This window comes from Rissa tridactyla, chromosome 3 (genome assembly GCF_028500815.1).
Source record: "Rissa tridactyla isolate bRisTri1 chromosome 3, bRisTri1.patW.cur.20221130, whole genome shotgun sequence".
NCBI classification, from domain to species: domain Eukaryota; kingdom Metazoa; phylum Chordata; class Aves; order Charadriiformes; family Laridae; genus Rissa; species Rissa tridactyla.
In genome coordinates this window covers 52,865,000-52,968,515 of record NC_071468.1, presented here as the reverse complement: position 1 = coordinate 52,968,515, position 103,516 = coordinate 52,865,000, and the positions used below count along the sequence as shown (strand labels likewise).

The 103,516-nt window shown below is 42.6% G+C and overlaps 2 protein-coding genes across 2 annotated transcripts; one reads left to right on the top strand and one right to left on the bottom strand.

The window, feature by feature from the left end:
- The first annotated feature begins 1,669 nt into the window (after window positions 1-1,669).
- SLC22A3 (solute carrier family 22 member 3) lies at window positions 1,670-37,599 on the top strand. Its single transcript, XM_054195084.1, has 11 exons — window positions 1,670-2,345; window positions 15,241-15,344; window positions 17,343-17,497; window positions 20,390-20,555; window positions 21,609-21,726; window positions 27,067-27,164; window positions 27,301-27,515; window positions 30,315-30,423; window positions 30,627-30,739; window positions 32,107-32,206; window positions 32,972-37,599. The coding sequence occupies exons 1-11, from the start codon at window positions 1,932-1,934 to the stop codon at window positions 33,027-33,029; spliced, it is 1,650 nt and encodes a 549-aa protein (XP_054051059.1). The 5' UTR covers window positions 1,670-1,931; the 3' UTR covers window positions 33,030-37,599.
- On the bottom strand, window positions 37,494-100,817 carry PLG (plasminogen). Its single transcript, XM_054194858.1, has 39 exons — window positions 100,688-100,817; window positions 97,815-97,950; window positions 97,074-97,180; window positions 91,621-91,735; window positions 90,440-90,603; window positions 89,792-89,921; window positions 89,556-89,674; window positions 87,894-88,056; window positions 86,946-87,076; window positions 85,022-85,181; window positions 83,376-83,566; window positions 82,272-82,420; window positions 81,494-81,587; window positions 79,465-79,582; window positions 78,333-78,407; window positions 77,628-77,768; window positions 74,138-74,244; window positions 72,116-72,261; window positions 70,943-71,092; window positions 63,508-63,574; window positions 62,965-63,033; window positions 59,543-59,678; window positions 57,071-57,177; window positions 53,458-53,572; window positions 52,453-52,592; window positions 51,754-51,874; window positions 51,506-51,624; window positions 50,435-50,597; window positions 49,557-49,687; window positions 48,634-48,799; window positions 47,726-47,892; window positions 46,684-46,832; window positions 45,137-45,230; window positions 43,483-43,603; window positions 42,690-42,764; window positions 42,198-42,338; window positions 40,370-40,476; window positions 39,362-39,507; window positions 37,494-38,171 (listed from the first exon to the last, which is right to left on the bottom strand). The coding sequence occupies exons 1-39, from the start codon at window positions 100,806-100,808 to the stop codon at window positions 38,010-38,012; spliced, it is 5,013 nt and encodes a 1,670-aa protein (XP_054050833.1). The 5' UTR covers window positions 100,809-100,817; the 3' UTR covers window positions 37,494-38,009.
- Between the last annotated feature and the right edge of the window lie 2,699 nt (window positions 100,818-103,516).

Below are 103,516 nucleotides of genomic sequence, written 5' to 3'. Positions count from 1 at the left end.
TGTTGGGACAGAAAGTAGCTCCAGAAGCAATGTTGCAATAGTGGACTGAATTCTCACTCCACCAAATCTGGTCTAATTCCACTAATTAGCAAAGAGGTGGCCACAGTAATGGCACCAATGGGTTTCTGAAACAGGTAAAATGCTGAGCACAGCTACATTGGTACGTGACTTACAGGGAACTAACCCTAATGATTCAGAATTGAGCTAATAACCAACAGAGATAAAAGTAACATTTTTTATTGGGTGAGGCTTGAGGCGCTGTGGAGGTTTAACACACCCTCGAGCAGAGCCGCGAGAGCAACTCACAGGCTGAGTATCAGGCTCTCTCCCCATTCATTTGTCTTTGTGGTGGTCCCTACAGAGACAACCTCCTCCCTGGTCGCTGGAGACTGTCAGGATAAACCATCTCACCTTTGACATCTCAGCATGATTGACTTCCCCCCAGTTAGCCCTGTTGGGATAAAAGAGCTTCTCTTGTTTTATAACAGCCATCAGACACTGCCCCATCTCCTCAGACACAGACCCGGACCTGAAGGTGATGTGTTCATGGCCTCTAAGCTTGACTACTGCAAAACAGCACAACCAGGAGTCAAACAAAATCCCCTCAAAAGCATCTTCTGATGCAAACATGGCAGCACATCTACTTAGCAACATGCATCTTTGCTGAGCTCGCACCACACCAGTCTTCATGTCTGTTACAAAGTCCATGTCAGATAGTCTGTATAGTAATCAAAGCCTTCATTGTTCTGTATCTATGTGTTTTAGAAACTGTGCTTTGCTTCAAAACTGTAGACACCCATGGTCAAAGATGAAGGTAACCAGAGACAAGGGACTGCGGGAGACATCTTTGATAGGTGCGGTCCCTGTGCTGCTTCTTGCAAGAGAAGAGGGTGGCCATGGACCTCATGAGCCTGAACAAAGAGCGAAACACCTGCCACTGCATGTCTGATTTGATTCAGGGAGTTCTGCACAAGATGTGCACACGTGCTGGCTCCCCCTTCCCTTCTCCCCCACTCAAACAAACAGCTGAACGGAAAAGGGAAATAACTTGTTTTCCATTTATTTCTGAGGAAGAAAAGCTGGTCATTTCTCTTTTAAATATTTGGAAGACTTTGTGAAATTAAAATTAACAAGGTCATATAAAAGCCTTCTTGAACAGGTACATTCAACTTAAAAAAAAAAAAAATTCCTGGATTTTGGGCTGGTGCAGTTTGTGAGCGTCGCTTTATTTACACTATAGAAAGGAATGACTCTTGCAAATTAAATCTGTACAGACGGCGAAGGAACGCTTTGGAGAAGTGATGAAACTTTGCCGCAGCATTCGTTTCTATTTGTTGAAGGAAAGACTTTATAGCTCTCTTTGAAACAACTTTCCTTCTGCCCCCGCCGTCCCGCGGAGAGGCTGCATCACTCGCAGCTGCCTTTTTTGCAGGAGCTTCTCCCCTTTTTCCTGTTTAACTCTCTGCTTCGCCCTTGCACCTATCGACGTACGGCAGGGGCGGCGGGAGCGGGCATCTGCGGCTGGCCCGCCCCCAAGGAGTTAACCGGGTTTATTACATAATCCGTTTAACATTCGGGATGAATAGGAAACGCACGCCCCTCCTCTCCTACAATATGTTTGTGCGCTTTAAATCGCGCTCCTCCCGGGCTGGTGTGCGAGCCCCGCGCCACTTGACATGCCCTGAAGCCTCCCTCCCTCCCTCCGCCGCCGCGCTTGCACCCCTGCCGCTCATCCCGGCTCCGCTCATGCCACCGGCCTGTTGCACACCCACGTGTCTGTCCGTGTGTCCGTGTGTGAGCACATGAGAAGAGAGGAGCAAGGGGAGGCGAGACGGTCACGTTGGTAGGAAGTGCCGGTAGTGGTTGCGAAGTGTGAAAAGAAACTCTGCCGTCGCTTGGACGGCTCTGACTGGACAGAGCGCCCTCGCATAATGCCATCTTTTGATGAGGTTTTGAAGGAAGCCGGGGAATTTGGAAGATTTCAAAAGAGGGTCTTTTTCCTCCTTTGCCAGACGGGCGTAACTTTTTCTTTCCTGTTCACCAGCGTGGTTTTCCTTGGGCAGGCGCCGGGCAACTACTGGTGCAGGATCCCCGGGGCAGCCGAATTAAGCGAGCGATGTGGCTGGAGTCTGGAAGAGGAACAAAACTTCACAGTCCTGCCCCTGCGCCTGGGGAACAGGTCCTCCAGCGGAGAGTGCGAGAGGCTGGACGTCGCGTGGGACGCCTCCGTCAGCTGCGCCAGCCCACTCGCCCACTACAGCAATGGCAGTGTGGGCAACCTGCCGCTCACCCCATGCCACGATAACTGGGTCTATAAGCAGCCCCACTCATCCATCGTCAGCGAGGTAAGGAAAATCCCCGTCCTGTAATCGGAGGCTTGTGTCCCGGTGTGGGATTGCAGCAGTAAAATGGGATTGCCACCACAAGGGTCGTTGCTTTGGTGGCTGGTTTTCCTTCACAGATTTGTTTTGTTCCAAGTCACAAGGAAATTTGGACAACTAGTATGACCAAGTGTCAGCATCAAACTTTTAGGGAAAGGTGAGATGATCTGAAGGGTGGCTTTCCAAAGACACGCAAAGCCAAACACTCCACACAGAGATTGCTCTGTCACAGAAGGAATGTCAGATTAAAATAAAGAGTTAAGTCCTTGCAGCTGAGGCTTCTGCTGTTCAATTTTGGGCCAGCAACTTTGGTGGTGTAAACCCCAAGTGCAGCTGATACCACTTGACCATCTGGATCACTGTATATTATCCATCCTGTGTATTTCCAGTACTGAACACTGAAGTCTGCAAGTAATAAAAAACCACTGGTGGCAGACTGCCCTTCGGAGATCTGACAGGAGTCAGCAGAAATTACTGTGCTTCCTAAAAAAAAAAAAAAACAAACCCACATTTTTGCCCAAAGCTATCATTCAGCTTATCCTGAAATGTCAGAGTTAGAGAACCGCAGACTGTTACCACTAGTGGTAAGTGCTGGCAAATGTAGTGGCTTTTTAATGAGGCTGCAAAAGACCGTTTAAGATGCTTTCCTAGGAGATCCTCTGTGTAATCTGCAATCGTGTCGCGAATGTGCTGTGGTCTGGCTCCAGCACACAGGCTACACACTAGAAGTGTGTATTTTAAGGTCATCCTGACAGCAACAGTCACCAATGCAGTGATGAAAATATGAAGTGTGCTTAGAGGGGTTGGCTAGGAAATCATCAATGCGCACCACAGAATGTGTTGGCACAGCCATGGGCTCTGGCTCCTGCCTGTCTCATGAGCCTCCTGCTGCATTTTTTAACTAGGTGCTTGCACTGGAGCCGTGCCCTCCGAAACACAGAGCGGGGCACAGCAGGTGAAGCCCTGAGCAAACACTGAACTGAAAAGCGGTCCCGACCTTTCAATTCACCATCCTTCCCCCATCCAGCTGGGACCGCTGGATCTGCTCACAGGCTTTAGGCTCTTCAGAGCAGCAGCTTTGTGCCCTGAGCACTGCATCTGACCTGAGCAGCTTTAGCCAGGATCTATGCTCAGCAGAAGATAAATCTGAGTGCCTGGCTGGCCCTAGAGGAAGGTTTCAGAACTGGCTTTTGTGTGTGATCACTGAAATCGAGGCTGCAAGTGACATGAAGGGAGCTGGTGTCAAACTTTAGTCCCTGAGAATGACATATGTCTGCCCGTGCTGAGAGTGGCAGGAGGATGAATGCTGTTTGGGAGCCACAGCCTGGCTCTGGAGCAAACTGTAGGAGGTGGAGTTGGTGGGAAGGTTATGCTGCTGCCTCCGAGGTACCTCTGCTGGGGGACTGTGAGGGGTAAGGTCATGGTGTCTTTTCCCTGGCCAGTCCGTGCTAACCATTCCCCTCAGGGCTTAAAAAAACAAACATAGAGATTCCTTCTCTTTTGTTGTTCCTTTGTTTTCCCCTTCAGCATTGCTATAGGTGAAAGCATATAAGATGAAAAGGTAAGTTGTGTCCATAAGATTGTGCTCAGAGTCCGTTTATGGCAGCAGTTTGTGTATCGAGCAAAGCCACTGTGATTTTCCAGCAGTGCTGAACTGCAGGGTGCAGCTAAGAGAAAATAAAACCAGTGTTTGCCTTGCAGCAATAAATGGGAGTGAAAGGTTCAATGTTCTCTGGCCAACATCTTGTCCATCTCTGCATTCTTCCCCCCCTTCTCCTGGGGAGACCCTCCAGGGCCAGGGGAGGGATGAGGGATGAACGGATGCTTGTGGAAACACTCCCCACCTGTGCTCCCAAAGGCACACACTGGGAAAGCCAGGGAGTAACAGTCTCCAAGTAGCAACAGGCTGGGACCCTCTGTCCCTTGTGACAGGGCAGCAGGTCCCATAGTCAGTGTCACTGCTGCTCCTAGAGAGACTCTTGCTGGCCAGGGGCACCTCGGCCAGAGGACACTCACCTGTGACCTGGGGCACTCGCGTCCTGTTCCCAGTTTTGCAACATTTGGAGGATAAATCACACCCCACGAGGCTCAGTTTCTTCATCTAAAAAGGAAGCTTGTGGCATGCACGTCCTGGCTCAGTTGCTTTGAGATCAGCTATTAAAAGGAGCTTGATATCTATTAATGTGTTACACATCCAGCAAAGACAATTTAAATTCCAGACTTAATTTAGGCTCCTTTCACTCAGCTGAGGCTCTAACAAATCATGACTCAATTTAAGCAGATCTGTGCTCTGTTTAATCAGATCACAAAACATGTCTTTTCTCATATGTCTACTCGTAAATGCTTCATTTTGTCCGTGTATGCAGAAATGATTCTGTTTCTTTCAACTATCTTAAGATTTCTGGCACTTTATGTCTGACTGAATCAACAGTGGAAGTGACCAGGGAGACAAACATATGTTCAGGGAGAAAGAGACCGGGGTGGGGGGGGAGAGGGAGAAAAAGTCAGGATCCTGAAGGAGTTCTTCCAGGCTAGGGCAAGCACAGATCTGGTGTGGATTTGCAGTGGGACAGGGGAGGCAGAGGGCAACTGCAGGCATGTAAAGCCTTCACTGGGAAAAGATGTCATATCACAGAGCATGTCTGGCAGGCAAACCACAGGCTATTGCTATCACTTCTGAGCACCTCGAAGAAGCTAAATGATATGGCTGGAAGGACTGATTGATGAGGAGTTGTGAAATGAATGGTATTGCAGTACCTGACTTCATTGCTCTGGTTTGTGCATAACAGGACCATGCTGCTTGCTGGCTGCTCTCTCATCTTAGATAGCTCTCATCTTCCACAAAGGCGTTCACAGTGGCATCAGCAGAAGGAAGCAGAGGAAAAAGGGGGAATGTGGAATGATAAAAAGCAGCCACTGCTTTGTAAGCAATACCTGAGGTGCCTGCTGCATCACCTGCTGCTGCAGGACTCCTGAGTCTCAGTGCTGGGGTACAGTGTTGTGCTGGGAGAACGTACCAGGGCTTTCCTCCTTCAGGATTTGAGGAGAAGAGCAAAATCTATTAAGTAATCATCACAGGAGAAACACATGGTGAAGCCAATTAGCTTGGTCTAGTGACAGGTGTCAGAGCACTGCTAAAGGTTCCCTTTTAAAATCTTATTTTGGTGTCTAACGGGCTCTGAGAGGAGATCCCTACTTCTGCAGTGACATGCCAAAGTGTCTCTGTGCTCCATTGCTTTAGGTCAGGCTTTTTCATGAGGGCAATCTGGATCAGAGGAGGAGTTGTCCACTGGTGCTGCACACACAGCCCAGCACTGTGGTGCCTGAATTAGAGTTGAGCCAACTAGGGGTGATGGAAAGGTTTCAAGATACCAGCAAAATCCCTCGCTACGTGTAAAACTTGGCAGCGATCCCTCCAACGCAATGCTGTCGCAGGTGGTCGATCTGCGTAGAGGACCTTGGCCCGGTGCAATCTGCTCCCATTTAATTGAGCTGGTCTTGCACAGCTTGCTGTGAAACTGGAAGACACATCTGCGTGCGTCAGCGGTGGGACAGGAACCCAGTGGCTTCTCAGATTTTGCTTGGAGAGGGAGGCTGAGTGGGGAATTATCGAGCTAAATCCATTCCTGGCTGGTGCCAGCTAATGCCATCTGAAATGATGCTGGTCATAGCAGGTGGCTGGTGCTGCTGAGGAGGGAAGGCTGCTGACAGCAGCAGCCCTTACAGGGTGAGGAGGGCAGGGAAGGACAGCCTTTCTGCACAGCGGAGCAGGCAGAAGAGCAGGGGTGCCGGGGGGCTGTGGTGGACCGGGGTGGGGCCAAAGCCTCATGCTCTGGCCTGGGGCTCTGGAAGGGAGCCAAGGTCATCCCCTGTACTCCATAACACTTGCAGTAGGAAGCGTGTTGCCTGCCATCTCCTGACGGGTGAGCCTTGTGAGGGACACATGTACCCAGGATATACAGAAATCACTAAACCTAATTTCCCCAGGAAACTGTGCTGAAGACTGAGTCACTGACCTTTAACGCTGCTGGGATTTGGCACTATGTGCTTTCGTCCCAGTGGAAAAAGTCTAGCACTCTGGGAAAGGGCGGCTGGCGATAGCCTGCGAAACAATAGCCATTTTATTCAGACATTTTTGGCAGTGATGACTCCTAGGGGCATGTGCATGAATTACAATTGCATCTGCAGATTGAATGGCCTGTGATGGTGGATGAGAGGAAGAGGGAAGTCTGCATGGTCATCAGCAGCTACAGCACAGCTGGCATATTTTAGGCTTATTAGCAGTCTTTGTTGGCAGGAGTTCAGCAAAAGGGACCGATTCCAAAATGCCCTGTCTGCAGCAAGTCTTCACACCATAGATGATGTCATTTCGAGACCTGTCAACAATTTATTGCCAAAGTGTGAGGTCTGAAGTGGACAAATGATCATCTGAATATATCCTATTGTACCTGCTGGGAATAAATCTTCTTACTCCTCTGCTTGCCAACTGTCTGAGAAAATAAGAGTCGCCCAGCATTTGCAGAGAAACCTGTAAGCAAAGCAGGAATTCTTGTCTCATAGGTTTTACAGTCCCTCAGAGCAGGAGATGACATGGCGGTCAAGCTCAGGGTAGAGAAAACACATCTGGTCCTTTTGCTGTCCTCCTCCAAGGCAATAAACAATGCAATTCACCCTCAAAGTGTTGATCTAGTGTGACCATTGTCGTTGACGTGGCAGCACCCTGTCTTACTTCCACTGTCATGGTGGGATTAATATTAAGCAGTGGAGGGAAAGAGAAAAATGGCAGACAGAGGAGCAGAGGAAGGAGCAATTGCTGAATTTCTTATGAAGCTCTAACTAAGCTTTCCCAGTATGAGAGGGGCTGGAGCAGTTCCTTGCACGGCTAACACCAGTGGGGCTACATTTCTGTCACTGCCATCAAGCCAGCTGGCACTGGCTGAGGGTTCAGGCCTTGTTTTTTCCTATTGTTTTTGTTTCCCCCCTTTAGGAGATGGTAAGTTTCTCCACATCCCCCTTGCATTGTCCATGGATAGACACAAGAAAAAAGAAGGACAGAACAGGTCTTCTGTCTTAGGAGGCCCGATGAGTCCAGGTGATCTGAGTGGCAGGTACCAGCTGGGCCTTTGTCCATGCACAGGAGAGAAACCTCCAAAGCGTTCAAAGCTAAGCTGTTCCTCAGGCTTTGAGCCAGAGTGCCCTGGGAGCAGGGCATTTGTCCTGTTGACAGCTCAGCTTGAAACAAGACATGGAGAAGGACAGTGCCCTTGCTTAGTCCCTTGGCACTCTGACAGAAGTTTTGAGAGAAAAAGAAAAGAAAAAGGTAATTCTCCCTTTCTACTGCAGGCGCTTGCAGAGTGTTTTGTTGCAGTAAGGATGCGTGAAAGAGCAGTTTGACAGCTCAGAGGACAAGAGAGATGGAGAAGAGGTGCCCAGCAACAAATAAAGAATGTGCAGTGACAGTCTGCATCTCTCCAGGTTTCCATTAAACGACGAATATTGCCCTAAACCATTTGTCACTGGGAGTGGAAGGGTAAACCAGCCTCTGTTTGGCCACTTGTATGAAGGCCACTTAAAATGTGTGTGTGGGCTCTCAATATGCTGCTGTAATTGGGCTGAGGAATCTTTTATTGACCAAAGAGTTTCATCCATCATTTTGAAATCTAATTCTAACAGGCAGTAAAGTGCTTCCAAACTCCTGTTCAAAGTTGCTACATTTTGAGGAGCTTTTAATGACACGTTGTCATTTAAAGCAATGCATTTCTGCAGGTATAGGTGTGCTCAAGTGTTTTGGGACTTGCTTGGTGCATAAAGGCCTCTCAAGTACCAGGAATTACAAGTCTGCAGTTAGTCTGCATGTCAAACTATAATGGAAAATGTTTGCCTTCTGCCAAAGCTATGAAAAAATGAGAAGTTGCCAAAGCCCCCTTGTTTCCCACTCATTAGTCATGTACGAGCATTTCTTGTTTCTATCTCAGACAGTTCCCACCCCTTTCTATAGCAATTACTCCAGTAATGAACTACAGGGGCCCAGTGCAAAATCTCTTCCATCTCCCAGGGAGCTCTGGCTCAGGTGGTTTGAGCTGCTTTAGAGATCAGCAAAGTGCACCAGCGCAGTTCCTTCCAGCCACACTACTGCTGCTGTAAATCTGCATTGGGATTTCATGCTGATGTTCCAGCCTCTAGCGGGTGGGAAAACATTCATCCTAGGGATGTATTTCCAAGCAGGAATGTATGGCTGCCCATGCTGCAAGGCTGCCGGGGTGGAAGGGAGTGATTTTCCCCAGTCTGTCAAGGACACTATAGAGGGGATGTCCTGAAGGAGGTGGTTCCTGCGGCCTGTCTCTGTTGGCAGCACCTCAATTCTGCTCAGGATGGCAGCTCATTGCCAAGGCTAAGATGAAAGGAGCGCAGATGTGGATTGTTTATCAATTTGGGCAGTGCAACCTTTTTTAGTCAGCTCCCTAGATGGAAGGAGGCCATGGTCAGGCACACAATGCTTTTTGTCGTACAGCGGATAGGAATTGCGCAGGCGAGTGTGGGACCGAATGCAGAGACGAGTTGCAGGGTTGTGCAGGCTGTGTGCACTTGTGCAGTAAGGGACTTAGCAGGGAGCATGGCAATGCTGAGGAAGAGGACATGTGTCCTTAGCTGGAGCTGGCCAGTTGAGCTATCTCACCCATGCGATGATTGCAATGAGAAGCTGGCTAGCTAGGTTTTAACAGGGTCTAGGTGTAGCCAGCGCTATACAGCTCAACAAATAGGGTTAAGGTCAGGGTCAAAAAGACCTAAGGCTTTCCTTTCCTTTTCCATATCCTCCCTCCCTCCACCCAGCCCTCTCCTGTTTCACCTCCCCAGAATAAGAGTTTTAGCAATTAAATTTCAGGTCTATGGAGAAAAGGGGACTGAACACAGGACACAGTGACATTACCTTTCTGCTGTGTTGTCCTGGGTGAGCTTGTTCAAGTGAAAGCAGAAACGTTTACTTCATGGCCTAGACGTGCACTGTGAGGACACTGTGCACAGAGACACCTACAAATGCATAGGGAGGACAGGATGGTAAGCTGTCCTCACTCCAACACCTACCAAAGTTTTCTCCGTAATGTGTCCCAAATTCTGCAGCAGCAGGGGTGTGCTGCTGCAGCCGTAGAGGTGATGCTTCTGAAGGGAAACCTCAGCTGGGTTCCAGCTTGCTGAGGGTTTGTGATGAGCATCACACATTGTGGTCTCACATCTCTTCTGCAGCTGATTTTCAATTGCTGTGGGCTATAGCTCTTCTTCCCTGGAGGTGCCAAGCTGGAACGTTCAAGAAGAAAACAAAGACAACCAAAGTCAGACAGCTGTGGTCTAGACAGATAGAGAGCCCTAGAGTTTTTGATTCTCAATGTTACCAATTTTGGAAACCAAGTGGGATCACAGGAGGGTAGTCTGTGACATTTAAAGACCATATGCTGGGATTTTTTTGGTATGTTATGAGAAGAACATGTACTTCCAGGGAACGGGTTCTCCTATTACTCACAGTGGGAGATGGCTGCTGACAGGGATAGCTCTTCTGCTTCTTGATGCCACCAGATATTTGCATGGAAGTGCTCCTTGTCGGTGAGCTCCTTGCAGCGTGGACTACATCTGCCTGGACACAGGAACAGCCTGTGGTAGGAGTGTAGACCTCAGCCTGTGCGTGGAGAGGCATATGACTCTTTAGAAACAGAGAGGAGGCACCAATCCACTTCCTTTTGTGGAGGCTGCTAGCAAGGGACGTGGGAGAAGTTTTGGGGGAGTGTTACATAGGAGGACTACTGGCTAACTGGAGACAGGCTGAAATCCTGGGTAAACAGATGCAGATGCTTTTACTCCAAGTGATGCAGACTGGAATAACTATCAGGCACAACCAAACCAAGTCACAGCTGAAGATGTGATGTGGGTCCGCCAGGTGGCTGGATCAAAAAAAGATCTCTCGGGGTGTGCAATTCTCTTTTAAAGGTTACATTCCCCTCTAAAGGTTATGTTTGCAAACAAAAAGCAAGACATTAGCAGGGTGATGACTTAAATGCTAGGTGCTGCATCAATCAAAAAGAAAACGTCTGAGAATGCTTATCTGTACCAGAAGTCATTTAAATACTTAGAAAATAACAAAGCACAGGACTAATTTAGGGAAGTACAGTTAGCATATTGTCACTAATCTCTTCAGAAAGAGCTTGTAGTTTCTTAGAAGTTTTCTCTGTTTTCCTGTTTCACAGAATATTTAAAATATTTCACTATAGTGTTAGCCAAGAGCTGGTTTCAGCTGCTGCCCAAATCATCTGAAATTGCTGTTCAGATGAAAGAGTCCTCTCCGGTAAAGGTATTTGCCCCCTCATTCTTTATGGCACCTGTTTGTTATCCTGCCCTCTTTCATAACAGCGTATTCATTGCTCATTTACAGTAAAGGAGGGATCAAATAATTAAAAAAAAATAAATATATCGTTTCAAAAAGGACCAGAAGTATAAACCCTGAAGGCCAGCGGCCACAGCGAGTGCTGGTGCTGGTCCCTCCTGGCAACTCTGGCTGCTTGCTTGGGCAAGGCTCCAGCGCTGCCTGGCACAGCCACCCACCACCACCCTGGGAGCTGAGCTCCTCAGCTACCATCGTAGCTTTCCCTCCATTCCTCAAAGGGCAGGTTTCCTTCCTGTGAGAGCGGCTCTGCCATGCACAGGGCGGGAAGCGCACCTCTTCCCCCAGGGATCAGCCACTCGCCCAGCACTGCTGATGATGGGGCTCCCATTGCCATCACTTGTGCTGCAGGGATAGCCCCCTGGGCCTTGGGAAACCTGGTGTGTCAGCTCAGGGAGAGCTGTAATCCCAATGCAGCTTATAGGTGTTAGAAATCTGGGGCTTGGTCTCTGAAATCAGCAACTGAAATTACGGGCGAGCGGACCTTAAGTGATCTGCAATGTTTTTATTTACAGATTTTAAGTCCGTGTAAGCCTCATCTCATTTTGACAATTCTTTAATAGTTTTGTTATTACATGCACCTTTTAATTTTGTTTTCACACTAGTTTATTGCTATTTCTGGAGAGGCAATAACGGTCTTACTTCTTCCCCATTCTCTCCTTGTCTGTTTTGGTTTATGAGGGGGAGTACTCTCTCATGGCCATCTTTGTCAGGAGAAATCGCAAGTGTCGGAGGACTTTTTGCTCTCTGACTGGGGCAATTCTGTGAAGAGCTCTTAAACCTGGTCCTGTATGAAGCCCTCCCTGCCTGGTATTTCTCTTCAAGGTTTTGATCTTTCAAGGAGCTGAGCTGCTTGTGAGGTGCTGAGCCATCTTAACCTTCACTGGGACACAACTCATTCTGCAGAGCACAGTCTCAGATCTCTCTGTTATTCCTGGGGACTGCTAGCAGAGAGGTGTGAGGGTTTCTCTCTGCATCTCTGGGGAATGGTGCTCCCAGGGTGACTTCACAAGCATCTGCTGGAAGCAGAATGTAATGGTGCAAAGGTTCGTGTTAAACTGTGTTCAGAGCTGGAGCCCAGCTGCAGGCTGAAGCTTGCCTCTGTCGTGCTCCATCACAGTAAACAATTTTTGAAAAAGAGGTGACACAGAATAATATGAGCCGGAAAGTGTCCTCAGACTGGTAAGAGCAGGGGGCAGTTAAAAACCCCACCAGGGATGAGACTCTGGAAGGTCAGTGGTGCCCAGGGATGCACCCTGGGAGATGCTGAGAGCCTGACTGGACAAGGCCTGGAGCAACCAGCTTTGATGTGAATTTGGATGTAAGCTCAAAGCACGTCCTGCTGTGAATGGGCGTTTGGATCAGAGGGATCCAGACGTCCTTTCCTACCTAAAGTATTTCATTATCCCAGGAGATGTGGTCAACAGAAGGAGTAACCCTAAGCAACAGCTCACTCTGTATTAGCAAGCACTGAGTGAAGTCACTGGAGCAGGTCCCTAATGCTGATTTTCCACCCAGGCTGTGCTCGAGCCCCAGTGACTCCCACAGGAAAACACAAGAGGGATTTTATAGCACAGAACAGCCTGTAGTCAGCACAGCCACCCCGGAGAGCCTGGAAAGGTGGCTGGGAAAAGCCAGCGCACCACAGACAACTCTGAAGCCACCAGTAGAAAATGGCATGAAACATCAGAACTTTTTGTAAAATAGCCGGTGGTATTGGGCCCCGAGCTCTCACCAGAGAAGTCACCTGCACGGCAGAGCATGAGGCCTCTCCTGCTGGCACTGATCCGACCAAAAACCCACAGAGAAGAGTGCAGCTATGTGGTGAGACAGGCAAGAAGAGTGAAAGATGGGTGCTGTGCTGTGAGGTCCCAGGAGAGCTGTTGTTGGACGGTGCAAAAGTTCCTCTGAGCAGCGACACCCAGTAGCCAAATGCATCCCCTGCACCTGAAGTGCAGGCCAAGCTGGCCAGAGGAGTCGTGCCAGTGACCCGCTGACCAGGCAAGGTATATACCTGTCTGTGTATATTCCAGTCCAGCAGCTGTCCAGATGGTCCCCTTAGTGCATACATGGCAGTGCCAGCCTGTCCAGCATGGGCCCTGGCTGGGGAACCCTCACCAGACGCATGGCCTGTGATGTGTCTACCTCAGTACATCTCTGGCTAAGTCAGAGAAGTTTCCTTGGGCCCATGTGAAGCCACTCTTCCTGCTCGTCCTCTCTGCCTGTCTCTTCATGTGATTGTTTCCTTTTTCTGTTACACTTCAGCAGCACAATTTTGAAGCCACTATTTTCTTGTAGCTGGTTTTTAGCCCTCTGGTAAGCTGTATTGACCTGTGCAGGTGGCTTCAGGTGCTTCTCTGAGAGCCCCAACCTCTGCCATCAGCACAGTCAGTTGCATTGCCTTCCAAAATCTTCTTTCAGTGGTCATTCTCACGAAAAAAGTTCTGCTTTCCAAAGCTACATATTTTGATACTATTTGCCAGGGTTATCACAGTTTTAAGAAGCAAGAGGTTAAGCATTGTTTGAAGTGTGAAAGTGCTGCTCCATGTTCAGCCTATTTTAGGAAAACTCTTGCAATAGCCCTCGAGTATGACAGATGAGAGCAAGTTTTATTCCTCTCAGAGGAAGCTGAGCTTTCTGCAGCTCCTGCTCAAGATTTATAGAACTAGAAGCCAGATGCTGATGGCCTGGCTTGGCTGAAAGGTGGCCAGTCAAGGCTCTCCGGAGTAATGGGGTTGACAGCAAAACCACAACTTTGTTTCAAGTCACTGGGCGTGGGATATCTGTCGGGTCGGGGACCTATGAGGTTACTCGCCACATTTTTCTTTACTGTTGTGAGAGTTGGAATCTGCAGCTCGCAGTCACAAAATTTCTCAGACCTGTGGCTTCAAGAGAAACAAAAAGCCACAAAACCTCCAAATCCTGGACTTCCAGTAAAATCACCATAACTAACAACAATGATTCTGCTGTAGTTACTGTCAGTGACAGTGCTAGTAGTGCATCCGGAACCACAACTGAGGAGTTTAATTTTAAAAAGTGAAGAATAGCCCATAGAAAGGAGCATGAATGGCACCTGTGTGGAGTTTGGAATATTAAAATAACAGGTTTCTTATTTAGGTACATAAATAAACATTTAAGAGTATTATTTTAGATTTTTGGGTCCAGATTCAGGCTCAGTGAAATCCAAGTCTGGGTGCCCTCTATATCTCCTGCCTAGGCACCTCTGAAATCCCAGGCATTGGCGATACTCGCTGGGTGTTACAGCATGCAAATGGGCTAAGTCAGAGCTCGGGCTCACGGCACTAAATTTCAGACCCTGGAAGATTGTGAGTGGCAGAAGAGGCTGTTAATCTTCTCTGTAACCCCACCCTGTGGCCACCCCATCCAAGCACAGTGTTCGAGCATGGATATTGTGGTACGCATGCTGGCAAGCAAAAATGTGACACACCATGTATGCTTCAGCAACTTTGTTAGCAATAAAAGGATTTCTTACAGCTCATGCTCGAAAGCCAAAGGGTCTTTCAAGGGTAAATGGTGGCACCTGCTATTGTCTGTGGCTTCCCTTGGTCCTGATGCTGCATTGTTCCTAAGGTTACTCCAGTTATAGACCGAAACCTACCGACTCCAATAACGTCTGCAGAACTTGGCAGGCAGCAGTTGGTATTTCTTTATTCTCAAAGAACCTCTAAAGTAAGTTCCAATGACATGCTGTCTGGATAACTGCTTTATTTTTAATTTCATTTTAGTTTTAATTCCTAGTCTCTTTGTCTTCCTTCCTCTCACCCACTTCCCTCTTGCCTTCACCCCCGCCCATCCCCATCCCTATCCCTGTTAATGAGTTCTTCAAGTATGCATGTAAAGTCATGTTAGGGAGTTACAGCTACTGCAGTATAAGGAATAGAAAAGTCTGGGAAAGCTACACTAAGAAAATACATATTCAATGTGTCTGAAAGCGATCTGAGATCTGTTTTCAGTTTCCTCAGAGACCACATGTTTTTGCTTTTATCTAGAAGGCACTAAGAAAAACAATTAAACCATTTATATAAGCTGATGTTTTCATTGGCTATATTTGTGCACCCTTATTCTGCACTAAACAAAGTCATGGCTTTGCCTTGGCAACATATTTAACAGCGTTGTGTTTGGTTTGCGAAAGAGCAATTTTCTATCAATATCTGGGCAACTGATGTACGAAGCCCAACATCCTTTTGGCAAAGAGGAGCTCTCCCTCTATCTCCACGAGAGCCTGAAGAGTGCTTGCTATGGCTGCGCATCACTGGCCCAGCAGTGCTTGCTGTTGAACAAGCACATTTGAACTTCCCATTCCCTTTCCCCTTTTCATTCCCCTCCCCCTTCTCACCTGGTCCTATGCAGTTTCTATAATGTTTTGCCCTGAGGGGTATTTATTTATATATATCTCCCTTGTTCCCGCAGTATAACCTTGTGTGCAGCAATGCCTGGATGCTGGATCTCTCACAGGCCATCCTCAATCTGGGGTTTCTGATCGGCGCGTTCACCCTGGGCTATGCTGCAGACAGGTACTGTATAAGTGCTGCTGTCCTTTGCTTTTTTTCAGAGTTGAAATCACTTGTAATGTCACCTGCAATAAGCATGCGTCAGCACTTTGGAGCTTTAATTCACTTTGGATAAACATCCCCAGCCTGGGTTAAAAAAGTAAGGTAGTCTTCGCTTCCCTTTGGGCTGGAAACTAACGTGATCATACTTACTGATCCTGTTTGGATGTTAAAATGTAATGAAAAGAGCTTTTCTTGCGGTTTCCGATGTTTTCTGTGCACATCTGGACCCAGGAAGGGCAGAAGGACACAGAAATGAAAAGGAAGCATTCAGAGGAGTTTTACGGACTGGTGTTTACTGGAGGATGTTTAATAGACGTCATTGATGAAGAAAGCAGCTACTCAGGGAAAGAAGGAAGGGACTCAGTATGGTAACTCTCTCCATTCACAGGCTGGACTCATACACTTACCACTGAGGTCACAGCTCCCTCCAGCCAGTCCTCAACTGTGGTAGAGCTGGATGAATACTGAGGAAAAGATGTGGGTGACATTCAGGCTTGGGCAGCCGACCTGCCCCGGAGCAGGGTGCTCCCATAAGCTCTACCTTGCTTTTAGAGTAAAGAAGGGAACCTGGCTTGTGCTTTGTGCTGATGATTAACAGTAGTCAACCTATGCGCTGGCTGAGAGCACCACTGATGATTTCAGTGGCAGAGCATATTTCTTTAGTTCATAAAATACTTACTTTCTGCCTGTTTTGTTTTTCTTTGGTATCTGTAATAATAGTAATAATAATTTAAAGTACAATTTCTTTGCTGGCCAGGAATACTTACAGAATTATCTGGAATGTCATCTCAGATAACAAATTTTGAACTAGCAAACAAAAGTACTTTCAAGGAAAACATCTTTCCAAGGGATATAGTAAAAAGGGAAAAAGTAAGGCGGAAAGGTGCCATGGCACTAGCTAACTTAGGATGTTCCCGCTCAGTGTCTGGCTGGGCAGTTGTGATACTAGCACCTTAAGACTGTGTAAAAGTAGAGATATTACAACTAATTATTAAAATAAAATAATATGTCTAGGAGTGCTTGTCTATTAAGCATAATGTAACAACTACTGTACAACTATGAATGTCGTACATAGATAGCACTGGGGGAATGTGCTGCAGCCAGACCAGTGGACTTTTGTGTCCTTGACAGCACTGAAAAGAATGGAGCTGGTTGAAAATACCCTGATTTTCAAGCCATATGAATTCTTCTCATGAAACCTTTTGAAGAAAATGAACAAACAAATATTTTCTCAAATAGTTTTTGGTAAGACAAACAACTGCATCAGTTTTCACGATTTCTTCTTGAAACAGCAACGATAACAATGGAGAAGAGATCAAAATGGAAATTCTAATTGTGTTCCAAGGACTCAGTTGCCATGAAACTGCAGGGAGGTTTTGTTGGTTTTGTTGTTTTGTTTTGGTTTTTTTTTTGTTTTTGTTTTTGTTTTTTTTTAATCACAGCTTACCTTGAGCACACCTATTAATAATGGTGGTTTTTGCTGGAAGATGAGACTCGTGAATACGTTAGGGAGACTTTGAAAACAAGCAGTCTAAGCCTAAACAAAACACTAGAAAGTCACATAAAGTAATTAAAGAAGAAATTACTTACTTTCACAGAGATGGCTGTAATTACTATCAGGAGACAGAAATCTCTGGTTTCTTCAGTAAAGTTGCCCTTGTTTCAACTGGATCAAAAATCTGAACTGTAACATATGGGCCATGGTTTAGATACAAAAAACCAAACTATTTTCTAAAATAGACATGGGACAGGTGGGGACATCACCAGTTTCAAAATTAGTGACATAAAGGCATATCCTATATCTGAAGGGCCAACCCTATGAAGTTTCAGGCAGCCTCCCTTTGGAACAAAGCTGGTCGCAAAAAGGCACTTTCAGATCTAGCATTAAAATGAGATGCCAGGAAAAAAATAATCTTTGTGTCTTTTCATGATTTTCATTTTCTTTTCCTTTTTCAACAGATACGGCAGAATCCTCATCTACCTGCTCTCCTGTCTCGGGGTTGGGATATGCGGTATCATAGTGGCATTCGCACCAAACTTTACTGTATTTTTGATCTTCCGTTTTCTCCAAGGCGTGTTTGGCAAGGGAACCTGGATGACATGCTACGTGATCGGTGAGAACTGTTATCTTCTTTCTTTTCTGGTTAGGAAAAGTGAGAGATTTTTGGAAGATGAGGAGTCTGGCTACATCTGCTCTTGATAATATTTTTTCTGGGGAAAAAAGCACTGGCCCTGGGGTCAGCAGACAATGAATAACCCAAGTCCATCCCAGCTAACACATTTCTCCTGCAAGACAAGGTGCCTACATGCAAATTGTAACTTGGCATCATCCATGATCTGGGCTCATGCCTGAACTGAATGTTTAGGGAATCAGTCACTGGCCTTTGTCCGGACCAGGCTAGGGACCTTTCTAGCAGATTTCCTTACCTGCAATGTCTGCTAATTTCCTGGTACAGAGGTGGCCTCTGAGAATGGCAGCGAGTGCAAACTCTTTCAGATGTTCAGTACTGATATAGGATGGAAATGACCATTGGTGTACATGCCTACCTGACCTCATAGGATCCCATGGAGAAGGGCGAGGAAGAAGTAATGCATGAGGGAAGACTAACAAGAGTGACATGTACTTCAGAACTGCCCAGGCTCTGCTTTCGTACCCATTACTGGGGTACTCGAATATGCCTGTCAGCAGCTGGCCATAGGCAATTCAGTAGCAACGCAACACTTTCTGTTGTTATCTGAAGACTTTATGGCTGTCTAATTTATGCACTCCAATGGGGAAGGATTAACATAAATAATTAGGAAGTGGAGGAGTGGAATGTGTATATATAAAGGTTTTCTTATAACATAGAAGATCACCAAGATAATAAAAATCTACAGAGCAAGCCCCAAATAAACCAGATAGACAGATACACAAAGAGTGAAATGGTTAATTTTGTCACAGTCTGAACACCTTCTGCAGACGCTCAGAGAAGTTAAGTCCTTTTCTTTGCTGGGAGGACAGACACTTGGATGGCTGCTCTTCATTCTTTAGCTGGGAGGCTTTGCTTAGTGACAGGCTGGACAACCAGGGTCCATATTAGGATTATTATTTCCTGAAAAGGGAAAAGAAAGGGAAGCTTTTTTATAAATAGCATCAAAACAGCAGGGCTCCAGACTCTTTGATAGATTATAGTCATGGCCCAGAGATGAAGCTCCTCGCATAGCAAGCTTACTTTTCATGAGAAGAGGATATTGTTGTGGCATCTTGAATGACTGCCAGGTTCAGAAAAGGAAACTCCTCTCTAGAGCATGAAATAGCACGACATTGAGGAAAGCATCCTAATAGAGATGAGACGTCGGAGTTACTTAAAAAGAAAATCAACCGTTCAGTAATCTACTGCGATAACCCAAACCACAGTGACAACATCATTATATAGTGCAAAAATTTGTAGTCTGTGAGGCCTATGACAATTTTTTTTTTTAAACTCATAGGAGAATTTAGACAAGTGAGAGCAGAATTGCAACCAGATGTAAACAGTTACAGTGAGACCTGGGAAAGCTGCGATGATGTATGCGCAAACATACCTGTCTAGTCCTTGCAGCATCTAAAGCCCAAGCACCTAAGTTTTGAGCAAAGTTACCCTGCTGAGCAGCTCAGGTCCAAGATCCAGTGCAAGAGCCAGAAGCTGCTTTTTCTTGCACTTCCAAGCACATGGCCTAATTTTAAACTGAGATCTTATCCTAAAACTTTGGCAAGTGCTCTAACATCAGCAAAGTGTTTTATGACAGACCCATGGCTTCCTTAAAATGGTCAAAAGTTTTAACAGAATGAACGTTTTGCAATGCTCGGATCAGACTGCCTGACTTTAGGAAAAGGTTCAGAGATATGACATCCTGAGGGACAGTGTATTACCGCAGCCCTAAGCAACCTGCTTAATTCTTGGAGAGAGTGATTCCATTTAAATCCCTTCAGGGATCTAATCTTATGTCCCGGGATCACCCAGAACATAACATTTTTTAAGAGGCATATACAGATCATTGGTTTGGTTAGAACCAGGAGGATGGTCGACATCAATACATCTCCCAAGCTACTGAACTGTGCTTCAGAACCACAACAGGCTGCCTCAAGAACCTCTCTTTGTGTTTACATAGGACCCAGCTCTTCCACGGCCAGTGCTGAGCAGCCACATTTAGGCAATGGAATTGCCCCTGAGCCATGCAGATCTGATGAATAGTCAATAAAAACAGTAATGATGTCATATCCCTCTGCATTGCCAGCTGAAGCGAATCACTGTTATTTGTAAAATTATGTCTCCTTTAGTAAAATAATAATAAAAAAAAGAAGTGTTTTCTATGTATTATAAACCAAGGTAAAACCCTCTTCTTTTACTCTGAAGGCTAGGTAGTGGTGACAGTTTTGAAACAAACAAGAGACACTTCTTCATGCATTGCTCATGTCAACTATGGATCTCATGGCCATGGGATATTGCCTGAAATATGGGCTTACATGGGTTTCAGAAGTGATTAGACACATTCACAAAATAAAAATCCACTAAAGGATAAAAAAAAAAAAAAGGCTATGTTTATTCCAGTAAATAAAACAAACTGTGGGCCATATCCACAGACCCTATTGTCCATATTACCTGCTGAGAGCAGCCCCTGCCTGGAGGATTCTCTAGTCCTGGGCATGGATAAAAACTGTGACAGGGAGAGTGATAACAATTTACCACTAAGCATGATCATGATGCAGTCTCAAACCCCTGTTCTAGCCCCATTTAATTCATTGGTAAACACACAGTCAGAAACACCTCTAGCTGAAGAACATTGGGTGAATTGATGAGGAGGTGTCACCCGTGCTTGCCCTGGACAGCTGCGGTGACATGCTTACACTGCTGAAGGCAAGATGCTGGGCTAGACAGACTTGTGACCTGATACAGTACTATCCTTCCTCATGTTCCACCACTAATATTTTTCTGTCAAGTTAGGGTTGTTTCTATATTGTTTATTTTGGTTTTCTCTCTGCTCAGTGACGGAGATCGTTGGTTCTGACCAGCGGATCGTTGGGATCGTGATTCAGATGTTTTTTACCCTGGGAATTATGATCCTCCCTGGAATTGCATACTTGGTTCCCACCTGGCAGGGGATCCAGCTGGCCATTTCACTGCCCAACTGCCTCTTCCTGCTGTACTACTGGTAAGGTTGCAGTCATTGCTCTTGTCATTATTGCTATTGCTATTCGAGCACCTTGAGACTCCTGCTGTGGTCCCAAATCTTCAGTGTACAAGATGTTGTAGCTTAGGAAGACGATATTTGCGTATTGTTGATTTTGGCATTTTTAATTCTTTTTAGTGAATCACAGGCACGCATTACTTTCCTTTTTCTGCCCAGGGTTTGCCTCTCTCGTCAGCACAGCTCGCCCTTCACAGAGCCCTGCTCTGTTCCTTCTCAGCTCAGGGCTGGCTACTTATCTGGTTAATTTGATTGACCAAAGTCTGCTTTTCCCATCAGCCACGGGACTCCAGCTTTACCCCTAATTACGTATGCAGTTCAATCCTGAATTTGCCCTACAGTTCCCGTGAGTTGGGCAGTACAGCTAATGATAAAGCAGAGCACTATACCATGCTAAACATCTATCCCAGTGGAGCGCAGCCACCCTGTTGGCTGTATCCAAAGAAACTAATCCACATACTCTCTTCCTTCACATTGTTTCCTTAAACATTGCCTGTTGTGAACTTCTAAATTGTGAATCATCTTAACCCTAGGCTAGCAGAAACTGAAACACCAATCAGTAGTATTGCTTTGTGTTCAGTTTATAAAGTATGTATACGTCTGAGTGCGTGTCTATCTTATAATGACACAGCTAGAATTTTCCTGATCTGCCTGTACTTGGTACTAAACGTGTGTAGTGTCAACTTTAATTGCTCCTTGGTGTTCTACAAGCCCCTTGTTTGCTCATTGGTTATCATACCTTTGACATCCATTGTGCAAACACAATAGCTAGATTTCTTATTTTTCAGCTTTGTAGAATATTGATATAGTCTATTTCCTTCTTTCTTGCCCACAAGGGCCAGGTATTTTACAGCAGACTGACTGGCAAAGCAGTCCACAAAAGAGTTTCTGTATCCCAAAGACTGAAAAATCCCAAAGACTGTGTTGTGTATTAACACAGGCAAAAGGCAAAGGACTTTGGTTTACTCGCAATGTGGAAGGGCAAAACCCCTATTGATGACTTCTGTGTTCTTACAGGGTGGTTCCTGAATCTCCACGTTGGCTCCTGACACGCAAAAAGGGAGAGAAGGCATTAAAAATCATGCACAACATCGCAAAACACAATGGGAAATATCTCTCACCACATTACTCAGAGGTACTGTCATCTGTCTGAGCTAGAGGTTTTTTTTAAACTTTCTTAATGTTTTAAAGGTTCAGTTGTATTAAAATACATTCTCTTTATGTGATGGGCAACAGTCTTGAAGTGTCACACCAGAACAAGATTGTCAGTCCCTTACCTACTTTGACAATTGCAAGAGGGTAAAAGTGAACTGGCTGGAAAGACACGGGCTGAAAAAAGAAGTTTGCAAAACAATGAATCAGGTGTTTCATTTGCAACACTCCTACTTTAAAAACTTGTGGGAAATATCAAAAACTAGCCTGAGGGCCAATGGTGTTTCACAGCAGCTGCTGCTTTAGCTGACAGAGTGGAGACAACAGGATCCATTTCCCTGGCTCCTTTGCTAGAACTTTCTTTTACAACTCAAAGAGATGATTAGAATTTAAGTAAAAAATCAGAATTTAAGTATAAATTTGCTTCCAACCTAATAGCGGAAAAGTGTGCCCCAGAGTTTAAAACAGGGGAAGCACTTTCTGAGATCACTATTCACAAAATAGGACAATATTTTTTAGAATTACCGTCCTTTGACAAGACAAGTGGTCTTGATGGAGCTGAAAGGGCTGATCCATTTCAAATGGCACTGTCGTGTCATTGCAGCATTTGCCTTGTTCTGTGCTGGGTGGCGTTGCCTGGCTCTCAGACCGTGTTTACTGTGGCTTTGGCCTTATGGTTCAGTGACAACAACAGATGTGGACAAGGTTCTTGTTCTGTAACAAGCCAGGCACCTAAATGCTAGCTATTGTAATGTTAGAAATATTGTTTGAACTAAGGAAAAAATCTGCAAATTGTTAGCACACAGCAGCCCAGAGGTGGCATACTGAATATACTACAAGTATATCAAAAAGAAATCATGATTTTCTTATTGAAATGAATGAGCCACATAAAATGCCCATCAGTACACAGTAGTATCCTTTAAGCCTGCAAACATGTATATGCATATTCATTCATTTTTATACATATACAAAATTATCATGTGTGACTTTTAACTAAATTTTCACTGAGACTAAAGGCAAAGGCTTTGGGATGGCAGTATTTGGAGGAGACTGATGTTTTCCATCCTGTCAGGAAGGGATACGCGTGTGCTTTGTAACAGGTAGTTGGCAACTGGGATTCTCACAGCTTGGTATCTTACCTAGGTCTTTCTCGTTGCTCTTCTTAAGCAAGGGAGCACCTGAGAATCTAGCCCAGCTTATCCAAAACAATGGGGTTGCTTCACCTAAATCTAGAGTATAATTCTGGATGAAATCCAACCAATAATTATTGGCACTCTTCTGAAACACCAGATCGATGTTCCCAAATCTATAGGATTTTATTTACCTGGTAAGAAATAGGCTCCATAAATCACACAAGCAGCCTAAGCAGCTCTGCTTATTCAGGACCATTCCTGCTATAAATATAGAGCTTGCATGAAGTGCATGCAGGAAGAGGTATGTGGCAACAGAAGAAGTATAGAAATAGCAGTTGATTTATACCAATATTCCACTATCTTTCCACCTTAGTAAGTATATGTTAATGGCAGTTAATGACAGTCCTGGAAATTAAAGTTCACACAGCAGGTTCCACAGAGAAGCTGCACCCTAACTTATACTACGCTCTTAGGATATACGACTCTGCACTAATGATTTTGTGAAGTCAAAATTAGACCTATCAGCAGAGATGAGTATGCTGAAATATACATTTCCACAGCCAGCTGCTTTACTGATAAGCAACTTGTTCAAGTGCCATAACGTTGCTATAATGGCGTTCCTATGAATGTTGTGTTGCTCAGGGCAGCACACAAAGGTTAATGCTGGGGAGAAGGGTTTGTTAAGGGGAAAAAGTTATATATAACTTCCTTGGCCAAGAAACGGGATGTACTGGATAAGACTGTTGTACATCAGTGAAGCAACATGACAGAAGGAGTTTTGATGAGCAGTAACAAGCTAGGCCAGCAATTAGTGAACCATTTGTCTGATGGAAGCCAAGGCATCTTTGTGATAGGATATCACAAGGGTAGGAAATCGCCCTCAGCTGTCCCACAACGCAGAATAAGCTTTTCTAGTCATGTCGGAGTAGCATCTTGTGCAACTGGAGGACTGTAGACTGAAACCAGTGGTAGAGAAACAAACTGAAAAGACTGAGTGAGGAGAAAGAAAAGGGTAAAATCCATTTATTGTCCTTGGCTGGGGCATATATGCCAGTGAGATTCCCCCATCTCTTGGTCAGCATTGCTCAGTGCCTGGTGTGGCCCAAAGCACGTAGAGGGAAGGTTGTGCTGCTGCAGCTCCCGCTCTGCATTCAGCCCTGCGTTCCTACACCCACTTCCTCTCTCTAAACACCAGCGTTTTCAAAGTGTCGCAACAGAATGATGTGTGTCTTTCCCTGCTTTTTAAGTTATATTTAATTTTCTTCAGATGTGTCCCTGCTCATGACCCTAAGCCACTCACAGCTGCAGCAGATTAACCTCCACACATACAGATTTGTGCTGGATCTGTTCCTGGGACCTTTTTAATACACAATGTCTGTCATGCTTGGTGCTGTGCCCAGAGGAGAGAGAGCATCTCCAGGAAGTGCATTAGTCGTGGATCAAGTGTATTTCTCACATTAACTCCCGTTAGAATCCTCTTTCACAAAGCGACTCCAGAATTTCAGGCAAAGTGCTGCAGGTGCACAGGGACAGGGAGAAGAGAGAGGCATTATCCACCGATGCATTTTGCCTATGATTTTTCCAATGTGTCTGTACCAATTTCATTGGCCCAGTCCCTTACATGGCTCTTACAGCAGCCTTGCATTCTTATTGGCAAGCAGAAACCACAGATGACCTTTGTATGAAAACAGATAAACATTTGCTGCTTTTGCTCTGTGAGTTACGACACTGGTACCGTTCAGCTCTGTCCAGAACTCATTAAATTAATTGTAAGTTATATTTTTTTTCCCTCAGTTGCTGGTAATTATCCTAGCATGTTTTTTTTTTAAAGATAATTTTTTCATTCTTGATCTCTGTCCAAAAGCAGAATGGACTGCAAACAGCTGAGTAAGAGTTGCTTCTTGAGAGGGCTGTGGATCAACAACCCCTCTCCCTCTCTATATATTTCTACTATATAGACATACGTAGACATATATGTTTCTATTATAAATTAACTTACATACATATGTGTAACAGACATGCATGGATGTACTGTCCTGTGCAGAATTAAGCATGTGAAGAATTATAGGTCTATGTTATGAGAAATCTTTAAAAATTGTGCAGATGAACTGATATATAATTTGGTGGGACATAAAAATGCCAGGGAAGTTGGTTATAAAATGTCCTCCAGAGTTCTCAGATAGTCTATCTTTTGAAACACAGGAGCTGTCATTGAATTCCTGACTGCACTGACGTGAATAGCAAAGCTCTCCTTGACTTCAAAGAACAAAAAGAGGATTTTTTTTCCCTACAAAGAGATGACTTTCTACAGTGATTTTTCTTCTTTTCATCCATAAAAAAAATGCTCAGTCATGCTTGGGGTTATTATGACTTTATTAAGACATAAAAATATATGGCAGCAGCCATGTTGAATTTATCTTTAGTCATTTGGAAAACTAAAACCTTATTTGCACAAAGTCACAACTGGTGTCTGGCAGCCTGCTCTTATAAACACAGCCATGGCAGCTTTATAACCACAATATGAGAGAGTCCAAGCGCAGTGTAGAAACCCAGCAACCTCCTCCTGCCCCACAAAGGGCTCTGGCACACAGCAGACGTGGCAGAGCTTTGAAGAAAACTTCTGGCTCTGGTTACAGAAGAAAAGCAAGAGGGAGTAGAAAGGAGTTCAAACAAATGTGGGGTTTCTCTGTCCACCTACAAACTTTTGTGCCACTCGCTTATGAAAAAGTCGTGCGTAAATACACCCAGACAAATCTCACTGAAAAACATCTGTGCTCCCTTATGATATGAAAAACAAATACAGGGTGAAAGCTTTGGGCATAGCCCTGGCTGAGCTGATGAGACCCTTGGGCAATGCCTTTGGCTTTACCCATGTTCTCTTCATGGATCTGGATGTTCCCACCTGCTTCTCCATCCTTTCATGCATGTCTCCCCACCGGCCCGGATCGTTTTCTTGGGCTCCTGCACTCACATGGGCAGCGGGTGCTGTGGTCGAGAGAGCTCTCCTCTCTGCTCTCTTAGGCCTCCTCTCGGGGCGGGGGATGTGCAATAACTGAGAATCAAAGCGGCCAAGCTGCCTGAAATCCTCCTAAAAGGGGTGCAGCAGGTTTAACCCCATGTTTCCCACAGCTGCTTTGAGAGCTGATGGCAATCCTGACCACGGCTGCCAGTTCTTGGGCGGTCTCACGGTTTGCCCCTGCCTAAAACCACCTCTGCCACCTTCCTCGTCTCCCTCACCAGCCAAATGAATATACGAACAAAATGGCTGCCACCTGGCTTGGACATCACAGTTAAAAACTGCTGGTGACAGTTAAAAGCAGCCTCCATCAATGTGCCTAATCTCTTTTTGGCCCTGCTAATATTCTGGCTCCAGAATAGCCTATGGGAAGGAGCTCCAACAGGCTATGTGAAATCTTGCCCTTTTCTGTTATTGTTAAACTTTCTAACTAATGATTTAATTGAGTGCCTTATTGTGACTGTATTGGAGGAAGCTGTGAACAGATTTACTATACTTCGTAGGCAGTATGAGGACCATTAATTCATACTTTTCAGGATTTCTTCCAGGTTAAAAGCAATGCACAGCACAGTGCTTGTGTATATTAAGACCCTCTAAATTTCACCAGTTGAATGTTTTATAGCAGCACCCAAACACCTTCACAGATCTGCTCTTTCTCTCTCTCCTCTTTTCTTCCTGCTGCCCAGCTGTGCCACCAGCTGTGTTCCCAAGCCTATTGCTTGCTGCTCATCCCCTCTCTCCCTGCTTCTCGCAGCCCATCGCTTTGCCCTTCTTGGCACGGCCTCCTCCTCTCTGTCGCCTCTGGCAGAAGGCATCTCTGCTCCCAGTGACCCTGATGTGACAACAACTGCTTATTGCCTTCCAAGAAATTCCAGGTCAACGTCTCTCAATTTACAATGAGGAAATAATTTTTCCACTCTCAAGTCAAGATTAGTGATTTTTTTCTTCTGATTTTTGCACGGTCATCACAAAGGAAAGCCCGCAGCCGTGTCTGGTTATAAGCTATTTCCCATGTCTGTGCACTGCTCTGGAGTGCTAAAAGCAGCGAAATGGCTCATCAGCACCTTTGCTTGCTTGACTGGAATACTGCTGAGCACCATGTTTACATAGAAACTCTGCCCCAGCACCTGCCCGACCCCTGACAGCTGACTCTACTGCTTACGTTTCTCCTCAGATCACTATTAGCAACGAGGAGGTCAGCAACCCCTCCTTTCTTGACCTGGTGAGGACTCCCCAGATGAGGAGGAACACGCTCATCCTGATGTACGCCTGGTGAGTGCCCATGTCAGCCCAGCTTGTTACCAGGGCTGGGGGTTTTGAAGAAAAAATCCCTCGTGACTTTTAGGGTCTTTCCAGCTGCTTGCAGTCATTTGTTTGCCTCTCAACCTTTTTTCTCTTTCCTGTTTAGGTTCACAAGTGCCCTGGTCTACCAAGGGCTTGTCATGCGCCTAGGAATTGTTGGAGGAAACCTCTACCTAGACTTCTTCATCTCAGGAGCTGTGGAGCTACCTGCTGCTCTCCTAATTTTAGTGACGATTGATCGCATTGGCCGGCGCCTTCCCTTTGGAATAGGCAACATCGTGGCAGGAATTGCATGCCTCATTACTGCCTTCTTGCCAGAAGGTAATTCCCTTCCTAATGCCAGGCTCTTTAGGTCAATGACCTCTCTCTCTGACACTACTTAAGCAAGGACAGCAGAACACACAAAACTGTAGCCCAAAGTAAAAAAATGGTGATGCAAGCACAGCACTGCAGTCATGGAACAGTATAGATTGCTTATAGATTGCTCTGGGACATCTGATAGTTGTATCTTTGATAGGTGGTGAGCAACAAATGGGTGTAGTCTTAGAAAAAATGTGTATAAAGGCCCTGTACTGTTTTTGAAGGCAAATGCAAGGGAAGAGTATACAAACATAAAGGGGAAATACATTCCCTGACTTGGAAGACAATGATGTAAGAAATAGGTGGTTTAGCTGAGGCAGGTTGGTGGTCTTCTCATTTGCAAATAAAAGGATGCAAGCCACAACATGATGTGGGGGCTGTGGCAGACAACATAGAGATTGCTGCCCTGCCCTCACCCTCACAGGGGTTTGGACAATGTTAAGGGGTTGGAGGAAAGGTATGGCTTTTTATTAAGTCATTCTTATCTAGTTTCAAGGACAACTAAAAAGTCTGGTATTGCACATAGGCTTCCCAGCACTCCTATCTTTTCCTTAAATTGTTTTCCCTCCTGTGTATTTTTTTTTATCCCCAGGGAAACATTTGGAGGTGCTCTGAAGTGAGTGTTACCACATCAGCATGCTTTGCCTTAGTGTATCTGGGGATCAGCAGCTGAACAGGCATTAGAGAGACCTATTCCTGACCAGGGATGTTCCTGTCAAAGTAAGGGACAGTCCTGGCCAGCCTTAAAGGTTTTAGTTCCCAGTGTTATACCATGGGGCAATTGTTCTCCTAGAGGAGAGCCATAAGCAGCCATTTCAAGAGTATGACATACCCATGAAAACAGTCAGGTTTGTGGTAAGTGCAAAATGAAATCCTTCAAAGAGGTGTGTTGGTTCACCTCCATCTCAGTTAAGCTCCCTTTAATGGGATTCCTTCAAAAGTACTTTAAATTAATACCATACGCTTGAGGTGCTTCACTGCTTTACTAGAAGCAGAAAGAACAGGAGAGGGAAATGGAGAGGGAAGATCAACAGTCTGTTACTGGTGCAGGGACTGGTGGCTGTGTGGCCATGCTCTGGGTTGTTGTCACTCATTTGAATTCATTGGTTTGACCACTGAAGCCTGTGAGGGCTAATTCTGCTGTCCTGGCAGATTTTCCCCAGGTCCCCACTGCTGTGTGCCTCTCAGAAGACCCATCGCATGTCAAGGAATGCCTCTAGCACCTTCATGTATTTTGGGCCACGCCATATGCTGAGCACGGTGTAGCAGGTCTGGAGTTAGAGGAGGAGCATCATGTGGGGCTGGTATGGCTGGAGAGAGGGGAGAAAGCGGTGGCCTGGGACCAGCAGGGTGTTACCACCAGCCTGCTCTCAGTAGTGGTGAACTGCCGAGGGGACCTTGCCCAGGTGAGGAGAGGACAGCCTAGGGATTATATACTCACAAACCACACAGACCTGAGGTCCAAGTCCTACTTTCAAGAAAGGTCTGTTTATACAGATGGGACAAGCTGCAGCAGCAGCTTGTGAGCTCTCAGTCAGGCTGGGGTGCTCACACAGTTCGAGTCCCCGCGCAGAGGGAGGAGGCACACAGACGTCACCCTCACCTCAGGGGTCTGATGGACTGAAGGGGTGTCAGGGAGGCAATGTGGATTTATTTTGTTCTTTCCAGCCTTTGCTTTTCTTACAAGTGTTTGAAAACAGAACTTTTCAGGGCAAAGGCAGCATCTTGCAACATGGGATGAAATTTGATGGGGATTTGTTTGGTTGTTTTGGAAAGGAAAGAGCCCCAAGCATCTCATTTTTGGGTTCAGAGCAAGCTGAAATGTTTTCTTGTTCTTCCTGCTGAAGTTTTGAGAAAACACAATCACTGCCAGAGCCCTCTCCAGCGGCAGAGCTCCCCTTTGTGCAAGGTTCAGGCTTGTTGTTTCACTCGCCTCCCTGTCTGCCTGGTCACGGTTAGACTGCACAGGCGACCATCCTCTCCCAAGAGCATTGCAGAAGTGCTTTTTGAATTTCTTGTGACGCTCCTCCAGAGGCCACCAGCTCTCCAGAGAGGGCAGTCAGATGAGGGGTCGCACACGGTGAGATGGGATGGCTCTGCCCTGCAGTACGGATGTTACCATCGCACACCCTGCCAATGTATAAGGGCTCCCCGCTGACATATATAGGGCAGTGGCTGGGCACCAGAGCTGGAGCAGAGCTGGGAGAGCTGGGCAGAGCCACTGGGGCAACCTAGGGCCCCTGGGCCAGCCGGGCCAGGTACAAAGACAAGCACCAAGGAAGGGAAAGGGGAGGGTGGCCAGGAGCAGCATTATTAGGAACGTGTCTAGCGTGCAATGGCTAGACAAATTATGTAGTTGGCCTATTCTAGGGAAAATTATTTTACTGTTGCTGCAGATGCACCTTTAGAAGCAGCTTCTTTGTGGTTGGAAGGCTTTGGGAGGTGACGCTTCTTTCAGAGCACAAGTTGGACATGGTCATGGAGGCTTTTAACATTCATTCACCCACGCATGCTGTTATGCCCCATCAGAATCTTAAATCAATTGATTGGAAGTGATTTCTGATTCTTGAAAGCGGCCTCACACGGTGCTGGAAAGCAATAAATGCCAGTATAGATTGATGTGTACAGCAGTGGCCTTTCAGTCTGATTTGATCCAGTGTTTCTGTGACGTAGCTTCTGCTGCCAGGGCCTGGGGCTCTCAGAAACGTGCTGCTGGTGCAGCAAAGCATGCTTCACTTGGGTTTCTTTTTGACTGAACAGATATTCCATGGCTCAAAACGACAGTCGCCACGCTGGGAAGACTGGGCATCACGATGGCTTTTGAAATCGTCTATCTTGTGAACACTGAACTGTACCCTACAACACTGAGGTATGTCGAAAGCTCACAGGAATCTTTCAACTTTTCCCTCTGCTTTTCCTAATTCCCTGTTTCACCACTTTTTAATAAAACTTGGTTTTCTCCAGAGTGTTCTAACTTAATTTTGGAGCTAAGTCTACATTCTGCTCCTTAAACTGTTGGTTCATTTGTTTGGTAGCACTTTTCAAATATCTGGCACTATTTTTCTTTTGCAGAAACTTTGGTGTTTCCCTGTGCTCGAGTTTGTGTGACCTAGGTGGGATCATAGCCCCATTCCTACTTTTCCGATTAGCAGCCGTTTGGTTGGAGCTACCTCTAATTATTTTCAGTAAGATTTGATTTAAAATGTACTTTTGGTTTAAATATCCTCCGCCTAACAGAGCTTTTATTTTGGGGCAAAAGTGTAGTGTGTGGCCTCATCTCCCCCTCAAACCAGCCCCTCTCAACCTTCATTCCTAGAGCAAGAGGATGAACAGCAAATGGGTGAAATGTGTGTGATTTCATGGCATGTTATGGAAGAGTTCAGGTCTGCTTGGGTGACTTGGCTGAAGGAACATAAAAGAAACTATGTCGGGTGCTTTAAGAGTGAGAAACCTTACAGCTAAGTTCTGTAATTGCAGACAAATAAGCTTAATCTCCCAACAGTAGAGGCTAATGTCCTTTAAAAAATATTTGGTTTGGGATTTTTGTTTTATACAATTATGACTACGGTTGTTGTATAAACCATAACTACCTATTCCCATCAAACCTTTTTCCTCAGTTGCATTTTGGAAAAAATGAGCCCTGAGGATTAATTCTGTGGGAAAATATTAGTTGTTTCTAACAAGGAAGCGGGAGTCTGTGTCTAAACCAGACTTCCGGGAGATACATGTGACTGGGAAAAAAAGCAGAGGGGATAGGATAGAATAAGAATGGAAACTGGTGCTAATTAAAATGTTAGCTTGAAAACAAAAATGGAAAGACAAGAGACATTTTAAATGACGACCATCATTGCAAGAACAGACGTATATGGAAGTACTGATCACATTATCTAATTCTGAAATTCTGCTGATGCTGAATTGAGTAAACAGCTACAGAATCAGAGAGGAACAGAGAGGACCATGCAACAGTCAGGGATTTTACTTTTCGCTATAGCCCTTCTATTTTTTACTTATTACATTCTTTAAATTACATCTGCGCAGGAAATTATTCAAAAGTAACCATTATTGATTAATTATTTCAGATTAGCTCTCTATCTGAACGCCCTTTCCCAAGAATGAATTTTTATTCTGAATCACATAATGTACTTTGGCCATGGATACATGAAGGGAGTGTTTCAGGAGAATCTCAATGGTCTCAAGAAACTATGTGACAGAGGTCCTTAAATAAAGGCAGATCTGTCTTATGTGAGAAATACCATCCTGGTTCCAGTGCAGTTTGTATGCGCTTGCCCATGTGCACTTATTTCATGTTTTTAACTCCTAAGATCTCCCTTTTGGGTCAATTCAGCCTGCAAATGAACCCCTAGCCCTCAAGGTTTTTTGCAATAAGTTGAATTAATGTATCACGAAGGTGTTTGATCAGAAATAGCGGTTGCACTTTAAAAATCTCACTTTAACCTTAATCTGAATAAACTTTCCTCAGTGGAAAGACCTCAAAAATAAGAAAAGTAACAATTTTCTTATAGTTTTTGTGTTTCTTCAATGTCCATTATAGGTATTCTCGCAGTTGTCTGCGGGCTCCTAGTATTCCTTTTACCAGAGACAAAGGGAATCTCCTTACCAGAAACAGTGGAGGATGTGGAGCAGCTTTCGAGGTATGATATGTATATTCTTACATTTATTTGGATGAGGTTTCCTGAGGATGTTCTCCTCCAACCTTGTCAGCTGTCATAAATTATTGATGTTTTCCAAGTGTCAAATTCCCTAGTTAGGTTGATGTTATGAGCAGGTGCTACTTTCCTCAATAGAAATGTGAACCTCTCAGTATCACTAAGGCGGGTTGTTAAAAAAACCCCATGGGGATAGAAACCATATTTTTCTCATAGAGACACAAAGTTGTCTTGTGAACCTCTAGAAACAGAAAGTAATGGCGTGCAAGAGACATGCTGCAAAGTATAACCTGCAACTCTCTGCTCAAGAAAACCAGCCATTATCTCAATCAAAGCACCCTGTGAGGGAGGGCCCTTGATCATGGTATCAATCCCACGATTTGTGAAGTCACTGAAAAGTCACGTACAGGATGAGTTTATAGCTGAAGTGTTACAGGCACAGCTTTCCCACTTCTGGCACAGGGCAAGCCAGACTCTTCACTGCACTGCAGGCGCGCAGGAAACATTTACACCTTGGCTTGCTTGGCAGTAAATTTCTTGAGGAGCTAGTGCTATACATTAATGTTTCAAACAGAGGCTTTGGATATTACATCAGCAACTTTTTCCTGCTTCAGTGTACGAATTAAAGAAAGAGGAGATTTTTCTATGCAGAAAGTAAATGTTTCAGTACTGCAGCTTGGACTACAAGTTGGAGTACATCTTTTCTTGTTTCTTTCATCCTTATACCCCTCTCCCCATCTGTTTTTTCAGTCATTTTGGTAAATGTGGCAAGAAACGGAAACACCAGGACACCAACTCTTATATTTGACCTTCGAAGGATGGCACTGAGCAAAGAACTGTGTTCCCATAGTGGGAATTTGTTCTGCCACCTGCCACTACTTCAAAATTTGCTGCAGAGTATGGATTGAGCTCCATGTTCCTCTTCTAGGCATCAGGACGTTTAAAACAAGCAGTGTATTTTTCTATAAATATGGAATAAATTCATTTTTTCTGAGTATGATGTTTGCAGGAAGGGAGGACTCTGTGGTTCTTGGTAGAGAACAGAACAGCTTAAAAAAAGATGCATTATCCAGCTCAGTGAGCTCTTATTTATTTCTTTATACATTTGAGACATTCGTTTATTTCTACCGTTACCGTATACCTTTGGATGTGGAGACTTGGAAACGGTACTTCTTGTTTAAGATTTGGATGACTGTGGGGAAGAGAGGATGAGTATTTCAACCTGTTCTCCTTTGCCCCTGGAGAATCTGGACAAACAGAATATCTGATGTCTCAGGAAGGAGGATGCTGATCAGAGCAGTACTTTCTCTGGTCTGGAGGGATGGGAATGAGAGGCATGCATCAGGAGACCCTCACCCTGGTCTGCTCCTCTCCCCCAGCGAGCCTCTGCCACAAAAGCCCTGCTTCCCTACTTGTTCAAGGGCTTTCTGAAATGTGGCAGCAGTCCTCTTCCTCTCCTTCCCAGGGCTTTATGTAGGTGTCACATCCCACACAGGGCATTAGTTTTGTAGGTCAGGTCGTTCTGCTGCGCATCAGTGCCTCCCCCCAGACCCAGCTGGGGTTCACGTGCCACCCCATTCTCCTGTCCCCTGTGTCTCCCAAGGGAAGAGCTTCTATCTGCTCTCCCCTGTCGGGTGCTTTTGCAACTCTCTCTTTCAAGAGATGATCACTTCCCTTCTAAAACATGCTCTTTGTCCATGGCTACAAACAAAATTCACTCTCCCTGGCCACTGCCAAGATGACCCCCAATTTCTGTCTTCTATCCATTATTATTTTTAGTCATCTTTCTTTCTTGGGGACAAATTATTTGGGTTGTTAACAGGAATGTTAAGCTGTCTTGGGAAGATGAGCAGGAGTGATACAAGAGCTTTGGTTATGGACAGAAGTGTTAACTGGTCCTGGCTGTTTCAAGCTGACATGTAGCAGAATAACTTGAATCTGTAGCTCTGCAAGCAGATAGCAGGGACAACCTGCCTTCTCTTTCAGCTGTATGACCTTCATCAAGCATTGGGTCCTGGCCACTGACAAGTAAACAATACACTCCGTATAGTGAAGGACATGAGAAGGTGTGGTGGTGTTCAAATAGTATAGTTACCAACAAAAAATTAAATAAAAAAGAGAAAGCTGATGGGCTCTTGCAATGGTCTCATAAGCTCAGAAAATAACATGTTTGGCATAAGCAAATATAGGACTGAGTTTTGGAGGTTCGTACCTTCATGAGTGGTGCTAACATTACTGTAAGCGCAGCTGAATGACTACAGCTCCAGTCTCACCGCCTTAAAAGCACGTTTAGGCAGGTGCCTGCACAGGGGGATTTCCTATGGTGAGGAGTATATTGTGCATGTCAACAGTTCCCGTCTCTCCCTGCCTTTTCCCAGCAAGTGCCCTGCCCATAGCACTAACCCTGTTGGAGGAAAACAGGACCTTTACTAGTAATCTCAGTCTAATGTTTGCATGCTTTGAGCAGTTAGCGATAAAGGGCTGTCATTTAAGGCTATTTCTAACTTCCTCTGAGGCATAGTTAAAGGTCAATGGGATGCACAGCAGAAATCAGTAGTGATGGAAATATATGAAACTAAATGAGCATCTCATAATATATCATCTGGCTAATTGGCGATATCTAGAAGACAATCTCAAACTGGAGCTACTGCTGCAGGGAGAAAACTCCTCCTACACCAACACAAGTCTTCTGCGGATAGCTATTAACTCCCTGGGACTGGCTGGCAGAGACCAGCCCTGAACTGGAAGCTGTGGGCTTGCACTGGCCGGGTGCCGTGTCTCACCGCAGGGTGGGAGCACGGGCGCCTGGCCGCAGAGCTCAGCCCTGCCTTCCTCGCACCCAGCCAGCCCCCGCCGGAGGCACGGCCCTCGGAGAGCCAGGGTGAGGCGATCAGATGCGATGCCGTATGAACTGAGCCTCCCTCTTCTTTTTCATGTTTCTTCTTTGGGAATTTTAAATTTTTAAAATCAGTTTCTTAAACGCTACAGCAGTCTGAGAAGGACTGTGGAGATTATTTAAAGCTACGGCTTGCCAAAGAAATGTCAGTATTATTTGCCAGCTGCTGCTTGCGGACAACAAAAATGTGTTGAGAAGTGAGAGACATGAAAACTTGTTTCTGGCCTTTCAGACTGTTCTTTGTTTTGCGTAGCATCAAATATTGCTCTGAAGAGAATATAAGTGAAATATTTCACTATGTAAAATGGCTAGGAGCAGCATCAGAAGTTTGGATGTATTTATTTTCTAAAAATTCATTGTGTAAAGGACAGTAGGAAAAAGCCTGTGTATGTGTTCTAATATGATAGTACTTAACAACTTCGGGTAGACTTTGTATTTGATAATGGCTCCTGCGCTAACTTTTACCTATAATAAGGGGATTTTGTAAGATGGGAAATCCTCCTGTCTCTGTGGGACTTTGGGTTGCCTCATGAAGGTTGTGGACTGGGCAGTAACCTGTTGCATGACCAGTGGTTTGGTGGCTGTGGGGTTACCCTGTTGTGGGTGAATGAGGAGAGATGAGGTGGTGGAAACAGAGGGAGAACTTCAGCAAGGGAGGACCCCAGGGGTCACCAGCTGGGGTCATGCAGACCATTGTACTGGTGGCTTGTTTAGAAAGAGTTATTGTAAATTCTTATGTGCCTCAAACCACTTAATACATCGAGCCTTAAAGGAAAGTCCTACAAACTTCTCAGATGGCAGTGCAGAGTTCTCCTGAACTGCACGGGTTCACACTAAAAGGGCTGTCACGACGCACCTCACTGAGAAGCACCTCTTTGGGAGGGAAAAAACACTGCCTGCTTTAGTTGTCTTGCTTGTGTTATGCTTCAGTGTTAGAGTTCAGAGGCTCAGTGAGAGATGTGATGTGCATAGCAGACAAAGGATCCCCTTACTGCTGCCAAAGACACATGTCCAACATGACCACAGAAAGCCACGAGCTGTGTTCTTCCTGCCTGCAAAGAGATTCCCCAGACCAACAAACCAGTAAATGTGCTATTTGGTCCAAATCTGTGCTGCCACCAAATTTACCTTGTTATTTCATGTAGTCTGTGTGAGCGGTTAGTGATAAGTGGCAATTTTTACTGCCATTGATACTTGCGCAGAAGGAAAAGATCACAATTTAGATGCCTTAAGAGGTTATGAGGTGGGACTTCTGTAGCTGCTCAGGTGTGCCTAGGCATTTCTGGTGGGTTTGGCAAGGACAGCAGGGATGGGTTTGTCTGCCTACAAGCCAGGTATTAACCATGCCTGCAAGAGTTCACATTTGAAGAGCTTTACAAAACAAAGACCAAGCTGCAACACAGAATTTCTGGTGCTCGGCAAGTACTGCGTGGATTTCTTGGCTGACTTAATGATCCAAATAATTAGATACAGAAAATATTTAGAAGGGCGTTTGTGCCCAGCGAATCCCCTGAACCAGAGGGGTGGGTGGGGAATGCTTCATCAGAGCTGTTCCTGCTCAGGAAGGCAATGCCCCGAGATCATGGCTTCTCCCATAGTCAGACTCCGTGTATAGAAGCCTTAAAAATCATTCTGCCTCCTAACTCACTTTTATAGCTCCATCTCCCTTTAAGTCTATGGGACAAAAATAAAGAACTCCTAAGATGCAACCCATCCTTTTTGTATGTGCATGCATACAAAAAATAAAAAGACAATGTAAATTAAATGACACGCAGCTTGGCATACCTGGGGGTGGACCTCTGCACTGCAGAAAGTAGGCTACACAAATCCCTGCCCCGTAAGCAGCGGTGTTACTTGGAGTGCACTCAGCACACCCCGGGGATGCAGGAAGGATGCCATGCAGAGCCGGGGTCCCCAAGCGCCTGTGGGGTGCTCCCTGGCTGATATGCAGGGGGTGTAGTACGGAAGTGGGGGTTCAGAGTTAGCACGTAATTAACTTTGGCAAGCGTGAGCCAAACTTTCCCTGGAAAGCATTTCTAAAGGTCTAAGCTTTCACCTCCTATAAGCACAGGCATGTGTACATCATTTTCTTTCAGAGAAGAAAAATGTACCTGTAACAGTTATATAGTGAGATAAAGTTATGTAGTGAAACAAGTGGGTACTACGGACAAGAACATTTTATCATACACTAAATGCATTGTCATTACTTGATGTAATGATTGACAGTTACTTCTCTGTCTTCACTACAGACTAACTTTAGGGTGAGGCTATTTTTTATTCACTGTTTTATATCTTTGATGCAACCTTTGTACTTCTGCTGACACACAAATTTCCATGTCAATAAAAAATATGAAAATACAAACTAAACGTGTTTGCTTTTTTTTTTCCCTATCCTGTGTATTTAATGCTATTGGACATATCTGATAAAACTTCACGTGCATATAAGATGTACAGGGAAATTCTTCTTCGGGTTGTATCATTAAATTGGTAAAAGGCTCAGACAACTCATAGAAAATGAGAAGTATTCTCCTTTCTTCATTCACTGGAAGCACAATATCTTGGGAAAGTCAACCTTAGAATAAAAAGTCATTGTAGAACCTGATATAAGATTGAAATGCGGATGTCCAGTTACAGTTGAGGTTGGGATTTTTGACATGTATTTCAGAGGTGGGTAAGTCTATTGTCAAACATAGCAAGCCGTAGAACATAGAAAGAGGGTAACACACTGTCAGTTGGGTTTCTTGGCATTAACTGTTAATTTATAGCGATTTAAAACAGATGATCATATTTATTTTACTTTCTTATGAATGATTGTAGCTTTAATATTGCACTTGGAATCTTGTATTCTAACGTGCATACTGCTTTCCAGGAGAGGACAGTCCATACCCAGGATCAGTAGTTTTCCATTATAGTCTTAATCCAAGGAATATAATTGGAAACTCGAACGTAAACACCAGGTTTCATGGGTTGGGCACAGCCAAGGCCCCAAGAAGTGACTCCATGTTGGACAAATTTATCTTGGTCCAGACAGACAAGTGGTCCTCCACTGTCCCCCTAAACAGAGAGAGAGCAGGATGATTCTTTCATGGACAGACCCATGTGTGAGAGTGTCCTTCTCACAGGAGGCACAGAAACAGAAGTATCTCTCGTGTGTGAGGGCCACACAAGTTATATGTGGAGCTCTAGCCAGAGAAGAGTTCTCTATGCACGTTGTTGAACACTTTTGTATGTAAAGTCATCTCTTCTCATCACCCAGGTATTACATTTATTTTTGAAGTAAGGGGATTTGGTGAGAAGGAATCTGACTGCCCTCAGTAACTTAACTGTGCTTTCTCCCTCAGCCTCTTCTCTGAGATCTTCACAGCTTCCTGTTGTTACTTGATGATCCAAGACCAAGTGAATGCATGCATCAAGACGTGTTTTAAGACATGAGTGCACACCCCTGGCCTGCTTGCCCATCACAGTGCTCGTGCCTAGGGTAGCTGTGCTGTGTTGGCAATGGTGTTGACCTGCTGGCTGGGGCAGGCAGTCTGCTGTTTTGATGCGTCTTTACAGAGTCTTGTCTATCTTTTCAGGGAGGAAAGTTTCCATCTTGATTCAGTACATTAGGATTTCCTAAGCCCTTTCCTCTATTTAAAGAAACTGAAGAACTCAATTCCAAAACCTAGGCTTCTGGAGAAAGCCTTCACCCCACACATGTGAGATGAGCTGTGGCCAACCACACTCTTCCTTTTCAGCAGAAGGGAAGTCCAGCATGCATTTTGCCTCACCTGGTGTGATTTTCACAGGCACTGACACTTGGAAATAAGCAGTTCCTTTGGGCCTTGATATGCCTGTATGGCAGGCTCCACAACATTGTTCCTTAACAGCTAACTGAGATGTCTCAGGTTGTTGACTGAGCTAGGTTGGACATTGGAGCTAGTCTAGCCAAGGCAAGCAAAGTGGTCTGGGAATAAAAACCAGACTGTTAGTCATTCTAAGTCGGCTTCCATACACCTGGCTCAGGCAGCCATATTTTACCATGTGCTCTCAAGTTCAGGCTTATCTGGAAAATTAGCTGCCCCACTTCCTAGCAGCAGACGAGGGAGCAAGGGAAGAGCAGAATCCATGTGCATTTTTCAGTTCGTATGCCGCATGGTGTGGCAACATCCCAGGGCTAATTCTGAGCCTCTAAAGCCCAGAAAGAAAAGCACTATTTGATTTAAATGGGCTTACAACCAACTCGGATGCTCACAGACTCTTACCTGGCAGCTATCTGTGCCACCATGAATGTTCCCGGCACAGAGCTCGTGTTTTTTGACTCTACCATTTAAAAATTCAGGGCGGTTGCATATTTTATTCTCGATGACCGGGAAACCAGTTTCCTTTAAGTATCCATCACCACCAGTTCCTTTGCAAATAAAAACAAAACCACAATAAATGACAAAGGTAAATGAACATCTTCACAAAACAAACATCGAGATATGGATAAGCAGTAAAATAAGCATAGTGTTTATGCACTTTGCATATACTTTCTATGCATAATATGAAGTGATACCAAACCCAGTAAGCATTATCATGGTACTTATCATGCTCTGCCACCCACTAAAATCCACACTGCAACGATTGACCTTCCTACACCCACAGTATACCCATATGGATCCAGTACCCTCTGATACTCATGGGAGTCATTCCCAAGCCATTTTATTTCTCTGTATCTGAGTTTTCTTCTCCGTGGAAGAAAGGAAATAAACAGTTGAAAATGTCAGTATGGGCAGAAGCAAGGAGGCAGAGAAAGTGCTGATGCCCTTCTCAACCAAGACAGAGTGGGAGATTTTGAAAATGAGTTATGTTTATGTTTGTGTGAGATCTGAATGAGGCTGGTTGGGAGAAAAAAATCATTCAATAGAATGAGCGAACCCACTTTCATGTGATTAAGAAATAGCCCATATCTAGAAAACCGTTCCTTCTGACTGCATGAAAGCCCACTTTGAGGAAAAGCAGAGTGGACTGAGAGGTAAGAGTTAGCAGCTCCTTAGGTCTGATTCTACTCTTTTAGTATTGATTTAGGCGGGTTCAGTTTACATGGCTCTGAGTGAATCTAAATCAGAGGGAGACAGTGGAAAGAATGGCAGCACCTGCTAAATTTTGATGAACTAGGTATACAAGCAAGCTTGTGTGGGGTGTTTTTGGCACAAAGAGAATACACTTTGGATACGAGTATATACCAATCCCCAAACACAGAGCTTTCAGATGTATTAAAACTCTCTCACCTCTTGTATCCCCCCAGCCTGTCACATAGCACTCCTCTCTTCCTCCTAACACAGCATTTTCTTTTGGCAAACAAACTGGGATTACATGATTGTTGATGATTGCTGGCCTGAAAGAAACAAACAAGAGACTCATACGGGAACAATTATTAGCACATTTATCCCTGATACCACCTTTGGGTTTCTGAAAAGATTTTATATACAGTCGGTCTTCTGTCTTTGAAATCCTGAGCTTCAGGTAAGGAGTTTTTCTGATGTGCAAAACCGCTTTTGTTTTAGGCTCTAATCAGAGCCTCAGAATGTGATACACAAAAGGAAAAGATCTGAAATAGAGAACAGTCAGAGGCTTTTGATTCTAAAATTACTAATATAAATACAAGAAAATGCTTTGACTTAAGCCAACGCATAGCCAACAAAACCTAATTACAAAGCTACTTAGGAGTATGAATTAGTGGCATTTAACACATAGGTGTTAGCTTGCTCTGGCTGCATCCACTCTGACTATTTATAAATCACTCTCAAACTGTACTCCTAGCATGCAGCAGAAGCCAAGTCAGTCTGACTTGCCTTTGGGTGCAGCTAAAGCCAGGTTCAATTAAGAAGCTACACTAATTGTGCTGACCCTGTGTTGTGGTTTGACCCCAGCTGGCAGCTATGACCATGCGGCCATTCACTCACTCCCCCTGCATCCCCCCAGCAGGACAGTAAGAAGAGAGAGAAAAAGAAGGAAAAAAAACCCTTGCAGGCTGGGATAAAGACGGTTTAATAGAACAGTAATAGAAGAGAATAATAACAGTAGTAGTAGTAGTAATAATAATAATAGTAAAAGAATGTACAAAATAAAGTGATGCAATACAATTGCTCTCACTACCTGATGATCGATTGCTCAGCCCATCATGAGCAGTGATCGCAGATTCCTGCCCCCCGGCCAACCCCCATTTATATATACTGAGCATGACGTCTATGGCACGGAATATTCCGTTGGCCAGTTTGTTCTGTCTGTGCTCCCTCAGCTTCTATGGGAAGCCGAAAAAGTCCTTGACTGATGTAAACATCACTTAGCAACAACTAAACCAATATGTATTATCACCATCATTCTCATACTAAATCCAAAACATAACAGCTACTAGGAAGAAAATTATCTCAACTGAAACCGGGACACCCTGTGTCTCTTGGACCTGCGTTGCAGCCACAGAAATCAAAGAACAAGCACTATATGTTCACATCTGCTGGCAGCTGTATGGATGTTTTCCTTTTGATTGCACAGTGCCTCGGCAAGAGTTTCAGATGAACAGAAACAGATAAAAGAAGGGCCATACTGGGTATCACATCAAACTTGCATACTGTTTGCCCACGCACTGGACAGACCTTCTGGAAGAGGAAATCTCCCCACCACAGCATGGAAACGGTATGGGGTGACATCATACTAATATTACAGCTTTCAGTCCTCATTACCTTATCAAGGTAGATGCGCACAGGGAGAGAACCAGAGTGAAAGCTCCTCTAGGCGTTACCCCCTCCTATTTTGCTGCCACTGCCTCACCTCCCAGCAGCTGTGACCCAGCGCATTTCCAGCCTGGGTCACCGTCCCTAGCCCCTCCTCCCCCCTACCAAGGCAGCCCTTTCCCTTTCTCAAGCCCTGCAGCTGAATCACCTTGGTTTCCACCAGACCTTCTGCAGAAAGGGAAGAAAGAGAGGGTCTTAAATCGCTGATTGAACAGAGTATGTATAGAAAAACACATTTCCGCAACACCAGCAACCACTATTTTAAAATACAGACGAACCAAACTTGTCTTGTCAGAACGAAGGAACGCTTCAGGTGAAAATGTACCTGCTCAGTTTTAGCAGAGCAATGTCCGCCCTGTGTGGCTCCTTGAACAATTTCTCAACATCTCGTTTTTGCACTGATGGCTCTGATGCTCTTTCTTTGTGTAATCCAAGGTATACTTTATAGGCAGATGGCCGTGAGGACCTATTGGAAGTGATTGCACATGGTGAGCTGACGAACACACACTCGGGACATAGACCATTTATGATCTTATTGGGCACCTTGTTCTGCCAAAGCCAGAAAAATAAAGCCAGCTTTGACATAATTTCTTAATCCCTTATTAAGGCACATGAGATCAATTTGGCAAAAAATATCACCGTCACTCTTTGTTTCTTCCGTCAAAACTCTGCTTTAATGAATGGTAAATAGATTTGACTGAATTCTCAACTGTTAGCAAGCTGAGTTGAGAGACAGCTCAGGTTGGTTATTTTGTTTCTTCTCTGATTTTCTATCTAGTGTAAGAAAACGCTGGTGCAGGCTATAACAGATACTTACTTTTCTAGGCAGTGAGCAGCAGTAAGAACCCACTGAGGGTCTATCAGGGTTCCCCCACAGAAATGCAGGCCAAAACTGTAATAGAGCAGAAAGGCTTGAAAAGGGCATCAGTTTAAGGTGGGGAAGCGAATTCTACTGCGGTTTATCAGGTAATCTTTCTAACATGTATGCTTTTACAAACTAAAGACATCACTTCACATTTTCATTAAGAAGTAACACTTTACTTTCCTTGAACAATAGTTCTTACCGTGATGGTAGTGTTGTGTGGACATTTTTATAAGGCCTTGTAAAAATGCCTAGATCTTTGTTCTTAACCAGTGCTTCTATTACTGGAAAACCTTATGTACAGCAATGTATACCATTTTAGAGATTCTGGCTTTTATATAGCTCTGATCACAGTCAAAAAGCTCTGCAACTGGCCCTGATTCCTATTTTTGCTAATAACTTTGCAGTAAGATCAAGCACTCACATGGAAGGGCCAATCAACATCTGTACTAGCCATACTTCAAACTATTGCGTCTACTCATAAGACACTGATTCTACCGTAGAATATAGTGACAGACTTAAAGTCATTCTGCCTTTTAGTGAAAGTGTTTTTGAAATTAGTGGTTGTATCATTTCTATAGGTATTTATGACAAAACAGAGCGTTCTTGATTGTCTAAATGACCTTCTTTAAGACTAGCACACATAATGCACAGCCTTGAGCTATTTCTAAATTAAAATCAAGTTTAGAACGCTGCAACCACATGCTGTAGCATCCTGTGAGAGGCTTGCAATGGGGAACAGCCATACCTTGTCCGGAGACTGATTTGCCAGGGCCAGGAGTGTGGATGCGAAATACACCCAGCAACAATCCTTTGAGCACACAACTTTGGTCTGAACTTGGATTTTCCACACTCATACTGAGCAGGAGCTACAAAATAAGAAAAAAAAAGTCACTATAAGGAACTTTATCATATTTGCTATACATTCACTATCCACTCAGAAAACTAGAAGGTGAACCTGGTACATTAATCACTTCAGCTTTTGATTCTTTGCAGGCAATTATATACCATGCATCACCTATATTTTGTTAAGTTACCTTCATCTGGAACACTTAAAAATGGCCGGCAATTTTTTTTCACATACACTTCTCAGTGGTCAGCAAATTACACATGAGAAGATCTCCAGCCAGATAGAAAAAAACACAATGGGAAGGAGAAGGAGACAGAGAGAAAGAAAAAAATAAATTCTCCCAACATCTTTAAATGTACTTTTACAGACGCCAGCAACGCAAAAGCTGCACTGGCATCTGTTTTCAAACTAATCTTGGTGGTGCAGCATGTGAAATTCAATCACCGTCTCTGTGGAACAAAATTTTGTCCACTGTCATCTCAGGATCTTTTGGTACTTCACATGTTTCTGAGTTATTAAAAAAGGATAGGTCTTATTTAGCCATAGGAAACTGACTCTTATCAACACAGAATTTAGAATTTGTTGTGAGCAAAAGGAACTAACTAATGACATCAAAGGCAAAAGCCATGTTTTCTCTGTTCTTTAGCTGAACAACTGAATAAAAAAAATTTAAAATGAAAATGGATCTTCAAAATGGATACAATAACCATTTGAAAATGCCATTTTTCCCCCTAGGAGTCCCAGCCCAACACTTTCAATGCAATAGTATTTTTACAGTTACAGTATGTGCATGTTATAAAACATCTTTCTTTTCTCGTTTGCTCCATTTTGGGATTTTGATCAGAGCACATTTTCTGCTGCTCACAGCTGAAAGCATAGAACAGGAAGAAAGTCCCCCTTCTTTCGAATGGAAACTACCTCTCTTCCTGGCATAGCTTTTGTTGTTGACGGACATGAAAGGACTGGAAACCAAAATGTTGTAAAACTTTTTCACTGTACACTTTGTTGCACCACCTTGTTCAGAGTACTGAATGCCTTGATTACTAGTAACAGAGACAAGGGCATTTAGTTAAATATGTAGGGCCAGATGCGCTTTCCAGGCATATGATATGGCACGATATCATAGGAGGGAAAATCTGTTTTACTTCCAGGACAGAACCAGAGCCACATGAGCACGGAGTGCAAAAATTTTGCTGGGATAAGAGCATTCCCTGTTCAGCCTGGACACACACACAGTTATGCCAGGTGACCAGGCAGGAGCAGGGGAAATTTCTGCATGAACAGCCCTATTTTGAAACACATGGCAAAAACCCCCATGAGCTTCAGTGGTCTCCAGGTATGTCCTGTGCTGGGTATGGGGCTTCCAAAGAATAAACTCCATTCTTAAGACTTCAGACCCAGATTTTGAGCGTCACTTCCCCACAGCCTTAATTTCCAATCTAAAGCTATCACGCTGTTTTAGATCAGTCTTTGAGATCAATCACTGAATGTCCTCCAGTTGTCATAAAAGGTTACAGGAAAGGGAGACACTAGTCTTTAAAGGAATAATTACGGCACTTGGGAATGTCACAGTATTCCCAGGCTTTTCTTGGGTCTGTTGTGTAGCACCAAGGTCCATTCACATCTCCATCAGGATTCCTGCAATACTGTAACAAACAATAAAGACACCAGCTATTAAACAGGGGACAAAACATCCTACCAATGCATGTTTCAAAATAAAATCAAATTAAACTCGGGAAATATTTTTTAACTTCCTTACTGATAAGTGATTTCCAATTCCTTCTGTCAAAATTTATTTCATTTTTCTGTTTGCTCCATGATTTTAGAAAAAGATAATAAAAATTAAACCTCTTAAACTGTCTTCAGCCAGTAAGCTTCACTAGTGCAAGCTTGGACCTCTGAGCTCTCAAAAAGTAGGAGATCTTGACCTAGAATGGGGTTTTCTAAAGCACTAAACTGTCTACTCCTGTTGTTACGGCAGCTACTAAGAGCAGTAGGGTCAGTGCTGAGGTCTTTTCACATCCATTCTGGTTGCATGACCCCGGGACAAGTGAGTGTTGTGTAATCTGCTCTTGCACAACTTGGTGACACCTATGAGTCCCAGGGCCAGGGGTGAGTGTTCACCTTGATGGGGGGTGCCTAGTTAGCTGAATCACTCTCTAGCTCTTACTGGCCATAGTGACTGATCTCTACTCAACATAGACACATCTACACAACTGCATGCTACCAGATATTTTTCTAGTTCCCTTCCCTACTTTGAAATACACACCAAGCCTTAGGAAGAAGGAGAAAATATTTGCTTCTCTTCCTCAAGAGTCCCTGCCAAATGCAACAACCAAAAAGCTACGGCAGGCAGCTCTTTGGAGGGAGTTTCGCTAATCTGAGCTGGAATTCAATACAGGGTATGTGATACCATCAGAGGATTGGCTAAAGCAAGCTCTAAAATCACATACCTGGAGAAAAAATAGTTCAAGCTGGCAACATCAAACAAGCTCTTTATACTGGTCACAAATCAGGCAAGTATTGTATATGGGATGTTACAAGTCTAGAGAACTAGCGATGAGTAGCTGTGTTAGGACTAGGGGGATGAAGGTCAGAGATGGAGAATGACTTACAGGATGGGTCAGATTCATGTTTATCCTTGTATGGTGGGCTGCATCAGAAGTTGGAGGGTTAGAGGGGGAATCGGTAGAAGATGGGGGCTGCAATCCATCAGCTATTATCTCAAGGAACTTGCACTGAACATTGGATCCCTTGCCAACTCACCCATCACTGTTACTACTGAAACCTACGACCCCAAGTGCTCTTTCTGGCAGAGATGCTGCCCACAGACCAACCTCAGTGGTGACGAGAAGCAAATGCCCATCTGAAGCCCCTTGGCTGTGCTGCAGAAGCATTCAACAGAGCTTCTGGGCATCTGTGTGTGCCACAGAAATACAGACTGCGCATGGCAACAAGAACTAGCACGATCAGGTTCTTGGATTGAACTGAGGAAAATAAATTGATATATAAGGACTTGGCATGAAATGCTTGCTCGGGGACCATGAAGAAGATGGGTGAAGCTCAATGACAGCAAGTATTAAATGAACAGCTGCTTACGTTTTTATCCAGGCCTGCTTCTGGATGAGTCCCAGGAGTGAAATAGTCGTGGCTATGAGGTTTCTGGGAACTCCACTCTTGACAAGTCCTGCCCCTTGCAGTTTTTGCCACTGTGCCACGATAATCTTTACCATTATCATGAATGCAATCTGTGAAGAAAGAGGAAAAGGAAATGATTGTTAGCTGTGAGCTATTGGGCCACGTCCATACTTGATGGTGGTGAAACAGAAATAAATTTGAGGAAATACTACTAGGACTTACACGTCCTACATAATATGTACACAAGGAAAGAAGGACAACATAGTGTCAATTATGACCAACAATCACATTTTAATTTCCTTGTATTTTAAATGTTTTGTTCATGATCATGAAAGTCATAAATCGAAGGAGCTTCGATTCAGTTGATCCCTCGTGACTCCGGAAGCCAGGACCACATAGACCACGCACTCATAAAGTCATTTCCTTACAGACACTGATATCTGGCCAATATTACATTTTACAGTAGGTAAAAAGCAGTAATACATGCTAAGCCAAAATTATTAGCCTTCTAACCAGAAGAACATGTCACGGGAAAAAAAATAAAAGCTGCAGCGCTCTAACCATCTACTGCATAACAAAGTTGCATTTGAGCTGAAAAGCCAGCTGTCCTCTGTTGGGAAATGGGGCCCTGGAAATGTGAATGCATGGCACAGGAAAGGACTTTTTCGGAACAGTTGCCAGCAAAATGCCATCACCTCTATATTTGCTGTCATTGCTCCACAGTAGTGTGGAGACTACTAGCCATCTGTTTCCTTGAGTTTCCAATATTGCCAGATGTAGTAGATAAAAGATGCAATATTAATCTAAAATCAAATACAGAAACCCTGCTATAAAATTCTACAAGAAAGTTCAGAAAATGAAGAGACTGGATACAGTATTACATTAAATTCTGTAATTATCAAGTGTTCTCTGTATTTCATCCTCATTAAATTCCTGATGACTTTTCCATTAAAAACAGCTTACTGGCTACGAGCATTTCTGGGGAAGTTGAAAGTATTCTCACCAGGATTTGATTCCTGTGTTGTCTGAGGAGGTTTTGGTAAAGTCACTTGTATGTGGCCATCACATCTCTTCAGGTCACAATACTCCCATCTCACGCTGGGGTCGGTGGTGTAGCACCATGGGCGGCTATCAGCATCTGGGTTTCTGCAATAATTCTGCCTCAGGTCCCTACAAATGTAATCATATTATATTCCCATCCATGCCACTGCTCTGAGGAGAACTTGAAAGAACGTTTTAGAAAGCAGGTCTGCTACAGAGGTACCATTTATCATTCATCATGTGCAGTGTGCAACAGAAATCCTTTTTCCAGCATAAAGAAAACATATGCAGAATATCTAAATATGCCAAACACCTATTCACTGATTAACACTTATAGTAGAATACCGTTTACAAATCCAGACAAGTAAATGCATATATGTATATTACAGATATAAATATTTTTACTTTTTCAAATACATTAATAGCTTTTAAGAAGAAATATCTTTTGCATTTCAGAATAAATAAATAGTAAGTGTTAGGAATAAGAAAATAATCCATCCCTTCCTCAAAGCTCTGATGAACTGCAGACTAGGAAGCAAAGACTTAAACTCATGAATAAGCCCATGTATAGAAACAGTTCATTTCAGTATAATGGAAAATTTATGAAAACTCTTAATTCCTTTAGAAGCAATGTAGAAACACACAAATAATTAGTCTGAAGCATAATATTGACAACTATGGTTTGTTTCAATATGGGGTTAATAGAAAACATTTCTGCATTAAAATAGGAAGAAAGAGAAGGGATTATTTTTATCAAGTACAACCTCTTCCCAGTTTTAAAATCACTGTCATGTAAAAGATGATGCAAATCAAAACGAGTTGGTGAATAGTCATTGCCCAGTGAAACATGGAAATGGGAAATACACGTACGCATTTGGGAACTGGTCTGCGGTTTTATTGTGTCGGTGCGGTGACATTGAGCTCCAGGCTTGACATTTCTTTCCCGTGAGAGTGAAAGAAGCTGTGCCACGGTAAGTCACACCATTGTCTTGATAGCACTCCTCAGTAATTTGAGCCTGCTCAGGCACATCAACAGCTGTAGTGAATAACAGAAACCAGTCCCTTGCATCTTAATACTTTGATATTTATGCATAAGCATAGAAAGCCATCAGAAAACAACAACCCAGAGTATTTCACTGACCGCCACAGCACCCTCTCTGTAATAGAATCATTCTCAGACTGTAGATCAAAAGGAAGACTTCCAAAAATGTAAAAATTTCATGATAGGCTAGATTAAAAGCACTGGTACATCAATTTTACTGTCATGCATGGGGATTTATTTCAGCTAATGATCCAAAGAGTTCACATATGGATCAAAATTTCTCCAGGGTAGGGGAATGTCTGTGGCTTTGCCACAGATGTGTGTGTGGAACAAGCCTGCCTTGTGTAAAGGGAATTTTCTTTTGATTGTTTTTTATGGAGTCTTGCTTCAGTGCTCTTAAATTATCTCAGGTTTTGCTTTGGATTCAGTTTTTCAGGAGCTGGCATGTAAAGCTAATTAACTTTTCCATGGAACATTAACAAATTTAGATGTGGAGGGAGCCACCACTTGGCAAAAGGAAAAGACCTCTGTTACTCCAATTTTTCCTGAGCTACGTCAGTAGGGGACTTAAAACCTTCTGCACTTATCCACCAGAATGAACATACTGGGCTCCACACCAGGCTCAGGAGTCCAACGGAAACACAGCAATACTGAAAGTGACAGCAGTAATACAAGTGAGCAGAATCACCCAAGATTTTTCAAAATAAACCATGATGACCCTTTGTTTACAGATTTCTCCTGTTGTTCTTACCCGGGGTCTCTGGTTCTGTCCCATCACAGGAAGGGATAGTGCAATATTCCCACCGGGCAGTTCTGTTGGTGGTGTAACACCATGGCATCTTCTCACCATCGGGATTTCTACAGTAGTTTTCCTCTAGGTTCCTGGAACAGAAAACGTGGCTAAGAGAAGCCTCTCATGGAAACCTAGTAAAAGTTATGAACAACAGGAGAATGTACCTTGCTGCCTAGTTTACTGTTGTATTTACTGGTGGGTAAGACTGCTGTCATTTACTGATGACATTTAGTAGATGAACAGTTGCAATGCACTGGTGTTTTGGATGTGCTAAGCCAGACACCTGCTAGACTGGTCTATACTAAGAGTATAAGCATACTAAGAGATTGTATTTCATGTAGTACTTTGAGGCCAAGAGCAGCACAGCAGAAACACAGGTTGAAAGAATCTAGCCCCAAGCAAATATCATAATTGCAACTTTCTTACTCTACATTTCTTTGCCTGAGCAACAATACAGTAAAAGGATGAACTGAATCATAGAATGGTTAGAGTTGGAAGGGACCTTAAAGATCATCTAGTTCCAACCCACCTGCCATGGGCAGGGACACCTTCCACCAGACCAGATTGCTCAAAGCCCCATCCAGCCTGGCCTTGAACACTTCCAGGGATGGGGCATCCACAACCAGGGGAAAAGTCAATCAAGCAGAGCTTGTAAGTCAGAAGAGGAAACGCTGGTATCCAGGAACAAAGAAGTGAACAAAAAGAAATGTGCAAAAGAATTGAAAAGATGGAATCCAGCAGGTCATGAATGCTGGTGTAACCGAAGAACTTTGCAGAAGTAATTCTGTGCCTTGGTACTTCTCATGGACATTGAATAATGGAGATGTTTCGCTTACTTGCAGGGATAGTTTTCAGGAGTGCGAGCATGTCTATGGGGAGATTGAGAACTCCAGCGCTGACAGGTATTTCCTGATTCAGTAACAGATATTGTGCCTCGATAGTCGTCTCCTCTTCCTGATAGACACTGACGCCCTGGTGCAGGAACTGGTGGGGGTGTTGCTATTGCAGAAAAAGGAACTGAAATTTAGCAGTGCCTTCTAGACACATTAAAAAACAAAACCAAGAACACTATGAGTTTTATAATTAAGTGGGCTTTTTAGCTTTCTTGGCAGATAAGGTTTAAAGACCAAAATATTTGGAAAGTCCAAAGGCAGAGAAAAGATCTAAAAATATCTTAACTTTTCTTTCTTCCATTTTAACATCTTCACAAGCAGTCAGATTGCCAGAAGGACATTTGCATCTGCCCCTTTACAGTAGCCAAGACACAACACAACCAAGCGCTAGCGGCCCCATCAGAACAAAGCTGGAAAGTGAGAAAGTGGTAACACTGCGAAGAAAACTGGAGTGAAAGCAGCTGGCCCATCAGGGATAGGTACAGGTATAGATGCAGGTATAAAAGAGATGCACTCTAACTGCTGAGAGTTAGAGACAGCAAGGATGAGGTCTGGTGAAGCCCCAGGGAAAAGTGTCATGGCAAGGATAGGCCTTTAGGGGAAAAGGAAATTGAAAATGTGGAGAATTTAATCGGAAGAGCAAAACAAGAGCCAAAAGATTTTCAGGAAGACTGAAACTGTTTGACATCAAAAATGGAACATCAGAAGAAACACCAGAACCACAGAAATGCCTGGTCATGGAAAAACATGTCAAGGAGGGGAGATGTGCTCCAGGCAAAACCATTAGAAATGCCTGTGGCAGAAATGTCTAGCCTCAAAAGAGTTAACAGAGGTTCATTTCAAGTTTGGGTTTTTTTTTTTTCTTTTCTTTGAGATCAGTCAGCAGTCTTTTATTCTTTCTTCTATCTTTGGGGCCTCTTCTACTTGTTCTACCTCCTCATACCACCCTGAATGGAACTGGTTGAGATGTCTTTGTGTCTAGATGTCATCTAGAAGTCTAGAGGTCAGACTCACTGCAACGAGGAATGTCACAATATTCCCAGCGTTTAGTTGGGCTGGTAGTGAAACACCAAGGTCGAGGTTCACCATCGGGATTACGGCAATAATTCATCTTCAGATCCTTCTCAGGAAAACTGAACAGGAAAAATAATTTTTGAAAAATGTCACTAACCACTGTAACAATTACCCGGTCTGGGGCAGGGACTGCCTGTCAGTCTTCAGGCCACTACTGATGATAAACAACCCATCACAGTCTGACTCACTTTTCTGGGAGGTATCCATGAGAGTGAGGTTGCTGGGAGTCCCAGCGCTGGCACTCAAGCCCAGATGCTGTTGTTGCAACTACTCCGTGGTAGTTTTCTCCACTGCAGTGCATGCACTCCACTGTAGGAGCAAGGGAGAAGGAGGACAAAAGAGACAGAGAGTCCCTGAGGACCTGCTCCATAAACACTGATACTCATCTCACGTGAAGCTCAAGAGCTTGATCAGAGCACAAGGCTGAAGGACAGACTTCTTTTTTGGCAAAGTAAAACCTTATTTTTCTTGGACTTCCACTAGTTGATTACATTTATAGTATTCCAATACAAAACCCCCCAGCATTATAGACTACAGTTTTTAAAAGAGCTAAATTAAAACTATTAAGCTATAATTGAAAATCTGTGCCTTGCTGCTGTCACATTTTATTGACTTTTTAGCAACCATCATTTGGTTCAATGATTATGATATGTAAATACACTCATATACCATTTTTTTATCTAGGAGAATAAAAGACTTTGTATAGTTAATTTGGGTTTTTTTTGATATCTTCCTCGTTGGTGTTGAAAATGTCTTTGGAAAGTTTCAGATTGAATGAAACTGAAGTTTGGAACAAAGACTCAATTAAAAATAGAAGTATCTGAATAACTTCACATTCTTGAACACATCTTCCAAAAATTGAAAGAAATCAGTGTATATATCCTGACCTTCACACTCCGGGATGTTACAGTAATCAAATCTGGTATCAGGATCTGTTGTGTAGCACCAGGGTCCTTTTTCATCATTATCAGGATTTCTGCAGTAGTTTTCTTCCAGTCCCGCATTGGGATATTTTTCAGGTGTGTAACTGGAACAGAATTTAAATGGGATTAGAGAATAAGGAAAGTGTCCCAATTGTTCAGCTGAGGATTCTAAAAATGAAATCCTTATCTGAGGACCATTTTGTAGATGTCGTTCATTAGAAGTCTCCTAATTGCTACTGTGTGCTGCTATTGCTGAAGAGTTAGAAGTGCCATAGCTACAGACTTCAGGAAATATGGTGCCTCTAAGGCCAATTCATGATATGCTAAAACAAAGTCACGTCTTTAATAATTTCATTTACTCCAGCTATTCAGTTTCCAGTAATTTTTGCTCAGCTGAGGTACCATGTAGCATGTAGAGAAATGTCTTCCCTGTGAGATTCGATGAGAAGATATTTGCTGGAATGGCAGAGTTCTCTGTAACCTGAATGCTACGCCTTCTCAACAGGAGGTTACTACATAAACCCAGCTGGGTGTTTTTCATTAGGTACAAGAAGTACTGCCCTGTTAATTGTCTGTAGGTTCACTGGTAAAATGATGTACATCTATCTCACCTGCTGCATATTATGCCTTTAGCCAAGAGAATAAGTTCTTGCCTGGGTGAGATTAATGGAAAATTCTTATTTCAGCAGAACCAGGTTCTTCCCTGTCTAGTGTTTTGTTCATTTAAGACCATAGAATTTAAATGCAACTGACAATATTGACAATGTCCCTATTGACCATGTAGCCCCAATTGCAGGTCTCTGAGTTACAACTCAAATTAGAGAATTGTCTTATTCTAGGTAAGCGTAGAAAAACATTTTATAAGAAGACCTTGAACACCAAACAAATCGTTTATAAGACTACTTAACATATAAAAATGGCGTGGCAAAATTTCAGAAAAACATATAAGCATATAAAAAAAGGCCTTACTTTGGTTTATGGGGGGTATTATCAGCCCACTTCTGGCATGGCACACCTTTCTGAGTTTTGGCTTCTGTTCCTCTGTAATCCACCCCTTTTCCCTGTTTGCATTCTAGAAGATAGACTGAAATGATAAGTGTTTAATTAATCAGTATCATGACATGTCCATTAGATTTTAGCATATACGAAATCTATCTTCATGCTAATACATTTAAATACATTTGGTCATATTTTGACTTTCTTATGCCGTCAAAAATAGACAGCTCACCTTGGAAATACCTACTAGTTATCTGATGCCTAAGTTCAATTAAGTAGCATTGAAAAATTTATGTGAAAGCCAAAAACTTCCAAACCAGACTTCCAGATAAATAAGTGTGACACAACCCGGTTCGTTTGAGAATATGCTACAGTAGATTTAAATAATAAAATATGCTTTTAACATTTAAATATGCACTATAACAAAATAGAAACACATTCTCTTTTCATTGCCTCCTATGATGCTATTATACACTAAAATCAAACCTTAAAAGAGCGCCACTGGAATTCATCTGAGGAAGATAATACGACAGAATCACAGATGAATATATACAGCATTTTACCAGTTTAAACAAGTAAATTTTTTGAAGTTCATGTAAATGCGGATGACATTGTTTCATTAAAGTTCACCATTCCACAAATGAGATTTAATTAATTCATGATATGCTAAAACAAAGACTCTCTGCTGTACAAGATAAAATGGATGGTTGGTTGAAGGTGCATATTATAGATGCTTCTATACTCTTAGGTTTTGGAATTTAATAGTACCTTCATGAAAAAAGGAAAAGGAGGAGTGAAAGAATTAGTAATGAGATCCTGTCTTTATATAAGTCAAGGGCAATTTTAATGCTGAATAAGCCTGGGGTTTGTATCAGTAACCTTAAAAGCATTAAATTGTTTTAAATTATCAACCGTTACATTAAATGAGAACTGAAAGCTCAGTGCTGTAATTTTCTTCCCAGGAGGATGGAGAACCATAACCCCATTGCAGCCCTCCTGGGAGGACTGAACATTCCCCTTTCCCAGGGGGGAAGAACAGGCTTGCAAGGGAAGAACAGGCTTGCAAGGGGAGGCCCTGCCAAGGCATGGCTGAAGAAACTTGGATCTTGGCACATTCCATCAGAGCTTCCATATCTGCAGTTTAGGGACAGTCACTGTCAGGCAGCATGTACTCTGGCTTGGAAAAATAAGCAGGAAACTCATTTAACATTTCTCTGTGCACAGAGCATATTTCATCAGCCAGTTCCTCCTTTCTAGCTGCAGTGAAGCAATCTGTCTTTCAGTCTGTGACACGGATTGCCTCAATGTTTTTAAGTAGTGTCCAAATCAGATATTTGGGGAGACACAGTTTTGCATCAACTTTTCTCAGCATCAGAGTTATACCAAAGCTGACATAGAAGCAGAAGATTAATATAAATCTGCAGAAACAATGCCATTTTACACAGATCCATCTTGTCAAAAGTGAAAAGAACTCGTGTTTGAATCTGAAACAAGGTCCAGCTCTTATTTCTACCTGCCTGGTAGAATTGGCTGACTACCTGTCGTCGAATAGATAGTTAAGATCTGGATTTATAGATATACCTTTAGGCACGTCTTCATTTCAATGTATATATACGGGAAAGTTTACTCTAGAAACTTTAGCTGGAAGCCATTTGGATCCCTCAAACAATTTTGCAATAATTTAACATTAAAAACCTCAATAACTGAACATTGAATCAGTCAAGTGCTGACTCTTTTTGTTTGCATAAACTTTTGACCATTTGTATAACCTTTAGTTTTTTTCTGCCTGATGACAAATAACTTTGATCCCCAAACTCAACCCATGTCCCTTGGGTTAACTATTTACAAACAGATATGTGGATAACAATTCCCAAATGCTAGCTTTAATTCTTATTACTTTTTCTATAAGCCAGAGAAGGTTAACTTTCTCTTTTATATCACATACCATAGAAAAAATAATTTTTAAAACTCTGAATTTTATACCAAATGTCACCCTTTTCTTTCAATGCAATGATAAAGAGCAATTAGGTCTCATCAAGTAATTGCTTCAACTGAAAAAAACAATGTTGGTTTCAGCAATAGTATTGCAAAAGCCTCTGGGCATGTGAAAGGAACTTCTTTGAAGTCTCAGGACAGCAGCAGGTGCTGGAGGCAGTGATGTGATCTGCCTAGGTAAAAGCTACATTTTCCTTTCTGTTCTGTAACAACAGATTTAACCGATGTTATCATTAGAATGGACACGTGATTATTTGAGACTTTCTGCAAAGGAAGAGATGAGCAACAGAGGAACCATCTGGCACATACACATAGTCTGCGTTTTTCATGTTCACTATACCTAGGTCCATCTTTTGTTTTCTGGAGGTAGATATGCAGTTTTTGAACATTTTGCTTACGTAAAACCAGTTTTTCACACCTTCACTGATGGGGTTCTGTTTGTCAAGAAATTAAAATCCACGCCTGTAACCTCAAAAGGCTTAAAAAGATGCTGTAACAAATCCTCACTGAATATTGCAGGACTCTTATCCAGGTTCTAACCTCAGCAAATCCAAGCAGTATCTCAAAAATAAACCAGAATCACAGTCTAACTCCTGATCACAGTACTGAAGCAAAATCAGTACGGATTATTTACATGTAAGTTATTTGTTCAGTCTTTAAAATTTGTTACTTGACAATCAATCTATTCAGTTTTCCTTCTACAATAGGAACTGCAGAACATTTCTCAGCATTACTTAATCATGATTCAGGGAACTTCCCATCAGCTTCTGGATATAATAAAAATACCTTATGTTCAAAACATTAAATTACCTATCAGTTATATATACAAGGAAGGCAGCTGGCTGTAGGCTTCAGAAAATATCAGGCTGAAAAGGACCTTCAGTGGTCCTTTATATATATATATACACTATAAATATATATAGTATATAGTGTGTATATATATAGTGTGTGTATATATATAGTATATATAGTGTGTGTATATATATATAGTATATCTATACTATAAAAATAGATCATTTTTTTCTGAAGCGTAGTTAACACTCTAACACTTCTGACAACATGTGCAACTAGAAGAACATTGGTTTATTGATTTGAGTCCCACCTAAGTAAACTGTGAATTTTCTTCAGTGATACAAATGAAATTATTTGGCACTTTCCACCATTTTTGCAGTCGGCAAAGGTCTGTCTCAGAAACTGTTGCCAGCACAAGCAGCTGTTCCCAGCACCCTCCGCAGAGACAGAGAAGGTGCAGCCACAGGTTATTGGCTGGTTTAAAAGGAGAGGAGAGAAGGGACCCTTAAGCACCTCCATCGCTCCCAGCACCTCCTGCGTTCCCCAAGCAACGGTGCTCTTTTCTGCCTTGTGGATTCTACGATTTAGGGATCGGGAAAGACAATGGACCACTAATCTGGGAAAAAAATTGGTAGCACTGCTATACAGGCAATGCGGAGGAAACCAAGTGTTAGGTAAGGGCTAATCTACCCACTTTGTCTGACCCAGTGAAGGCTTAGCCCCCACTTACAATAGGGTTATATGAGTCCCACTGGAAAGGATATCTCAGTGAAATAATAAAAAAAAGACACAGACATACTTCTTTTTTCATAAAGAACTGCATTTGTTCTTCTGAAGATCACTGCTGTTTTGGTATTCTCAGCCAATGTTAAACACTGTTGGTCTTTGCTGGTGAATAAGAAGGCCCTGTTGAAATTAGGAGGAGAGAGCAATGTAAGAAACAATAGCTGAATGTGTGCATTATTTTCTTAAACACCTTTTCTAGTATTGAGTTATAATTTTAGCAAGCACTGCATTTCATTGATACTTAAGATTGTGTAATGTCTCACAAATCACTGAGTATCGCAGCTCACATTTTCAGTGGTGACTTTGACTCCTAAGTCTTCATACCAAACTTAGGTTGAAAGGGGGTTACACGAACAAATTATGACAGGGGATAAACAAGAAGTTTTACAATGTGCCAGAGACTCCAGAGAACATGCTGAAGAGGATATACACACAAGGGACTTTGACCTTCTTTCAAAAAAATTAGTGGTCAGTCAAGAAGTGAGACATTCTACAGCATTCAGCAGTTACCAAGAAGAGGTAAAACACAACAAGCCGGGACCTTAAATTACCTTGTGATAATTGTTCTGAGTCATCGTATGTGAAGCAATGTAAGCACTTTGTAAAACACAGCCATTTGTCTTTTCAGCAAGTACCTGGTCTGTAAGTCTGCAAAACTGGAGCAGATGGTGTAACCTTTACAATAGCCTCTGAAGAAAACTGCAGAGAAGCTAAGCAATTTCTACGGCTAGCTTTTCTCAACCAAAAAAAGGGCAATAGCGACATGGCATTCAGTGTAGGTAGGGTAGGTCTATATCAGGAACGTAAATACTGGCAAAGCCCATTCTGTAACCCTAATAGCAACTGGCATGAACCCGGTGTTCCTGTACTTGCAAATTGGCACAGCCTCTCTCCAAAGGAGAGGGATCACATCTGGACTCACTGGGTGCCTGTGAAGGGTGTCTGTGCATTTTCTGGGGCGTGCTGGTTGCCCTGGTTCAAAGCTATGCTGGGGACTGTTCCCTCCAATCCAATCCAGGCTCTCAGTAATGTTAAACTTACAAGTAGGGAAGTAGCGAAGAGCATGGTCCAACACACTGCTTGAGGCAGGACAAGTCTGAAGAGCTGATCTGAACTCAGTGGTCTGAAGCTGCGGTGCTGGCCTGGCCTTAGAGCTCTGCCTAACACTTAACTTTCTTCCTCTGGATCTTTCCCTGCCAGATAGCATCTCTTCTTTACTGATTGTAATAGATCTCACTAAATTGATTGGGGAGGGAAGGACAAAATAACCCTGATGTTATTGCAATGTCAGGTGACGGTAGGGTTAGACCTGGGGCAGAGGCTAAGGAATGATACTGTGTCTGAATATGACACAAAAGAGAACAATAATCCTCTGCAAACTATAAATATAAACTCTGAATATACCGACCTGCCCTCTCTGCCTTCCTCCCTCCCCTCCTGAGACAAGTTCTGCTGAAGCTCTGCCCTCACTGTGTGGTTTTCAGACAGGAGTAGGATTAAAGGGAACAAGTGATACTTCACGTACTCAGTCAGCAAATCCCTGTCATCCTTCAGGGTTACATCTCTTTCAAAATAGTCTCATTTTCCCTTTTGATTTAAAACACAAAGTTATAAAACACATGTAAAAAGTCAGCACTAGGATATCCCTCCCTTGAATAAAAGCCCGATGGAGAAGCGAATGCTGGAAACAGCGCTGCAGTCAGTCAGCCTGCTGGGTTCAAAAAGGTACACTGCAGAAGTGGTAGATCTCATGAAGATTAGAAGAACATGCGAGGACAGCCTACCACCACACTAACTGATACCCTTCCTCATTGCTCTGGGTGCCTGCTGTGCTGCTGAAGCTGGGTGGGCTCCAAGGCTTTGGCACTGGGGGCTCAGAAGCCTTAGGCTCAAAGCAACAGGCTCCCCTGAGGCAGGAGCCTGAGCAAAGGCCAGCGATACAGACTGGTCACCATCTTTCGTGCTTTCTAGCCCCTTGGGCCTGCTTAAATGCAAATGCAGAGAGAGGGCTTGGCTGGAAGTAAGGTTTAGGATCATCAAGGTTTAGATGGCCAGTAAATAGAGGTTATGTAAATCCAAATTAAAATTCAGAATAATGGATGTATCTGCAAGATAAGAGGTAATGCAGTGAACATAAGCAATGCCGTTATTGCTGTCCTAAATTTCCAAGCAATTAATTACGACTTTTTATTGCAAAAGGAATGCAAGAGTCTTGACAAAACCATGTCAACCATGGCAAGCTGTGCATCGAGATATCATAATGTTCTCCAATAAAAATTCAACATAATTTTCTTAATTTCTCTATTTCCGCTGCCTTCATCCCTATGTCCCGGGCATTCTGTTTCTATACATCTTTTGTTTTTCCAGCAAACCTCAGACACACATACTCCTAAGAAATCCCTCAAAAGTTCAAACTGCTGATAAATAAGGCAGACCCCTCCATCATCTGCAATGAAAGATATATGTGGGAACCAGTGGAAATTACCTGCAAGTAAACCTATTTTCAGCTTCACATCGCTCTGCACATTCTTCTTGACTATTTGTCCTATATGTTTGCGCCTTCGGGTTGAGCAGCCAAGCTCCCTCTGTTCTCACATAGCTGTCTAGTGCGCTTCCTTGTACTAAAAAAGAGAGAGTTAAAAATGTGAATGCTGATATGATTGATTTAAAAATTTCATGTTAAATTCTTTGTCACCTAGTTGAGTAACATCATCATTTAATTGCTAGAATAATTGGTTTAATGGTGGCAAAATATGGGTAAATTTTGCCTTCCTAGTACGGTAAAGGGTAGCTTCACTGAAAACCCCATGTAAGGCAGGACAGAGAAGTAGCTTGAACAGTGCTTTGTATCATTCTGAAAGTCATAACAAGCAACACAAACCTCGGGTGTAAAGTGATGGGAACAGAGAAGATGACCCAAGGAGCGAAAAAAGTGAGGTGTTTCAGAAAGAAAATATTGGTCAGCTATAATTTGGAGAAAGTGGAGAAATGGGACTCAAGAAGGCTGTGAAACAATGATTTTTCATTGCTGATACCTACCCACGTGGAATGACTTCAGTTTTATCAGCCGCTCCATAGCTGCCTCTTTTCAAATGTTCTTGCTCTTGCAAGAAACAGGCTATCCTCAGTCACCAGGGTAATCACTGTGCTCATGCTCAGTTTATCACTTCTGTAATAACTCTGTATTGAACCCACTTAATAATCAAGGTGGCAGATGTTGCCCTCCATTGCAGTGAATTAACACAAGCCATTAACTTGGAAAATAAATTCGCCTAACAACCTCTGAGCTACAACCGCATGTGATATATATAGGATGCTAAAAAGTAAAGCTATGGTAAACTTAGTAAGCTTAGTGGTAAACTACAAAAATGTGCAAGTACAATCCTTCTTGTAAAGGACTTTGCCATTTAGTATTTTCTTTGTCTGTTACACCTATGCAACCTCTGAATGCTTAGCTATAGCTCACAAAAATGTGACTTTCATGACTTCCAGCTGCAGGGTCACAGAGTTGGATGAGTCCTGTGATTTTTACGGTTTCTTTATCAGATGAGCATGTGACTCTACTGACAAATGTTTGGCTGGGGGAGTTACCCGTTCTGTGTGGTTTCAACCCCAAACAGACAGTTTGCCCATGTTCTTTGCAACACAGCTCAGTCCTGCTCTGCACCCTGTTTTTAGGCTTTGCTTTACGCAATTGCTGAATAAAAGCCATACAGGGTACGAACCAGACCCTGCCTTCCCCCTCATGCGTGACAGCCATGCTGAAGAGGAGGACTTCTCCCTTCTTCATCTTTTTCTGACCCTTTTCTTTCTCAGCTGTAGCCCAGTGCCAGCAGGAGGAGCAGAAAACAGCCTCGGCCCACTCAGACCCACAGCCTGTGACTGGGGGCTCCACGGGGGCGTTCAGTGAAATGTCCTCCAGGCTGAGGAAGGCAACTACTCCTCCCTTCCCTGAGTAACACTTTTTGTAGTGTCAAGCAGGCAGATACACCTCCTGGTACAGCTAAATTCCTTCACCTGAGTGATAGCTCAGCCTGCAGTTGAGTATCTTCTTTAAGATCATTTTGCACCTATGAGACAGAACAGATAAAATAGGCACAAAAGCCAAATTATGCTTCCTCTCATAGCATTGAAACCCAGAGAAGTTACTGGAGGTTTGTTTCTGCATGTAGACTAGGGAAGAGTTTGGCCCTAAGGGTTCACAGTTTAACAGTATGCATGAAAGAAAAGGATAGCTGCTAAAAAAGGGAAAAAAAAAAAGATAAAGGGAAAAAGGATACAATAAGACAGGCTAGTTATTCCAAAAAAAAAATGACATTAAGAAGAAATTAATTTTGAGAGAAAACATTAGACTAGGTTAAAACAATATCATAGGGATGCTGCAATGCCCTCCACGAGCACAAGAAATACAAGTAACAAATTCCTATTATGGTACAGCTTCCATGTAACCTTGATTCTGTTCTGTTTTGACACTTTGCAATAATATGTCATTATAATTACAGCATTTGATTTTTAAAATATTGACAGGGTCATAATTTATTCGAGTGGTAAAAATATTTTTCCGCTTTTCTGTTATAATTACATGGCAGGGAAAAGTACTTTAAGAAAAAATATGAAAATATATGCAAGCTGAATAAAAGCACAGTAAATGTTCTTGCTACCATTTTTATATGCCTATGGAATTTTTCAGTGTTAGATGTGTTACTGTCTTGTTCAGAAATGCAAATATTTATGCCATTTGATAAAGGATTTGCAAATAAAAGCAGAGTATTGCAGACAAAAGCCCAAATTCTTTATTTTCCTCCCCCATATAAAATTCTTACTTATTTGAGAAGTGTATTTATTTGATTTGAAAGAGGTTGTTCTTCTGCAAAAATGAAGCTTAGAAACTAGAATTTAAATTAAGATGATCATACTTAGCATTAAATAATATCTAGAATTTTTTATGCTGGAGCATGTCTCTAACATTTCCAGATAAAATTTACCCATACATTTTTCTAACTGATACCTTTTTTATATTTTAAAACTACATATGTAAAATGTTTGATATTTTATTGGAGTTTTTTATATGTGTTGGCACACTCATAAGTATATTTTTAACTGCAATCATAACAGGCTGTGTAGTTACACAGAAGGCCTGAAAGATGTGCCACCTGAATCCCATAGTTCATTGAAGTTTAAAGTTTTCAGGACAGAGACTATTTATTCGAATCTTCTGAAAGAGTTACAATCTGCTAAACCCAAAAAGATATATGTAAAGAGACTTCCTCAGTTCTTGTGTGTTACAAAATATTTTGTACTACCTTTGACGAAAATAGTCTTGCAGCACCAAATATACTGCAGAAACTAATGCTGACCAGATTTTGGCCTCCCTATCACGTGGCATGAAAAATTTCCTGTTAAGATTGTGGCTATGAAAAAGACTGAAACTCTAGCGGCTAGAACAATTTTTCCTTTTCTTTGTGATTTTGTTTTTCACAACACATTTACAAATTTTAAAACAATCAAAATGAGGATTACAGAACTTGGCAATAACAGAGAAAAGGACCAACCCTAGGATAAAAGGCTGCTGAAACCTGAGAGAGCCATGTCTTTGTAGCAAGCCTTTGGTAGGCTGCTTTCCAAGGGTGCCCCTCCATTTCTGGACATGGGGCATATTTGCAGGGAGCCATTTGTTCCCCACGCAGGTACCAAGGCTCTTCTGGTGTCTCTAACAAACACAACACTGGAGCAACCACAGCTCTCGCTCTGTTCAACAGCAGCTCTCGCTGCCCAGCAAGCCCCGGATTCATCGTTGTCCAGGTTAAGTGGTGACGCAGAGATTTAAGGACCTACCTTCACCAAACGGAGCTTGCGAGCATTCGGCCCCCACCTCACCTAGGCAAGGGGAAGGTAAAGGACTCTTACCTGAGCTGAGCAAGAAAAGAAAGAGAAAGGCGGCTTTGCTAATCCTCATTTTGGCCCAGCTGGCGGGTGCTGGAAGTTGTGTGTGTCAGTGCACAAAGTTTTATTGACTCGCACTGGAGTGAGGCGGCATCAAACAAACAAGGCAGGTAGGTTAAGTTAATCATTCTCCCCTGCTGTGTCCCCCTTTGCCATGGTGTGGCCATTAAACCAACCTTGAATTGGATGGATTACCAAATCCGACTCAATCATTGTACTGGATGCTGGGAAATGTGAAGGCACTCTGTTGTTGTGTGGAGCATGTTTTGTTCTCAAATAGTCAGGTCTTTCTTTGCTAGAGAGAAGACAGGAATAATGTTGCTGGAAAGCATGGGGAATCTTGTGAACAGGCAGAATTTTAATTGGTCCTGGCACTGGAGTCCCAATGGTAATTTCAGCCATGCATACCTCTACTGATTTATAAGCACCAATTTCCATTTAATCTCAGGGTAAGCATGATTATCAGATCCAGGTAATATTAACACTGTAAATTAGTTCTAATTTTACTTTTTTTATTAAAGAGTTCCTTCTCTCCTATGTTTCCTTGACCTAGGTTTTTCTTTTTTTCTTCTATCTGTGAGTAAGATTTAGAGATCATTTTAATTTAAGAGGACATTAGGTTTGAGTCCCATAGATAGCTATTTCGTGTTCTTTCTTACCAGCCTTTTAACCTTATGCTGCACGCATAAACTCGTCCAGCGAGGATGTCAGACTTTGCTCATCCATGTGTTATCCTGATTTCAACATCAGCTCACTCTGCATTTCCCAAGCGGCCTTTGCCTTGGAAAACTTGCCCTGCAGCACCATTTCATGGCTTCTCTTGCATGTTAGCTCACTGGTGTCACTTCAAAACAACTTGTTGAATCAAATGTGCTAGTGACTCACGGGAGGCAGGAGGCAGCTGAATACGGGATGAGGAAAACAGGCTTGAATGAGCACTGCTGGGTCATGCTGTTCAGTCTTCTGTAATTGAAGGCATAAGTTTCATAGAATCATGGGTTCCTTCTACAAACTGTTGAGGCTATCCACCTCCTTGTTGTCCTGCTTACTTTAAGTAGAAATTGCATTGTACTGAGGGCTTGGGATAAAGCTAGGGATGCAGGAGTAAGCACATAAGAGAGGCATTCTAGTATGGGAACCAGATTAGCTGCTATTTTACAGATTATGCAAGAAATCTAGAGACAATTGTGCTTGTAGTCCTGTGCTATTTTTCTCCCCTAGGGTGGTGTAATACCACGTTATCTGGTTGTCTTGAAGTTGTTTTAATGCAACTTCTGAACAGCAAAGTGTGGGATGTCTGTAGAGGCTTGAGAGATCATTAATGCTAACCCAGGCAGTTGTGTAGATGTGGCATTTAGGGACATGGTTTAATGGTGGACTTGGAAGTGTTAGGTTTATGGCGGGACTTGACAATCTTTAAGATCTTTTCCAACCTAAATGATTCTATGATTCTGTGAAACTAAGGAGATGGGCCCAAGAGAGGAGCTGATGGGAGCTAGACTCAGCTCAGGGAAACACTTGAAGGGTGACAGAGAGAAGGTGTTGGGTATTGTGCAATTACATGTGGGATTAGGTTTATTGGCCTTCAGGAAAGAAGGATAAAATGAAGGAGCAAAATACAAAGTAGGCTTCACTAGCGAGCAGGCTTTTGAGAGCTACTCAAATCTGGGTTAGCCTCACATGGTTTAACAATCTTAACCCCATTTTCAATTCTCACTCTAGATCCTGGATTCCCTCTCTCCCGCTCCACATCACCTTACTCCCTGGCCATGGTCTTGTCCCCAGCCACAGCCAGCATCTGCTTGCCAATCTCTATGCCTCCTTGCCATCAGATACTATCAGACAGTGCTTTTGCCTTACTCCCACACAATATTTGTTTTCTGCACAGCGCCGCCCTCCCCAGTACCTCTTTCACCTTTCCCATCCTCCTGTATCCTTCATTTCCACTAAGATATTTGCTGGATTACTGTGTTATGGCACACATCTCGTACTTAAAGTGTAAGAAAAAAGCTGCATATGTGGGTTACATGCGTGTTTCTCCTGCATGGGAGAGGTTTGAAAAGCCTTCAGTTTTAATGGAGTTTGTAAAACTCTTTGATAAACATGATGTTTTAGAAATTTTAATCAGATCAGCTTTTCCTACAGGTTTCCAAAACCAAAGGAACTAATTGTGGTAGCCAAAGGTGAGTTAACATGTGTCCAGGACAGTCTGGGAACATCTGCATGCATCATATAAGCATGCATTCTTTTGCAAGCTTTCCTCATGTTAAAGCTCCACATATACTCCTTCAGGTCTATAGCGGTTGCCACTTTTAGGCTTGGGTCGGGTTCTCCTCTCAATCTCATTGCCCTGAACCTGGTTAAAATGTACCTGCATCAGTGCAGATGCTCCTGATTTATTTCTGAGGAAGAGAAAGAAAACTCATATTGCCATTTCTTTCAAAGATGAAAATGCATCTTGGAGATGTGTTGGAGAAATATTATTCATCTCTGTCTTAATGGATCTGATCTCAGAAAACTGGACTTGAGGATACTGCCAGCAAGTAACCCTGATACAAAAATGCTCATTCTGTAAGTTCTCCACAAGAAAATGCCAGAACAGAAGTGTCTTTCATCTGCCAGACTGGCACTCCTCACTGCTGTCTTGTGACAAGGATGTGACCTCTCAAGGCATCGTGTTTGAAAGGATCTCTTGTAAGCTGTTGATTTATCTGTGTCCTTTTGTGCCTTTCCTCCTTTCCCTCACAGATCCACACAGTGTCTAAATCTTTCCCCAGTTCTGGTCTTGTGGTGTTTGTTCTCATTTATTTGACCACTGTGAGGCCTACCGTAGGTGGAAGTTTATCAGATCTTATTTCAGAGTCAGGGTACATTAGTTAGCACAGTGGTTAAAATATAAACAACAGTAGGAGGCTTTTTAAATAGAAGCTGACCCTTGAAATTGGGTTTACTGTAAGTTCAAAAAAATCGCCTGCAAAAGAAATTGCAAACAACATTAGGACACAGGTCACACCTTATTGAATAAATTCACATAAACATAATTTCCCTAAATTTCAGAATCAGAAAAAGTCAGAAAACAGCCACTTAGACATCAGTTATTTGCTAAGAGGAGAAAGGACCAAAGGCAAGATTCAGTTGCTTGGAGGGGAAAATCTCAAAAGGCAGCTCTAAGGAAGAGCACAGCTGCAGGACTGGGGTGAGCGTGAACTAAAGGAGCTCACATAAGGGCTCCAGAGGATAATGCGATGGCATAGATCCACAGGTAGCTGCGAAATGAGGAAGCTATTTTTACTTTATTTTCAAAGGCAACAAGAACAAGTGACAAAAGTGAGACTTACATAGCCCTGATTCACAGAGCCAGAGGGAACTTTGGGCAGTGACCCCAGAGGGATAATGTCGTCAGCTTCTAACGGCAGGAACTGCTGCAGGTAAGGTGGGAAAAGGTTCAGGAAGGAAAAAGGTAGCCAAGTTAAAAATAAATTCTGTCCTTGCTCTACACATGAAGGAGTACAGAGGGCAGAAGACCTGGTGGATAAGCTCATCTCTGAAATTTCTGGCTATAGACGCTAATGTATCCAAGGAAAGGACAATGACAGCGACAGTAAGGAGAAATACTGAGGATGTTTTCCCAGTAGTGAAAGTTTTAGTCTTTGAGATGTTCATTTGTTCTGGCTGCTGACAAATACAAGAAACCAGCAGAATAAAGTCAGACAGACATATGAGAAGCAGAGAGGTTAGGAAGCAAGCAAACTGGGTGTCACGTTTCTAACATAAAGATCTAAAGAATTAACTGCTGGTATTGCTGAAAAACTATCTTGAAAAACAATTGAAAAACAATTGTTGCTTTTTGCTTGAAAAGCAATTACCTTTAACAGACCTGTGAAGACCATCAATGCCCCAGAGAATCTGACAGCAGCCTTGCCTTTACTGGATGTGATTAAGAGAAAATGCAGTCCTTTCCTCACCTTAAAAGTAAGCAGCTGAAGAGTGAATTCAGCTGTAAATAATTCAGCTTGCTGTGGCATGTAGCACGCAGCATGCTAGAGCTCTTTGTACATAAGGGACAACTTCATCATGTCACTACAAGGTAGGAAGGCAAAAAGCATTCTCCATGTACCAGACAGAGAGCTTTGGAGAAACCATAGCTAAGCTAAAGGATGTAAAGCAGAGGGACCCAGCGGGCAGCTTTGAGTCCTGCTGGAGTGTCCCAGCGTGTACCGCCCAGGAGTAGCACTGTTTTGGGAAATGGTTCAGCAAAACCACTGTGGTGATCTGCTGTAGCCTACTCCATGTTTCTGTTAGTGGGAGCAAGTCCTGCACACAACCTTGTCCTTTCTTGATTTTGTTATTCTCCTAGTGTACCACAATTGCCATCCTGCCTGTGACTGAGAGTCACTCTTTACACGTGGGACTGCAAAACAGAAACGGAAAAGCAACATACAACAGGGCCTGAAATTCAACCCATATGTCTATTTTCCTTTTTAATTCTGTTTTCTTCTTAGAAGAGCCTATAAGAAAATAAGTATCTGTTTGCACTCAGGCTCCTCAAAGACTGGTGCCCAGCAGGTCATGGCTACAATTTTTTGGGCTTAGCAGGCAAGTAATTCCTGTCTCCGCCTCCCCATATCACAGGACTGTGCTGTGACTGCTGTTCTGGAGCCCATGCAGAGTGGGGGTTGTTGAACTTTTATCAGTCCTTCCTCTGACACGTAATGGTGCGGCTTAACCCTTTGGCCACTCTGTTCACAGAATCACAGAATCATAGAATCATAGGGTTGGAAGGGACCTCTGGAGATCATGTAGTCCAACCCCCCTGCCAGAGGAGGGTCACCCAGAGCAGGTTGCACAGGAACGCGTCCAGGTGGGTTTTGAATGTCTCCAGAGTTGGAGACTCCACCACTTCTCTGGGCAGCCTGTGCCAGTGCTCTGCCACCCTCAAAGTAAAGAAGTTCCTCCTCATGTTTAGATGGAACTTCCTATGCTCAAGTTTGTGCCCATTACCTCTTCAGCTTCTTGAAGGAAACGCACTTTCAGCACTCAGAAAGATCTGAAGTGCTGCAGTTGTCTACAGGCTTAGGCTGCAGGAAAACAAAAAAATCTGGTGACACAGTTGCAAGTGTGACAGAGTAAGAACATACAGTGCACCAAAACAGACCCAAGAAGTACAGACGAAATGAAGAGAATGATATTTGTGTGCCAAGGATGCAGGGTGCCATCCGATGACAAAATGCTGCTTTTATTATCAGAATCAGGGTCCAAATTCCTAACTTCTATGACAATGTATTGACACAGTCCTAGTAGTAATGAGTTGCACTGTAAATATAAAAATATATTTATTATTTAAGCACACCAAAAGACTGGAAAGTGCAATAAGCTTTGGCAGAAGTAGTGTATCACTACGTGCCAAAACCAGGACAGATGATCGATATTAAATCAAGAATTCCCATGCTGCAAGAGAACAGCTATAACCACAGCCATTTTCTCACCTGGAGAAAATAATGGCGGATTTCCAGACTGTATTCTCATAAAAGCTAAAAAAAATATCCCCAAATCACAAAATGACACCCAAGAAAGACTTTAATAACTGCGTAACCAAGTCAAAGAAGATTCAAAGAATATTGCAAAGCAAAGGTGAAAGAGAGTCTTCAACCCCTGAAAACATCCTGTAGCAAGAGGATGGACTACTAATGAATCACATGGATTTCTGGGAAAGACATGTAATTTCCAAATGTGATGCATAGTGACATGAAAATTGTCATATTTACTAGAGTGTCCAGGGAGAGCTACACTGACAGTCACCCCAAATCTAACCAAATAGTATTGAGAGGTACTCTGACAAGAGCGTCCGAGGAGAATGGCCTTTTTTGAACCTTGAAACCAGGAACAGTAGCTTTTGGTTTACATGAAACAGCAGCAGCATTTCAGTGACAAATGTGTGGGTTTGTTGGGTTCCATGAGGAGTATGCAGCTGCACACATCTGTGCTACTGCGATCTGTGAATTACAGGCAGACTCTACAAAACCTCTGCAGGCAACGGTATCGCCTAGGTTGGCAGACCCCCAGCAGGCACTGTTCAGCAAAAGACGGTATCAAATACCTGAAATATCCACTAGGCAAAGCCTCCAGGCACCGAGGAATGGCTTACAAGTGCCAAAAGAAACCAGAACAATTTCTGGGTCTGGCCAGTTATTACAAAGAATTTGTGCCAATGTTTTTTGAAGGAACAGCACTACTGGCAGAATTTGCAAAAACAACTGTATATGGGGAATTAAAAGCAAGTGCCAGATGGCAGCAAGCCTTTCATGTACTCCAGGAAACATTGTGTTCAACGGGTCCTGAAAGCATCCACGTTCCCTGAGCATACAACTCAAGAAAAGCCTTTGGGGCTGTATTACCACAGAACTAGGGAGAGACCCACTTGAGTACTATGCTTGAGCAGAAAACTTGTGCAACTGGAGAGTGAATTATATTGCTGACAGGGCAAAAGGAGCCGTTTCCGGTTTCACGCTTCAGGTTTTCCTCCAACCCTTTCTCACAAGTTGATTAAGTGACGTGAATGGTAACAACAGGCCACCGAAGCAATTGTAGCCTGAAACATGCTCCCCCTGTAGCAGCCTGTTACACGTTCAGCTGATCACACAGAACAAAGTGGAAGAGACTCACCATCATCTCCAGCTCCTCTGGGTCAGAGCACAGAGGTCTGTGACAGTGTGAGAAGCTTCACGCTAAGGGCCATGTCCTTTAAAAAGGTGGCCTTTTCCTTTGGTTGCTGTGGGGGTACACAAACAAGGGCAGACTGGATGGAAGGAGCGCAGGAGCTTGAAGATATATTAAATATTCAGGATCTGGAAGGAATCCAAGAAAAAGATGCTGTCAGGAAAGAGTGGGAAGACATTAGGAAGACATTTTTTACTGTGAGGGTGGTGAGGCACTGGAACAGGTTGCCCAGAGAAGCTGTGGATGCCCCATCCCTGGAAGTGTTCAAGGCCAGGCTGGATGGGGCTTTGAGCAGCCTGGTCTAGTGGGAGGTGTCCCTGCCCATGGCAGGGGGTTGGAACGAGGTGATCTTTCAGGTCCCTTCCAACCCAAACCATTCCATGATTCTATGATTCTTGCCTTTTCTGGAAATAAACTGAAAGAATAGTTTATTTTAATTCATGAACTCGATGTCAGGGCTGAACTGTTGGTGTCACAAGTGGAAGCAGGATTTCTGTGCAAGTGCATCACAAACACCTTAACCGCACCATATGCCGTTCAACTCACTGCTTTGCCTGCCAGAGGGGATAGTTGTTTTTCCCATGCAAACCTAGGAAGGCGAGATGATTGCACAGTGCAGCACAAAGCTCTGCTTGGGTGGTGAGAGTGGGGGAATTAGCCCCAGGAAGAAGCAACCCCACCAGGCCGGCTTGTGGCGGCACAGGCACAGCCCATCTTGGTGTTTTCTTACCTAAGGCAGTGTCCGGATTTGGTTGCTGCTTTCTTATTCCTGGAGCAGCAGCAGAAAGGGGAGCAGATGCCAGTGATGAGGAGAGAGACACGCCTGATTTGGGATAAAGTTTCTTGCACAGGGAAGACCTTGTACACAGAGATAGGCCAGCTGCTTGCATGTACAGAGGGGAAAAGCAGGAGTCTGAACAAAGAGGAAGCCACTTTGATGAGTTGGAGAACGTCTCCAATGAGAGGGGTGAAGTAGGAACCTTACAGCTGCTGCCACACGCAACATGGTTGACTGGTTACCTGGGCTCAACACAGACACACTGACAGACAGTAACAATTGGTCAACTTGGCTATTACTTTGCAATAACTACTTATGCTCAGCCAGTAATGATATTTATTTAAGATTCTTATGAATTATTACAATTTTAAACCCATATTTGGAATGCTGTTTCTGACACAGGAACTGCTTTCCAGAAAAGCTAGCCTGCATCCAGTTTCAGTGGGCAACCATTGTATTCTTGATCCAAGAAACAAAACTAGGAATTCGGACAAAAACAGGCTTTGATGGCTGGGTACAGTCCAGTCCCCAAGAGGTGACCCCATATTGGACAAATCTGTCCTTATCTTGGCAAACCAGAGGTCCTCCGACTTCAGCCTAGGGAGGAGAAAAGAGAATAAGGTGACTCCTTTAGTGATGGAGACACTAGACATGCAAACATCAGAATACTGGCAGGAATAATATTGTGGTAACTCTGAAGGCCTCAAAATATGGCTGAGGCAAGGGCTTTAGAGAGAGGGAGAGTGTTTTATTAGACCTGCTGGAGTAAAAAAGTGGGGGGAAAAAGTTTTTTCCAAGTATACAGGCCATTCCTCTGGTCCAAAGAAGAAAGACCAATCATGGACGTGGGAACATCTGCAGATCACTGTGAAGCCAATTACACAAAAAGGAAGTTTCTCAATTTTCCGCATCCTCTGAGCTACTTGGTCCTCGACAAAATGAATATAATTCTTATAATGCCGCTTCTTAAAATCCAGGCATGGCAGGAGACGAATACCTATGTCCATGATTTACATGCCTATCAGTGAATGCACTGTCCGCACTCTCAAAGACATCATGTGCACCGTCAGTCTTGAACACCTGCTCAGACAGACCAGCATTTGCTTTATGACTCTGTCACCAAGTAGCTACCAGCTTTTTATTGAAAAGCTCCCAACACGATATCCTCCATTAAGAAAATCACATTTTATGAGTCTTTTTGTTTACTTGTGAAAATTAGAAAACTGGAAGCACTTCAAGCTTTGTTATCAAGGGATTAAATAAAGATGGGGTACAGCTCCAAGCTGCACCAGAAACAGTCACTAATTTCCCCTCTGTCTCTAGGAACAAAGGAAAGTCCACGCAGTATATCACAGGCTTTATTTCAGGTGAGAAGGGGTATACACAACACTAGGCTACTGTGAGAAGGATATGTCAGCCTGCAGTCCTGAAAGGAAGGCGGAATTACCCTATACAATTTCCTTGCTGTTCTGGTTGACTGTATGAGTGAAGAAAAAATACTACATATACTTCAGTTCTTATGCTTCATGCAGAAGCCTTGAATTGTTGAAGTTGCTTCTGAGCCTTGAAAGTACAAATTGTCATTTGACCTGCTTACACTCAAAGATAAATTATTCATACCTGGCAGTTACCTATGCTTCCAAAAGTAAATCCACCACAAAATTCATGATTTTTGACACTTCCATTCAGAAATTCAGGGCGATTACATATTCTGTTTTCAAGCAGGGGGAATTCAACATCTTTTAATCTGTTGTCTGTATCGGTACCTTTATGAACAACCAAGAAAATATAACAGTTATAAACGGTAGCCTGGGCATTGTGCTCCAGTGAAGCCTCAGGAGTGAAAGGTCTGGGATCCATCCCCAGCTCTATTATAGTCTCTGAGCTCCTTGAAGGACCTTATTAAATCTTTCAGCTTTTTTGTACTTGCGTCATACCTACCCTCAACAAGCAGAGGTTATTCTTCTTTGCGAAGTGTTACAAAACAAATAAAACCGGACGCTTAGTATTCTGAGCCAGAGAGCCAGTTTACAGGCTTTCATTATGGTGCAGTAGCAAAGGCTTGTTTAGGGGGGAAAACACTAGCTGGTATTTGCTTTACGTGATTTGAACTCTTTCAAACGTAAGGATAGTTTTTTCTAGATAAGGAGAATTTTCCTGAAGCTAAGGTTGAATTTTCACGAAGCCAAGGTTGAATTTTCCCCAAACACAGTTCATTTAGATGTGCGGCTCTGGCTCTTCTCCCCTCCCATGCAGATTTCATGAACTAGTTGCATGACGTGGCAGGACCCTCTTTCCCACTGCCTACATGCAGCAATGGTCTGTTGATTTTTCCATCCTAATGCACTTCCGGAAGAAATCTCGCCTGTACCCTTTTTTTTGTGGCTGTGATCACTAGAATATAGGAAGCAGCTGCCACCTTGTGGCAAGTTGAACAAAGAAGGAAAAATGGCAAGGTAAGAAAGGTGAAAAAAAGGTGAGAGGAAAGCCAGTAAATACTGCCTATGCTGGAGAAAAGTGTTTCCTGATAATGATGATGAGTTACACTAATAGTAGAGTGATTTTCATAGCATCGATTTTGTAGCTAAATGACACAGGAAGGGGAAAAAGGTACTGCAGTCTCTGTGGAAGGTTTTTATGGTGAAACTCAGAGACAGGGACATGTTCTGTTCATACTTTTTTTTTTTTTTTAATCTGTGGTTGCGCACTCAAAGAAAAATCCATTGGCTTGGTTTTACAGGCAGAGTGTTAACAAGATGCTGTCTGGCAAATGGGGTGGGAAGGGCATCCCTTGCATGTAGCCCAGCAAGGCTAAAAGCGTGTACATGGGAGCTGGGACTGAATAAGGGCAGATGCCAGCACCACTGCTGGAAGCCGTGGGGATGAGGAATTGCCTCCTGCTGCAGCAAAAGCGGGTCAAAGAGGGCTGGGTATTCTCAACCTTCAGCATTGGTGGAGTGAGAGTTGGGCAGCAGGAGACCACATAGGTTGGTTTTTAATGCTAGACTGTGAACAAAATTCAGGTAAGAGTTTTACTGACATTAAAAACCTTCAGCTAGAATTGATTTTGTCTGTGCCCCAAAGGTGGCTGTATTTGAGCAAGCTCTGACTCAAAGGCTTCACAGTTCCTGAGATGCCATCTTATCTCAAATACAAGGTCTTAAGGCTGGTGCTTGCCCATACATCCTGTTGGTCTGGAGTGAATGTAGGTCCCTGCAGAAGTCTATGCAGACAGTAATGTTTAGACTACAGAAAGGCAAGTGCAAGCTTCATTTAGGTGTCCAAAAAATGTATACCTGAAGATCAAAATTAAAGGCAAGGGCATTATTTGAGTATTGTCCTTATTTGTGCAAATACAGTGTATACCTAAGCTGAAGAAAGACCAAAACAGACAGAGATAAAAGGTGCTAAAGTCTGATTCTTCTTTTTCTTTCCTCTTGTCAAGGAGTTCAGTTTATGTGAGCAATGAGGGGGAAAAATCAAGGTCTGAGAGAAAGAAATAAAAAGAATAATGTTGCTTGGTGACCTCTGACTTAGGTAAATCTTAAGAAAAATGTGTTTTTCAGGTCCCACCAGTGCACATATTTTGGTTTAGGATTTGGAAACCTGCCTAAGTTTTCAACCACACCAAATATGCATTACCTCTTATTTTTCCCCAGGCAGTTAGAAAACATACTGCGTTTCTTTCTACCATCAGACTGGTTTCAGGCAAACAAACTGGTTTTACATGGTCAGTAATTGTTACAGGACTGGAAAACAAAGAAAGAAAAATTAAAAGATCCTTAGAAAAGTTACCATCAGCTTGTTCAGTCTTCATACTCAGTAGGCTCTGCACGGAAATGGCGTGGGGAAGGGCAGAGAAGCTGATGGTGCCTTAAGACTGTACAGATGGTTGTAAAATGGTACTTTGTCGCTTAGCGGAAAAAAAAGTTACTTACAGCAACTGAAAGTCTGTTGGATGTGTTTCTGCACACAGTCACAGTGAGAGTGTGTTTGTAGCATAGTGCTAGAGCACTGATCTTTGGTTACCCCTATGGTGTGTATAGAAACATGCACAAGCCCAAACCCAGTCCCTAGCAATCCTTGCAGGTAGTGTGAGCTTGACTTCTCTCAAATCTTTCCTGCCTCAGAGGTCGTGGACATTTTCAGAGACTTCACAGGAGGAGGGAAGGATAGATGAATGAGTAAATAAGCAGACGTAGCTAAAGTTGCAGAAAATTCCTGGTTACAAAGGTGACACAACTGCAGGTGACATCATGCAGTACCTCAAGCATTACTAAGTCCAGCATCTCAATAAAGTAAATATCAAAATAAAACTCTTCCTCATCACAACATTGTGCCTGGAGGCTTCAGCACCGGAATAAAGCTTGATATGGAGTGGACAGTGCCCTGGGAAGCAGTTCTGCAGAAGATGAAAACTTTGCATAGGGAGGTCTTTGCTTTGGACTGTCTGATCCCTTATTGACTTTCAGGTGTAGATGTGAAAAGATGAGGTGGCTTCTGGAAGGTATATCGCCCTAGGAGTCAGACAAGTGCAAACAGTTTTGGTACAGTGAAAGTATGTCTGAACAAGCTGTTAAATAAGATCTACCACTGTCAGGAACCTACCCTGTGAAGGTTAGTTCTAATTGTGAAAGAAAGTAAAAGGACCTGAATGAACTCCAGGTGTTCAGACAGGGTAAAATGAACCTTATAATCTCTTTTCAGGCCCAGAATGATTTTCAAAGTATGTCATGTGATAGCTAGTGAGATCTTCAATGTCCAATTAAAGGGAACTAACAAATCCCCCTAATCAGGCCATGCCAGGGCCATAAGCCCCAATAAAATTCAAGAGATTGAGATCAAAGGGAACTGACCTTGACCCATCTTAAAATAAAGATCTCTCCAACACAGAAATCTGAATGAAACATGAATGCAGCAGTCCAGAAGGGTAGGAGATGCTAACCAGCTCCTGTGCTGAAACTACAGCTGTGCTAATGCCATCACCATTACTTTGAACTCTGTCCTCCAGCCCTCTGAAGTCCAAGATGGTGATCTCAAATCTCCACTCTCACATGGTTCCATGAAATTAATCCTGCATGAGTTATTTTCCCTATAAGAAGAGAAACCAGTTCTACAGCTTCCAAAACTAGTTAATTCATTTCTCAATAAAGTCTATTTTTGTCAAAAGAATTCCTGAAAATTGATAGACAAGAGGAGATTAAAGTGAGACAGCTCAGATTGGTGGGGGGTTTTCTTGGTTTCCAGGTTTCTAGTACTGTTCTTCTAGGACTTTTATCTTCAAGGGTGTATTTAACACCTCAGGTCTAATTCCACCGGTATTATGGCCCTCACAGCAACTCTGGCCTGCTGGCATGACAGGGAAACATTTTTGAACAGCGGCAATAGAATATTGCAGCTTCTGCTTCCCCAACACCAAGAAGTTAACTTTGTTTCTACCTGTGCTCCTATTCTGCACCAAGGAAATTGTACATTTGTCTTAAGATGAGACACCTAAAAAAGTTGTTGGCACACAAGGAACTGGCCTTCAAACGGGATTGCAATGAACACTGGGTCGACACTGGCACCTTCTCAGAGGCCTCTGGTATCTGGGTAGGTAAATGAACAGGAAAGCAGGGAACAAGACCTCAGAAGATATACCAGAATACAGATGACATGACATTGAAATGGAAGTATGAAGTCCTAGACAGCACACATCTGCTCAAGAGCATGGCACATAATTCACCTGGGACTAGACTTCTACTGAAATCAGTAGTCCTCCTCAATAGATCAGCCCTCCTTTGGGATGATTTCAGTCAAGATCTTCGTACACCTGCATCAGTTCTCTGACAAGTCTTGTCTATTGCCACAAAATGCAGGTATAGGAGTAGCAACCAATCTTCTCATATCAAAGTTTCTTGAGTGATCTGTTTTATGAACAGACAGTGAAGATTTGGAAATAATAAGGACCACAAAGAAAGCTGAAGACAAATGTAAAGAAGGAATTTAATGAAGTTGAAAACAAGCAAAGTTGATCTAAGCCAGAAACTGAGGGATATGATGTTCATATCTGCTACTTATGGCATCTCCCATGCAGAATGTGTTCAGATGGTGAGTGCTACTGATGCAAAACTGACTACAGTGCTATAGTATGCATGTGTCTACAGTGAAAATGTGCATAGAGCACCCAATGAAGAGGAACTGAATGACATAGTTACAAGCACTAGGCAAGAGTAAAACTGGGGGAGCATGAGTTCCTTCTACTCAACTGAAGTCAGTGGGATTTTGATAATAAAGCACCAGAGAATGAGAGTTGAAATTTAAGTGAAATTGTTCGAAGTTCATTAAAGCTGTATGGTGAGTTTTTGAAAAGAAATGTCCTTTCAAGTCAAACATGAGCTTTACATGTTCTTTAATCCATGTGTGGTGAGTGTAAGAATAAGAGGGAAACCAATGAGTAAGTAGAAAAGTTTCAGGAGCATTCCAAAAGGGAACAAATAACATTGAAATAACTGCACGCACTTCAGAGCAGACTGCTCAGACATCTAAGCAAGATACAAAAGAGGGCTTCAGGCAATAACAGTTATGCACAGGACTTTTCACTGTATCACAAGCAGGATCTGGTTTTATTGAGTTGTTGGAAAAGTCTGTAGCTCATGGAACATGGATGTGGCCTGTCCTGGAGCACTGCCAAGGAAACTGGCAGGTTTTTGCCACTGCATTGCCAGGGAAACTATTTGCTCTATGCAGAAGCTGTGGTGCTTCCTGGCCCAAACCGCAGTTGGAGCTCACAACCCTCAGGGCTGAGCAGGAAAAACCTTCAAGCTCCAGACACAACTCCACTTCAGTTTGCCTCCACCCTCCCTGCTTCAGTGGACCTGCCACTTAGTGGGTGGCAATCCCTCCCATCCTAACTGGTCCTTGCCCTTCCTAAACTGTGTTAAGAAGCTCACGTGGCTTCTGCCAGTGGGGGCATTCGGCAGGAGAGGTGCTCAGGGTTTACCCTTGCACAGATGCCTATGCTAACACTTGAAGAGACTCTCACACTCTCTCATACCATCCCACAACCACGCCTGAGAGCTAACTCCAGGCTAAGCTAACACGCCTTCAGAGTAAAGGTGTTAGGAATGGAAAACTTGGACTGAAATGGTACCTGTTCAACTTCAGCAAAGCAACGTCTGCTCCACTTGGTTCCTTTAATACTTTCTGAACACTTTGGATTTGCAGAGATGACTCTGCTGCATTGAGATTCTGTATCCCAAGAAACACCCTGTAGGAAGAAGGCTCAGTTGACCTGGAAGAAATTACAATAGCAAGGTTATACACCCATATTTGTAATCAAGAGTGTCATTCTTACAAAATTCAGTGATTTCCTTGGAGAATTGCAATTAACAAGATGGTCAGACCGTCAGACCGCTGCTTCTGACCATAGATGTCCACATTTATTCTTGGGGAGACGGAAAATGTGGCTTTTTTTTAACAGTTTGATTTTTATGACGGTGAAAAATCCCATGGGCTGTAAATAATGTGGCACCTTCTTGCAGTGTTCACAAGTCCTAAAGCCCTAAGGGTTAGCTGCTAGCCACAGGTTTTCCAAGTGCAATTAGCACCAGCACAGCATTAGCACTCTTTTTGGCATGTTTTGAGGTGGGGGAGAGGGCAGAGGACAAAAGTAACCTCTGTTGTGCTCTGCTGCTGTTTGACTGAGACGGAAACAGAAGATACAAATCAGCTTGCTGGCAAGAAAGACAGGAAATAAGGAGTAAAGAAAGTGCCTTATTGGGTACATCTTGCTCCTCTGTTGATTTCCTCATATGGCTTTAGGACACGCCTGTAACAAGTTTCAGCAGATACTCACTCTTGCAAGCACTGAGCTGCAGTAAGGACCCACTGTGGATGTATCAGAGTGCCAGCACAATGGTGCACATTGGTACTAGAATAGAGAAGACAATCACATTAATTTAAGACTGCATAGTCAATTCTTCACTGTCTATGCTGTGTACAATGGGAAATACCAGCAAACTAGCAATATGGCCCTTATTCAAACCTTTTACCAGTCAGTTTGTTAATGCCAAGAGAAATCAAATGCAGATTTTCAAAGGACAAACTTCATTTGCTCCAGAACATGAAAGACATGAAAAGAAACTTGACACCCAGGTGAAAATATTGCAGAAGAGCACTCTTGCTTTCAGGAATTTAATAAAAATAATTATATTTCCTAACAATTTCACTTGTGATGTAATGGGTTTGTACTGATGAGCAATTAATAAAAGGATAGATCCCTCTGATTTGTGGGATTGCTTTGGACGAGTTCTTTAGATAAACCTTACTATGAACTTTTAACTTTTCTTGGGATAATATTTATTATGGTGACTTTCAACAACTCTACATACATTTTCATTAACCTTTCTGTAAGCATTTCTTCACCTCCTGCTCAGCTACTCTCACTGTGACTGTGGAAATGTTATGCATAATTGTTTTTTTATACTGAGAGATGATGGCCTTCCTATGTCTTCTAACACGACTAGACTGGTCACAGCATCAATTTACATTTGAACCAGATTGGATTCTGTGTAAGAAGGGATGATCAAAATCCATTCATACACATTGCAGGTTGGTGTCTATTTTCCTAGGCTTAAATCCCCCACCGCAGAATGCAATTAACTGTCAATATCCTCAATGGAAATTATTCCTTCCCCATTTCAGTAAATAAAGGTGTACTTAATGGCTGCAGCTCAAGTTTGCCCTCTAGAGATTCAGGAGAAAGTGGGGAGTTTGGGGTTAATGACCCAATAAGTAGCTATCTGTGGGCATTATGATTTAAAAAAAAAAAAAAAAAAAGTTTCATTTCCATGCTAAGGCATTTTATATAGAAGCCCAGAGCAGTCTCCAGAAGCATATGCATTGTTTCCTGCCAGTCTCTTTCTAACACCTGTTCCCTGCGAAACCCTGGTGCTCTTGGATGGTGAAACAGTCTGGAATACCAGTACCTCGTCCTGAGACTGACGTGCCAAGGCCAAGACCCTGGAGATGCGTCACACATGCTATATTGCTCACAAGCTCGCTCACTCCTCATTGGGACTTTTCCACAGTCATGTTCAGAAGAAGCTACGGAATAAAAAAAGCTACAATGACGAATTTTAAAGTAGTTCTTTAATGCCATCCACAGTGGAATTGGATGAAAAGAGAAAGGAATAAGATATTTTTTTAATCTTCCTTAGGCTTTCATTCTTTACCTTTGTTAATAGAAACTAAGGAAAGAACCAGAGCCTTTAGACTCCATTACATAATCATTACTTTGAGCATTTAAACCTGGGGCTAATATATCACATTCGACATAACAAAATATTAATTTACCTGGAAAAATTGTCAGCTATGTCAAGTATTTGGATGTGGTCAGATAACACAAGTAAAACTATGATGAACACCTAGCTCTCCCCAAAAGAAAATCTCTAGGGAAGTTGAAGGGAAAGAAGCGCTAAAGGAAGTGGAAGAGTTTATTGCCCAGAGCAATTCAATATAATAACAATTTCTAAGTTCTTCAAAACATTACAGTCTATACCTTGGTTGAGTTCAAACCAATTCCTAGATTATAAATAAAACTGTATCTGTCCCTTCGTCATAAAATAGTCCACTTTTCCCTTCACACTGCTCATTCTACTTTCTTGTTAACCCAAATCTCTCTTTTTTAACTTTTTTAAAATCAATTGATTTTTGGGTAAGGACCCAAGTAACACTTTCCAGAGCTGCATATAGTGCTATGGATGTTAAATTTGTTAGTTCCAGTATGAGACAACTAATAAGGAAATCAAAGGCAAGAGAATGTAAGATTCCCCTATACTTTAATTTAAAAATCTAGTATTCAAAGGCCATTTTGAAAGGAGATCAGATCTCAAAGTGAAGCTCCGCCACATCAGTTCCAGGGAGAGGTTTTTACAGCTGTGGCATGTGTTGTTCGTATACCATTCCTTATTCTTTTTGCCTGTGCAACTCTTAGGTCTGGTTGGCAAAATTAATGTGTACAATCACAATGCATTGCTGCTTAGAGGAACAGATCAGATGGCCAGCATGAAGAATATCATATGCCACTGAGGGAGTGACCACTCTTCACTATTTTGTATTGCTACATTGTCCAATAGAGCAGGGACCTGGCTTCTAGATGTTACTGTAGTAAAAATAATACATGAGACAAAGAAGAAATAGAATTTCCACATCCCTGTCATTTATACTAAAAAAATATAACAATCTGTACAAAATACAGGCAAGGAAGGGAAAAGCAAAGCAAATGAGCACTCCCAGTACATTACAGCTGTTATTGATGCCTGCTGCCAGGGCACCATAGAAGGTAAAATCTTTTCACTGCTGAATTTTTCAGCAAACACTACACTTGCTCAGTGTACTGATTACTATCCCAAAATAGAAAAAGATAAAAAAAGGAAATCTGCATAAAACACTCTGGACCAAATTCACTCTCTGCCCCAAAAGAAAGGCAAAATATCTAGGGACAGACTATTTTAACATCGATATCAGAATAAAAATTAAGCCAGCAGAGGGTGAAAAGGGTTTCAAAGGATGTCATTTCTGGCACTCCTAACTAACAGGAAAAGTGTATGAGCAGGTTCGAGGCATTAGTCCTGTCACAAAATGCATGGAAAGACTAGCATGCACATCAAAGAAATCCTCTCCTGTGTTTGAGGAGCCCAGGGAAGGACTACCTCTCTTCACAGCTTCACTGGATATTTCAAATTCAGCTAGCAGCTCTGAGTCCTTAGCTTCACTGATGATAAAGAGCACACAGATTGTTATCTATGAAATCTTACTGATGATTCTGAACACCAGGTTATCTAAACTTTGGCTGACTGTTACAGGTGCCTGATTGTGTCAAACTTCCATACAGACCTAAATTCAGATCTAAAGCTACTGCCTACTGCAGATTTTTATGGTTGGATTGAAAATGTTTTGCAACTATCATAACAAGTTGTAGAAAGGGAGGACAGAAAAGTCTTTAAGAATAATTACAGCAGCGTGGGATTTCACAGTACTCCCATTTTTTTTCCGGGTCTGTTGTGAAGCACCAAACACCATTTACATCTCCATCAGGATTCCTGCAATACTGTAATAATTACAAAAACAAAGAATGAAGAGTCCATATGTTAGCCACAGAATGAAGAAGTGCATGTTTTTAAAAGTGTTAAACTTCCCTTAACTACTTTTCCACTGGATGTTAAATGCTTTCTATTTTTCTTCTTTCTTTCATGTATCTCAAAACCATTAGGTGAAATTAGAAAAACATGATAAAATTGCTATCATTTTCTTCATCCAAGAGTGAACCTAGCTCCAGTGCTTTTTAAGACCTCATGAGAAGTAAAGGTTGACATAAGATGACTAAGTACTTTGCACTAGACATTTATTGTTGGCCTAATCCTTCTTCCCCTAAAGTCAGGGAAAGCAAGTTAGATCAGCTCCGAGAATTTGCCAGAAGCCTGCTTAGTTTGTGTCAAACAGCAAAAGGCATCACTTTGGGGGTTGCAGAAATCAGAGTAGCCCTGTATGACTTCTTTTGTGCTGCTTGCCTCTCAGCATCAACCCCATGGTGTACAGCTGCGCTTCAAGTAGGAAGAGACCAGGAAAATCCCTCTTTAATACTATTATAGGTCTGGACTGTCAATGTGATGACTTCCAGATACACTTAACCTGGTCTATAAAGACTGAACATGAAGTGTTTACTGAGGGGCTGAGGGGTTATGGAGAACGGAGACAATGTTCAATGAGACCAATGACATTAGCAGCTATTTACATTTTTATCCAGGCCTGCTCTTGGATGAGTCACAGGAGTGAAATATTTGTGGCTATGAGGTTTCTGGGAACTCCACTCTTGACAAGTCCTGCCCCTTGCAGTTTTTGCCACTGTGCCACGATAGTCTTTACCGTTACCATTAATACAGTCTGTGAAAAAAGAGGAAATTATGTTAGCTGCTGAATCTGTATGCATTGGTGGTAAGCAGAAACAAGGCAGATTAAGTATCTTTAGGATTTGCACACGCTCTAGTGTCTGCAGCAGAAAGACAGACAAAAGTGTACCTTATGATGTGATCTCTTTCTGGATGTACAGAGTAACTGAATTGGAAAAAAAATTCAAGGAACTTCAGGCTAAACATTTTCTGTAACATATTGCAAATATCTGAAAAGACCTCAAGATTATTGCTAAACTGGTATCAGTAAGCACCTTCCATGAGAGTTGCCTATTTCAGAGTTAGCAGCCCCTTAGACTGAAACAGCAATTTTTGCTTCGAAGGGCATCGCTTCAGGTACTTTCTTCTGCTGCACACAAGAGTGCACAGCTCCATTTAGGAATGTATCTTTTATTCAGCTCTGCCACCTTCCCCTGCAAAGTAAATAATCCATGGAAAGCTCTACCATACATTCAGAAAAGTCACACCACTTTGACCAACATGGACTATTAATTAAAGAAGCAGCGAAGCAGGATAGAGCAAAAACTTGTTTCCTTTGTGCATACATTTTGCAAAACATGGTTGCCCATGAGCAATACAACAAGCTAAGGTCAACCTTCTGAAAACATAAAGCACAGCACAAGCAAAATTCCTATAACGACAACATTCACCAGGGTCATGAAACAGATACAGAAACACTAGAAATTTTGTCTGTTTTCCTCTTTTTCCCCTAAAAGAAAAAGCCTAAAGAACGCACTGTAAAATGATAGAGGCTACAGGATATGAACTGACTAAAGAGTCCTTGCTGCAGAATTCAACAGTACAGATCTGAAAGCTGGAGGAGGGATGTGACCATTATGTTGCAGCCTTACTTAAGAATAATTTTGATAGATTACTATTTCCTTTACCCACAGACTCTACAGGAGGTGACACTTATAGCCAGCTGTTACCAGATGTGGTGGGTGTAGTCAGGCCAACATTTTGTGCCACCCTTGCAGGGGGGTCATTTGGTGCGGGCTCTTGTGTATGATCATCACACCTCTTGAGATTGCAGTACTCCCAAGTCATGCTGGGGTCAGTGGTAAAACACCATGGGCTGTTATCTCCATCTGGGTTTCTACAATAGTTTTCCCTCAAATCCCTGCAAAAACAAGTACAGTAGTCAAGCTGCATAAGACTGAAAGTAATCATAGGAATATCTTGCCAAAAAGATGTGGGCGTGTACTATGTAGAGACAAATACATTTATTAAGTTTTTACTTATTGCCAGGTATCTTATTACCAGCAAACACATTTATGGCTGTGATTTGAGTGGAGTGAATTCAGGGCCATGAATATATTTATGCATAAGGAACCATAATTCAACTACTGGCTTAAATTCTGACGGTAATATACCAATGCTCTGAGTAGCTAAATAAATGTCTGATATGCCAATAATTTAATTTCTAAGTGCATACACATAAGCATACACAATTGTGTGAATGTGTGAATTAGCAATAAATATTCAGGAAGATCCATACTATTGGTGGGCAATTATGTTTTTTCAAAATTTTTATTTTTAAATGTCAAAGGGTTCTTTCTCATATTCAGAAGAATGGCAAATAAATATTTATGCAAATGATCACCACCACACCCAGAAAAACCACACCACTTCTACTGAATTCAATGGGAGCACTCCCCTGCCTGTGCTTGCTGAGGCATGGGGAAGCAGAATTTATGTCTTCGATAAATTGCAGAGTTGCAGTATTTCCCCATCTTGAATCACAACACAGTCACAGAATTAAAAAAAAATAAATGTTTTTTTCTGAATATGTCAGAACACATTAATTCCATATTTTCACAGCTTGATTTCAATTTTTTTAGATGCTTGTGAAAGACAGTATCCCCTCTGAGGATGTTCCAGTTTCAATACATCAGTATTTTTGATGCCAAAATATGACTGAAAATTTCCAAAGTAATTTATTTAGGGTGACATCATAAAAAAGGCAAAAAACCAGAAAAGTATCAACCTTCCTGCCTATACTTGTAATCCACTAAGCAATGATGGATTTTCTAGCAATTGTCATCTTGTTGCCTTTCTACCCTTCTTAACAATTGGCACATTCTCAATTATGATTAGCTCTCTAAGTCATACTAGTCCAGTTTTATTAGTCTAAAGAAGACAAATTAAGGTGGAAAATTCAGTGTATGCAATTCTCGGTGCCCAATTCCAACTACATAGAACATTTAAAAGGTAGCTCTAACCTATCTCACTGTGTGTTTTGCAGCATAAATTCTGTGTTCTTCCCTGATGAAATAAGTAGAAAGGCCACCACAAAGGTCTCAAATTCATAAACAAAATGCATATTTCAGCAGACGTTGGTTACAGAAGCTCAGAATTAAGACTAAAGAGACACAGCTATATTTTACTCAAAATTTAAATAACAAGAAAACACAGTTTTTAAAAATGAGACTAGCAGAAAATGTTTCCACATCTTGGAAAAATTCTCCTCTATAGATTCATTCCCTGGCAGTGTTTTAAAGCATAGATGTGCAAAGATAATACAATCAATAATGGTCATTGTCAGATAAAGCAAGAGAAGATGAGATAAACATACGCATTTGGGAACCTGTCTGGGGTTTTTTCATGCCGGTGTGGGAACATGGAGTTCCAGGCCTGGCATTTCTTTCCCGATACGGTGGTAGAAGTTGTGCCACGATAACTCTGGCCTTTGCCTCGATAGCACTCCTCTGACAGGGGAACCTGAACAGGCACATCTGCAGCAAACAACAGAAACTGGTCTTTTGCATCACGATTTTTCGTTCTTACTGAGTAGGCACAAAAAAGCATCAAACACACAGGGCAACAAAATCAAATGACTCATTTATACAGACAGCATCCAATGAGAGCATCACAGCCAGCATGAAAAGCAGAAGGGCATTTCCAAAGATATTTAGAAAACTTTCCCAGATTACCCTCATGTATCAGATGGAGTTCAGTGGAGGGTTCACGGGTGGATACGTTTTGGTATATGTGAACATGTTTGAAATAAAGATCAGAAAGCACACATGAAAAATCCTCAAATATTAGATGCTAGTGATTTTGCCCCTGATATATTTCTAAAATGGACATTATGTTAAACTTTAACTTCTCTATTATCCTTTTTGATTGCACTAAGACTTTCTTGTTAATTTTTGTGCTTAAATGAATGAATGTTTCAGGTGAGATTTTTATTACTCTGGAAGATCCTGTCCAGTTTTGTGGCTACTTTCCAAAAATGGGACTTCCTTTCATTTAGCACTTCTTCATCTCTTTAAACCTGTTTTTCATTTTTCAGTTAACTTGCTAAAAATGACCTTTCCCACCTTTGGGAAAAAAAAAAAAGGAATATAAAAAAATCATAGAATCATAGAATCTTCATGGTTGGAAAGGACCTTTGAGATCACCGAGTCCAACCATACACACATCCAAAAAAACCCCTAACAAACAAACAAACAAAAAACCCCAAAAAACCACCCACAAACCACCACAAACAAACAACCTACAATCTCTGCGACTAGAGCATGCCCTGAAGTGCCACATCTAGACGTTTCTTAAATACCTCTAGGGATGGTGACTCCACCACCTCCCTGGGCAGGCTGCTCCAGTGCCTGACCACTCTTTCAGTAAAGTAATTCTTCCTAATATCTAACCTAAACCTCCCCTGCTGCAACTTCAGACCATTTCCTCTGGTCCCATCATTATTCACCTGGGAGAAGAGGCCAACACCCACCTCTCTACAACCTCCTTTCAGGTAGCTGTAGAGGGCAATGAGGTCTCCCCTCAGCCTCCTCTCCTCCAAGCTAAACATGCCCAGCTCCCTCAGCCTCTCCTCATATGACCTGGTCTCCAGACCCCTCACCAGCCTGGTAGCTCTCCTCTGGACACGCTCCAGCACTTCAATGTCCCTCTTGTACAGGGGGGCCCAGAACTGAACACAGTACTCGAGGTGAGGCCTCACCAGTGCCGAGTACAGAGGCACCATCACTTCCCTGCTCCTGCTGGCCACGCTATTCCTGATACAAGCCAGAATGCTGTTGGCCTTCTTGGCCACCTGGGCACACTGCTGGCTCATGTTAAGCTGCTTGTCCACCAGCACTCCCAGGTCCTTTTCTGCTGGGCAGCTTTCCAGCCACTCTTCCCCAAGCCTGTAGCATTGCTTGGGATTGTTGTGACCAAAACGCAGGACCCGGCACTTGGCCTTATTAAACCTCATACAGCTGGCCTTGGCCCATCAATCCAGCCTGTCCAGGTCCCTCTGTAGCCTCTTTAATCCTGTGATTCTTCTGTTTAGGTCAGCTGGTGATTTACATCCTCCACTGCACTTCCTTAACCACTGAAAGTCCGATATTTGGCAGGTTTTTTTAACATGTCATGCTGAAAAAATGCATTAACAACAGTGACAAAGTGACCAAAAAAAGATTTAACATCTTTACAATGAGAAACAATAAGTCTCTCACTGTTTTAAAGTCCTTATCTTAAGTACTCTCCACTACTCATACCAGCAATCTCTAGTTCTGTCCCATCACAGTGGGGAATTGCACAATATTCCCACCGAACACTGCTGTTGATGGTGTAGCACCAAGGCCTCTTCTCTCCATCAGGGTTTCTACAGTAGTTTTCCTCCAAGCCCCTGAAACAGAAACACCAGCTTTAAACTAGTCGGAGAAATCAAGAAGAGTTGTATGCGAGACTATTAAGAACTACTGCATGCAGAACTCAACTCAGTGTTTACATTTAATCTTTTTTGAGATTCATTACCTCATGTAACACCATTTTGGGACTAATCAACAGCCTTCAAAAGGCCATTAAAAGCTGACTTCAAAACACAAGCCATTGGTGTACCTGACCATTAGGGTAAGAAACAGGCAAGGCTGAGTGTCACAGACTGATCCTGGAATTGTGTGCATATGAGCACCAGTGCACGCTGCTCTCTGCCTTGTGATGATGGACAGGGTTTCACATGTCCAGCAAAACTTGCGGGATCCATTTCACAATCCAGAAGATCAAAATACAGAGATAAAAGCCTGGTCAGTCCCAGCTACCCTTGACCATTGATAATATTCCACTAATACAGATCCTCTGACCTCGGAGCATGAGGATGTATTGGAGCACTTGGACCTTGGAGCACCGCTCTTCAGAATAGTAATGCATTGAAAGTGTGCCAAAATAGAGCCAGGGGATTTTTAACATAAAAGTAGTAAATACTTATAACTCTGCAGTGGGATATGGAGGAGACAGATGAGACAAGTACCTGAGAATAAAGGAGTTGGTAAAGAAAGGAATGCTGAAACAAATTAAGAGCAAGTTCTGAACAGAAGTAATGAGAGTTGACAAAAGGCGGGAAAACATAGCTGGAGAAAACCTGTGCTACTCTTGCCTCTGTATCTGGATGTATAAGCAATAACCATGTTCTTTGTCATTTGTTAAAATGACAAGGCTCAGCATACTTGCAGGGATATCTGTCAGGTCTCCAGCCATGCTTGTGAGGAAACTGTGTGTTCCAGTGTTGGCAGGCATTTCCTGATTCGGTGATGGCTATCCTGCCTCGATAGCCTTCTCCTTTCCCTGAAAGACACTGGGAGCCCCGGGCAGAGACTGCTTGGTGTGTAGCTGCAACAGGATTAAAAAAAAAAAAAAAAACGACAAAAAACAAAGAAAAGAAAAAGAAAATAAAAGAAAAACCACAGATAGACAGTTCTTTAAAATATATTAAACCCCCCTCTGTTTTCTGTAATGTTGAACGTGCATTTTTTTCCTTTCAGCAGAGGTGGCATTTGTTGAAAGCCATGGCAAAAAACAGAGTGTGCATTTTCACAAGCAGTCAGGCTGCCAGACAGATGTCCTGGGTCTGCCCTTTTACAGCAGTCAGTAAATAGTTTCGCTGGGTCGAGCTCAGGCTTTGTGCCTGCAGTCCCCTGAGAGCAGAGCTGGAAAAGCAGTAAGTAGTCCTGTACAGTCTTGTAAAAACAAGTGGGATGAACGGAGGACATTAGTAGAATACACATGGGTAGGATGGAAGGGCAGAAAGGGTGAAGATGAGGGCTAAAAAGAAATTGTGAGAGAAAGCAAAACAGCCTGCAGAGCTGAGCCTCTGGAGTCAGTGAATTGGGAAAGTGAGGCAGAAGGAAGAGTGAAAGAAAGTGAATTGGTCTGGCATGTGGGGAACAATAAAAAAAGTAAGAGTAACGATCAGAGGCACAGAAACTGCAGAGGGCACAGAGAAAATGAATCTACAGTGCATGCCTATTATAGATACTTTGTATATGGAATTTCCAGAGGAGACAAGCATGACTCTAAAAGGTTGGTCTGTTCCTTAAACTTTAAGTTTAAAGCACAAAATGGAGATGCTATGGCAACTGTCACAATTTACTTTATCATACAGAAGTCTGTAAACTGTCATTCTTCTATCTGTAATTGAGCATGCTGAGGTGAACTACATCTAGCAAACACATGCTGCTGCTTAGAGCACTGGAAAGCGAAGATGAATAAGAAAGCAAGCTCTAGAGATAAAAACACAAAAGTTTTTCTCCAAGTGCAGTCCAGTTCTACAAATGGCAATGCTAATTTCGTTACTCAGTGCTTTGGAAATGTCCAGATTTAGTGTGCTCAGCTCCATTGGTTAAGCTATCTCACTGATAAGTCACGTTTTTCTCCAGAGGCCTGAACTTGTTTCTCAGGATTCATCCCTTGCTAAGAAAAAGGCAGTGCTGGCTGTGCTGGCCAGACCCAGGTGAAATAATCACAGCATGGCCACACAGCGGTTTAGGTGTTTTCCATGAGTTAGCAGGTCAGCTGAAAACTACCATCTGATTTAATCAGACTGCCCTGCCTCTCTGGTAAATTGAAAAGTAAGGTGATTGAAGACAAATTAGGGTTTCCATAACATCTCTGGCACTATTGCACTTTGTGACACCTGCATCCTCACTGACCTTACATCATTTTACGTAACAGAAATGTAGTGAGTGATTCTTCTCATTAATCTGCACTTTCCCTGGTTCACAAGGACTGCCTCAGGATACTCAGAACTGCGATTTCTTGTCTTTCCCCTCCCTGCATCTTTTTAATGAGAAGAGCTACCCTATGGTGCGATCTCAAGAAATCAGACTCACTGCAACGAGGAATGTTGCAATATTCCCAGCGTTTAGTAGGGCTGGTAGTGAAACACCAGGGTCGAAGTTCACCATCAGGATTACGGCAGTAATTCATCTTCAGATCCTTCTCTGGAAAGCTGCACATTGAAAATGAAAGAGAAGCTACAGCTATGGCTGGCTGTAGCAATTAGGCTGTCTGCAGGCAGGATCTCCCAGACACTGTGGGAATGAATTCAGTGCTAAGCGTGACTCACTGTTTCAGGGTAAATCCATGCATATGAGGTTCTTGGGCATCCCAGCGCTGGCACTCAAGCCCAGACTCTGTTCTGGACACTTCTCCATGGTAGTCTTCACCATTACACTGCATGCACTCCGTTGTAGGGCCTAGCCAGAATGAAAACAGAGCAAGGTTTGCAGCAGCCCATGAATTCTGATCCTGATCTATTCATGGAAGAATACAGAGAAAGTAAGAGAGGGTTTTGCTCCAGCTAATGATAAAAGGAATCCAGAAGACCATGCATTACAGCCTAGCCAAATAAAGATTTAGGGATACGTGTAATTTGGAGGGAGGACTTTGTCACATATCTGTATGTACTGATAGCAATGTGAGTTTTGTATGTTACGTAGCAGTTGGGTAAATCTTTACTCTTGTTAAAATTAAATAAATTGCTAGGAGTAAGAACAGGACAATATCGGCAAATGGTATAAAAATTTCAGTTCCTCCATATTTACAAAATTTGATAACTGGAGCCAATTAGGAAAATAACCTTTGTGTTCAGAACTTCTTAAGTTCCATCTTGAACTAAATTCACATTTGAAACCAATCTGCAATAATAAAGCAAGAACAAATAGCAGGAATAATATTACCTACCAGAACACTCCTTCTCTGAAAAAAAATATACCTTCTCCAGTGTGCGTGACCTGGCCCTCACACTCTGGGATGTTACAGTAATCAAATCTGGTAGCAGGATCTGTTGTGTAACACCAGGGTCCACTTTCATCCTCATCAGGATTTCTGCAGTAGTTTTCATCCAACCCTGCATTCGGGTGTTTTTCAGGTGTATAACTGCAAAAGTATTAAAATTCTATTTTAATTCCAGTAATTTAGTGGAGCAGAATGGAAATGTCCAACTTGCTCAGCTAGCTGTGGGTTCTATTAATTCAGAGTAAATATGAGAGAAACAGATTCCCCATTGTAACCCATAAATGAAATCTGAAAAAAACATCCCGTAACTACCATTATTAGTATCTTTCTCCCTAGGTCCCAATTGCCAGCGATGAGTGAGCCTGTAAGGACTATGACAGTCTCAAAGGACAACTAATTGTCTTTAATACTTGCATCCAGCTGATCTTATTTTTCTTAATGCAGCTACTTCACAAGTGAAATATTTCTAGAGACTATTCACCAAACACAATTGGATCTTAATTTAGCGAGATTTTGAAGCAAGTGACCCTAGGCTTCTTCCTATAGCAATCCTCTCAGAGAAGGCTAAATGGCTTTTAAACAAAAAATTTAAACAAGAGCATGCAAGTTTCCTTAGAATAACAACAAAAAATAATTTTTTTAACAGATAAAAGTCCAACGTAGATCAGAGAAAATAGGCCCTCTGCTTCCACACTTGCTTCAGTGAGCCAGCCCTGAGAAAACTCTGCCTTGGGCACTTGGATACTTTGCTGGACGTTTCTTCTTGGCTGTCTGGATGGCAGGCAGGGGGTCATAGAGCTGGACAGACATCATTGCTTTTTTTTTTTTCACTCCTCATACAGAAGGCAGAAAATATAGTCCCACTGTCACCAAGAGCAAAATGTTCACCATGTGTTGATAGAAGGAGCATTTCTTCTTCTTAAGAGGCTCAGCATTTAGACACAACTTCTCTATCTGACAACGCACCCTTTCCTTACCCAGACCATCGCAGTTCTCTGCCAGTAGAGTCAAAATTAAAAAGGCAGATGAAGATAAGGTTGTCTTAAAAAATCACCTGGCTTTGATAACGTGCACTATAAAGTTGTTTATACACATGAAGTTAGGGAAGCTTGTGAGAGATTCAGAACAACATGAAGATAAGTATAAATAAGGCCATACTTTGGGTTGTGGGGTGTTTTTTCTGCCCACTTCTGGCATGGAATACCCCTCCGAGTCTTGGCTTCCATTCCTCTGTAGTCCTTCCCAATCCCTCTTTTACATTGTAGAAGGTAAACTGAAATGGAATTGGCTTTGTTAATTCAGTGGTGTTACAACATTGCATCTCTTGAAACTGAGAATCTGCAGGTATAACTCCGAAGATCATCAGTTCATGATGAACCATGTTTTACCCATGTTTTGAACCTCTTGTGCATGAAAACACAGATGTGATTCCATAAGGTATCCTAAAACAAATTAGTTACCAACTGCTAGGTAACTACAGAAGAAAATTCCTGAAGCATTTTTATAAAGCTAATAAAATGTAGTTAATAAAACAGATATAACAAGTCACAATTGATTTTGACATGTACAAAATGTGTGCTTATACTATTACACTACTAGGATGAAAGGGAAGGTCTTTCCCCAGCAGCTAGAGATTCTTTGAAATGCATTGTTCTTAAGCACATTTGCAGTGTGGGTGTCACAGAACTGTCCCTTCAAGCCAGAAAAGGTTTTAGTTATCAAAATACATTTGTCACATAAGGGGCCCCCAGGCCTTTGATTCCTCTAAGTCTCAGACTCCCAGGTACTTTCTAGTGGGATTCCAAGGCAGAGAGAGTGCAAAGCATGTTGATGATGCCTTTTTTTTGGCAACAGACACTGTAAAATCTCCAGTTATTGGGGGGATTTACCCTGTTTTCCCCTTCTTGCAATTTTCTTGCACGAGAAGGATCTCCCTAAACCCCAAAATATAAAATGGAAATGTTAAAGCAAGAACAGGTGACCAATTTGATAGGAAAAGCTGAGCCCTTGTTTGGACACCTTGCAATAGTTACTGCCGTCACAGTGTGTGGCCTGCACAACAAATGACTGTGCTGCCTGTCTTACCAAAAGGGAGCTGCTGCCTGGTTGTCAGGGTACTACTGGAGTGCCCAAAAGTCTTTTCACTGCTCCTTCAACACTGATACTCCAGTAGCAGGTCCCAGCACGACCAGCTCTGGTCAATAGCCTTGCCTGTGGACTTCCTGATGTTGCCAGGTTCCTCATAAATGATTTTAGCCTGTCTAAATAAAAAAGCTGGACACATCTGACACCTGGGGAGATGGGGTGGGAGGCTCTGTATAGCTGGGTCAGGAATGAAGACAAGCAAGTAACTTCCCAGTTCAAATGGCACATGAAGACTGCCATGGATTTAGGCCTTGGTATTTGATCCCTTTTAAACTGCATTTTTAGTAACACGGCTTCTTCCTGTTTGACCCCCAAAGTCTCTTTTACTTTTCTGTCCTGTACAGGAGTTTGCTATGCTGGCCTATAACCCCTGATAGTCTGTGTTCCTCAAAAGGGGGATGGGATCAAAAGCCAAACTATATGTCAAGACAAAATTAAGGTTTGACTAGGGAAACTGCTAGGGAAACCAAAGGAAACTGCTAGGGAAAACAAAGGAAACTGCTAGGGAAAACAAAGGAAAAGGCACCCTTGGAGGTGTGCGTGAGAAGAAATCTGGCTTAACATAAGGTAGTGAGCATAGCCCACAAAAGCTGTGTATCTGGGCCTTGTGGATTATTCCGATTATTGACAAGGAGGTTGTAAATGAAAGAGGATTCCTCGTACAGGGGTTTGCCATTAGCATAAGGAAGATAAAACTGTAAATGCCAGACATATGCTCATGGAATTGCCTTTGTAACTATGGGCAATCTAGCGTATGGTCTGCATACAGATCCCAAAGTGTCTGTGGTGGGGTAAAATGTGAGTGCATGACACTGGGTGGCACAGCATAGCCAGACGAACTCTTATACGCACAGAGGGATGAACCTTTTGGTTTTAAAGGAGATGTTTTGTACAGGTATTTTGAACCCAATCCCAAGTAAAATAAGCTCTGACAAAGACTGATGCCAGAGTAGCTGTTATGAACTCCAAGGTCTGAGCGAGGCATAGGTGAGATTGTACAGTCACCATGAACCTAAGGGAGTGGCAGAGTCACAAAATGTTCTGGAGATTGCTTTTTCCAAGCAGAACAGATTCCATCATATCTCAGCAGAAAGAAGTTTTACAGCAGCTATTTCCTGGTGCTGAGGAGTCACGGTGGGGACAGAAAACTTTTCTGACGCTTAAGGAAACGAAATGTCTTTATTTGCAAATTCAAGTTCAGGCTGGGTGACACTGGCTGTGATAATAAGAGTACCTCTAGGAAGGTGAGTCTCACTTTTACCATACACTTTAACAGCCTTTTGAGAAATATCTCCAGTTTGAGGTGAACTGGGGCCATTGCAGATACAAAATGTTGCCATTTGGATGATCCAGAGACTTCACAAAGATGTTGGCAGTGGTAGCTGTGCGTTTCAGAAGTAATACGCTAGTCCTGTATTCCTACTAGTGAAAAACAGAAGGAAAATGACTCTACATCCTCTGTTCGAAAAAACAGGCACCGTAAAACTGTCCCCTGAAAAAAAAAAAAAGGAACCAATTCCCTGACTGCTAGGGCTGAAAGCACTTTCTGCTGAAGCAGACCCTCATGAAAACATATGTCTAAGGCGGCAGAGGTAGTATGTTGCATAGCGTCAGAAGAAGAGCTGAATGGCATAGCCAAGGGAGGCAGCATGTGTCCCAGGTGTCAAAGGTGGGTCTCCTGGAGTGCAGAACGCGGCAGGAGACAAAGATGAGACAGGAAGTCCCCAAATTGCTGCAGATCATAAGAATGCTGGATGATGAGCAAATGATGCCTGATGACTCATTAGATGAAAATGAAGTGTCTGTGAGGCAGATGTTTTTTCCCCTGCTAGTATCTAGCGGCCTTAAGGCTCAGGTATATGGGTTGGGTCATTTCAAAGAACCACCATCATTAGCACAAGGATAAAATAGGGAAAGAGAAAATAGATTCCACAGGAAGGGATTTGGTATCCATGACCTATTGTCCAAGCTGTGGCAGTGCCTGACTGCAGCTTTCAGTGACCACACACAGTGTCTCCTCTGCAGTGGACTCATGTGGTGACATTTCCTTCAGTCCTGGTCATGGCAAAGAAAAAAAAGCTCTGTAACAAAGAGGACAAGGAGAGAGGGGAGCAGACCCATATCTCACCCTACAGTTTCAGTTAAGGCTAAAAAGTAAACAAGACAAATCCATCCTAAAGCACGAGTGGGTGCAAAGCTAAGCTTTTTCCTGCAGGAAAAGGTGGCTCCAGTGGGTGTACAAGCAGCAAATCTGAAGGCTCTGACTAAATTTCTGGATTACATGTGTTCAGGAAGGTTACCAAGATGAACACTGAGTCTGGAGGCATCAGGTCTGTCTTCCAGGGAACAGCTTTGGAGGAGGAGGACAAGAAAGAAGAGAAGCCAAGCAGTGCTCCCTCCTTTTCCTGAGAGGCCAAAGCTCCTGGGTATAAAATCAAGACTTTTCCTGCTGACATGAGGATCAGATGTGTGTTTTCAGATGTTTCAGAAGTTTGTAACAGCTTGGACAACAGCAAGTAATGTAAAGGAGCCCTCATGAAGTTAGGGATATTGTCTTGATTTGTACCAGTTTAAGTCTGAGTTACTGCCTGGCCCTCTGTGACAGCATATAATTAGGGTCAATGAGAATTATTTATTCATTTGGAAGGGCTAATTTCAATTTAATAATTAATGACTTGTGCATGTGTTTATGTGCTTTCAACATATGCAGAGGAATTTACAGTGCATATATTCTTCCTTTATCTTGTTCTAAGCTCAGAGGAAAACTCCGCTCAATTTTGACTTCATTAAAAAAAATCACATTTAAAATGCTGATTTCTACAGATATTTCACTTATGCCAGAATTATTTGGCTGAACCTGCTCCAATGTTCTTCAGTATTGGTGACTCACACATCAGTGGTCTATGAGGAACATGTGAAAAATAAAGTGGAGAAGAGCTCTCTATAGGCTTTAGTCTTGTGACTTCTGCTACTGGGGCGGGGGGGACATGACTATAGAGCTGAAGTCTTTTGATCAAAACAACTGTAACAGTGGTTTTGCCTTGTAAAACCGGAAGGAATCTGTCCATAATAACATTCAAGAATCATGCAGTACACTTCAAATTCTAGCTTTTAAAGCTTTAGTAATCCGTCCGAGCTAAACATAAACTGCAAGTTATAGAATCATAGAATGGTCAGAGTTGGAAAGTTCAGGAAAACTGGTGAAAAAATCCACTTGTCATTAGCATAGAAAGAAGACACCAAGAACCACATATGGCATCATAAGAACAAAATGTTATGCTGATTATCAGCAAAAAAGCTGATAATCAGCTAGAAGTTAAGATAGTACTTACTGAAGACAGCTGTTACAAACCGAGTTGCACTCGGTGCCATGAACCTGGCAACCCATTATCCAGTCTAGTAGCAGAAGAATTAAAATACAGCTGTTTAAATATTAATAATCTAGCTTTTTGTTATGTTTGGGCCAGATCTCCAGCAGAAGTTAATGAATTCATCAGAATTGTATCAGTTTATGCTTGCTGGGAATTTGGATATGAACTGCTTTCTCTTTAAAACTTTGATGTGGCAAAGGGGTTCTGCACCATGATCGCTCATGCAGTTTCAGTTTTCTGTGTATCTTTCAAATGCTTCAGAGTTGTAAAGACACTGAAAATAATTGTCTTTTCAAACAAACTGAAGTGTTCTTACAAGAAATGCTCACTATTCGTTTTATATCTCAGTAATAGGAGCTTTCTTTTTTCCAGAAGACTCATTGAAGTTAGTGTTTGTGACTGTATTATCTATGTTCCCATAAAACTTATAGAGATAGTCTAGTTAAAAAGTATTTATTTTTCCAGCTATATAGCTGGAAACTATGTATTCAAAACTTAGAAAAGCAATAATTAATTAATTAAATCCAGAAATAATCTTAAACCAAGCCACTTATCTGAGCCTGGCATACAACAAGAATTAAGCATAAACAAAACAAACAGCTTACAAAACATGAACATTTGATTATAATTTAAAAAAAAAAACCCACCACAATTATAAGTCAATACAATATTTCAGTCAAATAATTCTTGACTGAATTATTACACAGAAATTACGTAAGTGGGTACATAGAAGTAGATAATCTTGTAGTCTTGAAAATTTGTATGACCAAAGACTACACTATCTCCATGAAGCAGAGGACTGCAAATATTTAAAGGGCAGAAAAATGCATGATTTTTGATTTGGAGTATGTTTATTCTGCATGGTCCCAATAACACATGACTAAAGGAGTGAAGTATAAGTTCAAATACAAGGAGCCTTGATGCTACACGTGAAATTCTCTGGCAGTGTCAGCCCAGTTCGTAACGGGTGCAGGCCCACCTCACTCAAACTGTCACCACCTGCAGTGGTTTGCTCCTGCACTGCAGCAGAGAATGCAAGGGTGCAATTAAAACAGGCTTAATGTGTACATGTGCACCATCTTACTATATACATACTTTTCTTCTCATAAAGAATTGCATCCGTGCTGTTGAACATCACTGTCATTTTGGCATTTTCAGCCAGTGTCAAACACTGTAGGATTTTCCTGGTGAATAAGAAGGCCCTGTGGAAATTGAGAAGGAAGCAATATTGACATAGCAAGCAATCTTTTTAATTCAATTCAAATTATTCAACCTGCAATTATTTTTCTATAAATTATTAATTTACTAGCACTGTCTTGTATCCATTTATATCTTTCAGATACTGCACTCGGTATTTGAGACACTGAATAAGACACTGACTTTTTCTGCTGCTCTGAAGTGTGTGAATTTGTCAGGCTGTATGACTACGTGAGTAAGTTACTGTGTGGGAAGCCAGTTACTGCATTGGCAAAACCTTATCAACAGCATCCTAGTTGCTCAGGTTAGCACCTTTCCCTACAAAGAATTAGAAACATCTCACACTTCTTTTGTGAAACAAGGCAGCATCCAGCTGCAGGGGTGTAAGCAGCTCTTCACGTAATTTTGTGTAAGAGCAGGAACTTGAGCATTTACTATAGAGTGAGTAATACATTGTAAATCCACTCTTTACTTGACCTTGTAGTGATTTATGAGTGGGGATAAGCCACAAGCTAAAGGCGCAGGTGACACTGCTGTAGGCAGAGCTGCAGCAGCATGGGGATGTTGGTTCTGAGCAACAGCAGGAAAACATCGATTGACACCCACAATGACACAGTTTTAAGATTCAACAGACATTACCTGCAAATAAAATTTCTTTCAGCTTCACATTTCTCTGCACATTCCTTTTCATTATTTGCCTTGTAAAACTGTTTGTTTCGAGTAAGTATCCAAACACCATCTGTTCTTAAATAGTCGTCCAGTATATCTCCTTTCACTACAGGGGAAGGAAAGGAATCAGACATTAAAAATGAGGACGCTGCAGTTAAGAAAATCTGTGACTTTGAGTCCCATTTTTCTTGCAGCATTGACAGGTGAAGGCACCATTTATTTTGTGTAATTCTGGGTAAAACATGATAAACTCTGAGGAAATTTCTGTCTCCTGACAAAATCACAGCTGTATGACCGGAACACATCATAGGAAAAAACAGCAGAAGAGAGATGTAGAGAAGCAGCTCTGAATGGAGTTAGGTATGGATTTGAAGCTGAGAACAAGGAATGTAAAACAAGAGTGAGAGGGACCAGAGAGAGGGACTAAATGATGCCAACAAAACACCGGTCAGAGAAAGATGAAGAGAAGTGATATCAATATTGAAGTTTTGGAGAAGCATGAATTTGTGAGGATGTGAGATTATGACCTCCCATGTGGATGGTGCAGTCACTACAGTTTTACTGGTCACTGAATAATTGTTTGTCCTATGATGTCTTGCCCTGCAGCAAGAAACATCAGTCATAAGATGACTTTTACATAAGACATCTTTTACAATGGCCACCATTATTTTTGTTGTAATGGATTGAGCAGACTTACTAATGAATCTGCCAGGCTGCGTCTCTGCTGCAACAAATTAACCCAAGATTTTAAATTAGTAAATCAATTAGTATTTTTATATCTGAAAGCTACATGTGTATAAGACATATATGATGTACCTGCTAATACATGTAACACTCAGCTCCAAAATGTTGTTACTCACAATGGAGTTTGCAATCTAATTGATTTTTTCCTTTTACATCTACAAAGATTCTGTTTCTGTTCCTAATTTCTACAAAAGTTTATTTCTCTATCCAGCATCAGATACAAAGTTACAGAAGTGATATGGTTTAATTCTTTCACTTTTCAAGCTAGATTATTATTGACAAACACAGGAAATTCATAATCTTGTACGGCATTCTCACAGGTAACATGGTGAATCATTCTTTTATGTAAACACCCATATTAGGCTCAATTCACTGCACCATCACTCTGGTGTAATCAACTCCCATGACATATAGGTCATCACCTACCTCCACATGACACATATTCATATAAAATAAATGGTATTTGGGCCACTAATGAAAGTTAGAGGTTTAATTCCCTGAGGGCAATCTTTGCCTGAGGGCAAATCTGACTATTTGCAGAGTTGGCTCATTGCTATAAAATCTGCCTGTTTTAAGAAATCACTGACATTGAGGCCTCCCATATCTAATCCTACTGTTACAGTAGGAGTATGTGGAGCACCAAGAGCCTACCAATTTCTCCTGATGGACTCAGCAAACACGTGTTTCCTCTCCTGACCTTTTTCCTAAGCCAACTGAGGCAACTGTTCCAGAATTGCAGGGGACCAGCATAGGAAAATATTACTTTCCAAACTTTATTGGCTCATATTAAAACTATATGTTTGTCCAAAGAGCTCTACTTTGGATACCATTCCTTTTCAGTGACCATAAAAAAAGATTTATTTCAGTTGGTTTAAGAATGAACACATGCGATTTTGGATGACATGCATAAACTAAAAGGCAGCACAGATTTGCAGAGGCTCAGATAACAGAAAAGAAAATGTGATGTTAGTTGCCTGAAAAACACTGAAAAGTGTAGACTTAAAAAAGAATACAATAGATGTAAAAATGCAAGTCTTTGTATACCCACACATGACACACGATAAATAAACAGAATATTCAAATATATGTGAGCAAACCAATTTCTCCTTTTACATGTATATCTTTCCAGACTTGACCAGTACTAATCCAGAAGACATAAAAAACAGTTTTAAGGCAGTTTTGCGGGCCACCACTTTGGAGAAAGTGAGTCAGAGCTGATAACAATGAGCAAATAAAGATAACTTTATCATCTGTCTTTTATAACCCAGCACAATCATATAATGATACATCCCTGTTATTAAACGCCTGAGCTACTAGAACATCACACAAAGTGTACTGACCTGTTTTTAACAGTACTTTTAAAAAGTTATTTAACGGTCATACAATGATATGCTATGATGAAGCACCTGAGAATATGATATCTGATTGAAATATGATTGAAATTTATATAACGTGGAATATTTATTTATAGAATTTGTAGATGAGCTTGAAATTCATACATTACCATTATTGGAACACCTATCTTCATTTGGAGTTGTAAAAAAGAATTTTTAGACATATTCCTGGAAAAGCTGATCTATGTTACCGAAGATTAAATTTTTACCTACTGCCCCCAGGAAAACAAGGGAGAACATTTTCTTGTGTTTGATGATAGAAAATGTGAAATTGCTGGAGTATAAAGAAGCCTTTTAGTGTTTAATTTTGTTTTAAATATTTCATTTTAAAACTTTAAAACTCCTATCATAAACGATGAAAATCAGGATTACTGTACTTAGCAATGCTTGGCAGTAAGAACAGCTTTAGCATTTGATACAAAGCCTGCTGAAACCAGAGATAGCCATCTCATGACTGCTATGGGTTTTGTAGCAGGCTTTGGGGCTGCTTTCCTACGGTGCCCCTCCATTTCTGGACATGGGGCATATTTGCAGGGAGCCATTTGTTCCCCACGCAGGTACCAAGGCTCTTCTGGTGTCTCTAACAAACACAACACTGGAGCAACCACAGCTCTCGCTCTGTTCAACAGCAGCTCTCGCTGCCCAGCAAGCCCCGGATTCATCGTTGTCCAGGTTAAGTGGTGACGCAGAGATTTAAGGACCTACCTTCACCAAACGGAGCTTGCGAGCATTCGGCCCCCACCTCACCTAGGCAAGGGGAAGGCAAAGGACTCTTACCTGAGCTGAGCAAGAAAAGAAAGAGAAAGGCGGCTTTGCTAATCCTCATTTTGGCCCAGCTGGCGGGTGCTGGAAGTTGTGTGTGTCAGTGCACAAAGTTTTATTGACTCGCACTGGAGTGAGGCGGCATCAAACAAACAAGGCAGGTAGGTTAAGTTAATCATTCTCCCCTGCTGTGTCCCCCTTTGCCATGGTGAGGCCATTAAATCAACCTTGAATTGGATGGATTACCAAATCCGACTCAATCATTGTACTGGATGCCGGGAAATGTGAAGGCGCTCTGTTGTTGTGCAGGGCATGTTTTTGTTCTCAGATTGCTTGGCCTCACTTTGCTAAGGTAAAGATGAGGATCACGGTGGTATAAAGTATGGGAACCCAGGCACAATCTAATTCTCCACGCTCCTGTATATTCAGTTTTAGGTCCCAGTGCTATTTTCAGTCACAGACTTGCACTGCTTAGGTTGGAACTGCTTCTGATTTATGCTTTTGTGTAAGCCAGTCCCCAAAACCAGACCCAGATAATGTTAACTCCGTATCAGAATTTCTTTAAACAATCACCAGTGTCCTTCTTGGGGGAAAGAAGCTTCCTTCCCTCAGCTGTTTCCCATTTCTGGGTTGTTTTTTGCCATTCATGACTTGGGAGGCAGGGTTCACTTTGGTTCAGTGTATAATGTGTCTCTGCCCTCCAGGCAAAGCTCCTGATATCTCAGGTCTGTCGAAACCTCAGGGTGCATGCAGGGTGCCCCATGCATTTCAGCAATGCCACCTCCATCACCCCCATGGGGCTCAGCTAAGGCAAGCTAGGCATTCCCAGCCAGAGTGCCCTCGGCAGTTTCAGCTGGCTTGCCTGGCAAGTCGTTAAGACCTTCAGTTGGGGTTGGTGGGGCAGAGGAGAACAAAAGTTAGGGGCAAGGTGGGAGGGAATCCCACATATTCCCCTCTGTGCTGGGAGAATGATGGTTCTGGAAAGGCCACCTGCAGCAGCCACATCTCTGTGAGCACTGATGAGTAGGTGAGCCATCTGGGGTAAAAGCAGTGGTGAAAAGGTACATGCCTCCAGGGCATAGGTAGGAAGTGCATGCTGGGTTGTTGGGAACCCAGTAGGGAAGTGGCCTTTCTGCCTCAGCTCTGAGACACTGCAGGGAGTTTTCAGTAGGGAGCCAGAGTGTAGCCTGCAATCAGGATGGGCAGAAGTGTTGCTAGTCAGAAAACAGATGGTTGGTCTTTGTAACTGTTTTGTGGTCAGTTGTGTCCGTGTACCATTACATCCACAGCTCATCCACATCCCTACCTCCACACTCACTTTTTTAGCATATCATTAAACCTCCACCACACCTGGCAGAAGCAGGGAACTCCGATGTTCCTACAAGGCTTCAGAAAGTCAGTGGTTGGACAGAGAAGAGAAACCAAAATTTGTTTTCTGTAAGGACACTCATTGTGGAAGCAAACACCATTCACTTCTGCTTGGCCAGTCAGCAGGTCTGTACCCTCCAACCAGCATGTCAGCACATGCACAGGTGAATCCCGGGAGCATCCACCTCGTACACATGGACGTGGAAGAGACAGGAAGCCATGAGTACCTCACAGAGACATTATGGGGACATGAATGGGAAGAAGGATTAGGGGACCATTTGGGAGTGAGGAGGGCATGGAGAGCCTTAAAGATTTCCAATTTTGATTCAGGAGCGAGGTGGGGTCAACAAGAGACGGTGGGGAGAGGGGGCATGACAAGCAGGGGTATAAACCATGTGGAGCCAAGCCTTGCTTATTCTGCCACTGACAGCACTACTTGTTCTGCCTGCAGATTGCAAATGCCATAGACTATAGATGCTGAAGTCTGAAGCCACTCTAGATCTGCTAGTAAATAGCTTGGAAAAGTGTCTTCACTTGGATCTAATTTAAATATTAGACCAATCAAAGACAGAGAGATTTTATGCCCATTTTCTATTAGAAATGATGGAAGCCACATCTTCACTCATGAAAACTATGCTGTAAATCTAGCCGATTTCGTTTGTGATTTTCTGGAGAATGTGCCATCCTGGTAATGTCCAGAAGGGTGCAGCAGATGATACTTTTTTGACAAAGTGGGTGAGGTTAAATCCCCAGCATAAGCAAAGGTGTCAGTAAGCACTCATGGTACATTGACAGATGTTTGTCCATAAACTTGAAAAATCCCAAGGGATTTATTATTTTGTTGCTCATATCACAGCACTAGCTTATAAGGAAATTTGTCTTTTATTTATCTTTATCTTATGTGCTTTTATTTTCTTTCTCAGTTCCTCCTTTTTCTTCCCACTACAGTGCAAGAGGTTTAAAGTCGGTTGATTGGTTTGAACTTATTTAACATTAATATGTTCAAAAGCTTTATTTTCTCAAAGTGATACTCCATGTAGGAAAGACAGCATGCAAGTATGAAATTCAGAGAAAAAATAGAATTAGAAAGAGCAAAGGAAAAAAGCCAAATGTAACATTATCACTGTAAGATGCTGAAATGCATGATAAAGATTATAACGTCATGAAAAATAGAGGCACCTATTTATAATAAAAAAAAACCCACACAATTTTTTTGAGACCATGGGGCATGATTTCATCTAAATTAGAAAATAAGGAGAAGAAACAACTCCCTTGAAAAGGAAAATAAGTATAGATAAAATGAGTAAATGAGTTGCGAGCTCAAATGAATGTTCTTAACTTAATTTGGAAAGAAAAAGATATAGAGCTGCACAGTAATGATAAAAAATAATGGGAATGTGAAGT

What these genes read in the sequence shown, in the direction of transcription:
- SLC22A3 (XM_054195084.1), top strand. Translation starts at nt 1,932, where the DNA reads ATGCCATCTTTTGATGAGGTTTTGAAGGAAGCCGGGGAATTTGGAAGA. An exon ending in CTCATCCTGATGTACGCCTG is followed by an intron (nt 27,165 to 27,300) that starts GTGAGTGCCCAT and finishes TTTCCTGTTTAG; the next exon opens with GTTCACAAGTGCCCTGGTCT. An exon ending in GATGTGGAGCAGCTTTCGAG is followed by an intron (nt 32,207 to 32,971) that starts GTATGATATGTA and finishes CTGTTTTTTCAG; the next exon opens with TCATTTTGGTAAATGTGGCA.
- PLG (XM_054194858.1), bottom strand. Translation starts at nt 100,808, where the DNA reads ATGAGGATTAGCAAAGCCGCCTTTCTCTTTCTTTTCTTGCTCAGCTCA. An exon ending in AGTTCTTTATGAAAAAAGAA is followed by an intron (nt 53,573 to 57,070) that starts GTATGTCTGTGT and finishes TTATCATTTCAG; the next exon opens with TCTATCTTCTAGAATGCAAA. An exon ending in CAAATCAGTCTCCGGACAAG is followed by an intron (nt 42,765 to 43,482) that starts GTATGGCTGTTC and finishes GCTCTATTACAG; the next exon opens with TTTTGGCCTGCATTTCTGTG.